Genomic DNA, 144,179 nt, shown 5'->3' with positions numbered 1-144,179 from the left:
ACCCGGGCACAGGGAGAACATACAAACTACACACTGAGCTCAAACTGGCATCTGAATGCAGGAGATGAGCTGTGAGGCAGCAGCTCTGGCCACTGTGCCACCCTCAAGTAATAATCACACTCCTCCAATGGCAGATTGATTTACAAAAAAAGAAAAAAAATTATACAATCGCCTTTTTCCTGTCATCATCCCTGATTTGAAATGAACTTAAAGCGCCATTACTTTCAACTCCTGTCCAATTATACTTTACCACACGGACCATTTGAGAATGTGTAACAGTGACTGCCTGCTCTGTGGTCCGCTCCAGGGGTCTTATTTATAAAACGTTGCATGTATTTGAGCATCAAAATATGCCTGTGGCAAAAATAAAACATGAAAATACCTATGCCAAAAAAAAACACATTTATAAAACCTGACATAAGCACATCTCTATGCAATTCATCTTTATAAATCATAATCATATTGTAAATGTGCACACGCGAACGTGGACCCTGAATCAGCCTTATGCTAATCAGCCTCATGCATATGCAATCAGGGTGCTGCAGAACTTCATTGGATGGCACAGCAGCCTCAATTCTGACACATCGAGCGGACTCCCCATGGACACCAGTCCACCCTTACCTTTTACCTTTGCCCACTTGCTGATTTTCCCTTAATCTAAAGCTGCAGGCGAGGCGGAGCTGGAGAGACATTCGGCAATGTTGAGTCAGTCGGTTTATTTTGTATATAGTGCCTTTCACAACGATTTATTTTGATACAGTGCCTTTTAAATGTATCTATTTGTATATAGCGCCTTTCACATCTGTTTATCTATTCATCTATTTTATATTGTGCTTTTCACATCTATTCTGTATATTGCGCATGTATCTATTTTTATATAGTGCCTTTCATGCCTTTCAATCTTATAGTGCTTCTCACATCTGAATGTGTCTGTCTATCTTGTATACAGTTCCTTCTATATATCTACAGTGTCTATTTTATATATAGTGCTTTTCACTCTGTTTTATATAATAAATTTTATCCATCCATTCATCCATCCATTATCCAACCCGCTATATCCTAACTACAGGGTCACGGGGGTCTGCTGGAGCCAATCTCAGCCAACACAGGGCACAAGGCAGGAAACAAACACCGGGCAAGGCGCCAGCCCACCGCATAATATATTTTATATACTGTATGTATTTATTTATATATTTAATATAGTCCTTTTTAGATAGATAGATAGATAGATAGATAGATAGATAGATAGATAGATAGATAGATAGATAGATAGATAGATAGATACTCCCAGGGGGAAATTCACATTTTTATATCTGTCAGTTGAATGTAGCGCTTTTTCCTTTCTGTCAATTCGTTTATTTATTTATTTTATTTAAGTCATTTACAGAAAATTTCACATTTGTATTTTTGATAATTCCATAAACCCATCACATGGCGCTCTGCGCGCTAAACGAATGACCCTGCACCTGAACAGTTCTGTGACGGCCAGATGTTTAGAGGGGGCTGCTAAGGACACCCACCGTCCCTCCAAAGGAAGCCCTTTAACGGCGCACTACGGAAATACGATTGTGTGCGTTAAAATCAGAGCTCCAGTCGGCCCGCCGCTGAACGAAACAACGAATTCATGTAATAAACGAGGACAAGCAGCCCGCCTGCGTGCGTCATTGAGCTCACGAGTGTAAAACTGCGACGGCGTGAAAAGGCATCCCGCCCGAGGTTGGTTCTGCCGTTGTGTACGCTGGGCCTAAATCAGCTAATCTAAGAGTGGGCATAATAGGAACTGACTGGCTATACTGACATCGGGTAAGGTAATGGATGGATGGAAACCAATAAACACTGCGGTCATTGCACAACAAGAACACTGATTGAAACTGAATTGCGGAATTTGTGGTTGCCTAGCTCCTCCGTTGCGCACAGTGCTGCCATAATAAACCGCGACTTCTGATCTTAGAGTTAAAACACTCGGGATTCAAAAGATGTACGGATAGAGTAAAATGAACCACCGCCGACATTTAACCAAGTCCTATTTGCCTTGATTTTATGAATGAATAAATCACTTTTACAAAATCCCCATACAGTCTGACGCCGCCTAAATGGAGTTTGGAGTGTTGGTGGTTGTCGCTTGTCTCGGTACGTCCCGCAGGGTCGGTTCCTGCTGTTGAGTTGAGCTCCGGGTTCCTGCGACTCTTACATGGAAATTTCGTCGCTCTAAAATGGGTGAAAGAATTGCCAGGGGGGGCGCTTTTCCATCACACATTTGCAGTGGCTTTAACAAATTAGGACTCCTTACTATCGCACTTTCCGTACGCAGTTTCTTTGCGTGGGTTTCATTGCAGGCTCCACGCTGTTAGCGAAAACAAGCTGACCCGAAATGCGTGGGCAAAGAAAGGACGGAGCGGGACCTGCAGGCATCTCAGCAGGGTCGCCTTCTTGTCTTGTGGCCGACGCTGTTGAGGTGTTTTCTGAAAGTGGGATCGGTGATGATAACAATTACTAGCAATTCGATAACTCCGGATGGCATCTTTTCTTTTGCCGGCAATGTCCATTCATGATTTGTCTCGCTGAGGAGCGGTCCCCTGTACAGCAGGCTGAATGCGGTGATATTTTTAGCTTCTTTTGTGGACCTCGTTAACCTCAGAGAGGCTTCTTATTGCTCTCTGCTTAGATTGCCGACCCTGACCTGTCATCGCGCTTGGGAGGGTTTGCGCGTACTTGTGTGCGCGTACTCCCGAGTTCTTCAGAAGTGGAAAATCCGGCGCGGTTCATCAATGAATCCTCACGCAGAAATTCTGTAAAAGTCAGGTTTTCTATACTATTCAACGATGGGAGGTTTTAAAACGTCACAAAATGTTGGATCCCTGGCCACGCGTTCTCCTTTGTTGTAATTTCTATACATTTCTTTTATATTTGCCATGGTGTAAACATTTTTAAAAGTGTAAACCACCTTGATTGTAGTGAAGTGAGGTTTCAGTGAATTTGCAGGTGAGCGTGCATTGCGATGTACTGGGGTGGTTTCTTCTCCAAGTGACCTTGAAATTAGATTATTTATTTATTTATTTACTTACTTATTGCGTTTGTTTCTTTGTTTTGGACCGTTTCCGGCACGAGCGCGCACTTCAGACAGAACGCCTTGCTCACGACCACCCCTACCGCACATGCGCGCATGCTGCATCACCTAATATTTAAATTTTATTTTTTCCATGGAAGGATTTATACATGGGCGGCACGGTGGCGCAGTGGGTAGCGCTGCTGCCTCGCAGTTGGGAGACCTGGGGACCCGGGATCGCTTCCCGGGTCCTCCCTGCGTGGAGTCTGCATGTTCTCCCCGTGTCTGCGTGAGTTTCCTCCGGGCGCTCCGGTTTCCTCCCACAGTCCAAAGACATGCAGGTTAGGTGGATTGGCGATTCTAAATTGGCCCTAGTGTGTGCTTGGTGTGTGTGTGGGTGTGTTTGTGTGTGTCCTGCGGTGGGTTGATACCCTGCCCGGGATTGGTTCCTGCCTTGTGCCCTGTGTTGGCTGGGATTGGCTCCAGCAGACCCCCGTGACCCTGTGTTCGGATTCAGCGGGTTGGAAAATGGATGGATGGATGGATTTATACATTGTAAAAAACATTTGCGGCATTTAGTCAAATAAAAAATTACAACTTTTTACTAGCAATATAAATTAGTACATTTGTCTCACCATTTTTTTTTGTTTGTCCCCCTAGGGATAAAGTTCTATCTATCTATCTATCTATCTATCTATCTATCTATCTATCTATCTATCTATCTATCTATCTATCTATCTATCTATCTATCTATTATATAGTGTCTTTCATTTCTATCTATCTATCTATCTATCTATCTATCTATCTATCTATCTATCTATCTATCTATCTATCTATCTATCTGTCTATCTTCAACTAAGTAATGTGAAGAAAGTTCAAAATAACAACATTAAAAATAACTTTTTGGAGATACTTAATAAAATCATGACTCCTATTTCTGTTTAATTAAACTAAGTTGTCTCAATTTAAAATTTTTGAAATATGTATGTAACACATTCATCTTTCAAAAAATAATTTCACGTCCCATGCAATTTGTTGAGATGCTTTTCAAGCTATCCACGTATATTTGGTGTAATTAATATTAGTTATTAATACTGCTTCAAAACAAGCAGTTAAAAATAAGAACTTTTACCATTTATTATGGATGTGTACTCTTAACATTAGGTGAAGGCGAAGAAAACGATTCTTTTGTGATGGATACTCTTAAATGAAGATGCCAGATCAGAAGCGATGCTAAAACAACAATCTATTAGAAGTTTCCAGAAATATTCTTTTATCTGAATCTGTAACAGATTCCCTGAGTAGCCATGAATGGATGATGAAAGATTTGAGAAGCACCAAGGAGCTCCTGATGTTAACGGACTCTCGCCGCACACAGCAGCACTATGGAAGATGATTCGTGCCGGCATTTATGCAATTGGGTTATTTAATTTTGTCCCCGTTCTACCGCGTTATGATTAAAAACGTATCAATCAATCGCTTTTCGTATCACGCTAGGAAGCAATCCAGAAGCTCATCGCATTTCCATTCATGTCCGATCGCGTGTCATAAACTAGAAGTGACGCGGGCGCGTATTTCATTTCTTCTGGCGGCAGCTCTGAGTGAATTGCATTTCGATTCGAATTTTGCCAGAATTAAATGTATAGTCAAATGACCAATGAAAAGGTGGGACGGGGGTCGCCAGTTGGGGAAAGAGGTGGTCCTTTTCTAAACATTTCTCATCGACTCTAGCGGCGGACCTCCACAGCTCCTCGCCATTGACGAGGTTGTCGCTTTATGTTACACGTGTCAGTGACAACACCCGGTCACACTGTCGCTAAAATGGCGGTTATCGGACTCAAGTCAAGTAAACCAGGTGGTAACACTTGTAGTCCAATTGGCGGTCCAGCGGAGCTGTGGAGGTTTGCTGGTGGACACATCGCTTGGAATCCGTGATTGGGATAAAAACACAAACAAAATGCCCAATTCGTTTTTGACTTTCTGGTATGCACCGTTTTTCTCCCTTATTGATTTCTCGTTTACAATTAGGCTTTTGTCTTTATGGGTCCGACTCGTTTCTGATTTGACAAACGCTTCATCTCCTGTCCCTTCTCACCTTCGGACAGAACCTTTTCAAAGCCCGAAGAACCAACCTCATGTGCAAAGAACCCATCCCAGAAAGAAATGGTTCTTTGTTAATCTACGTGGAACCACACGACTCAGGGGAGTGCCGCCGTTATTGTTAAGTGGGTAGAGTGAGCAACAAATATGCCAATGTATTAAAAAAAAGCACAGCAAGTCAGCTTCCAACACCAATAACCCACAATATTTGTGGAAAAAATGATTTTTTTTAAAGTCTTTAACTTTGTTTCTTACTGTACAAAGGTGTTGGGATCCCTTGGACCACAATACAACAAAAGGGGCGGGCCTTTATGCAAATAGAAGACAGTCACGTGCAAACAACGTGCGTTTATTTAAGTTAAATCAAATCACAAATGGGCATACCATGTCCTGAGTATAAAAGAAAAAGTGTCACCTTTGAGTAAGATTAACTTAAAATAGGTCAGCAAGGACAACAGCACCTGAGGCTAATGATACTTCTGTTAAAAGAAAATAATTGAATAATTTTGTTTCAACATGATTTCATTGTGTTCACATGACATCCATGAGAATTGTGTCAGTGTAGCTAGAAAAAGCAACGTAACACCAGCACACGTGATTATTTCAGGTTATACCGGGGCAAATCTGAAGCTAAAGGCAATTAGAAAATGACGTGGTCACCTCAAGATAGTAGCCTGTTGTAGCACTGCTTACAGTAAATGAACTACAAATCCCAGCAGCCCCAGATAGATGCTTGTAGCAGCACCACTTAAATAAATTACAAATCCCAGCACCCCTGATTGACGATTGTAGCGCGGCACTTAAATGAACTACAAATCCCAGCAGCCCCAGATGGAACCCTGTGGTGATACACACTCACACAGAAATGACAAAAGTGTCTCAAAGTGAGTAAACAATAAAGAAAATGTATTAGGCATATAAAGAAGGAAAATAATTAGGGTTAGGGTTAGGGTCATCCTCAATGATGAATTAATGGAGAACATAACAATAAGTATAAAAAGTTCAATGACAAACACCACAATACAAAGTCCAAGCACAGTCCAGATGTAGATGTAGATTGGAGGTGATAAAAGAATGGAAGTCCCACCCGTGAATGGGTGATGGAGAAGAACTGAAGGCGTTGCAAGTGCCCCACAAAGATTTTTTTACCAACTCTGATCAGATGACATGAACATCAGGCACGGGTCACAGAATGCAAATCCAAAAAACTGGAAATCTCAGGAAAGTGTAAAAATCTGGTACTGGGGTGAAGAGTCACTACACAAAGAAGGATGATTGAGCTTTTTATGTCACCCTTATTTCCCCCAGGCAACCCCCACCAAATGGCAACACCCAATGCTGACCAATGGGAATGTACTACTGGGGCTGCTGGGATTTGTAGTTCATTTAAGTGGCACTGCCACAGGGTTCCATCTCGGGCTGCTGGGATTTGTAGTTCATTAAAGTGGCACTGGCACAGGGTTCCATTTCAGGCTACTGGGATCCGCCTGCATTTCTTCTCCGTCACCCATTCACGGTGGGACTTCCATTCTTTTATCACCTCCAATCTACACCTACTGTACATCTGGACTGTGCTTCGACTTTGTATTGTGGTGTTTGGCGTTGATCTTTTTATACTTAGTGTTATGTTCTCCGTTAATTCATCATTGAGGATGGCATCAGTTGTTTAATAATTGTTTTCCTTCTTTATTTGCCTAAAATATTCTTTATTGTTTATTCACTTTGTGACACTTTTTTCATGGCTGGGTGAGTGTGTGTCAGTGTGCAAGCCCGGTCAAGGCTGGGTATGTCATTTTCGGTGTGACACAACTCCTCCACCCGCACCTAACCATAGTGTAACCAAGCGTCATCACCGACATATAATGTAAAGTGAGGACCTCCTCAATTGCGTGGTGCTCCGGAGGTCCGCCGCTTGATTCTAATAATAATAATAATAATAATAATAAAATATTACATTTATATGACGCTTTTCTCAGTATTCAAAGCGCTATCCACACAGGGAGGAACCGGGAAGCGAACCCACAGTCTTTCACAGTCTCCTTAGTGCTACTGAAGATGACGCAATACAACGCGTTCGCGATGGCTTATGGGTAGTTTGGACACGCACAGCACCGCGCTCAGCCGTTAGTTGAAGTGAAGTCAAATGAACGGATCGCACCCTTGTTGAGCGATGATCCCTAGTGAGATTTCTTTAGCGCAGAGTAAAGCCTGCTGAAATTCACCAAGGGAAAATGATGCTTTGCATTTAATTTATTTCATGTTGTATGAGGTGTCACTGTAATAAATGAGTGGAAAAATAGGCTACATTAAGAAATCAGCAGGAAACATATTTCCTGACACCTTTAATTGCATATGCTCATAATTCACGTTGTTATTATTTATCGATTGTCAAATGTCTCAGTACCTTTCTTAATTTGAGTGTTTATTTATGTAGCCACTTTCGGAGATAGTTCCTGCCTAACACAGAGAGCCTTAGAAAATTCCATGGCAGGACCATCGTAAATTGCGATTTCTATTGAGCGGCTTCAAGTCCGTGGTCGGCTGTTTCTTCTTATAAGGCAGACAGAATTTTGGTTTGAACGGTGAAAAAAACCCGTGAGTTTCCCTTGAACTTAATCAATGCATTGTAACCTCGTTTTATCCATCCATTTTTTTTCAGTTCTGCCCGACTGGTGGTTTTCAACAAGTCTGTCGTTGTCCACGCTTGTTTCTTTACTCGTTTTTTGTCTTCACTCACTCCTACACTAACTCACCAGCCTTGCTTTAATGTAATCTACAGTATATGATAGATAGATAGATAGATAGATAGATAGATAGATAGATAGATAGATAGATAGATAGATAGATAGATAGATAGATAGCGTAGTTGGCAGGATTAGATAGATAGATAGATAGCGTAGTTGGCAGGATTAGATAGATAGATAGATAGATAGATAGATAGATAGATAGATAGATAGATAGATAGATAGATAGATAGATAGATAGATAGATAGATAGATAGAGGTCGCAAATGATTCTGTAAAGCTTTGTCATGCTGAAAAGCGCTATATAACCCCGCCCGCTCCAGTTCCCTCTTCTCCCGTGCAGCACCATTGAACGTCTTGCTCCGTTGCAGCCCCCTTTTGCACTGAAGTCTCTCACTCCCACCCCGAGGGCTCCGGTGCCTGTCAGCCCGAGACCGGAACGACGTGCTGCATTGATCCTGACAGCTGCCTGCCCACCCCGGGGCGCCTCTCCGTTCGTTAAGCCCACTGAGCCGTGAACGGCACCACTCGCACTTGGCTTGTGGATGATTGCTCAGATAGAAGCGCAACAAACTGGGCCCGAGGACACGCCGCAGAATGAGCCGGAACCGTAAGGCTGTGTGCGGGGCAACCGGATGAACACGATAAGAGGCAGAGCCCGAGGGAGGGGGCGAGACCGTCACGGGTGAAACGACAATGCTGTATGGGGGTTGGGTATCTGAACATTAGTTACGGAGGAAATCGAACCATTTCCGTTTATATAGCGCCTTTATCGGCAATCCCTTCATAGTCACTGGAGGGGTTAATAGTAGTGACTTCTGCAGCTTAGCGTCAAGGTGGCTCCCCTCTGAGATCTTTTGGATGGCTGTATAGGGAGTCGGGGTTTTTTGATGGGCGCTGCATGGCGCACGAAAGACAGAAAGAACGAGAGAGGCATTTAACTGCAGCCAAGAGCGTTTGCTCCCTGGTGAGGCGGATGGCATCAGCTCCTTGGCTGCCATGAATTACTGTGTCATGTTGACCTGAAGCAGTAAACTGCTTTTCACACGCAGTTGGATGCAAGATATCAATAATAATAATAAAAAAAAATCTTGGAAATGTAGGCACTGCCTCTGCCAGTCCAGTATTTTTGCACCACCCTGGCAGAATAATGTAACTGACTTCCTATGATAGGCAAACAGTGCCAAAATTATGTGGCATCACACTGACCCACATCTAAACATGTCACCCCTTCCTAATTCAGCGGGACACACGGGCATTTTAATAGGTTGCACGACTTTTCTGAATAGTTTTAATGCCAGCTTGCTATCCACCTCTTGACCCACCCGAACGTTCAAGGCCCACTCTGCTCATTTCGCATAACAACCGATGATGAACTTGAACTGAAGTTGAATTGGGTTGAGTCAGACCGTCCTGATAACTCCAACTGTCCAATGGGGAAGTCACTTAAAGATTTATTCCACCCCTTCCCCTTTTTAGGTAATGTTACAGTACTGCAAAGCGTTACCCCGCCTCTTTAGACGTCACTCAACCCATTTTCCCCGCCTCTTCAGAGTTTGACTGACAGCTGCTCTACGCTTCTGGCCGGCTGTCCCACTCTGCTGTCGCATTGGATGACATGAAGGGTGTCATGGCTAGGGTTCAAATTCATGATTTATGTCGTCTTTGTTCGTGGTTGGTTCTATTGTGTGTATTAAGTTTAGTTGTGTTTGTTTGCCTTTGCTTGTGTTTAAGTTTCAATGCCTCATCTATGTTCCATGTCTTTTGGGGGTGCTTGCCTGAGGAGCAAGGCCACCGGCCAATCACCAGCCATTCGCCATATAAATTGGAGGGTATCCCATAATTCCTTAGGAGGGGGTGAGTTCTTGCTTTTTTTTTTTTGCTGTGTGTTATACTTCTTGTGATTTTCTGGATTTTTGATCTTTGCCACTGGAACAGGACGTTGCTTTTCGCTGGAATTGCCTTCAACAGGCGCCTTATGCCATTTGAGCTCTTCAGGGCTTCACTGTATTGCAGATCATTTTTGTTGTGTGAAGATTAAATGTTTTATTTTGTAAAGATTGTGTTTGCCTTTATTCTAGCCGGGGTATGGCGGTATATCCCCCTCTAGTGGGCATTTTTGAAAGTGAATTTTGGGATTGTAGGAATCAAACTTCACAACAGAGGGCTTCTCCTGGTGCCATCCTTTTTGGCATTTCTGCTATGGGTTACATTGGCAGTGCTGGGAGGCGGGGCTTATTGAAGGGTTCCAAAAGTGAGGTGACTGTTGTCTGCCACTTGTCCCATAACTGGCAGCAGTGGGCATCACTTAGAGAGACAGCAACCATTTGGGCGCCTCTGTCAAGTAAACGCTCTCAAATAAAAGGTGTAAAATATTCCCTGTTAAGATGAGGAAACATAAAATATGGATATTTTAACCCAAATATGCGGTTGTTTGGATAAATTATGCAATGACATATGTAAAGAAGAATGCAGAAACAAAAAATGATGTGAGTGATCACAAAAAGAAAGAGATCTGACACCTGCCCCATTAAGGGCTGATTTTAATTTTGTGTGGCACAACAATAACAGCGGTGATTTGGAGATGTAAAAAAAATACCAGTTGGGTATCCATGCCAATGCAGGAAGTGCAAGTCTGCACCTTTACCCAAGTGAGGGAATTCTGTGCCCACCTTGAACAAAAGTAAATGGTCTGATGCACATAAATAAAATGAGGTGTGCCCAGACCTGGCACTAGAGGGTCATTCGGCCAGGCTAAGCCCCCAAAATATCACATGCAGCCCCCTCTAACCACGCTGTCAGGTCTAATATTACTTGCTGGATTTCGTGGATTTTATCACATCCCCCCCCCCCCCCCAAGTATTTCAGATGCCCCCATTGACAAATTGGTCTGTTAGATGAGGTTGGGTGTGCCAACACAGCATGGGGCTTGTGCCACCACTCGCCCCTTTCATTTCTGCCAACACTGAACATTCATGAGCTAAAGCAAAATTCAGAGGGATCAGTCAGTGGATGCTTTACCCATCATGCACAGCAAAGTGGACCACTCAGGTCATCAAATTATTATGAAGGGTCCCGGCCAGTCTATGGGTGGAGAGGGCAATCCATGCATGGAAAGTTCTTGAACGGTGTGGGACAATGGATGGCTTCCATGTTTTGATGAAGGAGGTTGACCTGGGCTTTCTTGGCCAGCTTGTGTCTTTCGGCTGCTGCTGTCCGTTCCACTTCATGTGTCTCTGCCCCTTTTGGACACAGTCCTGGGCAAGAAGTTCCCACTTCACCATTATTAAGGTGTTTAATGACAACTTTAAGATGGTCTCCACTGCAGTGTTTCACCATAAAGCAACCTCCTTGAGAAGGTGGTGGTCTGGCATGCGGACTACGTGGCCTACAATGACATGGCCGGCCCAGAGTCTCGGGCACTGCATCAGGATGGTGTGGATGTTGGGTTGGCCACCTTTGGCAAGAGCCATTGTGTCTGGAATTCTGTCTTACCACTTGATATGAAGGATGCTTTCTGAGGCAAACTGTGTGGAAATGGTTCCATTTCTCAACGTGCCCCTTGGTACCCTGTCCACTGTTCACGAGCATAGAGCAAAGTGGGGAGGGCACTATCATGGTGTATCCTTCATCATTAATCACGACGCCCTGGGCCAGGAGGCTGCTAAGGTGCATGAACCTGTCCAGAGCTTGTAATGTTTGGACCAACTTATTCTCACTTCAGTCCTCTTAGTGTTGACAATAAGCCCAAAGTGGGCACACACATCAGACAACGTCTCGACACTGAGCTGCGTACCAGTCTCAGAACTAGCGGCGAGGACACAGCCATCATCAAAGAGGACAACTGGGAGCAGACAGGAAAGACATCAGCACGGCACACGAGACGGGCAGACCGCTCATCTAAGAAGAGACTGAAGGAAGCCACTGGCATGAAAAAAGAGGGGGATGACAAAAAAAATGAAATCAAACTGAAGTTCAGCTGAAAACCCCAAAGAGTTGAGTTGACAAAGAAAACTTCAAGAGACGCACGTCAAAAGCAGAGCCGCAAAGGAGCGATGAGGTCAGCGGTGGGATGTAGGGTGGGAGTGTGTGAGTGTGCAGAGGGGGGAGCAGGCCAGGGGGGCATTGCGTCTGTGTCAGCCAGAAAATACAAATCTGCACTGAACGTGCGAGAGAAAATCATGTGATGATAGATAGATAGATAGATAGATAGATAGATAGATAGATAGATAGATAGATAGATAGATAGATAGATAGATAGATAGATAGATAGATAGATAGATAGATAGATAGATAGATAGATAGAAGTGAAAGGCTCTATATGATAGATAGATAGATAGAAGTGAAAGGCACTATATGATAGATAGATAGATAGATAGATAGATAGATAGATAGATAGATAGATAGATAGATAGATAGATAGATAGATAGATAGATAGATAGATAGATGTGAAATGCACTATATGATAGATAGATAGATAGATAGATAGATAGATAGATAGATAGATAGATAGATAGATAGATAGATAGATAGATAGATAGATAGATAGAAGTGAAAGGCTCTATATGATAGATAGATAGATAGAAGTGAAAGGCACTATATGATAGATAGATAGATAGATAGATAGATAGATAGATAGATAGATAGATAGATAGATAGATAGATAGATAGTGTAACAAAGGCGCTATATAGGCACAACCCGACACAGACTGACACCGGAGGCACGTATAAAGGCAAATTTACTTTTAAATTTCTTCACCTGTGGGGCACGTTTTCCCTGTGTCCCACATGCAGTACACAGTCCCAAAAACACCAAAACAAAGCACACACTACTCTTTGCACCACCACTCCTCCCGGCAAGCGTTGTCCTCCTCCTCCCGACTCAGGCTCCTGGAGTGGTGGCTGCTGGCCCCTTTTATATTTCACCCGGAAGTGCTTCAGGTGCTTGACCACCTTCCCCCGATTGCACCTCTGGGTCTGGCTGAACTACAGCCCAGATGGGCCCAGGAGCCTCATGAGCACCTCCTGGTGGCCACCCCAGATTGCAACAGAGCTATTGAGAACTCCATCTCCCATGGAGCCCTGCGGGTATCTGAGGCACCACAGTCACCCAGAGGGGCTGCCACCAAGTGGTCTGGGGGAGGTACTGCGCAGCCCATGCGTGCTCCCCTGGAACATATACAGTAGAGAAGGAGCGTCCCAACCAGGCATGGGCCCAGGCTGTCCGTCACAATACATAGATGTGAAAGGTACTATAAGATAGATAGATAGATAGATAGATAGATAGATAGATAGATAGATAGATAGATAGATAGATAGATAGATAGATAGATAGATAGATAGATAGATAGATAGATAGATAGATAGATGCATGGGCACCTGATGATCTCTTTCCAGGCTCAGACAAAGTATGTAATACCCCACCATGGCAAAGGGGGCGGTAACAGTAACAATGCTGTCTTTTTTTACTTCTCTGTACTTCTGAGAAGCAGCCCAGTGAGGGTATCTCATGCCCCTGTTCAACTAAATCACGCTTTTTCTGGTTGGAACGACATAAATTTGAGTACTCTCAAAAGACAGAGTGTCATGTCCGAGGTGTGCAGGTTGAGCTCCCCAACCCAGACCTGCTCGTGAGAAGCTGCAGAGGCTAAAGAGGTTTCTGTTACATTGTGCACTCATTTTTTGTTTATTGTTGCCTTGAAAACAATAGCGTTAATGTCCTGGAGTGACCAAATCAGAGTCCAGATCTCAATTCAAGTGAGAATTTGTGGCTGGACTTGACAAAGGTGGACTCACCAGAAGCCCATCCATCCTTTAGCCAATGAGCCTTCCAGTCTCGGCGTAGGTCCACAGGTAACCCTGACCCCAGGTCCTGAATCAACAGGTAGTTAAACCATCAGAGTTTCTGCTGTGAAGCCCACCAGGGACCACCAGGCCCAGGTTAGTCCACCGCTCCTGCTCCCCAGCTCATCTGCTCTCCTGCACCCTGAGGCCCTCGCAGCAATGACGGCGCCTCTGCGCTTCCTGTGAAACATGTGATTGTGAGTTGGCTTCCTCACCATGGCAACGGCGGCACACATCTCCTAACGAGTCGCACTTCACAGAGATGAAAGAGCACGCGGGTCCGTGGCGGCGGAGCATATTTACTGATAATAGATGGATTTTCGGCGCCCCCGTCACTTTCTTCAAACTGCTTTCTCGTTTCTAAATTGTTCATTCCTGGCCACTGTTGCGGAAATTTGCTCTGCTTCACTGCGTTTGTTTTCATCATTAGCGTCTCTCGTCAGGCTTGACCAAATATTAATTTAGAGGGGAGCTGCAGAGTGCGGGGTCTGAGGGTCCCACTCTACTATGCTGTGTCCCAAGTGTGAGTCTACATTCTGGTTTGGGCTTCCGTGACATATCACTGTTAGATGTGCCGATTGGTGAGGGCCAGGTTCAGCTCCAAGGGGTCTTTTAGACGGGTTCAGCACCCCCCTTGCCCCATACACCATGTGTTGCTACTTGTTGGATTTTTGAGACTTTACCATCCCACCCCGGTATTTCAGATATGTCAGACATACAGGCTTACTGCAAGTCTCATGGGTCACTAACATCAACCAACCTAATTGCTGTTTACTTTAGAATGGAGGGGAACCACCCAGAGGGCCAGTGATGTCACTTCCACCCGGGCATCTGCTCCGCCTCTTTCTCTTCTGCCTCCCTCCTTAAATCACCTGACCCAGGGAGTAGCGACGGGTGTTTCAAGTCACTTTACTAAATCGATTCTTTCAAGCTACCTGGTTTAGTGAATCCATTTTTTTGATTCATTTGATTTTCTTTTAGGATTAGATGCCAGCGCATATGTAAAGTCTGGGGATAGTAGGGAGTGGGTGTGTGTCCATATAATTAATTATATATTGAACAGGATCATACTTCTTATGACAGTGTCCTCTTTCAATACACAAAGTATGACAACATACATAGGATACATACCGTATATACTCGAATATAAGCCAAGTTTTTCAGCACCCAAAATGTGCTGAAAAACGTCACTCTCGGTTTATATTTGAGTCAACCCGAATGAAAGCTGGAGTGTACAGAGAGAGACACACACACACACACACATACATACAGTACATACATACATACATACATACGCACGCACGTGAGTGAGAGAGAGACACCATATTGTTTTTGTTGACCCTCTTCTCCACTTACAGAGCTAGTTTACTCTTTTTCTTTGAAATAAATACTCAAAAACATTTAACCTACTGATGCCTCAGTTAATGTACGATAATTTTATTGGTATTTATTTTGATTATTGAAACTTACCAGTAGCTGCTGCATTTCCCACCCTAGGCTTATACTCGAGTCAATAAGTTTTTCCAGTTTTTCCAGTTTTTGTAGGTAAAATTAGGTACCTCGGCTTATATTCAGGTCGGCTTATACTCGAGTATATACGGTAATTAAAAATAAGACATTACATTACAGAATCAAAAGTGAATGAGAATCATGTGACTCGTTTGTGGGTAATGATTAGTTTTCAAATCAATTGAACGAGAATCGTGCAACTGACTCTAGGCAGTGATTCATTCGTAAATCAAATAAGCAAGATTCGTCCAACTGATTCCCGTGTCACGATCTGTTCACGAATCAAATTAACGAGAATCATCCAATTGACTCTTGGGTAATGGAATGTTTCACGAATCAAATGAACGAGAAATATGGAGCTAATTCGTGGGCAGTGATTTGTTGATGAATAAGTGAATGAGAGCCATCGAACTGATTCTAGGTAATGCTTAGTTCATGAATCAAATGAGCGAGAATTGTGCAGCTGATTCTCGGGTAATGAGTTGTTCATAAATCTAATGAATGAGAGTTGTCCAACTGATTCTAGGTAATGCTTAGTTCGTGAATCAAATGAACGAGAAACTCTTCTGCAACTCATTCTTGGGTAATAATTCATTGAACGAGAATCGTCCAACCGATTCTCAGGTAATGACCTGTTCACAAAATAAATGAGCACGGATCATCCAACTCTTCATGACTCAGATTAACGAGAAACTTGCCACTAATTCTTGGGTGATGATTCATTCATAAATCAAAAGAACAAGAATTGATTCTCGGTGAATTCATTTATGAATCAAATGAGCAAGAATTCTGCAACCGATTCGAGGTTATGATTCGTTCACAAATCAGATGAGTGAGATTCATCCGACTGATTCTCATGTATTGATCTGTTCATGAATCAAATGAACGAGAGTCATCCAACTGCTTCTTGGGTAATGATTTTTCATGAATTACATGAACAGGAAATGTGCCACCGATTCTTGGGCAGTGACTTGTAGATGAATCAAGTGAATGAGAGTCATCTAACTAATTCTAGGTAATACTTAGTTTTCATTAATCAATTGAGTGAGAATTATGCAGCTGATTCTCGGGTAATGAGTTGTTCACGAATTAAATAAATGAGAATCGTCCAACTGATTGTAGGTAATGCTTGGTTTATGAATCAAATGAATGAGAAACTTTTTTGCAACTCATTCTTGGCTAATAATTAATTCATAAATTAAATGAACAAGAATCGTCCAACTGATTCGAGTTAACGGTTCATTAATGGATCAAATGAGCGAGTTTCATACAACTGATTCACAGGTAATGATCTGATGAAATAAATGATTGAGATTCATTCTACTGATTCTTAGGTAATGATTTGTTCACAAATCAAATGGACGAGGAACATGCCACTGATTCTTAGGTAGTGATTCATTGTTGAATCAACTGAATGAGAATCATCCAACTGATTCTATGTAAATTCGTTCATGAATCAAATGACCTATTCACGAAATAAATGAACAAGAATCATCAAACTCATTCTCGGGTAATGATTCGTTCATGATTCAAATAAATGAGAAACTTGCCACTAATTATTGGGTGATGGTTCATTCATAAGTCAAAAGAACGAGAATCGTCCAACTGATTTTAGGTTCACAGATCAAATGAGCGAGTTTCGTACAACTGATTCTCAGGATAATGATTTGTTCACAAATAAAATGAATGAGAGGTTTGCCACTGAGTCTTGGGTAGTGATTCATAGATAAATCAAGTGAATGAATCAAGTGAATCATCCAACTGATTCTAGTAAATTCATTCATGAATCACATGAGCAAGAATTGTGCAATCGATTCTAGGTTATGATTCGTTCATGAATCAAATGAGTGAGAATCATGCAACTGATTCTAAGTAGTGATTTGTTTATAATTCAAATGGGTGAGAATCATGAGACTCATTCTCGGGTAATGATTCACATTGAACTCGTATGAATGAGATGACGATACCTGAGTAGTTTATGAAATGAGCTGCAAAAAAGTGTACGCTAAACTAAAGTTGATAGCAAATAATTGTTAGAAATTAGAATAATACTGTCACATTGCCCAGTTTTGTGTGACTCATTTGTGGAATGTACAAAGGGACAGTAGAGAACAATCAAGAGACAGCACTAGCAGTTAATAGTCAACAGAATTTGACCCCACGCTGGAGTTAAACAGAACAGAAACACCGGACTGATGATCCAATCGAGCCATTCTCACTATGGTTTCCAGTCACGTCATTTCTTAAATTGGTCCTGGGGTGTGTAGTGGGTGGCCGGCTAAATATTCTGGCCCTCACCCCCAGGCCGCCAGGTGGAGCTCTCCCAACAGCGTGGACGTTCCCCGAATTCCAGCAGGGCCTCATGGACTTTGTAGTTTATATGCACAGCCCTGCTGGATACCATGGGGACCACCAGGAGTCGTTGTGGGGAGGCTGCCGGACTCTTACTTGCCCTATAACCCGGAGGTGCGTCATGATCACATGACAAGAGGCAACGATTTGCTTCCGGGTTGAAGAAAGGAGCTTTTTATCCGACCCGGAAGTGTTCATGATCACATGGACAGAAGAGAGAAACACTTCCGGGTCAGGGACTATATAAAGGACTGAGCTGAGCTGGGAGGTAGGGTGGCGAAGTCTCTGGGAGAGGAGGATTAGTTTGTGCTTAGTGTTTGATTAAGTATATGAGTAGTGTGGAGAGGAGGGTGCTTGGTGCACGGTACGATTGCAAAATAAAGAAGTCTTGCACTTTCATCTGGTGTTTGGAGTGGTACCTGAGGGTTCAAGAGGTGGACAAAAGCCTCCACTGCTGCAGGTGGAAGGGGCATGGACCATTGTTCATCACTGGACTGGTCCTCTGGGCTGAGGGAAATAAAAAAGAAGTCAGTCCATCCCTATGACTGTCCTTCATATTCTGTTGTATTACGGCCTTGTGCTAAATTTTTTTTTTTTTGCTTGTCAAGTAATAATAATAATAATAATAATTCATTACATTTATATAGCGCTTTTCTCAGTACTCAAAGCGCTATCCACACAGGGAGGAACCGGGAAGCAAACCCACAATCTTCCACAGTCTCCTTACTGCAAAGCAGCAGCACTACCACTGCGCCACCTGTGAGGACAAAAAAAGTCAGTACCTACAGAGTGACAAAGGAATGACAGAATTTTAGATATTTTTGCAAATTTTTAAAAAATAAAAAACAGAAATATCCCATTGAGCCAAGTATTCAGGCCCTTTGCAGCCCAGTCCATTGATCAACCTTGAGATGTTTGGAGTCCACTTGAGATCAAGTCGACTGATTCCAGAATTGCATTTTGTCACTAAGAAATTTAACACGTGTTCGGCCTTTCATGTCTGGAGGGCCGCAGCGGCTGCAGGTTTTCATTCTCCCCCTTTTCCTAATCAGTGAGTAGTTTTCACTGCTAATTAACTCCTTTTCCCCTCATTTCAATAGCCCTGTTTTTAAAGATTCAGTCCTCTGAATTGATTTCTTTCTTCATTAAATGGCAGCCAAACAGAAATGAGACGTGAAACAAGCCAACAGATGACCAGCTAAACTGGGATTTCAAACTCCAACCAATTGCACTCCAACCAGTCTCTTAATGAGAAGCTGATTCTTGCTGTTAATTAAGCCCGTTATTTAATTCCACAGCTTTTTGCTGCTCTCATTCTGCCACAGCAGACATTTCCAAATCTGTTGATTTTTCTGTTTTTTCTGTCATATGGTGGCTTGTTTGATGTCTCATTATTGTTTGGCTACTAATTAAGGAAAAAGAGATAATTAAGGGGCCTGAGTCAAGTTAATTAAAACTAAAGCAAAAGAAGTTAATTAGCAGTAAAAGCGGCTCACTAATAAAGAAGATGGTTAGAATGAAAACACAAACAGGACCGGAGTTCGACACCTGTGATTTAGAGGGTGCAAAAAAAATGGACCCATGCCTTTGTGTTCAGCTGTTTAGGTTACCACAAAGCACTACTAATTAAAAAAAAAAGACTTTTAGATAGATAGATAGATAGATAGATAGATAGATAGATAGATAGATAGATAGATAGATAGATAGATAGATAGATACTTTATTAATCCCAATGGGAAATTCACACAATTATCAATTACAGCTGCAAGAATCTGACCGAAAAAGAAGAGTCTGACCACACTACACCAGGATTATCATCTTTATGCTGTCTGTCCATTGCAGTTAACTTCGAATTCCGATTTCCCAGTTCAAATGGAATGTAGTAACAGTTTCCATGGAAACAAGTGACACAAACACCCGACAACAGTTACGCCGATCGGCAAGACAAGATGGCATCAAGACTGACGCTAACACATCAAAACCTTTAAATGGCGAGTCCAATCGTGACGCTCATCACGGAAATGGATTCTTGGTGCAGGAAACCCTCACGAAAAACACGGAGGACATCATCGCCAAACACAAAGAGAACAAATTATAGAAAATGTCAGTCCTGACAGCTCGCTATTTGCATGTGTCTAACAAAACAGAATAATAAATAAAAATGATATTCACAATATTAAAAAACTAGAACACCATAAACATAATAGACAACATACGTATTGTAGTACACCCCCCAAAAAATTCAAAGTTAACTTCAAATTCCAGCTTCCCAGTTCAAATGGAATGTAGGAATAGTTTCCATGGAAACGAATGACACGAACACCCGACAACAGTTACGCGTCAACAAGATGGCGTCAAGACTGACGCTAACACCTCAAAAACTTTAAATGGCGAGTCCAATCGTGACACTCATCACAGAAATGGATTTGCTTTGCAGGAAACCCGTATGACTTCATTTCCGAACACAAAGAGAAAAAATGATAGAAAACGTCAATCCTGACAGCCCACTATTTGCACGTGTTTGACAAAACAAAATAATATAATAAAAATGATATTCACAATATTAAAAAAAGCTAGAACACCATAAACATAATAGATAGAATAATACTAGAATACTAATCTAGAAAAAAAAAATAATTACAATATGTTAGGTCGTGCATAACAAATGACTAATTTAATTTCTGCACAACAGCCCCATCTGCTGGTGGATTGAGGGCACTGCCCCACCTGCCCTTAAAGAAGAGACACCACTGATTCTTTCACTTTCTGAACTCGATTATTAAAACACAAGGAGTACTGGGATGGTGGCACCTTACACCCAGTACTGCCAGTTGACCATATATTAGAATGAAAAAGTGCAAAAAAAATGAAAGAAACAAGTAATTGATTCAATGTCAATCCACATTGACAGGTTGACAAGGAAGGATGAGACGCAGCCTACTGAGTACTGAACACTTGTACCACCCTAAAGCCTATTCCCGGGTTCAGATGCTTGGCAGTTTGCCCAGGCAGCCTGGCAGAGCAGGGCACTTCTCACCTTCCGGTGCTCTTCGCCCGCCTCCTTCAAACTCCCCTACCACCATCCAGAGCTACTCAGCTTCCCCAGAAACGCGAAATTTTGGAAGGGCTGAGTCATGAGCCACACAAAAGGATGATCTCACGTCCACCATGACTCAGCTGAATGGTGGGTGTGCTTCACATCTCGCCTCATTGTTTGAGCCATCGGCCTGCCGCTACTCCCCCCCCCCCACTCCCCCCTCAGCCCACGAGCCCCTTCAGCTGCACTTTCCCTCCGCCGTCCCTTTGTTGCCAGTTTGTAGAGCACACAGGGCCCGTCACACCACGCTGGAAGACTAATAATGATGAAGAAATGACTGTGCCTGCCAGGGCCGCATGACTTACTCGTCTATTAGACAGAGCGCCAAAGCCGATTCCCAATTTACATCGGTAATACACGAGCTCAATGCCTGCAGCCCTTCTGTACGGCCAGAAATTCTAAAGAAAAGACACAAAGAAAGATCTCGGTAATTATAACATCTCTGCCTGAAATGAGAGCTCTGCTCTAAAAGATACTTGCCAAGGCAGAGCGACAGCAATCCTTTCTTCTTTGGACGGACCAGGAGGATGGGTTCGAAATTAACGAGCTCATGTCAGGAAGCCGAGAGATCAAAGAAAAATTGAAACGACTTAACGACAAGTTCAAAAAAAAAAATCTGCTGCGCATTGACTTGTACAAAAAACAAAAGAATCCAGAATCTCGGACGCCTCAAGTGTCCTCTGGGTGTTGTGCTGACTTTATTTTGCATTTTTTTCAGCCCTCGTTCCCCAATGAGGGGTTTGAAACATGTCAAAATGTGTTTCTGCCGTTTACATTTTTTTGGATTGGTATTCCATAAAAATATTTTTGCCTCTTTTTCTACGCCAATCTACGTTTAGTATTGGGCACCACAACTTTATACTTGCCACTTTACATGGATGAACGAAAGTGCATGGCGTGTGACGTCACCAACGTGATCGTCCTGGCACTTTCTGGTGTGATTTTTTTCTGTTCTAATCATGTTTGTTATGAAACCTTTAAGTAACCTGGGAAACACTATCCACTTTTGCGGCTGTGCTTATCCACTTCTATAAAACTGTAACCTATTTCACGACACCTAAGAGAAATTTGTCATTTGTCTCCTTTTGATTGCGGACCACAGAGGGCTAGTGAAGGATCAAAAATCAAAAATATCATAATTTTCGTAATCGTTGCATCAAAACAGTCTAAAACGATACCTTACATGCCTATGCTTGAAAGCTGTCATTTTTAACCTTCTGGAACTGGCTTTTAGAAGGCCAGGACAACCGGTAAAGAATTAGATACGATAAATGTATTTTTGATCATCAACCTTGAAATGGCATAAAATGACATTCCACAAGTCACCGATCCCTGATTTTTTCGAAGTTTAATAAAAAAAAAAAGAGTTAAGATTAACCCCAACCCCCAATATCCGATACTTTAAACCCCTGGGGTCAAGTTGACGTTTTCTGCACAACTTCAAGTCCTGCTGGTCATTTCTTCTGCAAACACATATTGGGTTACTCTTTATCATAAGGGTGTCATTTCCTTCACAAAATATGGTCCAAAAATGAAGTAGAAATCGGCCATAAAGCTTGACGCCTTCCATAAGCAGACATCACAAAGAGTTGAATGGTTTACCAAATGTGGGGGGTTTCCTTCTACAGCTGAGTCAGGAGGCACCAGACCGCAAAATAAAAACAAAGAAATCTCAAAAACACAATTTTAAGGAATCCACAAACCACGGAAATTTGCTGTTAAAAACAATTTGGTCAATTTCACCGATCAGTGCTAATTTCCCACCACATACAGTAGTTGTTGAATCGTTAAGCTTATTGGTCAGATTCTGTCTTACACCTACTAAATGTAGTTGTTAACCCGACCCTGACTGGCTCTTCCTCCATCCTAGATAGTCCTGTTCTTCAGATCTGGACGTTCACACTCTCAGCCAGCTCTTGGAAGACTGCGACTGCAGAATGGGGCAGTCGAGCAGCTATGAAGCTATCAGGTAAGGGTCCTCTAGGACAGCGCAGTATGGATGAACAGCCAGCACGTTCAAACCGGGGCACCCGCCATCCTCCTTCTTGGGCCATTAGACTCTACTTCAACTCTTGGTTTCTTCAACTCTGTCAGATTCGTGATCCAATGAGCCATAAAAGCAAACATTTCGGAGAAGCCTGAGGTCTGTGATTAGATGTCACATGCTATATACCAGGTACCAAGAGGCGCAGGTGAGCCAATGAACCCCATTCATGATGAAGACCAGGGCTTACATTTGTACTTCTTCTTCTTCTTCTTCTTCTTTCGGCTGCTCCCATTAGGGGTCACAACAGCGGATCATCTTCTTCCATATCTTTCTGTCCTTGTCATCTTGTTCTGTCACACCCATCACCTGCATGTCCTCTCTCACCACATCCATAAACCTTCTCTTAGGCCTTCCTCTTTCGAACAAGAAATTCACAATAAATGCGGGTTGCAAGTTTACAACGATTAACTTCCTACCCTTTGTACACACTGTCCATTGTTACTACTGATTAGATAGTTCAGTGAGGTCCTCAGATCGGCCTTGCTGTGGTCACTCATGGCTTCTGGGGGGCCAGAGTGCTGAGAAGGAGATCAAACTTGCCTACCTAGTGGAAGTAAAAATCGCAGCAAGTTTTCCTTAGGCGAACCTGTGGAGAGATCTTTACCAAGCCTCAAGCGTGCATGAGCGGAGGGTAGGTGCGTCCACCCGACCCCAGGCCTGACCTGGCCAACCACCCTTTTCCTTCCCTACGCCCAACTTTGTGTGCCCAACATGTCCCATGTGAGCTGGAATGGTCACAATACGTCCCCTCCCTTCAATTTTAGCTACCCCTACCTACCAGTCTGCTTCGTGGATGCCATTTAATGACTTCATCATCACTGCTTCTGTTGTGTGCAGTGCTTGTGTATATTTACACATAAGGCCAAGCATGCATGTGTCCGCAGTCAGCAATCAAAACACATTCATACTAGGGGTGGCCCATTAGACCGACACGTTTATAGTCTTCTAGTCCTACAAGATTAACCGAAGCACTTCAGATATTTTTGCATGTCTATGTTGCACTTGATGACCAGTTGACTCATATTCCGCCCTTCGTTTGTAATTCTGGCACCCACGTAACTGGCCTCTTCTCGAAATTCACCAATTTAGATACCCGGCACCATGTCTGCATTATCACAACTCATGGCAAAAACGTGCCTCTGTGTCCATCCTTGGAAATCTATGGAGACCACAAAAGAAGGGCCATAAAGATAACCACAGTGGTGGCCAGGTTGCTGTGGATGAGGAGAGCTGTGAAGAAAAGCACAACCTGGACACAACTAAGGGCTTCATCAACCTTGGCTGGGTCACCTGGGTGAGGGAGCCTGATGTTGGAAGACCAGAAACTCTTGATGACCCCAAGAACATCACTGAAGGTATGTCCAGGTTTGCATCTCAAGATGTGCCAATGGTGTGAGCAGTTAGTTCTTAATGAATGCTTTGTGGGCTTCCACATTCTTCAATTACCACTCATTTGGGGGATTTCTGTAGACAAGGAATCTCTTTCTGAAATGAATCATAGCTTACTTTATGCTTTGATCCAGTTAGGTCACCAACTCCATTCAAGGTTCTCTGTGTCTCTCGTTACCCTAAAATCATAACAGTTGTGACTCATGGAGTCAACACCGATCTCCATATCTCCATACCTGGTCCTACTGCGCTCCAGTCGGACTCCTTAACACCCCACCAGGACTACATAGTGTCCCTGAGGCCATTCTCTGCACCTTGCTGATAGCTCCACATTCACTACCAGAATCTAGAATTTCAGCAAATGCACACACAAACACGCACACACACATATGAACATCCTCCGGGGTCCACCCTTAACTCCTCCATTTTCTGTTAATTCAACGCCCACATCCAGCTCCCTTCCCAGCAAGTTGGTGATTGAACCGCTAACCTGCGTCTCTCCTGCTTTTGTTCGCTTTACAGAATGAGAAGCAGCCCATTAGCGGAGCGAGTGCCAGAGGATGCGCCCGCTGCACCTCTTAACCAACGCCTCTCAGGAGAGCTTCATTCAAGCCGTGAAGCCCCCTCCGCACAACGAGCCCCTTCAGAGGGGTCAAGCACGTTGTGTTTGTGCAGGCGAAGATGACAGGTGCTTGAGCGGCACCGTGGTTCTCGGTGGAGTGTCGTCCTTTGTCGCAGTGGCCGGTCCTGCTTCTCTAATTAATTCTAGTAAAACACGCCTCGTGCGAGGGACTGGCAGCCCGGATTGTCAGGGACTCGTAATTGAAAATAAAAACCTTCTGGCTGTGGGAGAGAATTGGCGTCACACGCTCATGTGGGACAGGACTCTTGGCATGTAAAGATGAGGAGAGCGTCAACCGCATTAAGGCATGGAAATGGAGGTTCACTCAGTGTCGGCGAGCCGAACAGCACAGGGACATTGAAATGACTTGAGGGGATCAAGAGCAAGAAATTTGGTCAAATGGAAAAGTAGAAACAGAGAGGAGAAGAAAATCACTTTCCCTGATGGCCACGTTTCCCTCGCATTGTTGTGAATCTGAGCTTCTGGTGTCCTATTTTCAGTCTATTTCACGTTTAAAACAGTTTTTAATAAATCTTATATATAAACGTCCACGTGTGGAAGTGTGTGTGTGTGTCTGTCTTCCAGTCCAGAAGTGCGAAGCTGCAGTATGAAGCTCAAGGAGCTGGCAAGGTGGCCCCAAGTTAACGAGTCGGAAGAAAAAAGAAGTGCAAGGCTACAGCATGAATCTGAAAGAAAGCGACTCCGACTCCAAAGAGAAACCGCCGAGAAAAACTCGGTTATCCGCTGATACACAAGTGAGGCGAGCGCATCGTTGAAGTGAGACCTCTGAGGAGAAAGAAACTCGCTTGGCTGCTGATACACAAGTAAGGCGAGCACATCGGCAAAACGAAACCTTCAAGGAGAGAGAAACTCGCTTAGCCGTTGATAGACAAGGGGGAGCGAGCACGTCCGCAAAACGAGACCACCGACACTGAATTTCAGTTTTTTTTCGGACAATTTCAATAGTTTGTAGGAATCCGGGCTTTTTACAGCACGGGCATATACAGCTGATTACTTAATAATTGTTTTGTGGATATTCATAATTTTTACCAATATGATGATAATGTAATTTCCATGCCATCCTTGTTTGTCATTGATAGTTCTTGAGCGTTTACTGCATCGGGACTTTGTTGGCATGGGATTGTCTTACTGTTTTGCAATTCCCTTAGCCGTTTGTGCTCCATGGGTCTCCATTGTTGTTGAAGAGACATAATTGTTTGATTTTATGAAGATCCTGAATTTGCCCGTATATCTAGCAAGGGTTTGAAGGTATTTTCCCCCTCTAGTAGGCATTTTTGAGTATATTTCAAGCCTCTTCCCACACAAAGAAAACTTGACCAGGGGGCATGCATATATTTATGACAATTCTGACCCACGCATACACAAAATTTTGGAGAGGCTGGGAAATGATAACACTCTTGAGCAAGTAGGGAAATGTGGCCAAACCAGCTAAATGTCGACTCACATGTACAATAATTCATATCACCGAGCCGTTAATGTAATGTGCATTGACGTGACAAACATATGACACCTCAGCAGTGATGCACAGGATGTACAGACTTCTATTTTCGTTCCCTTTTAAGAGGGTCAGTGCTGCGTATTTACACTGAAGAACATTTTTGTGTTTTGTCACTGTATATCGGTTTCCTGTTGTCACTTCTTACGGAACTGGCTGATAGGTCAGGAATATCTCAGTCAAGCTTCACTGTGCTGGAAGCCATTAACCGACTGGCAAGGTGTTGCTTCCAGTTTTTGTATGATGTAGGCGTACATACATTATATATGACACATTTTTGCCAACGGCAATTTGTAGCCGTGTCTGGTTCTCCAAACTTAATTGGAGCACTTGGTCGCACTAATTTTGCAATAGGGACAGCAGTGGCAGCAGTGACACTCCATTAACATACAAGTCATCTTTGATGCCAAGATGAGACTGACAAACGTCGTGGCTTGGTGGCCTGAGTCAGCCCGTCATTCATTTACTTTGAGTCAGAGTAGCTGTGACAGACGTGATGGTGCTGTACGCGATGGCTGGTTTATTGGTAAGATAACTGGCTGAACTCTTAGTGCTTCATATGGCCTGCACTATTCACTGGAAGAGCAGTCATGTCATTCATTACAAGTTCCGGGTGATAGTGGCTACCAGACGCTTACACCTTACACCTTTCCCTGACCCCCCAGAGCACAGAGGAGAGACTCTAAAATGATGGACATTCTCTCTGTTGTGGAGCACAGCCTGATACCCTTGAATGCAGTGGGCGGGGTCTCGATGAGTCAGGTGGGAGGCTGCTCTACCGGCCAATGACATCCTGCATCATCATGATTGCATATTTAGCTCCATATTAGGATGTTTCAGGGTGGCGTTTAAGGCACACATTCACAAGAGCATTGTGATTTATAAAGGGGAAATTGCGCAGAAATGAGCGTACTCCAGGTTTTATAAATCAGGTTTTTTTGGGTGTTCATGTCTGAATCCGTACAATGTTTTATAAAAGAGACCCCCGGTGCAGAAAGAACAGGTATGTGCTTAAAATATTGTTCTTCCAATCATTTTGCTGGCCGCATGATAGTCAGGGCTGTTACTGGACTGCAGTGTGCAGTTCGAGTTGTGCATTGGTGTTGCCCTTTGTCATTTCAAGGCTGTTTATTTCTGACCCCACGATGTTGTCATTTCAGTTTTTTCCTTGAGAAGCAGGGGATTGCCAGGCTCTCACTTTACTTATTATCTAAATTGCTGTATTGCCGCATTTTCTTTGATGATGACAATAGTGGAGAGTATCACCCTGACCTGATGCCAACTGAGACAGACCAGGCACAAACATGCCATTGATTGATTGAATTTATTTTTTTGTAATATGAAAAGTGTTGTGAACTTGCATGTTTTGCTAGTCATCGAGAGTTCAAGCCGGAGGTTGATGGTTCCTCTCTCTTTTCAAGGACACTGAATTTTTGAATTATATTTTGAACTTCACAAGCCAGCTCCTGCATATTTTTTGGCCTCTGTAGGCCACAGCCTGCAGGTTAGTAGTTTGTGTGTTGGCTGACTTGGGTTGAGTTCCTTCTGGGCAGGGCAGTGAGGTTCTTAGCCTGCTTTGTGGGTCTTCCGGAGGCATCCCATACCCCTTTCTTCCTTTGTTCGAGACTTTGATTCACAACACACCATGCACTGACTCCACTGGGTGACAGCAAAATTTAAATTAGAATGGAATTTAGGAGATGAATTGGGGTTTTATTAACAGACAGAGGTCAATAGCAGGGAGACAATACGCTAATAAGCAAGCCCAGCACATGTAATCAAAATCATAATTAAAAAACGCAGCGGAGGAGTCTAAAACTATGATAATTTCGCTTTACCAGAGCCAAAATGTGAGACAAAAGTCGTAGACAATTAACAAAAGAATTTGTTGATTGCTCTCCACATCATGCAGCCTGCTTTGCCGCTGAGTACTTAACATCTGGGTGTGCTTTTCTGAATTTTATACACGTAATCCTTTTTGATGAGCTAGTCATAAATATTGAAGGAATGAGGCCCGAGTCCCCGCAGCCCACCCCACGTGGCCAAGATTGCTGCTCTGAAAAAGCCAATAATACGCATCTGTGGGATCAAGAAAGAGCCAGCAAGGTCAGAGATGGGCATCACAAAGAAAGTGACCTCCTAAACAAGAGCCATTAGTCTGTAATAGCATTCGTGCCAAGCCTCCATGCCCCATGCACTTAAGATGAAAGGCCAGTGTCAGAATGATTCATGAATTAGCTGTGAGGAGGACATGACAGGTCCAGATGGAGAAAAAGAAACTAAGAGTTGGATTGGAGTCTAAAGGCCCAAGAAAGAGGGTGGCGGGCACCCCAGTTTGAACGTGCCTGCCATTCATCCATACTGCACTGTCCTAAATTAGAGGACCCCTACCTGATAACATTGCAGGCCTCTAAGAGCTGGCTGAGGGTGTGAACGTCCAGACCTGTAGACCAGGACTACCTATGATGGAGGAAGAGCCAGTCAGGGTCGGGATAACAAATACGTTTAGGATCTGACCAATAAGCTTAACGATTCAACAACTACTGTATGTGGTGGGAAATTACTGCTGATCTGTGAAATTCACCAAAGCGTTTTTCACAGCAAATTTCCTCGGTTCGCGGATTCCCTAAAATTGTGTTAGTGAGAATTCCTCCTGAACACTTTTGAGATCTTTTCAGTTTTTTTTTGGGTCCGGTGCCTCCTAACTCACCTCTACAAGGAAACCCCCCATATTTGCTAAACCGTTCAACTGGTCGTGATGTCTACTTATGGAAGACGTTGAGCTTTTTGGCCTATTTCTACATCATTTTTGGAAGATATTTTGTGAAGGAAATGACACCCTTATGATAAAGGGTAACCCAACAGGTGTCTGCAGAAGAAATGACCAACAGGACTTAAAGTTGTGTAGGCCACGTCAACCTGACCCCTGAGATTTAAAGTATGAGATACGAGGGGGTCAATCTTACTTCCTTTCATAAAACTTCGAAAAAATGGGGATCAGTGACATAGGCATGTGGAGTGTTGTTTTATGCCATTTCAAGGTTGATGATCCCAAATACATTTATCATGTATAATTCTTTACCGGTGGTCCCAGACTTCTAAGAGCAAATCCTAGAAGGTTAAAAATGACAAACTTCAAGCATAGGCATGTGAGGTATTGTTTCAGACTGTTTCGATGCAACAATTACGAAATGGATGATATTTTGGAGTTTTGATCCTTCGCTAACCCTCTATGGTCCACAAACAGAGGGTGACAAATGACAAATTTCTCTTACAAGCGAGTATATTTAGACATTAAACATTGTCACACAAATGCACATTGCAGGCAGCTTAAAGGCTTGAACACAAGATGGCGCCATTGAAAACTTCTCTCTTCCTCCCTCTGCAGCCACCCTTGATGTCACTTCCGGTGTCTGCCTGCTTTGGACCCGCCTCTTCCTGCCGGAATGTCCTTATCAGCGGAAGCGCTCCATCTGGAACCAGTCAACTTGGAGACTTGCGTCTGCTCAAGGCATTTTTCTTATTGTTTTAATGGCGCTGACAACACTCGTTTTGTTTAAATTATACGGGGTTTGCCTTCAATATTTAAACTGAAGCAGACATTTTAATATTTCAAGTTTTTGGTGCAACTCTTCTTGTTTATCACATGCTCCTACCACATGAAGTAAACTGTTACATTTCTAATGGATACCCCAAATTAGGGGGTGGGGGGGCTTACATTATTCAGACTTGTTTTTATTTCCCTTAAATTTGCTGCATGGCCAGCTTAGATAAACTTTTTTTTTTCCCAGCGTCCCATGATGCTTTGTAAGGTGAGCGTGATATCACAGGGCTGCAGCAGCCACGTTGGATGGGGATGTCCCTACCCGATCTGCGATAACACATGCATGGAACTTTCACGTGTGTGTACCTTAAGTCTTGTACTGCCTGTCACATTTCATTACGTTATGTCACTACCTAATCAGCATTTCTACGCCACATGAAAAAGTAAAACCTCCGAGTATTTTCATTTGAGGAGTACATTAGCAGAGCCTAATGAGAATATTATGTAAACACTTTGTTGTCCTGCATTGATTCATTGCACGTTGTGTCTCCACTGCTGGAATCAGCATGTCACTCTCCACCTCGCTATACGTTACAGATCAAGCAGTGACAGGTTGATGGTTAATGAAAAGGCTTCTGCTTCTTGGTAAAGAAATCATCTGAGAAGCTTACAGGTTCAGGACCACCAAGGACCACTAGAGAGAGCTTTACCGTCATGTACTTGTTGCAATAGATGGGATTATGAAGCTTGGCTGGAAGTGATGTTGGCATGAAGTTTAAGGGCCTTCTCACAGCCAGAGGCACTTTAAGTCCAAAGTCCAGAGGTGAGGGGGCTGGAGGAATGGGGTCCTGGATTGAGATGGGAGGTAGCAGTAAGATGGGGATGCCCTGCAGTATATTTAATGCGGAGAACTGGGTGAGCCCCTCCAGTGAATATGTAATGGGTCAGTAGCTGTTGTGGGAGGTGAAAGTGTCTTAGATGTTACCACACACATGTATAAGGGTCTCCTTCAAGGCTCTGATAAAGGGAAACACTACCACCTTGGGATGAGAGGGGGCGCTGTCACTCACAACCTTTTCTTTCCATCCACAGCTCCAAAGGACCACAGCCAGACCACTCCTGACTGCTCTCCTGCAGACCTCCCAAGCCATTCCCCTTCTGGACTCAGATATATACAGTGTATGGTACATATATATGGTTACCCACACACCCCAAAAGAAGTCACCTTCTCATATCTGAACTTTGAGCCAGAGAGCAATTAGACGGGATTTTCACCAGCGGAGGTCAATTCTTTATTTTTGTATCTATTGTTACCAAAGTGGCCCCCCAAAATCTGAACCTGTGTCCAATCAGTCTAGTCACAAGGTTTAGTTTCCATTCTTCCTATGCTCATCCCTCGCTTTGCTTTTATTGTTACTGTGTGTCTTTTAGGCCTTATAGGTGCTATTCTGGATAAAGGGATACTCTCCCTCATATTACAACATATTTGACGTTGACCTAAACCTGAAAAGTATTTCTCCTTACCTTTTAGGGTTTCAGATCGGCCAACCCTTCCATCTTGTTCTGCAGCCTCCAAGTCTTCTCCATGATTATCCATTGTGCACCACAGCAAAGCAAAACCCGTGAAAGTCCAAGCTGAAGTCACACTAAATATTCACGAGTCCGTATAAAAATCAAGACAAGGTGCCAATGATGCCCCTCCCACCTCATTAATATTGACTAGTAGGCACCCAATGAAGAGACAGCACCTGTTCTGAGCCTTAAGGGACCAACTCATAAATATCAAGCAGAGGCTCCCATTTGCCCCGTTAACGTGTCTGGACAGCGTCCACCACGTGGGATGTCTGACTTCAGGACTTTGCATGACGTTCCCCTCCAGCAGGGAATGAACTGCCCTTCCTCTCTCTGCCCATCACTAGTCCAGCCACGGCAGCTCACACTTGGCAGACAGACTCCGACACGGTTAAAGGTAATTTAATTACATGGATCTGACCAGAGAGGAGTCACAGATGCCTAATGCTGTAACGTGAAGCTGTCGGCTCTGCCAGCGACATCCTGTGTGGGTGATGGAGGATGGCTTGGCACACTTGTTTACAGAAAAAAGTGAAGCACATCCAAAGATTCGTTTTTTTTCATATATAAGGCCACTCTTTCTGGAATGTGCTTATGTGGGTACCGGAAATTCCAGGATAACCACCCATACCCCCCACCCCCCCACCCCGCGTTTCCGTTACAAAGCTCAGTGCCAGTGAAGCCATCAAGAGGGCGCAATGGGCATACTGGGAGAAAATACAATGAGCCCTTATCTCTGCAACTGTGAGGCAGCCCCACTAATCACTGAGCCACCATGCTTCCTCTTATATTTCACATAGAAATTAAAACTCTTCTGCCGGACAATTAATTTAAGATAAAGGAGTAGCATTCCTCCACTTCAGGTCCAGTACTGGTGCCATTTCACACCTCAAGGTGTGAGCCGAACCTACGATGACCAACAGGACCTAAAGCAGCAAGAAGATCAGCACGTCCAGACAACAGTGCCAGTAAAAATAGCCCCCCCACTATGCCAAGCTGTCAGGGTGCCAAGGGTTTGGGAGGAGAGAGAAACACCATTCATCAGGTCGAAAGAAACTACGGGCACAGAGGAGTCTCTCGCGATTCACTTCAGATCCACGCAGCAGTCACTTCCCGACAGGAGCCGCTAAGTTGACGTTCAGTGACGGAGGGGGATGGCGGCTGCCACTGGAATTCACATTAATTATGGAGAGGCGCAAAAGGCCAGGGAGACCATTATGAATCTAACGGGCTGGTGTGTGGAGGCAAGTGTGACGTGTCAGCAAGAAGCCAGAAGGATCGACCCATCTGTCTAGTTGAACTGTCTGTCTGTCTCAAAGTGCCTTTCGCATCTGGCAATTATGTATATCTACCTGACTATCACCCATCAAATATATAGTGCCTTTCATCTATCTATAAATCTACTACAAAAGTGCCTTTCACACCTGTCTATCGTGAACAAAGCAGAGCTAAAAAGAGAAATTTTGGTTTAAGGGGTGACACCCTGTTTAATGTCTGGGTTCAAATCAAAAGAAAGACAGCAGAAGAAATAATAAAGCCATTGGTGACGTGTCGTTGGCTCAAATAGCCAGCAAGGTGCTTCCGGAGCTGTTCACCAGAAGTGATGTCATTTGTCTTCCAGAATGTTCTCCTCCACTCAGAAGTAAACAGAAACTGTATTAGTGGCTCGGTCACATAAAAGACCTTCTCTGTATGTTTAGTTGACCCAACAGCTGTGAGACACACCTACTGCTCAGGTGGGTGACACTATCTGTCTATTGTCTAGTGCCTTTAAGATCGATCTGACTTAGTGCCGTCATCTGTTTATCTGCTATTAAATAGCTTGTTCCTTTCATCTAAACATCTATCTACTGTAAAGTGTCTTTCACATCTCTCTAGGTATCTATCTATAATTTAGCACCTTCTACATTTACTTATATATCAATTATATAATGCCATTCAAATATATATATTGTACAATGTCTTTCACTTTATCTATGATATCTGTCTGATATAGTGCTTTTCATCTAGTATCTACTATAAAGTGCTTTATGTATTGTAAAGCATATTTTACATCTATCTATCTATCTATCTATCTATCTATCTATCTATCTATCTATCTATCTATCTATCTATCTATCTATCTATCATATAGTGCCTTTCACTTCTATCTATCTATCTATCTATCTATCTATCTATCTATCTATCTATCTATCATATAGAGCCTTTCACTTCTATCTATCTATCTATCTATCTATCTATCTATCTATCTATCTATCTATCTATCTATCTATCTATCTATCTATCATATAGTGCATTTCACATCTATCTATCTATCTATCTATCTATCTATCTATCTATCTATCTATCTATCTATCATATAGTGCCTTTCATATCTATCTATCTATCTATCTATCTATCTATCTATCTATCTATCTATCTATCTATCTATCTATCATATAGTGCATTTCACATCTATCTATCTATCTATCATATAGTGCATTTCACATCTATCTATCTATCTATCTATCTATCTATCTATCGATCTATCTATCATATAGTGCCTTTCATATCTATCTATCTATCTATCTATCTATCTATCTATCTATCTATCTATCTATCTATCTATCTATCTATCTATCATATAGTGCATTTCACATCTATCTATCTATCTATCATATAGTGCATTTCACATCTATCTATCTATCATATAGTGCCTATCACATCTATCACATCTATCTATCTATCTATCTATCTATCTATCTATCTATCTATCTATCTATCTATCATATAGTGCCTTTCACATCTATCTATCTATCTATCATATAGTGCCTTTCATATCTATCTATCTATTATATAGTGCCTTTCACTTCTATCTATTTATCTATCTTAATAAAAGGAAGAAGGAGATGTTGTTTCCGAGGCTCTTCACACCTGATTCTGTCCACCTGTCATCTTTCTGATGTCTGTGATTTTTGACAGATGGACGGTCAGACGTTGATCTTCTTGTTTTTTGACTTTCATTTCTCTCCTTGTTCCAGAACTCAGTCTAAATTTCTCCCTCAAGCTATCAGAAAACATCGAAGTAGGCTGTCCATTTTTCTTACGGTTTTCAATTGATATTCATTAGAGAATAGAGTTCCCTACTTTTTCAGGGCACATTTTAGGGTTTTCCCATATTAAGGACGGTCTTACAATTAGATAAACACCGTTAGATAAACACATGAGTTGAGCAATACGGAGAAGAAGCGAATTCAACGCACACAAGTCCCGCTGAAGTTCACTTTGCCGACCACTTAAACAGTCAAACGTCTGAGGCTTTGTTTCTATGAGGGGTTGCGGGCGCCGATTCTCAGTCGAAGGCCGCTACTTGCTGCTGCACACAACAACTCAATGCGCATTTCTCTGAAATATGGCGCTGCTAAATGTCGCCCAGAATAAGTCGGCTCCTGCTCCTGCTCCTGCTCCCGCTTCGGCTTCGGCTTGGGCCTCGTAAACGCGCCGTATGTTTTACTCCACTAATAAGGCGACAACGGCAGGTGTGATACGGTAAGCGCATTGAGCTCTGCGCGTCAGCAGGAGATTTTCTGTCATTATGTCAGCTCAGGAAACCATGTCAAAAAAATAAAAGATGCACAAAAAGAAAAAAATGAGCTGAAAGGGAGCTGCCAGCGAGGTGGATTTTGATGATCGTTTCTTGATGTGTTAACAAAAAAAAAAAAGAAAAGAAAAAGAAAAAAAAAACAACAACAGCGAGAGAGGCCGTCAAGTTTACAATGAGACGGTGCGTCTCCTGTGCTTTGACACATTTCTTAGTGTAATTGACGGTAAACTGGGCTGTCAAAATGACACCAAATGATCTCCTTTTCGGGATTTCTCGCCCAAAGGATAATGATGACAGACCTCTAGGCGATCAGGACTTGGATTGTCTCCGCTCTCCTAATCCACCACTGCGCTCATCCTCAGGGTGCACCAGACCAGTCAAAGCATCTCTTGTTCCAATCAGAACTTTTGTGGTTCAATGCTACACTTTGAAAACTAAACTTTTTTTGGCCTTTAATTGCAAGGAGGAGGTTTGGTGAAAATATCTGAGGAAAAGAAGGATGGTAAGTATCAAGACCAGGTGGAGAAAAAAAAAATTATCAATAGGGTGTGAGTGCCGTGGAAGACAGACGGGCATCCCGGCTGGACCACAACATGATGTCTGGAGAAAATGGAAGGTGCCAGAGAATAGATAAGCAGAAGCTGGAGGCCAGGAGCAGTTCCATTCTCAGTAGGTTAGGTGGCAGTGGTCTACTGGAGGCGTCCCAGCTTGGACACCTACAGGGACTCATGGGAACTGCAGTCCAGAAGTGCAGCCTGTGGACCACCAGGGGGCGCACCAGCCGCCCCAACCTGACACAGACAGGCAGGGACACAAGTCCAGGACACAACACACATTTACTAAGAGCTGAGCAAGTGTTTTTGCATTGCTCCCCAGCAGCAATTAAGCACCAAACACGAAACACTCTTTCTTTCTTTCTTTCTTTCTTTCTTTCTTTCTTTCTTTCTTTCTTTCTTTCTTTCTTTCTTTCTTTCTTTCTTTCTTTCTTTCTTTCTTTCTTTCACCACCGCTCCTCCTCCAGAAAGCTTCATTCCTCACCTCCTGACTCTGGCTCCTGGAGTAATGGCTGCTGGCTCCCTTTATAAGGCACCCAGAAGTGCTCCAGGTGTTCGTTGGTCTACTTCTGGCAGCACTTCCAGGGTGTGTCAGAAGTGCTGCATGGGCTCAGCAGTTCTCCAGGTGCCCCCTGGCAGTGGCCACGAGCCCCATGCAGGGTTGAGCTTCCATGCTGCTACACGCCACGCGGGCTGTCCTCTAGCACACCGGGGTAGATTATGATCTGGATAGGCTCTCTACACCGGATCTTCTATCATAGGGACATCCCGGACAGTATAAAAGGAGCTCACTGCTTAAACCTCGAGGAGTCAGATTCCGGAGGCAGGGGGCGACACTCAGCTGGCGCGGTTTGGTGACGAAGCATGATGGCACCGCCACCACCATGTCACAAGGCAAAAGTGAAAACGAAGTGGCACGTACATCAAAACCTTGAAAGTTTTGAAACTCCCCAGATCTTAATGCCATTGAGAACCGGTGGTCAATTCTCAAAAAGCGGGTGGGACGAGCAAGAAAGCCCACAAACTGTGATCAACTCCAAGCACTAAAAAGTCAGGATTTGGCCCCAGCATGCCAGAGTAGGGTTGACTCTTTGGATAAATGTGATGCATTTGCCAATAAAAGCCTTTGAAACTTGTGGAAAGTTTAGAATTGTTCTTCACTGTACCATAGAAACATGTAATAATAATAATAATAATAATAATCTGAAAATGCTGAAGGAGCAAAGTTTGCAAAGCACAACATTTGTGCCGCTGCCCAAACCTTTGGCCACTCCTGTGTTTTCACACTCTGGTGGAGTAAAGTCACGTCTATCACCTGATGACTGCTAAGATACCCCGAATAAGCAGGGTAAGAAAATACGATGGTATGGACATTAGGGGTCGCTGTTGCCCCTTTAACCCCAACAGACAGATGTGCGGGACACAGGGTAAAAGCAATGAGGAGTATTTTTAATTCTTTTCTTCTCCAAATCGTGTCTTCAAGCACCACAGCCACACTAAACAGGCAATTCTACAAGTACAGTTCACTGTAGTAATAATTCTCTCTCTCCCTCTGTCTCCTCCACACCTCCCAACAAGCGTTGCCCACCTCCTCCCGACTCCGACTCACTTGCTGGGTCTTCAGTAGTCCTCTACATAGCCCTTGACCCCGGAAGTGCTTCTGTCCTTCCGTCCATGTGACTTACCAGCATTTCCGGGTCAGATGGAGAACTTGCTTTTTCTTCAGCCCGGAAGTACTTTGGGGCTTCCGCCCCCGTGACTTGGGAGTACTTACGAGATATACGGAAAATAAAAATCCCCAGATCTTCCTGCCGCGTCTCCTAGCGAGACCCACAGTAGCCAACAGGGCAGTGAAGCTGAACTCCAGATCCCATGGTGCCCTGTGAGAATGCAGGGCATCGTGGGGAAGGCAGTGTCCCAAAGTAGCTGCCTTCCCCCATCGTTCCATTCTTTGGGCGTCCCGGCTGTCCATCATTGATGGATGAATGGATGCATTGATGGATACATTTCTTAAATTACATTTTCTAGACTCACCAGGGTTTATCCACAGTTTCCCCCTATTTTGTGGTATTTTGGTGTTAGCATACCAACGAATATCTCTTTTCCTTTTTAGAGTATGCCTTCTTCTATCAGGATACAAGCCACTGAGTAATGGGGTGGCCTCAGGGGGCCTCCTGCAATTATATTGGGAAACCAGCTCAAACAGCAGGCACAGTGGGCACCTGCCAGTACCCACTGTTGCCTCCACTGCCCCCCTACCCTTGTTATCAGCCTTCTCTGCTGTTAAATAATTATTCAGAACATAAGACTCAATGGAGCCTGCTGGGAGCAATTGTGACATTTAAAGGGACGGGACGAGAAGAATTAGTGATCGCTGGGGCACACCTAGACAAAGAATACCAGAGACACACAACATTTCACTCCTCTTGACATTTTCTCAGATATTTGTATTTGGTTTGTTTTCTTTTTTAAGCTCTTTCCTTTTGAGCCCTTTTATCTCTGACTGCCTCTAGAGAGAAACAGCTAGTGGTTCAATAGCAGCAGCACACAGCACTGGTGATAGTGGGTAACCTTGTTTGGTTCTGTACACTCATTTGAAATGCAGTGCATTTAGAAAGTATACAGGCTTTGTCATTTATATTTTAAGCCTAAGGGGGTGGTACCCTGTGATGCTGCAGCTGGTGGACTGCCGACAGGCCTTGTCGTTTACATAAATATATGTGAATTTCCCATTGGGATCAATAAAGTATCTATCTATCTATCTATCTATCTATCTATCTATCTATCTATCTATCTATCTATCTATCTATCTATATACAGAGAGACAGAGACTAAGGGTCAGGACCTCCTAACACTGCAACTGTGAGCTGTGCTCCCTGACCTTCTCAGTTATATATGGAGCTAAAGGAGGTCTCACATCCTGATGCTGGAGCTATGAAACTATTCCTAAGCCTTGACATTTATATATTGAGCTTTAGGTGGCAGGGCCACCTGATGCTGCAGCTGTAGGACCACCCTCAGGTCTTGTCATTTCTATGTTGGGCATAAGGAGGCTGCAGAGAACCTGCTGCAATGTACAAAGAAAACACCAACACGACCCTGCAAAACTCATCATGCCATTCAACCTCACAAAACCTGTCAGAGAAGTTCATCAGTTCTCAGGCTTGCCAAAGAGACACGAGGGAACTTCACCAGATGTCAGTTCTACTCCACTCCTCCTCCTCTTCCTCCTCCTTCTACTTCTCTCCAAAAATTCCTATAGTGGACAACTGGACCAGTCTAAGGACACAGAAAGACCACAGGCCCTAGAGCTGGCATTTGATATACATGGGGGGAGTGGGGTGGGGGGAGAGAGGGGGGCTAATGGATTAGGATACCATATAGAGTCGGTCAAAGTCCACGTGATTAGCAGGTTCACTGAGTTTCAATAAGGCAGAGTGCAGATCATCTGACGTGGAAATTTACATGCAAAGGACATCGAAAAGACAACATGAAGGGAGCAGACTGGCACTCGAGTCAAGACAGCAACTCGGAGTCCTGTCACAACATCAAAGGACCACACGGCACTGGGCAGACATGTGCACTTGGCAACACAACACTCGGCGCGTGTCTGGCAGCAAACCTCAAACGGAGTAACAGGAGAGACACAGCGTCTGTCAAGAGTCAAAGAGACAAACTGAAATACATGAAGAAAATACACATATACATATATATATATATATATATATAATAGAGCAATGTGAAAGGTGTTATAAAATAGATAGATAGATAGATAGATAGATAGATAGATAGATAGATAGATAGATAGATAGATAGATAGATAGATAGATAGATAGATAGATAGATAGATAGATAGATAGATAGATAGATAGATAGATAGATAGATAGATAGATGTGACAGGCACTATATGATAGATAGATAGATAGATAGATAGATAGATAGATAGATAGATAGATAGATAGATAGATAGATAGATAGATAGATAGATAGATAGATAGATGAAAGGCACTATAGAGCAGGTAGATAGATGTGAAAGCCGCTATATAATGGATAGCAACAGGCAGGTCAATCACTAAGTTCTGCACTTCACTCTTATACCAAGTGGGATTCTTAAAGCCCACTGTGCCACAATGATGTGACTACAAACAAAAACGTATTAAAAGGCGCTATATAATATAATGATTGGTTACTTGTCTGTTCAAACCTCATTTAATATTTCCAGGATGAATCCCTTCATCAATTTTGTATTCTTAGTTTTCTCTGCTGGTGGGCACGTGGTGCTGCCTGGTGGTCCAGTACACATTTGTGTTTAAATCCCTTTTTCTGGTAAGAAGTCACCACTGGTGCGTTTTTTTTTTTTCCATTAATTTTTTCTTTACTTAGTAAATAGAAGGGATGTCTTTTTTAGACAAGTAATGAGGTTGAATATCTAAGCGTGCTTCACTCTGCCATTAATTAATATTATGGAGAATGTGGTGCTGAGTCATAAACGAACTCAGAGGCCACGCCGTCTCTCTGCTGTCACTCTGCCTGTCAGAATGAGAGCAAATGACGCAACTCCACCAACACCTGGGGGTAGGATTGTGGAGTGGGGGCCGTTACACTACTGTTTTTGACCACTGGAGGACAGAGTGGCGAACACATAGGCTACAGCCACAGACTCACCTGAGTGGCTATGGGGGTGGACAGAACTATAGGGTTCCAGATGTGTGAAATGCTGTGACTGCTGCCACAGGGGGGGGCACTCTTGAGCAGGTTCAACATCTCACCTTTCAGCATTGCAGCCATCGTCTCAAAATTATTGGAAATCTCATTAAAAAATGTTAAAAAAAAAGAAACAGTTCAGCTTAGCAAATAAGAGGGCAGCAGCTGAGGGCCCTCCACCACAGGCACCACAAAGACTCATCAGAGGTTGTCTACCTGGCATGGCACTCCCATTACCCGGCATGACATATTTAGCGCTTTGAGCTTGGGTCATATGAAGGAGTGTAAGACATAAAAAGGCAGACCTTTCAAAGACCTCTTGCCATCTCAGAAGGTATTAATATGTGGCAAGTGTATATGGCATGGATTCACATCTGACAAGTGGCATTCTTGACATGAAAGGAGGATGCAATGACATGAGAGACAGAGAGCTGCCATCAGAAGTGGCAGACCATCCTGGGTTGCTGGCCATCAACACACAAGCCCATGTGAGTTTGATCTGATTGTCCTTGGCTCCTTCTTCATGACCCCAGCAATCTGCTGTCACTTTAGTTTAAAGTTCAGGCTGGGCCATGAAGTTACTGAACTTTTTCTTTCTTTGGTCCCTTGCTAGTGGCTGGTTGACCACACAACTCTGCTGTGACGTTTCGGACTTTGCTTGTGTTGCCTTTCCAGGTTATATGATCCTTGGTGAGGGTCCTGACCAGGCCGAGGTTGAGGCTCTGGTTCTTCTGATCCTCCAGCACCTGTTTGCTCCACGTTTTCATGGGTGCAGATCATTGGATTGTCGACTGGGTGGGGCGTTACCTCCAAAGGAGTCTGTATGCGGTAGACGGTCTGGGCTGATTCTGCACACGTAGCCGAACCACCTCAGCCTCCATTGCTGGATTTGTTCTTGTACTGTTGGGTGCTACACACATCTTGGCCAGATAGTTTCACTGGGAATGTGATCACGGAGTGGGACGAGCAGGATCTGATGCAAGTTTCACAATTGGAGGATCTTGAGTTTGTTCAGGTCCATTTGCAGCGGGGTCCATGTTTCTGATCCATACAGAGGAATCATCAGGATAAGGATAGGAAAGGGAAGGATTTTGGTTTTTGATGGTGATGTTTGCACTCCTCCACAGGCACCATTTAAGTGAGACTGGATTAAGACCCCCATGGGCCCCTAGGTGACTTAACACCTCAGCAGAGAGTTGATTATACTTTAAATATCACAGTATGGTATTTTTCACTCCTGATTTAAGTGTGTGACAGTTGCTTCATTGTGCCTTGGGAGGCGGGTCCCCTTGGCCAGTCCGACTTGTGGATGCTCAGTCATTTCGCCAAGCAGGATCATTTCGACTTGCAGATACTCAATCGTATCATTTCATCAAGTGGGGGTGGGTCCACCTTGTTCATTTTGACTCATGGATACTCAATCGTAGTGGGGGGGGGGGGTTCCCCCTTGGTCATTCCAACTCACAGACGCTCAGTTGTTTCATCAAGCAGGGTCATTATGACTTTTGGATACTCAGTCAGATTGTTTTATTAAGTGGGGTGGGGGGACCACCTTGGTAATGTTGACTCGCGAATACTAAATTGTTTTGTTTCATCATGTGTGTGTGTGTGTGGAGGGGGGGGGGCTATTCCACCTTGTTCATTTCGATCACTCAGATCACTCAGCGATCTCATTATGCCTATTGGTGAAAAGGTTCTGTGTCGTCATGAGTTCCTGGGCACATACCCAGAATTCCCTGATGATAAACCCCCAGTTTGTCGAATGCTCCGGTGTCCTGCCCGATGCTCCTGTGAATTTCTGCGGTGGATGCCACTTACTTGTCTTGGGTCCTGGGTAAGCTGGAGCCTGGCCCACCAAGGATCAGCGCAAGGTGGGAACAGTCCCTGCACTGGATTCAAATATGAAACAATTTAATAAATGAATATATCAATTAAAAGCGAACTGACTTTGAAATAGTTTTAAGCTATTGTGTGGTAAGTACGGTTTTTATTTTATAAATATATCACGGTGGTTTCATTACACGGACAGCCAAGCGGCATCCCGGCCGGGGCGCAGACACGAGGGCCGCTGCGTTCTTTCGCGACTGCCTGGAAGGACAACGGGGCTTCCGCGACCACTTAACGCGCAGTTTGAAGAAGCGAAGACGTTCTCGGGAGCCATGTCGGGGGAGGACAAGATGAGCAATTCGAGAAAAGAAAAAAATCATTCAGACAGCTCGGGAAAGACAGAAAGAATGAATGAGAAGTCGCGCGTTTCTTTTTTTGGTGGCTCTTTTGTCGAGGAGCCCACCCACGGCAGAGGCAGAGAAGGGGCGGGGGTGGGTTCACCTTCGCTCTTCCTTCTGCTCTTTTATTTGAAGTTCTTTGCCGCATTTCTTCGTCCTTTTGTGTGGGGAGAGGTGCCTTCTGTTACCCCGTTAGACGCGTTACATCCTTCGGTGTCCCCACTTGCACCCCTCTTAAGAGTCGTTAATAATAAAAGGCAGTGCGTTCTGTACAAGGAGAGCGAAAATGGCCAATTTTGGGGACGTAGGACTGGGATGAGTGAGCAATAAGGGTGGATAGTACTAAGATGGGACTGGCATTGTGTACCCACTGCACCCCCCCCCCCCCCCCCCCCAAAAAAACCGACAAGCATATGCTAATTGTAACATTCAATTAATGTCACTTCAGCATCCAGCTAAACACAAACTTTAAGACAACACAACAAGCTGCTGAAATCGCCTTAAAACAAAAGGCAGCCTCGACCGAGATACCAGCTGGCTGTTCAGCTTCACTCACACCAAACGTCCTGGCGAGACTCGGTGAAGCGCAGCCGGGATGGACAGCAAGAGAGACGGAGGGACCGCTCGATGAGATAGCGCCGGGGAGATGCTGCCACCTAGTGGCAGAAAAACACAAGGGAAAGGAGCGTGCGGCTCTGGGTGCCTAGTTTTGTGCGTGCGCGTGTGTTTGAGCGTGTTTGACTCCCTGGACTTCAAGTCTCATCATTAATGGTACGTTGGATTCAGAAAATATTCAGACCTCTGGTCTTTCTGGACACTTTATTGTCTTGTACATTTCATTTCAAATGGAGACATTTCTATAATGACAGAGTGACGACGTGTGTTCAGATAGATTTGCAAATTTATTAAAATCAGAACTGAAATCTCTCATTCATAAAACGATTCCGTACAGAAAGCGCAGACAATGAACTGGGCTGAATACTTTCTGAATCCACTGTTATGTGGTTGCAACTCTAACAAGTATATTTTAGTTTTCATTTCTAATAAAGTTTCGGATTGTGTTTGGTGTCGCATGTTGCTTCTGATTTGACCAAACGCGCCTCGTAAGGCTTCTTCACTTCCTCATCTTTACTTCTCATGACATGCTGGTATGGAGTGGCAAATACGCGACAGAGAAATGAAAGTCAGTTGTTTATGAAATATCTGATGAAAGTGAGTATCTGACTCAAAGACAGAGATAGATCTATCTGCTATATAGTGCCTTTCATCTATCAATTTATCTATTAAAGAGTGCCTTTCATCTATCGATCTATCTATTGATCAATCCATCTGTTATATAGTGTCTTTCATCAATCTCCTATATAGTGCCTTTCATCTATCGATCTATTATATAGTGCCTTTCATCCATCTATCTATCTACTGTATGTTATATAGTGCCTTTCATCTACCTACCTATACACTGTATCTGATATATAGTGCCTTTCATCTGTTTAGCTATTATATTGTGCCTTTTATCTATCTATCTGCTATATAGTGCCTTTCACATCTATATATCTATTATATAGTGCCTTTCAAATCTATCTATAAGTCTATCTGAAACAGCAAAGTCTTACAGACATCACATGTTAATCACATCCCAGCCAAAATGGATGGTCCCTTACCTGACCAGGAAGCCCTCATGGAAGGATGTGAATGAATGAACATTCTGGCCAGGTTGGTTGCTGGTACCTTTCCCTGGCATGAGGCCATAATAACAGTAGGACAGAGGGAGACTGCCTCCCAGAGCCACATGTTCACCCACATATACACTGGATGGCAGCATCCCTCTGGTGGACATCCCATTTTTGCACTTGCAAGGCATGCTGGGAGCTGTAGTCCTGACGGGTGGCCCTGTTGGGGTACCTGAGTGCCACCAGGGGGAGCTGTAATGCAGGGCTTTCCCTATTTTTGGGGCCCCCGGAGTACTCCTGGGTCCAGCATTAAAGATTCCGTCTCACTTCTCGGTCCAAGACTTTCCTGGAGGAGGATTAAAGGAACAGGAATTGGAATTTTGACTGGGACTGCAATTGTGCCAATTGGGAGAAGAGGAGTTTATCCAATAACAGTTCTGCATTTTCACCTGGGACAGTGTCGTTCCAGTTGTGTCTGGGGTTTTGGGGCTCGGTGACACCCGCTCCAGGCCACAAAGGTTAACAGTGATGCTCCATGATTATTTGTTTCCTAAAAAAGGCTGACACTTTAAATCTGTTTTTCTTTCAAGTGTTTTTCCTGCTTTTTCCCTGTTTTTCATTTTCTGAAGTTTGAAAGATGATATACAGTATAAATAAAACGTGCTATTGTGATTATCTTCCCATCCATCTCAAGTTCAATTCCACAAAGCCATAATGGAAGGTAAGGGCACATTCTCCATTACTGTCTGGCTTGGCTCAGCTCCGGCGCCCACAATATGTGGTCAGGTCTGCTGGGGCAATAATCGGCTGTGCTCTTCCCTCTGTTGTCGACCTCTAGTGCCATAAACCATGAGAAAAGGACCACCACAGACTCATCTCCCCCAGGTCACTGCTTTAGGTCAATTAAAACTCAAACTAACAACAGACATGTAAACACTGGTAGTTCAGTGTGTCTCCCCGATTACTCGCATGGCGTTTCACATTCCGTATGAAGGATCTGCTGGCACATGCCAAGGAGCCTCCGAAACGCATCACCATCCAAGGGGGAGGACGTGGAAGTGGTGCAGAGCTACAGTACCCACCAGGATCTTTTGGGCAAAGGTGCATTTTTGTTTGATTTCCCCCTCCGCTTGACTGTGTAGACCAAAATGTCTGCAAATCCCCCCTCAATGAAAGTCTGCCCTGTGCACTTTGATCACAATGTCTGAATTATTTGCAGATCACCCCCAAATGAAAGTCTGTTCACGATGTTCGAATTGTTTGATTTGGAAATTGAGGAGCATAATCTGGGAAAAAGTGTGTCTTTGTCCCAAATATTATTGAGGGTACAGTACAAGTACCTGGGGGTTCACATAAACAGCAACCTGCACTGGTCTGACAACACAGTGACGCGGCACAAGAAGAACCGGAGCAGACAGGACTTCCCGAGGTGACGCCGGTCTGCCGATGTGGGCAGCAGTCCATCGAAGCCTGTGTGGCGTTCAACGCTGCGGCATCCTGGGAAAGCAGTTTGACTACAAAAGACACACAATGTCTGAGCAAACTTATCAGAAAAGCCTGATCCATCACAGGGTGGGCCCTGGACACGTTGGACGCTGTTCTAGAAGAAGAGGACGGTGGCAAAAAATGGAAAATGCCCGCAGGAGGCGCTCTCTCTCTCAGAGCACTTTCAGCCACAGGGCTCATTCCACCACAGCTGGGGGGGCTTTTCTGCCCACTGCTTTCAGGCAATTCAGTGCTTCCTCACGACATCAAAAACGAAATGCCTAAGTATAAATGAATCTTCAGTTTCTGCCCAATGCTCATGTACAGCGCATCACTTTTTTCCACATTTCGTTATGTTACAGCCTTATTCCAAAATGGATTAAATTCATTTTTTTCCTCAGAATTCTACACACAACACCCCATAATGACAACGTGAAAAAAGTTTACTTGAAGTTTTTGCAAATTTATTAAAAATAAAAAAACTGAGAAATCCCATGTCCATAAGTATTCACAGCCTTTGCTCAATACTTTGTCGATGCACCTTTGGCAGCAATTACAGCCTCAAGTCTTTTTGAATATGATGCCACAAGCTTGGCACACCTATCCTTGGCCAGTTTCGCCCATTCCTCTTTGCAGCACCTCTCAAGCTCCATCAGGTTGGATGGGAAGCCATTTTAAGATCTCTCCAGAGATGTTCAATCGGATTCAAGTCTGGGCCACTCAAGGACATTCACAGAGTTGTCCTGAAGCCACTCCTTTGATATCTTGGCTGTGTGCTTAGGGTCGTTGTCCTGCTGAAAGATGAACCGTCGCCCCAGTCTGAGGTCAAGAGCGCTCTGGAGCAGGTTTTCATCCAGGATGTCTCTGTACATTGCTGCAGTCATCTTTCCCTTTATCCTGACTAGTCTCCCAGTTCCCCACAGCATGATGCTGCCACCACCATGCTTCACCGTAGGGATGGTATTGGCCTTGTGATGAGCGGTGCCTGGTTTCCTCCAAACGTGACGCCTGGCATTCACACCAAAGAGTTCAATCTTTGTCTCATCAGACCAGAGAATTTTCTTTCTCATGGTCTGAGAGTCCTTCAGGTGCCTTTTGGCAAACTCCAGGTGGGCTGCCATGTGCCTTTTACTAAGGAGTGGCTTCCGTCTGGCCACTCTACCATACAGGCCTGATTGGTGGATTGCTGCAGAGATGGTTGTCCTTCTGGAAGGTTCTCCTCTCTCCACAGAGGACCTCTGGAGCTCTGACAGAGTGACCATTGGGTTCTTGGTCACCTCCCTAACTAAGGCCCTTCTCCTCCAATCGCTCAGTTTAGATGGCCAGTCAGCTCTAGGAAGAGTCCTGGTGGTTTTGAAATTCTTCCACTTACAGATGATGGAGGCCACTGTGCTCATTGGGGCCTTCAAAGCAGAAATTTTTCTGTAACCTTCCCCAGATTTGTGCCTCGAGACAATCATGTCTCGGAGTTCTACAGACAATTCCTTTGACTTCATGCTTGGTTTGTGCTCTGACATGAACTGTCAACTGTGGGACCTTCTATAGACAGGTGTGTGCCTTTCCAAATCATGTCCAGTCAACTGAATTTACCACAGGTGGACTCCAATTAAACTGCAGAAACATCTCAAGGATGATCAGGGGAAACAGGAGGCACCTGAGCTCAATTTCGAGCTTCACGGCAAAGGCTGTGAATACTTATGTACATGTGCTTTCTCAATTTTTTTATTTTTAATAAATTTGCAAAAATCTCAAGTAAACTTTTTTCATGTTGTCATTATGGGGTGTTGTGTGTAGAATTCTGAGGAAAAAAATGAATTTAATCCATTTTGGAATAAGGCTGTAACATAACAAAATGTGGAAATAGTGATGCGCTGTGAATACTTTCTGGATGCACTGTATATAGTGATTGGCTGTGTTATTTGCCGTGTGAGTCTGTATTTTTATTTTTTTATGTTTCTGCTGCTGTATGCATCTGAATTTCCCCTTGGGATTAATAAAGTTTACTTAATCTAAGGTGCAACTCTGTGTGTGTGTGTGTGTATATTGTCACACACGTGAGCATGGGAGGCAGCTAGAATAATTCTTTGCATTTTTATATGGCGCTTTTTCTCACTACTCAAAGCGCTCAGCAATTGCAGGTTAAGGGTCTTGCTGAAGGGCCCAACAGAGCAGAGTCTCTTTTGGCATTTACGGGATTCGAACCGGCAACCTTCCGAATGCCAGTGCATATCCCTAGCCTCAGAGCCACCACTCCGTCCTAGAAGAACCAAAAGAAGGTAATTCCATGCCAGGCCAGAGGATGGCAGGGTGTGATAACCCTTTATCTTTTATCCCTGCTAACCAAACATGGAAATTGTGCCTGGGACCATTGACATCACTTACAGTTCTGGGCCCGTGGACATCACTTCTTGTTCCGGGGCCACTGACACCACTTCTGGTTCCAGGCCCTCTGACATCACTTCCGGTTCCTTGGCCACTAACATCACTTCCAGCTCCGGTCCCTCTGACATCAATTCTAGTTCTGGACCCGTGGACATCACTTCCAGTTCCAAGCCCTCTGACATCACTTCCAGTTCCGGGCCCACTGACATCACTTCCCCTGACCTGCCTTAAAACCCAGCCGGCTTCCTTTTGTGAATCGATTCTGTTTTGGACTGTACACTACTGTGCATCTAATTTTGACTTTTGCCACCTTCTTTTTGCCGCCTTTTTCAGCCTCTTTAAAAACTCGAGCCTCCGAGAAGGAGGCGTCAATACTGGCACAAGTGAACCCACCCGCTACCACAGTGACCTTAACTAATCAGCCCGATAAGCCAGACGTCTAGAAGTTAATTATCACGTATAACAGGAAGAACACACGGCAAAGAGCGTTCATTTTTGTTTCGCATTTCTGTGTCCTCAGACAAAAAATGGGATGACCCAGTTGGTGTCCAAAAATTTTCTTGCTTCATGGAGTTGTCATTTCTGCACCCTGGTCACAATTAACACACACACCTTCACTTGCACATGATTTGCACAACTCCTGTTGTCACACATGTGCACATAGGAGGTGGCTAAAGGGCTCGAAAGATGGCAATTCCATGCCAGACCAGGGGGAGGCCGAGTGTATTAACCCTTTCTCTCTTTCTCCTGCAGACCACCCAAGGGAAATCCCACCTGGGCCCGTCAACACCACTTCCAGTTCTGGTCCCAGTGACATCACTTCCTCCAACCAACTACCCTGTATAAAAACGCCATCTTTTTGCCCTTAAGACACTTCTGTTTTTTGACTCACGTCTGTAAAGACCTATTGTTGTTTTTTTTTTGGACTGAATTTCACCACAATCTTCAAGCCTACCGGGTGAAGGGGGCTACCCCGAACCGTTTTCTGTGTTCTTCTCTTTTATTTACACTGTATAATTGCAGTTTTCTGCAACTGCTTATGTTTGTTTAACTTACACCGCTCAGCCAGAACGTCAAAACCACCTGCCTAATATCATGTCGCCAAAACAGCTCTGACCCGTTACGTTATGGACTCCACAAGACCTCTGACAATGTCCTATGGGATCGGGCACCAAGACAGCAGGTGCCGTAAGTCCTGTAAGTTGCAAGGTGGAACCTCCATGGAACGGAATTGTTTTTCCAGCACATCCCATTCTTTGTCATGTTCTAGAATCGACTACATTAGGGAATTGATTTAATTTAATATTGTTTTTTATCAGTATGCTGCTGCTGGAGTATGTGAATTTCCCCTTGGGATTAATAAAGTATCTATCTATCTATCTATAGGACTGGCGAGCTTTTCAGAGCTGAATGGCCTGTTCTCATCTAGATTGTTCTAATGTTCCTCAAACCATTCCTGTAGAATTTTTGCATTATTTTGCCTTTTTCACAATGCAGGTGATGTTGACTGACCATGAAAGGCAATCAGTGATCTGGACAACCAAGGAACCTGAGGCTGCTAACTGTCTGGACAGGAGAGCCATTGAGGTGTGGTGGAACCTGACTGCCTTTGTTCTTCCTGAAGTCAACGATGACCTCTTTTGTTCTGCTGACATTCAGGGAGAGGTTGTTGTCATGGCACCATACAGTCTTGTCATTTTCTACCCTCCTGTCGGCAGCCTCATCCTTGTCACTGACGAGGTCAATCATGGAGGTGTCATCTGCAGACTTGATGATGCTGTTGCCCTCATGCTTTGCTACACAGTCATAGAAGGATGGACTGTATAGAAGTGGGCTGAGGCAGCAGCCTTCAAGTCAAGTCAAGTCGGACAGAATGCACTGATACAGTGCATTGCCGCACCCACTACATGACGAAACAACTCGGGATTCCAGTTGGCAATCCCCCAGGCAGACACATGGTCCAGTCCCACCCTCCGGAAATAACCCTCTATCTGCCGCAGCCAGGTGTTACCTGGGCGACCCCCTTGGCCTGATCCAGCCACTCGGGTCCCCAACAATGAGGATCTTACGAGCCGGATCACCCTCGGGGAAACGCGCCACATGGCCGTAGTGCCGTAACTGACGCTCCCTCACAATGCTGGTAATGTGCCTCATGCGGGACTCAATGAGCAACCTCTCATTCGACGGTACCCAAGGATTTTCCGGAGAGACACAGTACCAAAGGAGTCCAGTCTTCACCTCAGGTCATTGGATAGCATCCATGTCTCACAACCATATAGCAAGACAGGAAGCACCAGGACTCTAAAGACTTGGACCTTTGTCCTTTGCATAGATATCGGGAGCGCAACACACCCCTTTCCAGCGACCTCATGAACTCCATGCTCTCCCAATCCTTCTACTGATTTCATAGGAAGAGTCACCAGAGACATGAATGTCACTGCCAAGGTAAGTAAACCTCTTGACAAGGTCAACGCTCTCTCCGCAGACAGACACACTGCTGATGGCCGTGCCCAAGAGGTCATTAAAGGCCTGATGTTGGTTTTTACCCAGGACACTCACAAGCCCAGACACTCAAGACTCCTTGCTCAGTCTCTCAAGCGCCCCGATCAGAGCCTCCATTGACTCCACGAAGATCACAGCATCATCAGCAAAGTCAAGATCTGTGAATCTCTCTTCACCAACAGATGCCCCACAGCACTGGACCCCACGACAATGCCCAACACCCAGTCCATACAAGCATTGAACACAGCCACTGTAGAACACACCCCTGACAAACCCCAGAATCAACTGGGAAAAATGCAGAGGTTCTGCCACCACTCTGCATAGCACTCACAGTACCAGTGGACAGGCCAGCCATGATATCCAGCAACCTCGAGGGGATCCTGTGAACCCTCAGGATGTCCCACAGAGCAGCACGATCAACTGAGTCGAACACTTTACGAAAATCGACAAAGGCTGCAAAGAAACTCTGCTGATGTTCGCGTTTGTGCTCCATGAGAACCCTCGGTGCCAGCATGCGGTCGATGGTAGACTTCTTAGGCATAAAAACCAAAATGTTCCAGTCACTGGTAGATGAGTAAGTGATCACAGATTCTATTGAGGATTGAGCAGCAGCCTTGCAGACTTGTAAATATTAAACAGCATGGAGAAATCATTTTTGCTAATCCTCACTGACTGGGGACTATCTGTTAGGAAGTCCAACACCCAGCCTCGGATGGGGCCGCTCAGATCAAAGTCTCTAAGCTTTATCATAACAGAGATGAAACGATCAATTGTCCACATGTCATTTATTGTGGGCATTACCAATAAATGGCTGGCTGTACGCATGCTGCGCTGATTAGAGTACAATCAACTCTCCATTAAAGAGCTCTGTTCATCACATCACCCTGTGGGGGTCTTAATCTGGCCTTGGTTACTGCGCTGGGTGACACCAACCCTAGTGACTTCACTGGCTACACATATTGCACAACGTGAACAGACTTGTAGTTCATAAATTCACACGTAAACATCTAGAAATTTACAGGACTGCTGTTACTAAAAAAACCTGAAAACATATTGACCCAAACAAAGAAACTTCTGTTCGATATGCAAATCAAAAAAGAAATGTTCCTTGGCTGAAAAAATTTTAATAATTGGTTTAATTATAATTCACACATTAATTATGAAACGAAAAAAGGAAATTCTCATAGGGTCCATGCATGTTTAATATCCACATTGTTGTGCATTGAAATGGACTAATGAACCACATGGAATGCGTTGCAAAAGTGAAATAAAAATCAAATTATTACTTTTGGAATACTTACCAGAGCCTATTAAAGGTTTAGTATTTGGTTAAAATCCGGAGTACTGTACTTTAAGAAAATGTAACAATGCGTTTTAAATTATATCAATTGATGCAAAAAAGAATAACCGAAAGTAATTATATGCCAACATGTAAAGTCCAAGGACTGTCTTAAGAAATGCCCTTGGTGAAGTCCGGTAGCACAGCGAGCATTTTATTATAAATGAAGGTGTGGATGCCCCTCCAAAGTTTATGTGTATACCTACCGGGTGCAAAATAAACGAAGAACAGCTTCTGGATGCAGACACAACATTGTGCTCTTTGTAATTTCCGAAATAAAGAAGCCGCGCTTCCCGACACGCCCCACCTCGTCTTGTCTGAATGGCACCATCCACACCAATGATGCGTTTAATGTATTTTTGACGGGCAGCCCTGAAGCCAATTAGAAGGCGGGGTTTCAGGGGCGGAACTTACCAAGTCCCCAAAACTGATTGACATGCGGATGACGGATTACTCGTGGCGTTATCTTGAAGATAATATCTTCCACGACGCGATTGTACAAGTGTGGAAATTGAAATGGCGGCCCCAGCGTCGAGACTCCGAGTCCGATTCCAGTCACTTTCACAACCGACGCGGCTCGGGAGACTTGAGTCCCATCATGGGTGAAAGCGGAAAAAGTGCGCGGACGCGAGCCAATGAGAAAGCTAGAACCGGCGAAGGCGGCTGGTGCAGCGCCTATATGGGTCCCCACTAAGCCATTTCCGGCGTACAGTAGATGTTTCGGACTTTTTTTTGGGAGACAACGGAGGAACTTGGGCGAGGACGTTGCTGGCTTCGTGGTGTCACCCCGAGTACTGGCGAACACGGCCAAGTGAAGGCGGCAGGTGTCGGCGGGTACGATTAGGCCCCGACGGGAAGGGCAGTTCCTAGTTTCGGGTCGGAGAAGAAGCGAGTTACGGACAGCACCGGAGGCTGGCCGTTGGCATGCTACGTGTCTCGGAGGAAACGGCAGCCCGTCGGTCCTCCTGCTAAGCGACAGGCAAGTCCCGGAGAGGCGCCGGGACCGCGAACTGAACAAGAGACTTCATCCCGAGGGGAGGCCCCGCGTTTCGCGGTGCTCTTCTCATGCTCGGGAGTAAAGGAATCGGCTTCCGCGGGCCTCCATTACAAATTCCGTATCGAGTTTCAGAGAAGCAGCAAAACAACCCCGGGCTTCTCGGCTTACATTGCGCGTCAGTCCTCCTGTCGAGTTCTTCATGACGATTCACTGCTGGGGACAGGCGACAAAACGAACACCTCGTTAAAGGCCTGGTCAGGGCGAGCCGCCGAGCGACGCGTGTGTCCCGGGAGGGTAGACCGCCAAACCCTCGGAGGCGGACGGACTTGAAACTTTTCCCGTAGGCTGTCCGAGTTAGCAGAAGAGCAAGAAGGTCGACCACAGAGGGCACATCCCGCGTCCAAAGGAGCTCCGCATGCACTTTAAGAGCGAGCCCGCTAGCTCAAGTACCTGACGAAGGGATTTTGTGATCTTTCCCTCGAGAAGGAGCGCGCGAGCCGCTCGGCTCACCTGGATGGATCGCGTTACCCTCGACGACTTTCTAGAAACCCTAAAACAGCAGCCGATGGCCACCGCGGTCCTGCAGTCCACCGTGTAGTTCCGTCACTGACTCTACCCGAACTTCACGAAAGCTTCACGCGAGCAAGGGACACCGAAATCCGTGAGGACAGGCCGGGAGAGGCCGCTGCCATGTCGGAGCCCAAAGCGGCCAGCCCCACCACCGGGGACACGTATAAAGGCTGGCTCTTCAAATGGACCAACTACATCAAGGGCTACCAGAGACGCTGGTTTGTTCTCAGCAATGGACTTCTGTCCTATTACAGGTAAGTGTCCAGCCTGTTGGGTGGGTGAGGGGTTAGTGGAAATAGCTGGTGCCACTCTGTGCCAGGCAAGCACCCAAAGTCTATAAAGTGTGATGTGATAGGGAGAGGGGGGCTACCAGGGACTAGCGTATAACACGTTATATTGGGTTGAGGCTTGAGTTCTCAAGCGGGTTTGGTTTTTGAAAATAACTAGATGTACGTTTTTGGTGAGATGTTGTCCTGAACGCTGTTTTGGCAGTGATTTAGCTGTTAGTTTTGAGGGACAGAACTTTCCACATAGTATTTTTGCACACCTATTTCCTGTTACTGATCTAACCAAAAGTCTCGGGTTTGTTGTTTTTTGGGGTTTTTTTTTGTGACAAGTCAGCTCATTTTCCATTTAGCTTCCTAATCTGTGTCTGTGAAGTTCCATCACTGTTGCCTTTCAAATTATGCTTAGAAGAACCAGTTATACAGGGTGATTTCAAAAAGATTAATCGGATTTCAAAATGATTTATTTCACTTGTAAATCATTACTGAACAATGAAGTAAATGGTTTAAGTGAACATAAAGTTTATTATGTCATTTTTCAAAGTGCTCAATATGACGACCTCCTCCAGTTGTATGGACAACATCAACACGATAGTCAAATTCATTCCATACTCGATTGAGCATGTCGGCTGTCCCTCTACTCGTGGCTCTTTCAATGCGACTTTAGAGATCATCCATTGTTGCTGGGAGTGGTGGCACGTAAACAGAATCCTTAACGTACCCCCCCCCCCAAAAAAAAATGTCACACAGTGTGAGATGTGGTGATCTTGGGGGCCAGGAGTGGAGTGCCACATTGTGGGCTCCTTTATGGCCAATCCAACGCTTTCTGCTCGGGGGTCACAATCTCTTCGCAGACTGAAGGGAGCCATCTTCCGGTGATGGTCAGTCACTCAATGACCTCCTCTTACAGTTGGTATGTGATTGGTTCTTAGGTGCCTCATGGTTGTGAAAATGTGGCACTTTGAAATTGGATGCAAGTTTTTGAATCACCCTATATATTAATTAATTACTCTTACACTTATTGGAGCCCAAAGCTTTCATCTTCACCACTGGGACAAGCTTTATTTGTTTACATTTATTTGGCCCATCCCTTTAGTCAAATCGATTTACAACCTTTATGATACATTGTGTTGTTCCTGTTGGTTTTTCTAATTGGAGCACATGGCAGGTGACAGCGTCAGTGGCAGGATTTGAATCCACAACCTCAGGGTTTGAAGTCCAAAACCTTAACCACTTCTCGGCAATGGATGTCTGTCATACTACAAGTCTGTTTCCAGCTGGAGAACAGTGCGTGGAGGAAAAATGTGGTGCCAACCTATGCCAGGGAAGCGCCCAAGTCCATAAAGTGTAATGCAATAGGGAGAGGGAGCCGACCATGGCTTGTCTTTTTAATCTGTGCGATTCTGGGTTGAGGCTCGAGTTATCAAAGGAGTTTGAGTTTTGGAAATTAATCAGTGGTCATGTTAGGGGGGCTATTGTCCTAAAAAGGCAGCTGTTCCAAACCCTGCTTTGCCAGTAGTTTAGTTGTTAGTTTTAAGTGGCGGAACTTCTACCAAATAGTATTTTTTGCACACCTCTTCACCTGTTCGTGATCTAGCAAAAAGTCTCAGGGTTTCTTTCTGGGGCAATTCAACTCTTTTTCTAATGAACCCTTTACGTGTGTCTCTTCAGATCTATCACCGTCCTTTTTCAAATCATGCTCATGACATGTTAAATTTTAATTAACGGGGAGGGGGGCAAAAGTTCCCAGTATTGCTTTAAATAAAAAACAACTAAACGTCTTTCAGCAATTCCACTGTGGTCGCCGTCAAACTGCTCCCCTTGAGATGCTATGCGTTTGTCCCAGCGCTTTTTAACATTTCTTGTAATTCTGCCACCATGCTTAGGACATCTAGTGTGTTTTTTGTTTTGTTTAACGGGTGCAAATTGTCTTCTCTTCAGGCTCAGTTTCAATGTTTGGGTTCAGGGGGTGAAATCTGGAGGATTCAGGTTGCAACAACCGCGTTGTTTTTGGTCAAAATCACTTTTATTGAAAATGCGGTGTGTGCCGGTGAGCTGTCGTGGTGCAAAATGCAGTTTTGTGTGCACTGCTGCTTTTTTTTCCTGATGCTTTCCCAAAGATGTCTCAGCAATTCAGTGAAATGTTGCTGATTAACAGTCTTTTTACTGGGTAGCTCATTATTAACAAGTCCATTAATGTAAAAAAAAAAAAAAAATGGATTGTCAATGTTTTGATGTTCAGTATGACCCGATGTGCTTATTTTGGCTGCAGTATAAATGTCAGAAGTAAGTAGTCGATCAACTCGGCACAATGCCAGTTGTCAGACTAATTAGCACCAGGGGTGTCCAACTCCAGTCCTGGTGGGCCACATTGGCTGAATTTGTTTGCTCCACGTGACATTTTGATGGTGCCCTCAGAAAAAATTTTTAAAATCAAAAGTTTTGAAAATAATTTTGCAGTGGCAGAATATGAGCCACCAACAAGCCATGGATGTAAATTCCTGGTCTCTCCAACAACAAGAATTCACTTCTAATTTTAGAAGTTGTTTGGACTTTTAGGTCCCCTTCTTAGCTGGTTACATGTTGGCTCTCTTTGATTCTCATTTTTGTTTAGCTGTTAGTTGATTTAAAAAGGTGGAATTAAGAGGTCTGAATCTTAATAAGTAAGGTGATTTTTTTTTTTTTTTTTAAATTATCCCAAAGAAGTTATGCAGCAGTGATTGGATACTGGTGAAGAAAGTGGCTGGAACAAAAACCTGCAGCTGTAGCTCTTCTCTACTCCTCCAGTTTCCGTTCTGCAATATTCTTAGAGTGCTCCATTCCACAATGTCGTCTGCAAACTGCATGCACCATGGGGCCACAAGTAGAATGAATCGATATGGGCTTAATGATGATCCTTAACTGCACACCTGTCTGTTATTCCTACACTACTCATCACTTCTTCAGTGGTGCCTTCTCTTTCATACGTCCTCACATTTCTTTCTGAGGGACTGTTGTCATATATGAGCCAATGATTGTCAATGTTTTGATGTTCAATATGCCCTGATGTGCTTTTTGTGGCTGTAGTATAAATGTCAGACATAAGCAGTCGATCAATTCGGCACAATGCCAATTGTCAGACTAAGCAAGACTGTAGACCAGGGGTGTCCAACTCCGGTCCTGGTGGGCCGCAGTGGCTGCAGGTTTTCATTCTAGCTCTCTTCTCCTAATCAGCAAGCAGTTTTCACTGTTAATTAACTCCATTTTAATAGCCCAGTTTTTAAGGATTCAGTCCTCTGAATTGATTTGTTTCTTCATTAAATGGCAGCCAAACAGAAATGAGATGTGGAACGAGCCGACAGATGACCAGCTAAACTGGAACGTCAAACTCCAGCCAGTTTCACTTAAACCAGTTTTTCAATGAGAAGCTAGTTCTCGCTGTTATTGAATGTTGTGACTTGTCGCTGCTCTCGTTCTGCCACAGCAGACTGTTGATGTTCTGTCTTTTGTTTTCCTAAGACCACAGTCAGATGTTTTGGTGACCTGAGCAAACCAACATGACCGAGACCTTCACCTTTCTTTATTTTCAGGTGAGCTGGTCATGTGGCGGCTTGTTTTGTGTCTCATTATTGTTTGGCTGCTCATTCAGGAAACAGACGCAACTAAGGGAGTCTGCGTCACGTCAATTCAAACGAAGGCAAAACAAGTTAATCAGGTGCAAAAATGGCTCTCTAATTAAGAACGTGGTTAGAAGGAAAACCTGTGGCCCACCAGGACTGGAGTTGGACACCTCTGCTAGACATGCAAAAAATTTGTGGCATATTTAATGGCACTACTCCCATGCTATTGACCAGTTCTGTGATATTTTTGGGTTCCCCATTGTATACATTTCAAAAAACAAAGCAGCCAGTCGACCCACCGGGGACACTTACAGAGGCTGGCACTTCAAGTGGCCAGACTACATGAAGGGGTATCGGAGACACTGGTTTGTTCTTGACCGTGAACTTCTGTCCTACTACATGTAGTTTTCCAGCTGGAGAACAGTGCATGGAGGAAAAGCTGGTGCCACCCTGTGCCAGGGAAGCATTCAAGTGTGAAGGTTAGGTAGTTGAAGAAAAGAGTTCAAGGGCAGGTTAGGGGAAAAAAAAGGCCACAAAAGCTTGGAAATTTTGATTAATGACCTTGGGGTGGGTTGGGGGAGTGTTAGGTTGGAATGGGCAGACCAGCGGGATGCAGGTTTCATTGCTGGGGGTTCCTCATAGAGATGTCTACTCTGGGGTCTATCGGGGGTCCTGTCCATAATATGAGTGGGGTATCCTATATCAATAAAAAAAAAAAAAAAACCCCGTTCTGTCTGGAGATGAAATGCGCTGTAGGGATGGTAACTGTGTGAGTCACTTGGCTCATAATAGACAAGACAGAGGTTTTTAAGTCTAGGAAAGCTGCTGGAAACACTGATATCTAAAAGTGGCAGCAATGTGATGGAAACATTGACTGTAAACATGTAAACCGTACAATATGTGGTGAAGTACACTGTTGTTAAACTCCAAGACTGTGTGTTGGAATAGAAAAAGACACATTGATATTTATAAAATTATTTAGTATGTACAATGATAGCATTACATGAACATCATAAAAAATATGTAATCAATAACTTTAATATACAGTGGAACCTCTAGATACGAGTTTAATTCATTCCAGCACTGAGCTTGTATAGCGAATTTCTCGTATCTAGAACAAACTTCCCCATTGAAAATAATGGAAATCCAGTTAATCCGTTCTGCACCCCAAATATATTAACATAAAAATCAATTTTCCTAACAAATAACACTGATAAATTATATATACTGTAGTCTACCTTTAATAAATAACACTGGTAAATAATATAACTGATTATTAAAAGAATCAAAACAGGTGTCCAAAATGCAGTAGAGCATTCAATAAATCTTTAAATAAATAATCCTTAAAACAGTTGTGAAGTGGAGGTTTAAAATACACAAGAATAACAATCCTTTAACACGAGGTTAAAACGTCAAAAGGATGCCGTCTTTAAAAAATAGATGACAATCCCCGGTGCTTCTTCTCTGTTAGCGTCTCACCTGCGGGCTCTGCAACAGGCGAGACACTCTTAATGCAGCTGACCTTCTCTACACCGTCCTGCTTCAGCTGTTTGGCTCGCCTGTTCAGCTCACTGTTCAGCTACACGCGAGCCTGCACTCACTCGCCCGCCCGCCTGCCTGCGCTCTCTCTCTCTCTCTCTCTCTCTCTCCTCTCTTTTACTTTTTCTCCCCCTTAACCGGCTCGCGCTTCTCTATATATGCGGGGAGGACATGACAGCTGCAGCCCATCAGCCACAGGAACAATCATGGATGTGGGCAGTTTCCCACCTGTGCACTTAAGTGAGAAACGCAGACACCGCAGATTGCGGCTCGCAACTGCTACCACGCCCCCTTGCTAAGCCGCAAGCTATACCCACAGCCTGGCTCGTTACGCGAGCCAATGCTCGTATTTAGATCTGAATTTTTTCGCTCATACTTTCCTCGTATTTTGAATTTCTCGTATACAGAGGTGATCGTATCTCGAGGTTCCACTGTAGTTAGTTTAACAATAGAGCATCATGTAGCCCTAGAGCAGGAGTGCAAGACTTGCATCCTGGTGGGCCGTTATGGCAGTAGGTTTTCATTCTTAATCAGGAATCAAAGTATAAAGATAAGCAAAGTGAGCCAGCACATCAAGCTAACCTGATTCTGTTTTGTTCCTCAGATGAAAGTCTGAGAATTATGAATTTGTTTGGCCCACACCACATTTTGGTGGTACCTTCAGAAAAAAATAAAATCAGAAGTTTTGAAAAGAATTTGGTGTGGCAGAATATGAGCCATCAACGAGCTGTGGATGTAAATTCCTGGTCCCTCCAACAAGGAGAATTGATTTCTAATTTAGAGATTGTTTGTTTGGACCTTTAGGTCCTTTTCTTAGCTGGTCACATGTTGGCTCGCTTTGTCGCTTTGCATCTCATTTTTGTTTCGCTGCTAGTTGATTTAAAAAGGGGCAATTTTAAGAGGTCTGAATCTTAATAAGTAAGGCGATTATAAAATTATCCAAAAGATGTTGGCAGCAGATTGTTCCAGCCACTTTATTCACCACTATCCAAAAACCGGCAACAATGGCTGCCCTCCAGGATCTGAGTTTGACACAACTGCTCTGTAGCTCTTCTCTACTCCTCCAGTTTCCCTTCTGCCCCATTCCACAATGTCATCAGCAAACTGCATGCACCATTTAGCCACAACTAGAATGAATCGATATGGGCTTAATGATGATCCTTAACTGCACACCTGTCTGTTATTCCTACACTACTCATCACTTTTTCAGTGGTGCCTTCTCTCTTACATCCCCACGTTTCTTTCTCAGGGATTGCTGTCATATATGAGCCAAAAAGAAGGACCATATTTCAAACGTTTATTCTACAAAAAATGCTACAAGATAAAATAAATTTCATTACGACACAAGAAAGGGTATACAAAGTAGAGTGTTTTAAAAATGATGTCTTCAGGGTGGTGGCAGTCATTAGCGATTACACTCTTTGAGACAATTTCTGAATGCTCTCGTGACTCATTTGGCCATTTCAAGGGGAATAGCGGAGATTTCATGGCAAATGGCGTCCTTGAGGGCTTCAGGTTTTTGAGGTTGGTGTGTGTATATCCAACTTGTGAAGAAATCACACGGAGCGAGATCAGGTGAATGTGAAGGCCTCCCTACATCGCCACGCAGGGAGATCCACTTCCCCGGAAACATTTCCCGTGAAACTCCCATGGATCTCCACGCCGTTTCAGCTGTCGCTCCATCCTGTTAAAACCAGGCATCCACCACATTCACTTCTTGCAGTTCTCTAGCATTTCGATGTAACATTCTGAAGTAGTGCTGGGAGGTATACCAGTTCATACTGAAAACCGTTTTTTATTTTTGTTGTGATATGAATTTTTCTTATACCGCGGCACCGGTTTAAATAGCCTAAACCAATGTTTAGAACGTGGCGCAGCAGGAAACTGTTTGGGGGGGGGGGGGCGTTTTTCACTGTTACACTGCTAAACACACATGCAACGGAGTACATGCGTTAGTGGAGGTAATGAGCGGTGAAAATGGACAGAGAACATTCTGAAACTGAAGCCGTAGTAGACGATAAAGTTGAACAGGAGAACTTTTGCTGAAAAAAGGAGCCGCGTCTGTTGTCTGGAGATACTTTGGTTTTAAAAGGTCAGATGTGGACCAAACAACTATTTACTGCAAATGTTGTTGAGCTAAAGTTGTCGCCAGTGGCAGCACTACGAGCAATTTGCTGCACCACCTTAGCCGCAAACATGCTTTGGAGTATCACGAATGTATGGAACTAAGATTGGCACCCTCCACATCCTCGGGTAAAACTGAGAAAGCGAGAGGACACTCGAGTCAGATGTTACTTGTAGACGTGTTTGCTAGAGATACTGCCTATGACAAAAAAGCAAGCGGTGGATCGAGATTACAATCCATTTTTTGTATCAGTATGCTGCTGCTGGAGAATATTAATCCCAAGTGGAAATTCACAAAGTGTCTGTCAGTGGACAGGGATTGTTAACATTAACAGAAAGTGTAGTTGGTTTACAAAATTTTTTTTCCATTTATTCCTTTTTCTAAGACATGTTCAGTGCAATACCACTTTTGTCAAGCACCTCTGAATATTTTACTAAGTCTAAATGCCTCTTTGGATGGTTGAAAATACAGTATGTTGTCAAAATTATAGTTTAAGTTGTTTGCAAAATTTGTTCAGTAAAAAGGTTCTATATTTTGACTGCAACTGTCATGCAGTGTGATTTCCTTCTCTTCATTAGTGCCCCCCTCCTTGAAAACTATCACTTTATGGAGCCATGCAAGCCTGGATTAATACTTGTGTGCACATTAAAATGTTTTTTGTAAATTGTACAATTCTCATGACAGTGGAATAGGTTATTCTTAGCCAGGCTACTGCAGTAATTGCAGTGGAAAATGTGGTTAACATCCACTCATGCATGGGGGGTGAAAAATACCGCCGAATACAGTGAAACTGGGATAATTTTGAAAAATACCGTGATATAGAATTTTGGTCATACCGCCCAGCACTATTCTGAAGTTGCTTCCCCCTCCTCAAAAAGGTAAGGGCCTACAATGCCACGTTCTGTAATGGCGTACCAAACTGTTAACCCGCTCACTGTGCAGTGGTCTCTGGTGTTCACAAGGGTTGGTTTCAGCCCAATAGCAAAATTTTAGCTTATTTATGCAACCATTCAAATGGAAATGTGCCTCGTCGCCGCATATGACGATGGCATCTCGATGAACTGTTTGCAGACTCTTGCGCACAACTCTCTACTGCTCTCCCAGTCTCTCTCGGCGAGTTCCTGCACTACCATCATTTTGTATCGATGGAAATTGAGGTCCTCATGCAAAATCAAAGATGTGTTGGAAGTGCCTGAGGCTGAAGTTGGTTTGCACTCTGAATGTCCAGGAGACTGCAGAACAGGTGCCCTTATAACTTGGATGTTTTCAGGCGTTCGAGGACGGCCTGGAGATTTTCTATTCAATGCTGTACCAGTCGGTCTAAATTTAGCCACCCGTCCGATTTGGGACATTGCTGTTAGGAGGAATGCTGAAGTGCGTTCGGAAGGCGCATTGCGTAGTGACAATGGATTCGTCGTTTTTTTGAAGAACGTCTCGACAGCAAAAGCTAGGGTGCACTCCGGACTGACTGAAAACCACAAGGGATTGCCTGTCAAAGCACCCCAACCCACTCAGCTGCCTCTACTTCACGCAATGACCTTGAGAAATGTGGCACTTCATTTTTGGCTCACCCTGCACCTTCTGTAAAGCTATAAATGCCTTATGCAGTCCTTTTTGTTTTCTCTTTATTTTTCTGAAAATCACATCTTTTGTGCCATTTCCTGGCATAAATCCAAACCTTTCCTCACCTACTGTCATATCTGGGCCTTGTGACATCCACTTTACACCTTAATAATTTCCACAATCCTGAATGTCTCCCTCCTCCTTACACATTGGCCGTATTCTATTCTGGTCTGTCATTTTCTCTTCACAGTACAATTCCTTGTAATTTATCATCAAAGTGATGTGTTGTGCTTTTAGTTGTAAAGTTTGTGATGGTGAACTCGGTGAAGGGCGGTAAAGAAGATGGACCGACAGAATGAGACTTTTTATGAAGGACGTGTCCTTGAAGGTGGCTTGGGAACCTGGAGATGCTGACGTGTCCCCTTCAGCCTTGGTATTAACTCCGCACACACCTTTGCAGGACGTTCCACAGACGCAAATCAGTTCTAACACTGAGCTTTCAAACTCGTGGAGTAAAAGATTCACTTGTTGTACTGCTTCACTGCAAAATTGTCAAAGGGTGTTAAAGTAACCCCTAGAAGAATGTTTCCTTGTATACACTTCAAGCGGTCATTTTATGCCAACAATTTTTGTTTTGTGCAAACAAGGAAGTAGTGTTGACTGACGCTGAATACTTGGAAATGGCTTGAGGTGAAAAATTCTCTCTGTCTAGGAGTTTCCATTCATTCCCAGCAGCAGTGGGAACACATCCCCACTCCCCACATCTCTATGCATGTGTTTGGGGTTTGGATGGAAAGCCTGCACATTTCACTTCTAGTGCCTGGTCTTGGTGTTGTCTTTCAATACACCTCATTCTCTTCCTGGCATCATAAGTGTTGACCCTGTGGCCATCTTGGCTTTGATCTCTAAAGCTACTCATCTCTTCAAGTGTTTGAGGCTGGGAGGCTAGCAGCACATTAACTTTACTCAAATGAACTCTGTGTGTGTGTGTGTGAGAGTGAGAGAAACACAAGTCCTGGAAGACTCTGAAATCACCTGACATTTTCATTCCTGTTAGTTTCTTAATTGGTTAAAAAAAATACTGCTGACTAATTGACTTCATTTCATTTACCTTCACTGACTCTCTTTTAAAGGTTAAGAACCCTTATTTATTTTTTTCTTTCCACTTGACCGGTGGAAAAACGACACATCAGTGAAAAGCGAGCCAACAGATGACCAGACAGCTTGTTCAAATTTGCACCCGAGTGTCCCATCATACAGTATGTTTCAATAAAGTACTTGAAGAGAAAGATGGTCTAGGAAGTATTGATCTGCTCTAGTCTGCAAAACATGTGGATGGCGCAATGTCAAAAAGGAAATGCCTGGGCGGGCAGGATGAGAGCACTACAGCCGGTGTCGCATTATGTGAGTTCTGGTCATTGGGTATGTCAGACTTGCCGACCGCTATCTTGTCATTGGACCATGCCAGTTTACATGACTGAAAAATCACTGGGTGTGTCAAATTTAGTGACTGCACGCAGATTTTGAGCACGGTCGTGGTTGCCCCGTTTTTTGTGACAGCCAGGAATGTGCTGCCTGATGGAACTGGTGCTGCAAAGACTCTGTTGTGGTACATAAAAGATAAAGACATCCCATAGTAGAGCTCCTCTCCTGTTTGCGAGATCCAAAGCTTTCTAATTCTTTGTTTCTGCATTATATGGTTTGTACTTCCAGGTGAGAGTTCATTGTTTGTCAGCTCTCAAGCACACACAGCCTCTCCTTACCACTAAAGATAAACTCAGAGCTGTGGAGTTGGTAGATCAATCCTTCGACTCTGACTCCTTTGTTTCTGGCACTTCTGACTCTTGACTCCCCGACTCCAACTCTCCTGTATTTAATATGCTAATGTATTTTCCATGTTAAATAAAGGAAGGCAACACACATGTCATTTAAACACAGAACGACTACTGGCAAGGAAGCGGACTCTCTACTGTATTGGCCAGTTTAAACAAAAGACAAGAACCCGTGAGCACACCTCCACCTATATCATTACACTTGTTAAACACACTATATCTGAAATAAAACGAAAACACTTTTTGTAATGTACCATAATCTAGATTATGATATGTGAATGTCAGGTTGTATAATCGCTCAGCTGAACTTCACACTAGTAGTAACACAACTATACATTGGGCTTTATTCTTACATCAGATAAGTACTTAATTAGGACTATTGTTTGTGAAATGGGACATTTGTACTTGCTGTATTTTTTTTTTTTTTCATTACAATTTAAATTCATTAGGAGTCAGTCTGTACATTTCTGCCAACTCTGACCGTAACTCCAGGTACCCAAAATTGTCTCCGACTCCACAGCCCTGGACAAAATCACACCTGTCTTTGTCGGAGCGAGTCATGGACTAGGAGTGACTTGCTGGCCGTGTCAGATTATGAGACTGAGTACATGGGGACGAGCCAACAGCTGCCTAAGACTCTCCAAGATTATGTAGATGATGGGTACGACTGAAAATAGTTGGAAAAGCCGTTAAGAGGCCATGTTAATTAAGGAATGGGTTCCATGAATAGTATGACCTTTGCTTCTATTTAATAGGTTAGATTGATAATGGTGGTCTTCCAGTAACTGAGTTTGAGCCCCCCCACCCCAGAATTAGTTGTTGGCAGTAGTGTAAAGAAGGAAAAATTAAGAAATTTTAAGGGTTTGTAAATCTTAGCAGGCGGGTTAATTTAAAATTTTTGTGGTGGCTATTGATTAATAATGAAACCCTGCAGGCACTGCATCTCCCCAGGAGCAGAGTCCGACACCCCTGCTGTACTGAAAAGAGGCTGTGGTGTAATCCAGCAAGAGGACTGTTCAGTTTGTGGTGTAATAAGGCACATCCTGTCACCACTCCATTGCTGACCCATCACAGTAAAGTAAGATGAGAGGCCAATTCAATCCTACTGTAGGGCCTTGTTTCCAAATTTTTTATTTAATATTTTTTTTTTTTTTTTTAAACCAATTGTAACTGTAAGAAAGTATGTGTAATGAACTACAATTATGCAAACAATGGCGAAATGACATTTGGCATTCTTTTGATTCAAATTGGGTACATTCAGTAACGGCAGGAAGTTTTACGGTATTGAATGAGGAAATGGATTTAAATTCACTCCATAATTGAAAGTAAATAAAATTAAGTATACATTTATTGCAAATTGCCTCCTTATTTATAGTTACAACTTAAAGTGTCTTGTGTTTTCCAAACTAAAAGTGCTTCCATTCTAATGCTCTTAATCAGTGCAATTTGTATTAACTTTGCACTGCACATAATTAGCTACTTCCCATCTCTAACGCATTCTCCCATTAAAGCACATGGTTGTGAGGCGCTTGCTGTTTAGCTCCCTGTGAGCGATTTCCCTCGTCTTTGTGAGGAACGTTTTGTATTTGATGAAGCTCTGAGCTGACTGGTAAGCAGCATACACATGGAGCATCCCTTGGAAATCACTCTCTTGTACCCTTTCCAGTAAGGGGCAGGCTCCACAGAAAGAGGCACAGCGTAGTGAGGAGGCAAAACACCTGCTGCCCTGATTCATGAATGTCACTGGGGTAATTTTGTGCTAATTCAGATACTCCCATCTTCATTTTTTTTTTTTTTTTTTTAACCCACGAGTCCCTGGCAGCTGTCTCACCAATGTGCCTTTACTGCATGCAGGTGTCAGTCTACCTGCACTCCTTGATTTGTATGTACACAGAAGCATAGCAGGATTTCTGTAAAGAACCGTGTTTTCTATTAAAACCATAAACACGAACATATTGATATTTTAAAGGGTTAGTTCAGTATATTTCAAGTCAGTTATTTCTTCACGAACATGATGTGGCCTCATATGGTGGACTGTGTGTAGATTTGTTCTCCAGGCTACAGAAAGGACATAGCAGTGCTAGAAAAAGTCCAAAGAAGAGCGACAAGGCTGATTGCAGGGTTACAGGGGATGAGTTATGAGGAAAGAATAAAAGAGCTGAGCCTTCTCAGTTTGAGCAAAAGGAGATTAAGAGGAGACATGATTGTAGTGTTTAAAAAGTTATGAAGGGAATTAGTCCAGTGGATCAAGACTGTGACTTTAAACCGAGTCCAAAAATATGGGGACACAGCTGGAAACATTTGCACAAACATTAGGATGTTTTTCTGTACACCGAGAACCACCGACTCCTGTGTAGACCATTGGTCTTTAACATGTCGCCCATGAGATACCGGTAGCTCGCCAAAGGGTTAATTTAATCCTACATAAATTTGAAAACTTGATTAGTCAAAGTAGTGTTAGGATTTTTTTGGAAATAAGCCCATCACGATCCTTTTAACACAAAATCATGATCTACAGTCTGAATTGCAATCTGTCTTTTCAGTGTGGCAGACACTAAAGAGAATGTCCGGACTCAGACTCCTCAAGACCTAAGTAACACTTTATTTTAAATATCAAACAAAGTTGAATTCAATTGTTGTCTTGTTCACTAGCTTAAGTGGAGTTGAGGAACATGCCCCGAAGCTGGTGAGTGAGTTAGGAGAGCCAAACCCTCTCGGCCCGCTGCATGTTTTTCGGATTCATGCAAGTAAATTGGTACCACAAGCAAACTATGATACACAGCGATGTTCAAGCAAGTTATATAAAAAAAAAAAAAAAACTATCTAAATCCATTAAGTAGTTCTCTTGTGAAAAGCCGACAGACATACAAACAGACAGAGACATTGGATTTTATAAATTAGTAAACCTTCAAAATAATAAGCAGTTAAAGTCTCAACAGCATTCTCAGTATTTCTGGAGCTTAGTAGAGCCAGATAACTATAAGAATCTTCACCAAGCAGCTCTGAAAATGTCTGCTTTGTTTGGGTCTCCATACCTCTGTGAGTCTGACATGAATGTCATGAAATCAAAGTTCAGAACAAGACTGACAGACGAACATTGAAATGACTCCCTAAGGGGCTCCACTCCACCAGACACCTCAGTGCCCTTCATCTGAACACATCACACATGCAACTGGACCTGTGAATAAAGCGACATGTGACAAAATGACAAAGGAATAAGTCACATCTATGGATTTGGAATTGCATTGTTTTGTTTTGACAGTATTCCTGTTTTAATTCAATAGTGTGAGATACACTAGAAAATGCATTCAGACGTACAAAATGCACTTGCAGGTGAACTCAGTATTTTTTGTGATGTTTTAATGTAAAATGTGAGTTGTAGACACCAACATTTTGTAAATGCTCAGGCAAAACAAGCTTATTCAGTTTGTTTGGGTTGAAATAAGCCATGAGAATACACGTTAGAAAACATGAGGAGCTCTCGGCCATTTTCATTTGGTAAAAGTAGCTGTCGGGTTTTGGTTTTTGTTTAGTGTTTGGAGACCTCTGGTGTAGACAGTAGGACTTTGTCTTTTTATTCTGTTTAATGCTTTGTATATCCTGTATTTGTTTTTGTTTTTTTCGTGTTCTATATGGGTGTTGTTTTTATCCATTACATATACCCTGCTGTTCTTTCTGAGACTCTTTGAAGTGCCCCAAGGGAAAGGCGCTATATAAATTGTGTTACTATGTGGCCCTCTTTCCTGATTAGATCCTACTCATTTCCTGACGGGTCACCCTTCATGGAAGAAAACCATATTTCAACATGGCGGACGTAGAAGAGTTGCTTTACATGGAGCTTGTTGGATCACTTATCTGTATTCCTCTAAATTGCGTTCTGCACATTTTGATTGCTCCCCCTTGTGCAAAAGGCAAATAATTTACCGGACATAACAGTCTTGTGATAAATTCCTCCACAGATTTTTTTTTTTTTCCACCAGCATGCACATTGTCTCACCTGTTTTTCGGTTCTTTTAGTGTAGATAGAGATACCTTCATCAATGATGTGAAAATGCTAGTGTGGATGGGAGATCACTTTTGTTTAAAAATGCCATTTTTAAATGGGGGGGGGGGGATAGTAGCCTCAGATTGAAAACCACAGCACAATACAGGCAAAACTGTTTTATTTATTTTAAACTTGGCATTACCATTTTCATGTATGGCTGTTCAACCGAATTGTTTATCACACTCTGGTACCATAACAGTAAAATGTGATGGCATGTAATGAGAATAAAAGCTGCAACAAACTCCCCCAAAATCTTCATTTCTAACTCTTATACTTATTTCTGACTGTGTTGTTTTGACATCTCTTCTCAAAACATTGTCCGCAAGTAACGTGATGATGATGATGACAGTGGGCTTGTTGCAAGTGACCTTAATGGTCACATTGGAAGAGAAGGGGCTGTAGTTAGACCCATTAAAAGCACAAGGCAATTCAAATAATTTGTAGGAAGTATAGGGCATCACACACGCACACACATAAAGTGAGAGCACATGAGTGTACAGTCCAACAGTAAAGCTGCACATAGGGTCCAAAGTCCAAAGACGAGCCTTTAAACGCGTTTTGAATGTGACAAGTGATGAAATTATAGCGCAGACATTTACATAACGCAGAGCCACAAAACTCCACCACTGTCCCGCAGTTAGTGTAGTGAGGCTTTGGAAGAGACAGACCAGTGGGGCCTGAACGTCCGGGGTGTCGATGCCAGCAGCGTGTCCAGGCGTTCTGGAGTGTTGGTTAAAATGGCAGACTTCTAAATGATTCTATACCTGCCAGGTAGCCAGAGTCGCTTAGTCAGCTGAGGTTTTTGTTTGATCAAAGTTGAGAGTCTAAAAGCTGAATTTTTAAGTTTTTTTTTTTTTTTATGAGTTGAACATTATGAAGTCGGAACTTGAGTCTGATGGACAGACTGGTGGTGGCTGCACTATATTGACTAACTGGAAACCATGAACTTCCTTTTTGGATATGCCGTGGTGGTGCCAGTACTGATAAACACCCAGAAATGTGCATTGCACCAAAAAAAAAAAATAAAAAGCATGCCCAGCCCAAGGTCACACAGGGATGCGTGTCCTCTTATGCAGCTCCACACCTGTAACTGCTGTGGTCAGCTTGCCTTCTCTGAAAAGTGGTGGGTTTGATCTGAGGAGCCCAAGAGCTGCTTTTCTTTCCTTTTGACAGGAGGTAGGTGGTGTGTTCACTTTGCGCAAATCGCTTTGTCTAGTGTTTGAAGCCTGCTGGTGCAGATCTGTCACATGAAGAGCTGATCACAGCATACTTCCCATGTCGCTTGCTGCTGCAAGACAGGATTTTTTTTGTTTGTTTAATATTTAAATGGAATACCTATTAACTGTCAGACGAAGTAAGATTTCTGGGTTGCAAAATATCTTCTGGTCCTTCATGTGGTTTGAATCCCCAACATCTCTGTGGGGTGAATTTGCTGGAGCTCATGCTGATGGTGTACATTTTTATTTTTTTTATTCTGTAACCCAATTTCCATTTTTTATTTTTATTTCTTTATTCAGTTTACCAAGTCTAGCCCACCTGGAAATGCGCAGAGTTTACTGTAAACCATACAACAATGAGAATTGTTTCCTCAGCTTCTGGTATTCAGTCTCCATATTGTTTTAACTGGCAGGTTAAGCTTTTGGTTCCTGAACTGGTCATAAATAGCTTTCTGTAAAGGAAGAAGGGCATTAATAATGTGCCGGCATGGATTCAAATGGAAACATCCTGCTGAGGTGAACCCCACACTTGGTGAGTTTGACATCAGTTGGTGGCTGGGATAGTTGGATTTGGTTGTGGATTGAGAATTGATAGTGAAGACCTTAACAATGAACTAATCCAAATAGCATGGTCCAAGCTGCTTCGCCTGATTCTGGATTAGGTCCGAGGAAGGCACCAGTTCAATGCAGGGCCCACCCACCAATACTCCTACTCAGTTTGGAATCCCTAATTAAGGCCAGCGTTACACCACAGATGAGATGTTTGCTCTGAGGATGTTGATGAAGTATAGAGAAGGCCAGAAGGAGTTGCATTGCGTCTTTGTGGACCTGGAGAAAGCATATGACAGTGTGACAAGAGAGGAGCTATGGTATTGTATGAGGAAGTCGGGAGTGGCAGAGAAGTATGAGGGGAGTGTGACCGTGGTGAGGTCTGCAATAAGAGTGATGGAGGTGGAATTACATTAGGGAGTGGCTCTGAGCACTTTTGTATTTGGACAGGTTGACAGACAAGATTAGACAGTAGTCCCCGTGGACTATGAGGTTTGCTGATGACATTGTGATCTGTAGCGATAATAGGGAGCAGGTTGAGGAGACCCTGGAGAGGTGGAGATATGCTCTAGAGAGGAGAGGAATGAAGGTTAGTAGGAACAAGAAAGAATCCATGTGTATAAATGAGAGGGAGGTCAAAGAAATGGTGAGGATGCAAAGAGTAGAGTTGGCAAAGGTGGATGAGTTTAAGTACTTGGGATCAACAGTACAGAGTAATGGGGATTGTGGAAGAGAAGTGAAAGAGAGTGCAGGCAGAGTGGAATGGGTGGAGAAGAGTGACAGGAGTGATTTGTGACACAGGTATCAGTAAGAGTGAAAGGGAAGGTCTACAGGACAATAGTGAGACCAGCTATGGTATATGGCCTGGAGACGGTGGCACTGAGCACAAAGCAGGAGACGGAGCTGGGGGTGGCAGAGTTAAAGATGCGAAGACGTGCATTGGGTGTGACGAGGGTGGTCAGGATTAGAAATGAGGACATTAGAGGGTCAGCTCAGGTTGGACAGTTGGGAAACAAAGCCAGAGAGGCAAGATTGCGTTGGTTTGGACATGTGCAGAGGAGAGATGCTGGCTATACTGGGAGAAGGGTGCTAAGGATAGAGCTGCCAGGAAAGAGTAGAAGAGGAAGGCCTAAGAGAAGGTTTGTGGATGTGCTGAGAGAGGGCATGCAGGTGGTGGGTGTGACAGAGCAAGATGACGAGAACAGGAAGAGCTGGAAAAAGATGATCTGCTGTGGTAAACCCCTGAAGGTGGAGAAAATGTCACACTCACCAACTGCAGTTGCTGGGTATCGTAGCCTTGAGGATGTTGGATTGCATGGCAAGAAACTGCAGGGGTTTGTTTATGGATCGCCTTAGCCAAATTCCCCCCCCCCCCCCCCCCCCCCAATACCTTCTCAGCAGTTTGAGTCCCAGGGTATCGTGAGGTCACTGCATTTTGATAGGTTAACATCAGCTTTTTTTTTTTTTTTTTTTTTTAACTAAAGATAAGACATCAAATAGGGAATTGTCCTCGCTCCTTTGTCAGTACAGATTTTTTTTGCCTTCAGTTTTGTTTTTTGAGCCTCCATTGGTCAGTTTCTCCCCCCCAGACCCTCCAAATTTCTTTTTGTCATCTTCTTGTCTAGATATGATTGATTTGAATTGGTTGTTCAGTTTGTGGGCGTTGTGTGCATTATATTTGCAGCTATTTCTGGTTTGTTTTTTTTTTTTCTTTCTCTTCCACGCTACATGACCAGAGGACAAAGGCATATCATGTGAATGTTCATGACTTGCTAAGATTATGTAAATTAAGGCTTAGATTGGAAATGATTTGTAAAAGACATGTATTGTGATGGAAGCTTAAAGGAATATGCCGCCACATTTTTTTTTTTTAATATGTAATAATGAATAGTGAGTTTTCATGCAGAATGGAGGTAACAAAATTTCTGATAGAATAAGCGTCTATGGTGACCAATGCTTGAGAATAGCAGACAATATCAAAACCGTCCATGAATAAATGTCCCGTTACTCATGTTACATAATCAGTTATTTATTCCTTTTATGCAAAAGGTTTACCAGGTTGGCAAGTATGTATGCCCAGTACCTCCATACCAGTCCAATGGTACGTACGTTCTGTGTGCTAGCTTACTGCTTGGTGTGTACCTTGGTGTTCACCTGGTGTCATGTTTCAACATACATATTCACAAAGAGTGAGCTCTGTACAGCAGAACTGAAGTGAACATCACAGGGGGAAAAATTAATTTGCATTGAGTCAACTTGGCTGCCACTGGCAATGAGCGCCGCTCACATCAGTCACTCAGTCCATAGTTACCACATTGAGAAATTTTGGAAGAAGTGATCAAATGCATGCACTATTTCAAGCCCACATCCATAGCCCTGGGTAATTCTTTCAAATTTGATAATGCTGCTGCAATATATAACTCTAAAACTGGCCTGCTCTCTGCGTGCCAGGGCCTCAGCTAGTCTAGTTACATTCTTGTATTGTTCCAAAACACACTTATTGTTTGCTAATTTATTGCTAAATTAACATTGAGAGTAGCTCACTGAAGTGAAGCGCATTCATCAAGCTTTTGAAATGATCACTCGTCTCCCACCTCATTCATTGTCGAGTCCTTCAATTTCAAAAACACGAAGCAAATAAACAAAAATTAACACAAATGAACTTTTCCAACTTTTAAAATAGTTAAGTTTCTTTTCTGCTGTGCATAAAATAATAATAATCTTAATGCTGCTTATCTATCTCTTATAGTACCTTTCATCTCTCGCTCTTATAGTACCTTTCATCGCTCTATCTCTTGAGATATCTATATATATGTATATATATATATATATATATATATATATATATATATAATCTTTATAGATACGGTGGCGCAGTGGGTAGTGCTGCTGCCTCGCAGTTGGGAGATCTGGGGACCTGGGTTCGATTCCCGGGTCCTCCCTGCGTGGAGTTTGCATGTTCTCCCCGTGTCTGCGTGGGTTTCCTCCGGGCGCTCCGGTTTCCTCCCACAGTCCAAAGACATGCAGGTTAGGTGGATTGGCGATTCTAAATTGGCCCTAGTGTGTGCTTGGTGTGTGGGTGTGTTTGTGTGTGTCCTGTGGTGGGTTGGCACCCTGCCCGGGATTAGTTCCTGCCTTGTGCCCTGTGTTGGCTGGGATTGGCTCCAGCAGACCCCCGTGACCCTGTGTTCAGATTCAGCGGGTTGGAAAATGGATGGATCTTTATAGATACCAAGGTAATATTTAGCATCCAGTCTGCTCCCTGGATAGAACAGACTAATCATTAAGATGTGCCATGGTATGTTTGTGTTTCTTCTCCTATGCTCTTGTCCTAATGTTTATTCTTTAAATAAACATTTTAAAAACATACATTTGTAATAAATGCAAGGTCACTTTTCATCTGCGTTTTAAAGTATACCATACTGTACATAAGCACAATTGTCCATATTTAATGTGTTTATTTTGACAGCCCTGTAGTTGTTGCTCCTTCTGGCAGAGATGCTCAATTGCTATTGAGACCCATTTTCAGTGCCTGACATGTCCATTGATAGGCCGGGTATCCAATCCGCATTTGTTTGTTGCCATGACTACTATCACAGCTACCGTGGAGTGGCTGCACTTAGCCATCATTTTTGGAGAGCCTTCAAATGGCAGAATTAAAGTCACTAGTAGCACAATTTGAAACGGTGAGTTACGCTTAGTAGTATTGCTCTTTAATTTGCAATTATGTTTTGTTAGCTGTAACAAACCGCTCTTTAAAAGTGGCACTTGTGTCTTTTTTTCCCACTTCTCAGTCTCAACCACCAGGAGTCTTGATACAGATCTGTACAGTGTAACCAAAGTATTCAGACCCCTTTTTTATTATTTTTTATTTTTTTAGTACTATTTGCTATGTTGCAGCCTTATGCTAAAATAGTTCACTTTTTTCCCTTCCTAGAGCAATACTCAGTACCCCAGAATGATGAAGTAAAAATAGGACTTTAGAAATTTTTACACATTTATTACAAATTTAAAAACAGAAATGTCACATTGACAACAGTATTCTGTCCCTCTGTTCTAACACTGGAAATTTAGCTGAGATGCACCCCATTCTATTGGTTGTCATTGATGTTTCTACACTTTGTTTGGAGTTCTCTTGTGGATAGTTTATTTGATTGGACTGATTAGTAAAGGCACACACCTGTCAATAGAAAGTCCCACAGTTGAGCAAGAACCAAGCCATGAGGTCAGAGGAGTTGCCTACAGAGCTCAGTGATAGGATTCTATTGAGGGACAGACCTGGGGAAGGCTACAAAACTTTTTGCAGGTTTGACGGTTTCCAAGAGCGCAGTGGCCTTCTTAAATGTGAAACGTTTGGAACAACCACAACTCTTCATAGAGCTGGCCAGACTAAGCAGTCAGGAGAGAAGGGCCTTGGTAAGAGAGGTGACCAAGAACCAGATAATCACTCTGGCTGAGGGCCAAAGATCCTGTGTGGAGATGGGAGAAACTTCCAAAACAACCACCATCACTGCAACCCTCCATCAATCTGGGCTTTATGACAAAGTGGCCAGATGGGAGCCTCTCCTGTCATGGAAGCCTGTCTGGAATTTGCAAGAAGGCACCTAAAGCACTCTGGGACTATGAGAAAACCAGATTCTGTGGTCTGATGAAACCAAGATTAGTGTCCTCTCTGTAGTTAACCAGGCACTGCTTATCACAGGTGCAGTACCATTTCATTGGTGAAACTTGGTTGTGGCAGCATCCTGCTGTGGAGCTGGTTTTCAGCATAGCGACTTGGAGACTACACAAGGTTGAGGGAAAGCTAAACGGAACAAATCCCAGACATATCTTTAATGAAAAGCTGCGCATGGTGCTGTAGTCCCTTAACTTTATATGGCAGGGTGATGAGAAAGAAGCCCTTTCTGCACTCACACCACAAACAGTCGCTTGTTGTATGCCAATGCTCATTTAGACAAGCCAGATTCATTTAGGAACAAAGTGCTTTGGACTGATGAAACAAAAATGGAGTTATTTGGTCAGAACAAAAAGCGCTTTGCATGGCGGAAGAAGAACACCACATTCCAAGAAAAACACCTGCTACCTACTGTCAAATTTGGTGGAGGTTCCATCATGCTGTGTGGCTAGTTCAGGGACTTGGGGGCCCTTGTTAAAGTCTAGGGTCGGATGAATTCACCCCAATATCAACAAATTCTTCAACTTTGTGACTGATGCTTGAACATTACCCTGAAGTTACGCAGGAGTTGGATATTCCAACAAGACAATGAACCAAAACACAGTTGGAAATCTACAAAGGCATTCATGCAGAGGAGAAGTACAATGTTCTGGAATGGTCGTCACAGTCCCCTGACTTGAATATCCTTGAAAATCTATGGGATGATTTGAAGCAGGCTGTCCATGCTCAGCAGCCATCAAATTTAACTGAACTGGAAAGATTTTGTATGGAAGAATGGTCAGAAATACCTCCATCCAGAATCCAGACACACAAAGGCTATAGGAGGACAACGTCTACAGGCTGTTATATTTGCAAAAGGAGGCTCAACTAAGTATTGATGTCATCTCTGTTGGGGGGCCCAAATTTATGCACCCGTTTAATTTTGTTATGATACATATTATTACATATTTTCTGTTAATCCAATAAATTTAATGTCGCTGCTGAAATACTACTGTTTCCAAAAGGCATATCATATATTAAAAGGAAGTTGCTACTTTGAAAGCTCAGCCAATGAGAAACAAAAATTCAAAGAATTAAGAGGGGTTCCCAAAACTTTTTCATAGGACTGTATGTAATTACTGGAAAGCAAATGCTGTTGAATGAATTTTGTTTGTGCATGTGCTACGACACATCAGGTAGTCCATGATCATATCATATTCTTTATAGTTCTGCTGAAATCTCCAACCCCAACAAAAACCAAATCCCTTATTTGTTGACACGTTGCGCGAATTCCCTTCTCGTCTGGAGTCCTGTGTGCAGTTTTGTTCTCCAGGCTACAAAAAGGCCATCACAGCTTTAGAAAAGGGCCAGAGAAGATGAACTAGGCTGATTGAGGTTTTGAGGAAAGATTAAAAGAGCCTGTAGGGTTTATGGAGATGGAGATTAAGAGGCGACCTGACTGAAGTGTTTAAAATTAGGAAGGGAATTAGTGCAGTGGATCGAGACGGTGACTTTAAAATGAGTTCATCAAGAACACGGGGACACCACTATAAATTTTAAGAGTAAATTTCACAAAAACGTTAGGAAGTTTCTGTTTGTGGAGAGAACCACAGACACTTGGAATAAGTGACCTAAGTCATGTGGTGGACCACAGAACTGTTGGGACCTTTAAAACTTGACTTGATGTTATTTTGGAGGAATGAAGAGGATGGGACTAGTGAGCTTTGTTGGGCTGAAGGGCCTGTTCTCATTCAGGTTATTCTAATGTTCTCGGCCACACATGAAATTTAAAACTTGTTTTTTTAACCTGAGTGGCACAGTTCATGTGGTGTTAAGTCTGGTGTCCAGGAATAATTGGCAGGGACTTTTTAAATTATTTTGTGATGTAGTTGGAGTTGAACTGTGCATTAGGTTCACTTTGTGCCAGTAGTGGAGTCTCTGGAACCCTCTGCTGCCTGTGGGTGTTTTAAAAAATCGCTCAAGTATATTTATGCAGTTTGAGACACGGGTCCTGGAGGGCCACTGTAGCTGCAGGTTTTCATTCTAACCATCTTCATTAGTGACCAGTTTTTGCGGCTAATTAACTTCTTTTGCCTTGCGTTTTTAATTAACTTGACTCAGGCCCCTTAGTTGTCTTTCATTAATTAGCAGCCAAACAATAACGAGACACACAACAAGCTGCCACATGACCAGCTCACCTGTGCCCATTACACAATATCTAAAAATAAAGAAAAAAATCAACAGTTTTGGAAATGTCTGCTGTGACAGAATGAGAACAACAAGCTATGGAATTAAATAATGGGTTTAATTAACAATGAGAATGGACTTCTCGTTAAGAAATTGGTTGGAGTTTAAAGTCCCATTTTAGCTGATCATTTGTTGGCTCGTTTCACATCTCATTTCTGTTTGACTGCCATTTAATGAAGCGACAAATCAATTCAGAGGACTGACTTCTTAAAAACAGGGCTATTAAAATGAAGGGTAAAGAAGTTAATTAGCAGTGAAAACTGGTCACTGATTAGGAAAAGTGAGAATGAAAACCTGCAGCCCACCAGGCCTGGAGTTCGACACCCCTGGTTTAAGATGTCACTTAATGCTATAATGTTTTCTTAAACCTGACAATTAAAGGCAATTCCAATAAATCTCTCTCTCATATATAGATAGAGAGAGAGATATCTATCTATATATCTGTATCAAAGGCATTACAGAATAGAAGCCTAGCAGCCTTACAGCATTTCATACAAGTGAAACAAAAACTGATTGTCTAAAGGATGTGCTGCACTTGGGTGTGTTTTCGTGTCTGTTAGTATATAGCAGTGGCCTGCCAAGTGTTGTCATTCTGTTTCTCCCTCAGGCGGCCACAAAGTAAATGTTATAACAGGTGCAGCAGTGTCAGACCGCATCTGAGTCAGAGTTTGATTTTTATCTTGTTTTTATTTTCTGTATACTTTCTAAAGTTTCCGAGTTATGCTGTTTATTATTATACCTTTTTTAACTTCACATATAACCACTCTATAGAGAGAATCTTTCAGAATTTTGGGATTTCAGTTATTTGTTTCATGGGGTCCTGTTGATCTTAGCTGCTTGCACCATTTTGTTCCTGACCTTGTTTTCTCGCGACGTTCTCTTCCAATGCAGGGGGAGGTGCTGCCACTCAAGTGTTTAGCCCCGCCCAGCCCGTGACACACTTTGTAGACCGCCGCCCTGTTGATCAGCTTTTAAGCTGGCTGCTGCAATATTTTCTCATAAACCCAGAAGGGCTGTTAAATTAGCCAAAAAAAAAGATTTGATGAGTTAAATTATAAATAATTAAATATTTGAATTTATTCAAACTTAGGTTAACAGTTAGAACATTAGAACACTCCAGATGAGAACAGGCCATTCAGCCCAACAAAGCTCACCAGTCCTATCCACTTATTTCTTCCAAAAAAAACATCAAGTCGAGTTTTGAAAGTCCCTAAAGACCTACTGTCTACCACACTACTTGGTCGCTTATTCCAAGTGTCTATCGTTCTTTGTGTTAAGAAAAACGTCCTAATGTTTGTGCGAAATTTACCCTTAAGTTTCCAACTGTGTCCCCATGTTGTTGATGAACTCATTTTAAAATAACAGTCTCGATCCGCTGCACTAATTCCCTTCATAATTTTAAACACTTCAATCATGTCACCTCTTAATCTTCTTTTGCTTAAACTTCATAGGCTCAGCTCTTTTAATCTTTCCTCATAATTCAACCCCTGTAGCCCTGGAATCAGCCTAGTCGCTCTTCTCTGGACTTTCTGTTGTGCTGCTATGTCCTTTTTGTAGCCTGGAGACCAAAACTGCACCCAGGGCTCCAGATGAGGCCTCACCAGTGAGTTATAAGGGTTGAGCAGAACCTCCTGTGACTTGTACTGCACACATCAAGACGCTATATAATCTGACATTCTGTTAGCCTTCTTAATGGCTTCTGGACACTTTCGGGAAGTCAATAGCTTAGTCCACTATGATTCCTAAATCCTTCTCATAAGGTGGACTCTAGATTTTCTGACAGCCCATTGTGTATTCAAACCTCACATTTTTACTTCCTATGTGTAATACTGCCACAAATCTGCCCAAGCCTGTCTGCTGTCCAAGTCCTTCTGTGATGATATAACAGATTCCAAATTATCTAATAATCCACCTATCTTGGTATCATCTGCAAACTTTACCAGCTTGTTACTTATATTCCTATCTAAATCATTTATAAGCACTTTATTGATGTGGACTTTAAGAAAGCATTTCATAATCTCATCTGCTCCACTTTTGGTTGTATCCTTTTGTTGCCTCCTCATAGAATTCCAGCATGTTAGTAAAACACGACCTCCCTCTTCTGACCCCACGCTGACTGTTCTTAATGACTCCTGTCCTTGCCAGGTGTTGCTCAGCCTTATCCTCTTTAATAAAACCCCTGTGTGTGTCCAGTGCCCGTGTGTGTCTCTTCTGGTGAAGTGTGCACACGCGGGGCACGGTTCGATGCTTCAAAGGCCGCCTGACGCAGGACCTATAAAATATCACGCGGCCGATCCAATCGGATTTCGGTAAATGAGGTAAGACCTAAAACATGAGGCACGAAAAATCCAATCGGGTACTGAGACGCAGAGACCAGCTTCCCCAGAGAGGTGGGATTAGTGTTTGTTGTTGTGCAAGTGCTCACTCTGAGGATGTCAGCTTGGCCCGGTAAAGTGTCAGTCGTTGAAGGGGTTTTCCTAAATATACGAATACTTTTAAAAGTAGATTTATTTTCACGCACATAAAATCCATTGCTGGGGAGACGCCACACATACAATAATCAGCTGCACGCCAGCACAGATTAAAGTACTTGCTAGGGAACTGCACAGTACTTGTTGGAGAGACGCAACAGGCACGATTATCAGCTGCACGCCACACATTACATCAGTTGCTGGGGAGAATCTGCTGATTGCCTACTGTTGTGACAGAAAATTCAATGCATATTACGGACATCAAAGCCAGTATTACTGTCAGAGAAAATTAAAGGCACACAATACAATGACGCATATTACAGCCAAATACAAGCCAGTAAATATACTGCCATTTAATATAGACTGTTCCTACTAATGTTTATGCACTGCTGTTCTAGCACCCGTTATTGTATCAGGCTTAATGTCGAATCCTTAATAATTCCTTCCATTAATTTTCCTGTGATGCATGTTAAGCTTACTGGCCTCTAGTTGCTTGGATCTGCCCTGTCACCCTTTTTATATAATGGGATGATATTTGCCATTTTCCAGTCCTTCAGAATCTCTCCAGTGCGCGGTGACTTCCTAAAAATATGTGTCAAGGGTTTATATCTGTACTCGCTAGCCTCCTTAAGAACACAAGGATAAATATTATCTGATCCTGGTGATTTGTTTGATTTCAGCTTATTTAATCAGAGCTGCTCTTCTCTCTCTACAATTTCCAAATTCCTCAGTACCTCCTTAATAGTCCCTGTTACCTCTGGCAGTTTATCCACTTGTTCACTTGTAAACACCTCAGAAAAATGTAAGTTTAGGGCATTCGCTATTTCACTGTCTGTATCTTTTAATTCCCCTTTACTATTTCTGATGCACTTGACCTCCTCCTTGACTGTTCTTTTACTACCAAAATACTGAAAGAATCTCTTAGGGTGGTCTTTCACCTTAGCTGCTCTGTTCCTCTCCAATTGTCTTTTAGCCTCCCTGATATCCTTCTTAATGGTTGCCCTCATGTTCTCATACGCTCTACAATTCACTTTGCATTCATTGGTCTTATATGCCTTATAAAGCAGTTTTTTCCTTTGCAACGTCTTTTTCAAATCTTTATTAATCCACAGTGGAGTTTTTTTGTTTCCTATTAATTCCAAATTTAGGTCTGTATCTGTCCTGCATTACATGTAAAACATTTGTAAACCTGTCCCACTGCTCCTCGACTGTCTCCACACTTAAAAGCTTATTTATCTCCGTGTATCCTACTTAGACGTTGTCACACCTGCTCAAAATTATCCCTACCAAAGTTCAACTTAACAATTTTAGTCTTTGCATCTGCACTCTTACAAAATACTGAGGATTGTATTACATTGTGGTCACATGACCCTAGTGGTCCAATCACCTCTACACCCTCAATTCTATCCTGATTATTACAAAATACTAAATCCTGACAGGCTTCTCCCTGTGTTGGTGCTTTAACATGCTGTGTTAAAAAACAGTCACTGATTACTTCTTAAAAACTCCTTGTGCTTCTCCATCTGCAAGGTTATCCCAGTTAATATTTGGATAATTAAAGTCCCCCATGACTATAATATCTCCCTATAAACTTGCCTTCTTGATATGTTCTGGGAGCTGCGTGTATAAATGCATGTTGTTGTTGTGGGTTTTTTTTTTTTTTTTTTTTTACTTATTATAAGTAGTTGTGCCTCCCGTCTAAGACAGACTGAAATTTAATCAATGGAGACCTTTGCAGTGCACCATCTGTTGGAATGTGTTTTGTAAAAGTATTTAGTTTAAAAAAAAAAACAAAACAACCCTTGCATTTGTCATTCCAACAGATGGCACTTCACAAAAAAGCACTACTACAAATATGTGTGTGATGTGCCATTATTGCAATAACTGAGACATAGCAACTGGATTGAGACAGACATCTTATCCTTTTATTAATTTGGATAGCAGCTACAGTAAAAACAAAAGCCAGTCTATTTTAGCAAAAAAATCATCGTAGAATCCGATGATCAATAATGTTAATGGAAGAGCCATAAAAATACCATATAGTAGAGATGTGACCAAAAACATGTTTAAACAGTCAGCCAATTTGAGGATTAGAACTGTTTAGGAGATTTAAACAAATGGTTAGCACTTAAACCCTCCCCACCCACCCACAAACCTCACTTCCTCTGCAAAGCTTATTGTGATTTCAATATGCCTTCCTTAGAAAAAGGCATAATTCAGACTTGGACAACGGAATCAAGTACAGTATTTTAAATAAGAACATCTAAATACTCTTAAGAGCTCACACATCAACAAACACATTCTAGAAGACGGGCATAGAAGCAACGGTGAAGTTGCAGCCTGGCAGCTAGCAAACACAGAGATGAAGAGAGTCGGCTTGAAATTGAGATACCGGACTGTGTAGCATGTGCAAGGAAATAAGCGTCCTTCAAATAAATAAAAAGAAAATGAGTGTCTGTCTGAGCTTTCCTGGACTCGCGTGTATGAAACCAAAATTTAAGCCCAACCAGCTGCTTAGGCAAGAAACATAGAATAAGGAGCAGAGCCTTCCCATACTGAAGTGTAATTTGCAAAAATACACGGAAAATTTAAAGGTGTACATTTTGTGCTGCTGTCGTTTGACTTTGAATTCGGAGTTCTGTGCTAACGTTTCCGCACTTCTGATTCCTTCTACTGAATGTTTTCCGACATTTACTGTTCTTTAATATCCGTACTACATAGTGTGTCTGGCGCAGCATAGCTGCAAAATTTAGTTTGAGCTAAAATGATCCTTGCTTTTGCCTTTGAGCAAGCGCTTTTATCAAATCACTTGGACTTGATCCATTTAAATATATAATACTGTGCAAAAGTTTTACAGATATTGGAAAAAATGCTGTAAAGTAAGAATACTTTCACAAATTTAAATTTTGATTGTTTGGTTTTTATCAGTTTACAAAGTGAGCTAGAGAGGTTAAGAGCAGGCACTGATACAGAGCATTGCTGCACCCACCACATTACAAATCAACTCTCTATCCCAGATTAGGACCCGATTGTCACCTCCGCACCACACCAGTTCAGATGGAATTAAACAGTGTGAGGTTTTTTTTATGGTGGCCGGAGTGCCAATTCTGCCACCAACCCCCAGGTTTTTCCCTACAGGTTGGAGGGCCTACTTGGAGGGCTGAATGCTTATTAACGTCATACCCAGGACAGAGCGATTGCAGGTTAAGGGCCTTGCTCAGGGGCCCAATGGAGTAGTCACTTCTGGCATTTACAGGATTTGAACCGGCAACCTTCCAATTACCAGTGCAGATCCCTACCTCCGAGCCACCACCCCACCCCACCCCACCCAGTGAGCTAGCAGAAGAAAAATCAAAATCCAATCAATATTTGGTGTGACTACGCTTTGCGTTCAAACCCGTATCAGTTCTTATTGGTACCCTTGCACGAAGTCAGGGATTTTGTAGCATTCTATTCAGGTTTGGGATTAACCCGTTATACCAAATAGGTGCTAATCCTCATTTTCACGTGTAGGATGACGCACCGTCACTAACTGAACCGGAAACGGCCATGTAGGAGGCTCAAAACTGGGTGAGGAAGAGCCAAACTCTGCTACCAAGGTGAGGTCGTGGAAGGCAGTTTCATGTCCCAGGCAAGACTGAGTAGATAGATACTTTATTAATCCCAAGGGGAAATTCACAAAATACAGTACAGCAACAAGACTCCAGGTAGTTAGTTCTACTACATCATCAGCAAGGGCTCCCCAGGCAAAGATTTCAGAGCAGACTGGGATTTCAAGATGTGCTGTTCAAGCTCTTTTGAAGAAGCACACAAACGGGCAGTGTTGAGGACCACAGACACAGTGGTGGGCTAAGGAAACATCATGCAGCAAATGAAAGACAGACGCATCAGGCAAAAATCTGAAGATGTCCAGCAGAGCCATCAACTTGGAAGTGCCAGAAGCCTGTGGGACCTTGGTCCACCCATCTACTGCGGGTAGATAGGAAGGGTCCTGTTGTTTGAGGAGCAGCAAATGGGAGGCTCACTGAAGCCTCCCCCAGATACGGGTGTCCAGCATAATGGGCTCAAGTGTGCCAGCGGTGAGGTGTCAGGAGGTCCTGGGCGGCGTAACCAGCAGAGCAGCTCGTGAATTATGCACGTCGTGCTCTCTGATTACCTGCAGGTTTCGACTCCCCCAGGTGGGTTCTTATTGTCATCCAGTGCCCGTCTGTCAGGCAGGCTTTCCATTCAGAACAAAAGGGAGATGCTGACGCAGCCATGGGCTCCCATGTTTGTTGTCATTTTAGCTTCCTAGGATACACAGGCAGTTGAAAGTTGAACTTCTGAATAGAAATACACAAGTGCCATTCATTCCTTATGGTATTTACCCAATTTTTTCAATTATTGGAATCATGGAGAGCTGCTTTCTTTTGCCAGCAACAGTGGGCACAAGTCTGGCACAATCCGCAGGTGTGAGGTGTGCTGTACTTGCTGTGTTTTTTTTTTTTTTTTTTTTTTCTTCACTTGCATATAAGTAACAATGAAAATGGCTTCCAGCAATTCCTTCCTTGTTACCCCACCCACGTTTAAAACAACATAGAACAATGTCTGTTGTGTAAAGGTAATAGCTGCTGTCCCAAGGCAATTCTTTCACCTGTACAGCTGCCTGGTCAGCCCAACCTGAATATGGGGGGTTGTGTCAACACTGGAAAAGCACCCTGACCCTCTCAAGTGTAAGGTTAGGCATGTCACCCACCTCTTTTGAATTCGAAGTTCCATCAGAAAGGCCACACAGTTAATGTCAATGGCTAGCATGATTACGGCTGACATGATGTACTAAAAGTGAAAAGTGGCAATTCTGACATTTCATTTAGTAATCCCATCGGTAGCACAGACGGCTTGGAATAAAGTGAGTGCTGTAATCCAGCGCAGATACTTAAAATAAGTGCGTGTGACATCTTTGGTCATCCAAGGGAATGAAAGGTGGCAACATTTTGGGACACATCCGTTAATTCAACAACAAAACAAAAAAATAAAAAAACGCACAATGGCGTATAAAGGAAACTCGGGCTGTTGGGTTACTTTGTATGCTGTAGTCTGTTTATTGATCTATCCTGTCAATTTTGTCTTTACTTAATAAAAAGTTGATCACCAAAATAAACGAAAAATACTGCCACCAAAGTAATGTGGCTAACTCCATTACGACAGCTCCGTCTGTCTCTGGTCTCTTGGGTAAGAAGTGACACCTCCTTCCAGGTGGTCGCCCTTTTATGGCCCAGGGACTGGACTGGAAGGGGTGCAGCCAGTTGGCTGGTTTCTCTGCACTGTGGAGCGCCCTTGCTCGGTCTGGGATGGTTTTGTATAACTGGGAGAAACTCGAATGGTGACCCTCTGACACACCATAGGAATAACTTCACGGGTCTGAACCTCAACATTCTCTATTTAAAAAGTGTACATTTGGTTCTTGTGTTTGTGACAACTCTTTATAATCCATGCCGGTAAACGTTAATTCCCTGTTTATGCTATCTTTTTACCACATTTTTGACTGGTGGTGATGGGTCGTTTTTTAAAAGTTTTCTTTTCTGAGGTAAAAGGGAATATTTTTGTGCTATATTTAATACAGGGTGGTCCAGATCTAACTATGAAACTTTTTTAATGCAATGCAATAATTGCATAGTTAGATCTGGACCACGCTATATTAATTTCATAATTGAGTAGGATTTATTCTATCACATAAACAGTGAGTTTTTTTATTGTTAAAAGAATATTAAACACTAGATTTTTCAACTAATTCACTATTTAACAATTTAATATTCACATTTTATTAAGTGGTTCCCAGCAAAATGAAGGGTCTGCTCTACTCAATGTGTAGAGATGTATGCAGTCTGGAAGATAAAGTACATGTCTCACTGTAGTGCCGTTGATTGTTGCCTTTGTTTTTATAATTGCGACCACAGCAAGATTATAAAGTTTGCGGATGACACGACGGTGGTCGGACTCATCTCGGGCAAGGAGGGTGAGCTGGCATACAGGGAACGAGGTGGAGCGGCTGTCAGAGTGGTGCACAGTCAATAACCTGCTCCTCAACACCACAAAAATGAAGGAGCTTGTTATTGACTTTAGAAAAAACAAAACTGACATCCAGCCACTCATCATTGGCGGGGCCTGTGTGGAGAGGGTCCTGGTGTTCAGGTTTCTGGGCATTGAGCTGGAGGATGACGTGACCTGGAGCGCCAACACCAAGGAGCTGCTGAAGAAGGTGCAGCAGAGACTGGATTTTCTGAGAATTCTCAGAAAGAACCATCTCCCCAAAAATCTGCTCCTTGTTTTTTTCACTGTTCCATTGAGAGTGTGCTCACGTACAGAATAAAACTGCTCCATATCATTCTCCCAATGTGCAATATAGACCTTAAGTCCATCCATCCATCCATTTACCAACCCGCTGAATCCGAACACAGGGTCACGGGGGTCTGCTGGAGCCAATCCCAGCCAACACAGGGCACAAGGCAGGGAACCAATCCTGGGCAGGGTGCCAACCCACCGCAGGACACACACAAACACACCCACACACCAAGCACACACTAGGGCCAATTTAGAATCGCCAATCCACCTAACCTGCATGCCTTTGGAATGTGGGAGGAAACCGGAGCGCCCGGAGGAAACCCACGCAGACACGGGGAGAACATGCAAACTCCACGCAGGGAGGACCCGGGAATCGAACCCATGTCCCCAGATCACCCAACTGCGAGGCAGCAGCGCTACCCACTGCGCCACCGTGCCGCCCAGACCTTAAGTCAACAAGTGCAATTTGTATATTTTGTAAAGTACTTTTTATTACTATTCGGTTTGTTATTTTCTCTCTTCTTGTCTTTTTAACTCTTATTACTCACACTGAGTTGACTGCACCTTCAATTTCGTTGTTCCTTTGTAAAAGTGACAATGACAATAAAGATCTATCTATTAATTTCAATTGTCAGTTTATAATTTTGTCCTAATTGTGCACCCTGTCCGTAAGCGTAGCCTTCATCATGCCCAGTGTTCACTTTGAGGCCTCTGCAGTGCCCTGCTAATGGATTTCTTGTGTGACCATGCCCTGTAGCGAGGGGCCATGCTGAAGTGTGAGGCATGCTGGGAAAGTTGTACGAGAGCTTTGGGGGATAGTATACTGCTTGCTGTGGAACTTTGAGATTTTGACGTCCTCGGCCTTCCACTACATGTGTCCAGTTTTCAGTTCTTTTCAAGCTTTTTATTCCAGAAAATTTGAATGCACGGAGTAATACACAGCAAAGAGAAGTTGGAACAAACTGGAGTGAAGTGTGGGACGTCTCTTTTTCTTCCCTATGATAAGAGAATTATACAGTAACTTATTATTAATATCACTTGTGTAGTGTTGACAATGAATACCTAACTTAACTGCAGAGGCCTTGACAGCTTTTAAGAAGATTCTGGTCGAGATAATCGGGACTGTGTGGCTATTAGCTGAACAAACAGGCGACAAATGGACTGAATGGTCTCCTCATTTGACAAGTTCTTTATGTTATTCTGATTATTATATTTTTGAATGTAAAACACAACTTTTTTTTTTTTTTTTAATTACTGTGTTTGTTTAGGGGGCGGGTGCTATTTGTTATAATATTTGTGTATATTTTTTGAGCTTCTGTAAAAGCTAAATTTCCCCTTGGACAAAAAGTACTATCAGTCTGATAGGTGTAAAGAACACTACATAACAGACAGACAGTTAGATAGGTATGAAAGGCACTATATATTGTATACTACATCGTGTCTGCTTACAAGCTAGGGGCCATCAATGCCCTGCACTCTGGACACCTACATTTATTATGACTTTGGTTTGGCAATTCAGGCTCTTCTTTCTCTTCCTTTCTTTCCTTCTGCATGTTGACAACTTCAGAACGCAAGCAGAAATGGGCCACACCTGCCGGGGCACAATCAACCTGGCCACGGCCAATATCTCGGTGGAGGACTCGTGCAACTTCATCATTTCAAACGGTGGTGCCCAGACCTATCACCTGAAAGCCAGCTCCGAGGTGGAACGGCAGCGCTGGATTACTGCACTGGAGCTCGCCAAAGCCAAAGCCGTCAAGATGCAGGCCGAGTCGGGTAAGACTCCGGGGTCTTTTTTGTAAAGTGCTCCTCTGCATGTTTTTGGACTGTGGGAGGAAAGCCACGCAGACACGGGGAGAACATGCAGACTCCGTGCAGGTAGAACCCAGGAAGCTAACCCAGGTATCCTTACTGTGAGGCAGCAGCGCTACCACTGCGCCACCGCACGCCCGCCATTGTTTCCTATTTCTGCAAAATTTTTTGAAAAGTTTTGACAGAGCACAGTGGATGATAGGTGCACATTGTCAGTGCTGACTTGTAAAGTCGTCTACAATTTCCTGGCAGCGCTGACCCCCACTGCATGTGGAATTCTAGCAATCCCATAATCCTTTGCCAGTGACATCACTGGTGTTGCTACAAAACGTCAGTGTTGTTAAACCAGCCCACAGAATGCAGCTTTGGATCAGACTTCATAACCAATAAAAGATCTCAAAACACCGACCTCACTTTTCAATTTGGAGGTCTAGAGCAGTCACATGAGACCCTTTTTATTTGAATCGGAGTTGAATTCACTCACACACACGATATCACCCTTTGGTCTAATTCAAAATGGTGTTGGTTAGAGCAATCCAGCATTAGGTATCCTGAAAATGTTCAAGTGGTTGGTGCCAAGCTTTTGACTCGCCCTGTAGCGTGGTTAAGGTATGGCCAATTGGCAAGAGGGGAGAGGACCACAAAAACTCCACTCAGCCGCACTCCAGAAGAAAATAAACCTTTTGAGTGCAGATTAGTCACAAATTAAGATTTAAATATTCAATTTAAAAAGAGGTTGACATTTAGTTGAACATTGATTAGACGTTCTAAATGCTTGGTCAATTAAAGGGGGGTCAAATTAGCCAGAAATTAGGGTTTAACGTTCATTTTAAAAATAATGAATATTCAAATATGTTCAAACGTTGGTTAAAAGTTCTAGGTGCTACATATGTATTTGTACTTTTAAGGTGATTATTATTATTGTTGTTGTTTTTTTTGCTCGCAGTGCCACGGCAAAGCATGAATGAAATGCTGTGGTGTATAAAAGACGAAAGTGAAAAGAGTGGCCTTCAAACTAAAGTGACACTTGAAAACCTGAAAAGAGAAGGTTTCAGTGCTCACCAAACATATCTTTTGACGTTTAGGGAAGCATCAACAGAAGTACAGAGAAGGCCAGAAGGAGTTGCATTGTTTCTTTGTGGACCTGGAGAAAGAAAGCAAATGACAGGGTGACTGAGAGGAGGTGTGGTATTATATGAGGAAGTCGGGAGTGGCAGAGAAGTACGTAAGAGTGGCACAGGATATGTACGAGGGAGGTCTGCGGTGGGAGTGATGAAGGTGTTTGTACATCAGGGATCGGTGCTGAGGCCTTTCTTATTTGCAATGGTGATGGACAGGCTGACAGATAAGATTAGACAGGAGTCCCCATGGTCTGTGATGTTTGCTGATGATATTGTGATATGTAGTGAGAGTAGGGAGCAGGTTGAGGAAACCCTGGAGAGGTGGAGATATGCTCTAGAGTAGGGGTAGGCAACGTCGGTCCTGGAGTGCCACAGTATGTGCAGGTTTTTGTTCCAACCCAGTTCCTTAACGAGAACTCAATTATTGCTGATGAAGCACATATTGCTTAAGTGACATTTTAATGCTTCATTTTAGTGGTCTCGCTTGTTAAGGTTCTCCAACCTTAATTGCTTATTTCAATCTTAAACTGCTGCATTCAGTGTTTTAATTGCTCCTTATTAGCAATAAGATGTAAAACAGGGGTAGGCAATGTCGGTCCTGGTGAGCCGCAGTGGCTACAGGTTTTCATTCCAACCCAATTGCTTAATTAGAAACCAATCACTGCCAATCTCAGACCTTATTTAATTTCATGGCTTGTTAGTCTGTGCAATGTAAGGCTTTTATATCGTAGATTTTTTTCCTTTCCAAGGATATCATCCAAATGATTTGAAGCCTAAAACAGATCATTTTCAGTCTGTCACATTTTTCTATTAAGTGTTTTATTAAATCAAACCGTGCATGATGAACACACACAGATGTAATTGGAAAAAAACTAGCTGGAGAACTGCTGGCTGCTTTGTCTTTTACATCTTATTGCTAATAAGGAGCAATTAAAACACTGAATGCAGCAGTTTAAGATTGAAATAAGCAATTAAGGTTGGAGAACCTTAACAAGCGAGACCACTAAAATGAAGCATTAAAATGTCACTTAAGCAATATGTGCTTCATCAGCAATAATTGAGTTCTCGTTAAGGAACTGGGTTGGAACAAAAACCTGCACATACTGTGGCACTCCAGGACCGACGTTGCCTACCCCTGCTCTAGAGAGGAGAGGAATGAAGGTCAGTAGGACCACCAAGACAGAATCCATGTGTGTGAATGAGAGGGAGGTCAGAGGGATGGTGAGGATGAGGGGAGTAGAGTTGGCAAAGGTGGATGAGTTTAAGTACTTGGGATCAACAGTACAGAGTAACGGGGGGTGTGGAAGAGAAGTAAAGAAGAGTGCAGACAGGGTGGAATGGGTGGAGAAGAGTGACAGGAGTGATTTGTGACAGATGGGTACCAACAAGAGTGAAAGGGAAGGTCTACAGGACAGTAGTGAGACCAGCTATGTTATATGGGCTGGTGACGGTGGCACTGACCAGAAAGCAGTAGACAGAGCTGGAGGTGGCAGAGTTAAAGATGCGAAGATCTGCACTTGGTGTGACGAGGATGGACAGGATTAGAAATGAGGACATTAAGAGGGTAAGCTCAGTTTGGACTGTTGTGAGACAGAGAGGCAAGATTGTGTTGGTTTGGACATAGAGGAGAGATGCTGGGTATACTGGGAGAAGGATGCTAAGGATAGAGCTGCTAGGTAAGAGGAGAAGAGGAAGGCATGAGAAGGTTTATGGATGTGCTGAGAGAGGACATGCAGGTGATGGGTGTGACAGAACAAGATGACGAGGACAGGAAGATATGGAACAAGATGATCTGCTGTGGTAACCCCTAATGGGAGCAGCTGAAAAATGAAGCGAAACATCAACAACTAACCCTCTGGGCTATTTGCCATCTTTAGGACTGTCACTAGTGGTGGGGTACAATGGTCATTGATCAGGGGGGAAAAAAAAAAGCAGCCCATTTGCAAATGGGCATAACAGACATCCTATCGTAATGTTTCTGACAGAAGCAGACATCAGCAGTTCAGGTCACTGCATGTAGAATGAGGAAGATTGTTCCTCGCTGCTGAATTGTTAATGTCCTCCTGGTTTCTTTGCAGACGAGTCTGGAGACGAGGAGCCTTCATCTGCTCAGGGCGACAAGACGGAGTTGCAGGCCACCCTAAGAACGTTGTCCAGCAAAGTAGAGGACCTGAGCACTTGCAATGACCTCATAGGCAAGCATGGCAGCGCCCTGCAGAGGTCACTCAGCGAGCTTGAGAGCCTGAAGCTTCCTCCTGAGAGTAGTGAGAAGATCAAGCAGGTCAACGAGAGAGCCACACTGTTTCGCATCACTTCCAATGCCATGATCAATGTGAGTTGGAGTTTGCTGATAGACCACCAAACATCCAGAGCCCGTGCTGCTTGGGCCTCTCAGTGAGGACAACTGTATCACTGGGGGTCTGGAGTGTCAGCTGCACTCGGAGCATTGGTGTCATACCAGGCCATCATCTGTGTCAGCCAATATTGTTTGTCGCCCCCCCCAACACTCACCTTTATTTTATCACCTTGTTCCTTTAGGCTTGTCGTGACTTCCTGTCTCTAGCGCAGACTCACAGCAAGAAATGGCAGAAGGCACTGCAGTATGAGCGGGACCAACGCATCCGCCTGGAGGAGACTCTGGAGCAGCTGGCAAAGCAGCACAACAATCTGGAGCGAGCCTTCCGCGGTGCCACCGTGCTTCCTGCCAGCAGCCCCGGGAGTGCCGGTTCCTCGAAAGGTAGGGAGAAGGGGAACTGGGCATAGGAGAGCCGTCCAGGTTTAGCCACGTTGGCCTCCTCATGCCCCACAAATCTTTACCCTTCACTTGTTTGTGGTCCTTGTCATCCCACACTGAGAATGGTTTCCAAACTGTCCACCGGTGTCCGCAATACGTGACAATAAAAAAAACTGGTAACTTTTTTTTTTTTTTTTTTGTTAATAGTGCGTTTTTGAAAAAGCCAAAGCTGTCTGTCTGCCTGCATATCGTCATTAAGGTTGAAAAGCCAATCCGCAATCAGCGTTAAAACAATTTTTATAGTTATTAATAAAAAAAAGAGGAAAATAAAACACACCGTCAATTAACCTTTAGCCAAACCACAATTGCACAGAGTAAAGCGCAGTTTTTTTTTCCATACCTGACAGAGGTGCCGTTTTTTCAGAATGCAATAAAAAGAGAACACAGTGGTGGTCTTACACGTGGAAGTCATTTGTAACTTTTAGACTTTTTCTCTACCAAAATATGTGTTTTTTTTCCTCAAGTTTTTTTGCTCCATATGTAGAATTATTTTATTTCAAAATCCATACTACTAGATTCACTGGCATATATTTGCTGGGACAGCCTTCTCCTCTGGTCATGCTCAGGGTATCTAACTGGCTGCATCACTAAAGATGTTTCATGGCACTGACTTGTCTTCATCTTTGTCAACGCAGGCAGTGGCAGTCACGGGAAGGGTGACATGAGTGACGAAGATGAAGAGAATGAATTTTTTGATGCGATGGAGGATGCCCCAGAATTTATCACTGTGCCAGCTGACCCCAAATATCACAAGTGAGTAATGTGGTTATGCTCAAGTGATCGGCTCTGGTGCAGGTTTAAAACATCCGTTCATCTTCAGCCATTGATTGGTTCGTTCATTTTAATGTCATGTGTGTAGTTGTCAAGACGTACTGCCTTTCTGTCTTCTGGCTTTGTTCACCCTGTGGGGAATTTTCAGGAACCCTGCATGGTCTGGTTGGCACAGCTGCCTCAAAGATCCACCGCGCCAGGCTGGAAGCCTACACCCGGTTATCTCACCATCTCTGCGTGGGCTTCCCTCCCCAAATCCCTAAAGGTGTATTTTAGGGTAATTAAGAGTTTCCACAGTGGCTCTTTGTGTATGGGAGGTATTTTGTGCAAGAATTAAAATTACAAAGTGAAATTGCAACCTCTTTTTTGCATTTTCATTTTCAAAGTCTGCACGTAAAGATGCTGCAAAAACAAAAATGACCCCCCCCCCCCCCCCAATTTGCAACTTCATTTTCAGCCTGAACCACAATGAAGATGCAAAACACAGATGAGCACTGGCGCCCCCTGCTGCTCAGTGAATTTATTTTCCATTTTGCATTTTCATTTTCAAGTTCTCAACATGCAAACCGCAAGGGTCAATGCGCTCGGCTTCATTTTAGTTTCTGCAGCATTCTTACCCGCAGATTTTGAAAATGAAATATAATTTTCATTTTTTGCAGGAAATTGCTGCCATATTTGTGAAGTATATAGGTGTGCGTTTGGGTGGACCCTTTTGTGGAATAGTACCCAGTCCATAGCTGATCCTTGCCTTGGCAGTGGTGTTACTGGGATTAGCCCCTGGCCCCCCCCGTGACCCTGAATTGGGTTGAAAGTCTTAAAAATGTTCTACTTGACCTTAACTTGGGTATCTCTTTTCAATTACCAGAAAGTATTGTTGAATTCTTTGTGTTTATGGACTCGTCTCAGTTATGTCTGTAGCCCCTCTGACACATTCCGGATGCCCAAAGTCTCAGGACACCGGACTGGCAGAGCGTCACTTGGTAGGCTCACCTTCAGTGAGGTGCAGGACCTGCTGTGGCCGTTGTTGTACCAAATGCTGTTTGTTTCTTCATCTTGAAAATCTACTGTATACTGTGTCTGACCCTGCCCTCAGACCCCCAAAGGTCATGCGAAAAAAGGCCGTTTTTTTCCCCCTCTGGGTTAAACAAAGCATTTCAAATCAAGTCTTGCACACCAGCACGGAGCTCACCACCGAGTGGCAGGGCCTTCAACGCTAACCTGTGACTCTCCTGTTGCAGGCGCACTGGAAGCAACATCAGTGGAATCAGCAGTGAGCTCGCCTTGGAAGACCATGTAAGTCACGAGGGCTTTACAGAGCTTGACGGTAGGTTTGACCCTTCGCTTGTGTCGTTTCTAACTCGGCTCATGGTTTCAGCTGATGGAGGAGCAGCCAGTGGCAGCCAACCATGAATTGTCAACGAGGGAGATTGTGCCGCGTAAAAAGCGACGAAACCGCATTCCCGACAAGCCAAACTACAGCCTGAACCTGTGGAGCATCATGAAGAACTGCATTGGGAAGGAGCTGTCCAAAATACCCATGCCAGTAAGTGCACCGTACCACCCAGTGACCTTTTAGGGGGGGATGGTCAGGCCCGTGAAGAAGTTTCTGCTTTCATCTGTTTACTTTATTGCTCATTAGGTGGCAGCTCTAAATTGTTTGTTTTGCCCCAGTTGTGCCCACCTCAGACTGGCACCAGGTTGTTGCTGACCTCTCATGACCCTAAACTGGATTGACTGTAATTGAGTGTGTACTGCATGCAGGCACGAGTGGACAGATCTTACCCAACCTGCTGATCAGGCCCGTCTGTCTGTCTCCCAAAAGGTGAACTTCAACGAGCCGATCTCCATGCTGCAACGTCTCACCGAAGACCTGGAGTACTATGAGCTGCTGGACCGGGCCGCCAAGTGCGAGAATTCGCTGGAGCAGCTCTGCTACGTGGCGGCCTTCACCGTCTCTTCCTACTCCACCACGGTGTATCGCACTGGGAAGCCTTTCAACCCTCTTCTGGGGGAGACCTTTGAGTTGGACCGCATGGACGACTGTGGCTACCGATCAATCTGTGAGCAGGTCAGAGCTGCCTGGGGTTTTGTGTTTTGTTCGTGGGGCCTGAAGGAGGGATGAGAATGGTGAAAGGGTGCGTGTGTGCTGTGCGCTTGGTGGGTTAGTCCAAAGATAGAAGTTCCCCTGTGTTAGTGCCAGAGCACTTTAGCCAGGACATCCGGATACACCCTGATCTTTAATGACCACAGTTTGTTTGATGTCTAACCTGAAGGATGACGCCATTTTTTTTTTACAGCATGGTGCACCAGTCACTGCACTGGGGCATTGGGATCCACATTCAGTCCACGGGTAGGCGCCCCCTGCTGGCCGCGCCAACATCGCTACTGGCAGCAGCAGTAGTTTTGTAGTGAGAGCTGAGTTTGATGTTTTAAAGCAGAACTGAGACGACAGAGTTCCTACTAGAGTAAAGATGTGTGTGTGTGTGTGTTGGTATACATGCTTTAAAAGGACACAATGTCTGACATTTCACCGACATTATAAGGACATCTCGAATTACAAGGACACTCCTCATAATTCGGGCTGCATTTTCTTACGTTTTATCACCTTCTAGAGCCCGCCCGCACTTTTTTTCCCCGCAAGTCCCAATTGACCAGATAACCCTGATTCTTATGTGTAACCTCTGTGTGCTTATTTTTTTTCTGTGCCCCTGTAGGCCGGTCATGGTATTGCAACTACTTATAGAGCTACAAGCAGATTCACACAGGCTAACTTATGTGCATGCGCTTAATCGTGAGCCTCAGATGCGGAAATGTGTCTTGGAAAGTGTTTATCATAGTTAAGTTTTATTTCGATACAATTCAATGATTTAAGATTAAGACTGTTTATTAGTTAGAAAAAGTAATAAATATGATGTGAAAATGGCTTTACATTAAATGTTTGGATTTTGACGTTTTCATAAAACGCCACTGTAATAAGCAATCATGATCGTCCAATATAATCTAATTTTTACTTAACGATTACAAGATTGTTGAATATGGTGTTGTAATATTTATATTGTTATTGACTATTTCTGTAATTACTGTTGCATTTTTTTTCCCCACCGAGTATGTTAGAACACACATACTGGTAAATGTGGTTTATGAGGGTCACCTGAACCAATCCTGCATTATGAGAACATCACAGGAGCGTCCTTGTAATGCGAGTTACTATTTAATCGCGATAAAGAAGTTGCACACATGAAGTATGGTATATATCATCCGCCACATTAAGTTTGTGCAAACGCTTCCATAAGTAAACCTTGCAACGAAAAAGAAATGAGAGAGAGAGAGCGTCTCCATTGTGAAATATATTGCAACGCCGCGGGACAAGTTACACCAGCCAGGGATAAATCGCCAAAAGAATGAGCCTCCATTTCATCATCTGTAGCAAGCGATCATATAAAAACAGCGGTTTTGCACTGTCGCAAGTGCTTTTTCCAACTGGTCTTTCCTTCCAAGCTCCTCGTGAAGAGCAGAGAATCAATCCATTGCGGTACTCGGCACCGACGCTGTGATACTGTATATCCGTGCTCAAAATGACAGACCTGCACGTTGAAGCCAAGTTCATTGACAAAATAAAAGGTAAGGATATTATTCTACACAGTTTTAATTATTCTACATAGTCCTAGTGTTTTATGTTACGGTGTATGTAATGTGTTTATTTCCTGTTCTTTTTCAGGTCGTAGTGTGTTTGCAAAAACATTAATTCCAAAGGGTAACTTTGTTACAGAATTCAGAGTTTTTTACTTCTGAACCAAGAAAAACTAGAAAAAAAAAAGTCATTTGCTCTCTTCCACGTCCGAGTACTGTCTCAAATACAAATGGAAGTCTTTCTGGTAGGTAGATCGTTACGGTGTTTGTACTGGGATGTACAGAAAATGTACTTGGTGGTTGTTACTGGTAAAACAAAGAGCGTGTTTCTTCCTTTTTTTGAAGTAAATGACACACCTCATCTTTCTTTGCTTTAAGAGTCATTTATCTAAATCTAGTACAGAAGTAATAAAAACTGGTTAGTACTTTTTTGTTTTAATTTTATTTTTAACCAAAAGATTTTTAAGAATTGTAACTGTTCTAGCAACAGCAAATACTTTAGTGAAGGAAACCTCATATAGCTTTATTTAATTATTTGTTTGTGCATTTCAGTCACATTTGTTGTAAATTTAGTGTTTGGAAAATTACTTGACACTTTAATATAGAAGTAATTTTCAACAATTCTCTCCTTAGGAATGAGAAAGCTGCCAAACTAGATAACGGAAGGTGAAGAAGGAATATCTTATGGTATGCTTATATGGTAAAGATACCAAAATTCATATTTTGATTGGCTACCGTTTAACACAATATTTCTTTCTTATAGAGGAACATATAAAGTTGCTTGAAGAAAGTTTTAAGACTACGGTCAAAGAAGTACGTATCAGCTCTCCTGAAACACTTCAATATTTTCTTCATTTTAGTGAAAAAAAAAAATGTAAGAGTTTACAATAAAATATTTGCAGATTTGAATATGTGTGGTTATTTGTGTTTTTCCTAACTATAGTATTCTTAAAGACTATACAGCAGTAGTGAGAGTTCACACTTTATCATATATAACCATATTTTTTCCCCATGTACAGTGAAATTCTTGCTTGTATGTCTGAGTAATATGAACATGCCACTCCTGAAACTGTTTGTCTGTGTATGTATGTATGTATGTATGTATGTATGTATGTAATAAATATTTCAAAGCAAATCTTACCAAAAGAGATTTGCTGTAAAAGTTATTCATTGAATCCAGACGGATTATCTTCTATAGAGGTTGTCTCTTTACACTTAGTGGTTATTTTAATAGCTTTATTGGCTTAGGTTTTAAAAACATTTACAAGTACAGTTGATTTCTATAATATTTTGAATTAGTTTGAGAATGCACTAAAAATACCTATGGCCTAATCCAAGCTTTTCTTAAAGCAGATCTTGAACAAAGGGAAATAAAAATAATGTATTTCTTTCATTAAATAACACAGTGTTAGAACAATTTTTTAGTGAACAGGTCTTTAAACCCAACCAAGTACTTCAACCTTAATCTTAATTTAGGATTCATTTGCTATGTTGCAATCATGTATAATGCCCTAGGACAATTTATTTGTAGTCTGAGGCCTCACATGACTTGGCAGGCCCAAAAAGACACAAATGTCAATAGCAAATATAATGAAGTTTAGGTAAAAAGCTGTGTTTATCATATCCTGTATATGATGGTGAGTTTAGAGATTCACTTGCTATACTACAAGTATACAGAATGTTCTAGAGTCCTTTGTTTGTCCTTTCGGGCTTCACTTGGTTTGAGAGGCCAATAAAGATTAATACGTCCATAGTGAATGTGCAGAATTGTAGGTTAAAAATTCTGTTTATTCTATAGCATGTTTGACAGTGAATTTAGGTATTATTTTCACATGTTTTATTTGTAGTGTTAGTCCTCATCTGAATTGAAAGGCTCAGAAGGACACCATCCATCCATCCATTTCCCAACCCGCTGAATCCGAACACAGGGTCACGGGGGTCTGCTGGAGCCAATCCCAGCCAACACAGAGCACAAGGCAGGAAACAATCCCGGGCAGGGTGCCAACCCACCGCAGCTCAGAAGGACACGTTAGCTAGTAATGAATTTATTGAAAGTTATATAAAAATCTCTTTATTTAACTGTGAAATTAGAGTTTCCTTTGTAATTATATATATAATATATATTGTGCACAATGCTCTAGGGCAATGAAATTATGTATTGTTTATTGCCTTGGTCGTAAACTTAAGCTTAATATATCTTAGTGTGTTTGTGGTGCATTTGTTGTTGGTGTGCTGTAGTAAAATTTTGATAAATGTTTCCCTTGTTTTGTGTGTTTTTATCAATGCTTTACTTAAAACCCCAAGTTTCTTACGACTTATATTTTCAATGACAGTTTACTGTTTCTTTGCTAATGAAATGAGTGTAACTTAAAATTAGGTGTAGGTTACTTAGGAGCTTGTGCTGATAGTGCACTGGCACACCCAACACTTAACAACAATAATTGGCAATTAATTAAATTGAACCTTTACATTCATTCATGCAATCAGACTACAGCCGTAGCTGAGAATCTAGAAACCATATTTGCAGACTACATAATTCCAATTATTTCAAATCCTAATATATTAACAACAACAGGTTTTTATCAGTAGCTTTTTCATAAATGACATTTGGATTTTTTATTTTTATTTAAAAAAAAAACTATTAAAGGCATAATATTTAATAATTTCAGTCTCTAAGATTTGACTTTCCTGAAGCAATTATTAAGCAGTCATTTTTAGTCCTCATGAATATTTTGGTCCTTTTAATGTAGTGTGTTATTAGGAATTTCTGTGTGAAGTAAATTTCCTCATAAACAATAAAAAATGAATGTCCCCATATGCCTGTAAAAAGTCATATCAAGAAATTCAAGTGGAATGTATCTCAAGTCATAAATACAGTAATCCCTCGCTGTATCGCACTTCGAGTTTCGTGGCTTCACTCCATCGTGGATTTTATATGCAAGCATATCTAAATATACAACGCGGATTTTTCGTTGCTTCGCGGGTTTCTGCGCACAATGTGTGTCTTTATTTCTGGTACATGCTTCCTCAGTTGGTTTGCCCAGTTGATTTCATACAAGGGACGCTATTGGTGGATGGCTGAGAAGCTACCCAATCAGAGCACGCAGTTAAGTTCCTGTGTGCTGATTGGCTCAGTGACGGAGTGGCGAATTCGATTCTGCTGCGTTAACCAGGAAGTCTCGTCTCGTTCATTCAGCATTAGAAGAGCTGTAACGCTGTCCTTTGTTGTGCAGTAAAATAAAACTCATCGTTATCGGACAAGTCGTCGTGTCATTGTTGGTGAGTAACCATAATTAATTTTCTGTGTACAGTACTTAGTACATGCACGTACGTTTAGTGTCACTGTACACACATTTTACTGTATACAGTTGTTCTTGCATTGTACGTATTTATTGCTGGTGGCCTGTCTATCGTAATGGCTGTAACGTGATATCATAGACGCTCAATATCTTTAAAATAATAGTTAGGTTTTACTGTATATAAACAGTGTGTTTACATACATAATTTCAACAAATCTTACCTAATATCTAAGAGAATACAAAGGGTGTATGCTGTATAACTGTGCGGGAAATGTTTATAAGAGTGTGGGAGAGTTTATAAGGGCTTAAAATATATAAAAATAACCATATAAACGTGGTTTTTACTTTGCGAGTTTTCAGCTTTCGCAGGGGGTTCTGGAACACAACCCCTTGATCAAGGAGGGATCACTGTATAATTTTTATATGCATTTTTTTTTAATGATAACATTAAAGGAAAGTGATGTTCTCATAATGCAGGATTGGTTCAGGTGACCCTCATAAACCACATTTACCTGTGTGTGTGTGTGTGTGTGTGTGTGTGTGTGTGTGTGTGTGTGGCAACCAACTGCTGGACAACAGCAAACAATATCAAAAACATGATGTTACTTGTGTGTCATACGAGGGGCACTCAAAAAGACCCCAGAATGGTGATATAGCGGGATAGTGGAGAGATCAGAATACGCACACACATTGTTGTGGAGTGCAGCGCGTCTGTAGACCGGTTACAACAGGTCAGGACTGGTTTTGGCGTATAGTGGTGCTTGAATTACTGTTTGAGTTAAACGTGTGTAAAGTCAGTTTGCCTTTGGCACTGCAGCACTTGCTAGCGTATCTGAAGCAGTTTACCCCAATTGGCACATGAACTTGATGTTAGCACGTTGTTTGAACAGCGACATTGCGCCTAATGACCAACGTGCACACATCTAACTGAAACGATAATTCAAACAACACTACACGCCAAAACCAATCCAGCCCGGTTGTAACCGGTCTACAGACGCGCTGCGCTCCCCTCCACAACAACGTGTGTTTATATTCTGATCTCTCTCTCTCTCTCTCCTGCTATATCACAATTCTGGGAACTTTTTGACTGTCCCTCGTAATCCTCTTGTCACATGTCTTATGTTCACAACATCCCAAACGCACGGATTTTGGGTAAAATATTGTTGTTTTGAGAAGAAAAAAAAAATGCATGAAGACTGAACGCACTCGGACACGAGCGGCATTTGAATTGCAGACAAATCCTCGAGCTGTAGAGATGGGCTCTGCATTCTGCGAGAGCGGAGAGGAACACGCGGGTGTTTTGGACCCTCGAAGCAGGAGAGAGACTACAGACAGACCAAGTCCACTCGCCACGCCTGTTAGAGCCTCTGCATTGGGCACCGACTCTGTCAGGCAGTCGTGAGAAGGTGCGAGCTTGACATACTTTGTAAATATGGAAGTGTGCTGGAAAGGCGACCTGTCGTCTGACACCAACTCCCAACTCTGAGGAGGAGAGAGACGGGGCAAGAGGTGGGATGGAGAGAGTAGAAGGATTGTGACCAGGAATATTTGATACTATGAAGTGCTGAAGGGAACAGAGGGTGACATCTGTGCCCACTGGGCATTTCTGTTCTATTATACGTTCTTCATCTCTTCAGGCTGGTAAACATTAGAAAGGCTGTGACGAGAACAGGCCATTGAGCCCAATATGCGCGTACATCCTCTTCACCGGGATTGACCAAAAGAGCATCAAGTCAAGATTGGAAGGTCCCTAAAGTCCTGCCCTCCACCATGTGGTTCTTTACGTGAAGAAAAATGTGTGCGCGGAATGTGCCCTGAACACATTTCCAGCCACGTTATCATTGGAGAACTTATTTTAACGTGTCCGCCTCAATCCACCACGTGAGAGTTCCTTTCACATCCTCCTCGTCGCTCTTCTCTGGACCTTCTCTAGTGTTGCCATATTTTTTTGTAATCTGGAGACCAAAACTGACCCTGGGGCTAAGGTGGTCTGCGCTAATATCTGGGAGGTTGCCAACTCAAATCCTGTTTAACAGCCAGAAGGGATTCTACTCTGTTGGGCCCGTGAGTGAACCCCTGCTCCGGGTGTGCTGTATGATCCAAAGTTTTCCCTTCTGATTAACAAAGCAAACCAAAAAACCGCACCCTGCGCCCCCGGGTGAGGCCTCGCTAGTGCGTCTATTCTAGTTCAGTCATAATCCCCCATGACTCGTACTCCACACACACTTCATAACGTAACCTCCCGTCAGACTTCTCTACTCTGTCCAGACGAAGACCATCACAGACCCTCTTTGGACGCCCAGCTCCCCCTCATGAGGTCCACTTTTCGATTTCCACTCCACCTGTGATGTTGAAGTCAATTGTAACTTCTTCTTTTTTTTTTTTTTTATACTTATATTTTAAATTTCTCCCTCATTTTCGTCTGCATTGCCAGGTGAGCCACCACCCACCTGCAGCCGCCCACCACGCAGAATCAAAAAGAGGCTGGACCCTGCGGCAGGAGATTGCAATTGCCAGCAAATTTCGGGGGAAGTACCTCTCCATCATGCCCCTAGGTGAGTACACTGGGGGTGGAGTGTGCTGCCCAATCTGTCAAATTCAGAGTCCGTCGGGCATAAATCAAGGAGGCTTCAGTCAAAATGCCTTGAGAATTTGTAGCACTGACTACTGCTGCTGCCTGCCACTTATTGTGGCAATGGAGAAGTCTGGTTAAGTTGGCAGGGAACAGGGCCAGGTTGGCAAGGTTTGGATAATGAACGAAGCCCGAATTTCATCCACGCCATTTACTTGGCCATCTAGGTGAGTGTGGGATATTAGAAGGTGTGCGGCCCTAATTAATACAAGCTTGCCCCCACTTGACCATGTTGGCATCAGGGTGAGCATGCCCTCTTTCAGACTCATTAGCTGCAGTTTTGGATTGGGCAGTATGAAAGGTGCCAATGGGCACACTTGTCCCACGTGTCCAGTTCATCTCACCTCAGTGTCCCTCTTTGTCGTCTTGTTCTCTCTCAGGAAGTATCCACTGCATCTTCGCAAACAGCAACAATCACTACACATGGAAGAAGGTGACCACTACAGTGCACAACATTATTGTGGGCAAGCTCTGGATTGACCAGGTTGGAAACCTAAAGCTTTGAGCTTCCCTTCCATTCGGTTTGTAGCTTCCCATCAACTCATTGCTGCTTTGTCTCATTCTGCAGTCTGGAGAGATAGACATCGTCAACCACAAGACGGGGGACAAGTGTCACCTCAAGTTTGCGCCTTACAGCTATTTCTCGAGGGACGTTGCCCGCAAGGTGAGAGTTTACATACCGCGGCGGGCTCAACTGTGTGACAACCAAACCAGTTCCTCTGTGATCTGTGCTCATTGTCATCCCTCTTTGCACCACAGGTCACTGGAGTTGTGACTGATCCCAGTGGTAAGGCCCACTTCATCCTGTCTGGCACGTGGGATGAGAAGATGGAGTTCTCCCGTATCATGCAGAGCACCAGGGGAGAGAATGGCACAGAGGGAAAGCAGAAGACGGTCTACCAGACCCTGAGAGCTAAGGAGTTGTGGAAGAGACACCCTCTGCCGTGAGTGTTTACTGGGACCGGGGTGGGGGTACCAGTGAAGGAGTCTGTCCAACAGCACCGGACACTGGAAACTATTTTAAGACCCATGGGCAGAACACGTTTCTGTGTTCATGCACATCCTGACCACTAGGGGGCAGCATGTCTCCCTGTTACAGTGGACCCTTGACTTACGAACTTAATTCGTTCGCGAGGGCTGGTTGTAACTCAAGTTGGTTGCACGTCAAGACTATTTTTCCCATTAGAAATAATGGAAATACCCATAATGCGTTCCGAACCTCCCACTGCAACACTTACTTAACCTTTTCATAATAAAGGGTTGTAGAATGTGCATAATTTACCAAAACACCAATAATTTTTCTAATGTACTAACCAAAAAGTTATAAAAAGTGCCTAGCCTACCAGAAACAACAATTTCATACTGTACTCACCATTTAATTTGACATCTTTGGGCTGCAGGAAGGGAGGAGGAGAATGAAACAGAAGGTGGTTGTTTAGAAGGAGCCTCCTTATACAAATCTTTTCTTTGTAAAATTGTCGAGATGGTGGATTTCGACATGCTGTACATATTAGCGAGATCGGTCACACGAACACCACTCTCATATTTCTGCACAATTTCCTTCTTCGTTTCGATTGTGATCGTTTTCTTTACCTTCGTTACCTTCTCTTCCTTCCTTAGCAATTATGCGTCTTGCTTGCCATGGTCTTAGTGAATTATATATATATATATAGGTAAATCACTGCACTGACCGAAATTACGTCCACAAACACATGTATGTGGGCTCCGACTGACGCTTACAAACGCTCTCGGCTGTTTGTTTACAATCGCGCAAGCGGATACACGTGACCGCATTCAGGTCGTAACACAAGATGTTGGTCGTAAATCAAAATAAAAATTCTGGTCGTAAATCAAGTTGTTTGCATGTCAGGCCGGTCGTATATCAAGGGTCGACTACCACAACTGTGGGGCAGAAACGGTCAACGTGGCTTACCTGCTACTTTCAGAGTGGAAGTCACAAGGTTACCTGCTGGCATTTAAATCTATGACACAAGTAAGGCCAGCGTCACACTATACAACTTTGGGTTGTATGGTGTGTCATCTTTAACGACATTTGCTGAATCTCATGATTTCGTTGGACATGTGCCCCCACTGTCCAAAGTTCACCGACACTTAATTAAATGAAGGCTATGATTTGAAAACTGCTGGAAAAGACATGCAGTACATCAGGGACCAAACCAGTTCCCAGCTCGCCCATTCCTCTCCAATCTGGAAACATGGCCATAGAACTCTGATATGGCCTTTGACTAGAAATTAGGTGTAGTGTGGTGTGACCGAGGGGCTCATTTTTTTTTTTTCTTTTTGTCCTGTTTCCCAAACCCCCCAACAGTGACAATACAGAAAACATGTACTATTTCTCAGAGTTGGCACTAACCTTGAATGAGAGTGAAGATGGAGTGGCTCCCACTGACAGCCGGCTGCGCCCCGATCAGAGGCTGATGGAGAATGGACGGTGGGACGAAGCCAATACGGAAAAGCAGCGCCTTGAGGAAAAGCAGAGAACTGCACGGCGCAAGAGGGAATCTGAGGCAATAAAGGCGACTGAGGATGGTAAGAGTGCCACATGGGGATGGCGGGTTACTGGGTGGGACACTGGGTGGTCCTGATGCCATACGTAAGGGAAGTAACCTTTGCCTGATCCCCAGCTATCACAAGGCTGCTCTAGCCTGAGAAGTAGATGTGAAGTACTGAGCTTAGCCACAAGATGGCAGCAAAGGAGCTGCATTTGTCCGTGATGACCAAACCGGCTGAATGTCTGCCCACTCCTTTGGAGGTTTTATGGCATTTGGGCCCAGGAGCAGCAGTTCTGTTGTGACCCAAGGTTAGAATAAGGCCACTCTACCGCGAGGTTGGTGTCAGGAAGTGTATCCGGCTGTAAAATATTCCGTACGGATCACCCCAATGTTTTTTTTGGTGTGGTGCAATAAGCCTAGAAAATGGCTACTAAACCTTCAAGAGAGACTTGGTGGCAGTAGTGGGATATGGGAAGGAAGCAATTAGCAACTTCCATCTTGCTGGAATCTGCAAAAACCACAATTACCCCCCCAATCCGCCTGTCAATAAATTGAGCTGTGGGCGGTCCGTTTACCTGACATGGATCAGGTGGGACAGGCCCGCATCGAGGCTTGACATAAGGTGTGAAGTCAGAGTTTGGCCGAGAGGGGATGGATTGTGATGCTCATGATTGGGCGAGCTGGAATTTTGGGGTTTTATAGCTGCCTGCTGGTAACGGTGCCACTCTTGACTTTTCCTTCTTTCTTTCTCGCGGTTTGCCAGCTGAACCCATGGATCCGGCTGCTGATGTTCCCATTAAAAGCAAGTAAAACCTCTGAAATTCTTCTCCCTGCCCTACTGGAGCGGACCTTCCACTTAAGCTTGTAGCTCACTAGCGCCCCCTCAGGCAGCCCTTGTAGGCAGCAAGCAGGAGACTGGTTAAGATGCGCTCATCAGTTGGCACATGAAGGTTGGCAGAGGGAGGGGGGGGGGGGGGGGGCGCAACAGATACACCCCATAATTCCCCCCCTTCCAAAATCTGGATACCAGTTAAGAGATTGTGGGGGGGGGAGTTATCAAAAGCCCCCCCCCCCGACCTCTGCCACACCTAATTGAGCAGCTTGCCATTCTCCTTTAGTCAACTGTAGAACAACGTTTGGCTCGAGTGAAAGTCTGCAAATGGTCACCTCACTGAAACAGCCGAAACGCTGAGATGGGCCTGACAGACGTGGCCCCCTACATTACGAGGGGCTCGGCGAGGCGTCTGCACCGGGTTGTTTGGGGGGTTTGCTTCACTCTTGTTTTGCTTTAACTTTTGCAGCGGAACCTGTGGAGTCTTGGGCCGAATCGCCTGTGAAAAGCAAGTACACTTGTGTGTCTGTGGCCTGCCCGCCGCCGCCCCCCCCCCTTTGTCGTAGACTGTGTTTTCCTTGTTTGACTCCCAAAACCCCCCCCCCCCCACCCCTTCATCATGGGTAACCTCCTGCAGGGCATGTTGGGTACTGCGTGTACGCACACGCACACTTTTTGTTGGGCAAGAGTTTCCTTGAATGTAGCTGGGCAAAGTGGGCATCCTCGTGTTCTGTTGGTCAAATGCTCTCACTTATCAGCTTTTTTACTTTAGACCCCCAAGGGGCATTTCTGCATGTGTGACCTTTTAAGCGTCCATGCTTGTCATTTCATTGGCTGGAGGAACCTTTGCAGACAGGCAGTGTAAAAATGAGCAGAGGCGGCTGTGCCAGTCTGTCGTCCTTCTGAACTCTTCTGGGTCATTCACCCGACTTGGCCAAATGACGAGCATCTCGACCAAAGGGTCCGGCCTTTGTGGGCACTTAGAGGTGGCTAAGCTGCTGAGGTGGCACTTGAGGGTGTGGGCACCACAAAACTGGCATCATGGAGTTGGGGTTTATGACACCGCAGCAGGATAAGCACAAACACCCTGCAGTGGAGTTCGGCTTTCGGAGGCATCCGGGCATTAGGTGACACCTGTTAGTCCTGTGAACGCATCGTCAGGGTGGGGGGGCTCATGACACCCCAGAAGAATGAGTACAGTCTCCCAGGTGCCAATTTTAACTGAGGGCATCATGGAGTTAAAAGGATAAGATGTGTTGTGCCATCATAGGGCATCATGAGCCATGTAAACTTGGCATCAGGGTGATAGGGGCATTGTCCTTTTGAGTTGCCATGGACCCTCTAATATTGGCATCAAGGCTGGGGAATGCACATGACATCTCAAAAGGATAACTACGGACCCCCAGACGCCAGTTCGTAACTGTGTTCATGAACCCTGCAAAGCTGGCATTGTGGCATGGGGTGGGGGTGGGGGGCTCATGAATCAGCAGGAGACTGAGCACAAACGGCTTGATATAAATGTGGCGTTCAGGAGTTGTCGTGAGCCCCCCCTAAAATTGGCATCAGGGTGTTGGGGCTCATAGCATGTCAAAAAGATAAGTGTGGGCAGTGGGATGCCAATTTCTTCGTGGTTTTATGCTGGGGTGTCGTACGCCACGACACCGTGATGTAAATTTGATGGTGTTCAGCTTCCAGGGGTCCTCCCGAGTCCTGTTAACATTGGCATCAGAGTACAGACGGACTGCAGGGTGCCAAGTTCACTGAGATCACGAGCCCTGTAAGCTTGGCATCAGTCCTCCTTCATGACCAAAAAATTAAAAAGGTAGTACAGAAACTCAGATGCCAATTTTAACTGTGCTCGTCAGCTTGGCATTGGGGGTATCCGCCTTGGGACCCCTGGTAGGATGAGCACAGGCACCCTGATGTAAACATGGACTGTGTTCATCGTGCTTGGGTGGTCATAAGCCCCGTAATGTGGCATGTGGGTGTTTGGGGCTAACGACACCCCAGCAGTTTGAGCACAAACACCGGCCTATATCAGTATGACTGTGTTCAGCTTTCTGGGGCTGACCTGAAGACCCCCAGGGTATGCTTGGCATCTCAAAAAGCGTAGTTTGGACAACGGGATACCACATTCAGTTGTGCTTATAAGCACAGAAAACTCCGCATCGGAGAGGTGGGCAGGTCGTCCCACTGCGTTGTCCTGGGGGTCCTCATGGCACCCCAAAAAAGAGAAGTACAAGAAACCCTAATGGCAGTAAAACAGCGCTTATGAGCCCTGCAAGCTTGGCATTGTGGTGGGCCTGGGGCCTTTGGCACCTGGAAGGGTGAGCGCAAACACTCTATGTGGACAGATTAGGGTGGCATCAGCCCTGTAACCATGGCAACTGGGGGCTTATGCTCATACTTCTGGGGTATTGTAACCATGGCAACTGGGGGTTTATGCTCATACTTCTGGGGTATTGTAACCATGGCAACTGGGGGGTTTATGCTCATACTTCTGGGGTATCGTAAGCCCCACCGCCTTCAGGGGTTCATCATGAAGCCTGTAAACCTGGGGGGGCCTGGGCTCATGACACCTGGTGGGACAAACACCCAAATTTTCAGGGGGTCATCATGAGTCCAGTAGGCTTAGCATCGGAGGGAGTTACGGCTCGGGGTATCTCGGGTGGCTGTGTGCGGGCAGCATGGTGCCAATTGAATTGAGGTTTTGAGTACAATAAAGTTGGCATTGGGTGGGGGGGGGGGGGGTTCTAAAGTTTAAAACCCTGATATTAATTTGACTGGGGTCACTGTGATCTCTGTAAAGCTGGGATGATGGGGCACAAACACCCGGGTGGTCTCGAGCCCTGTAAGCTTGGCTTCAGGGTATTTATGCTGGCCATTTTTTTGTGGCGGTCTTAGAAAGCTGCTATGGATTTCACTGTGGAGGTTCCTCATGAGCCCTTATGTAAGCTTGGCATCGGGGTGTCGGGGCGCACGACGGACTCGCCTTGAGCAAACCCCCATACAGAAAGGCGGTCTCTTAAATGGATCTTTCTCTTGTCTCCCGACAGGCACCCACGTGGACAGCTACAAGGCTCTGTGGTTTGAGCGGCGAGAGGACCCCGTGACTCGTGAACTGACGCACATCTACAAGGGCGGGTACTGGGAGGCCAAGGAGAAAAAGGACTGGTCCGGGTGTCCCGACATCTTCTAAAGGAGCGCTCCGGGGACGGGACGGGACGGGAAGGGCAGCTGATCGCACTTGGCAGAGGCGTTTGGCCGCGGCGACGGCGTCTGGGTGGGAATGGGAGTGCGGGGTGGGGGAAGGGATCTCGTTGACAAGACCCTTTTAGTCTGCACTTAAAAACAAAATGAAGAATCATCATCTAAATCGAGTACCGTTTAATTACCGTCATCGAACTATAATCCGATTTGGTGTTTTCGCTAATTTCCGCCAGGGCTTTGTGTCTCTTGACCCGCTGCGCCGTTTTTCACGCTCGCCAGGACGCGGCGCAGGGCGGCAAGGCTTCTCCCGCTAGAGGGCGCCCGATTTCATGGCGCTCCGCAGCATAGCAACTCTGAAGGTGACAAAAGGCAGACCTGGCTGGCGAGGCCGTTCTGCCCCCCTGCTGCCCACCTGCTTTGACGTTCGTCTGCTCGCACAGCACACGGGGGTCGATAACCTTTTTTTAATTTTTCTTTTTCATTGCACCATTTTTGCCTTTCTCCCCCCTACCCTCACATGACTCGCTTATTTTTCACAATCGTCTACAGGAGGAGGAAGAGGAAGAAAGAATTCAACAGTCGGCCCATCCGCCTCTGCATTACACTCGAGGGTTGACGTCGGCCGGCCACGCGCTCCACTACTTGTCCCGAGACCACCTCACCACGCGTTCATGACACGCACGTTGGCGGCGGGGCGAGGGCGAGCAGAGATTTGCCAGCCTGCGCCTACCGAGGGCACAAAGGAATTTGGGGGAGGGGGGGGGTTGAATCTCGCCACCTTCACACACGGAACTGTCTTAACGCTGTGTCTGTCTGGGCTGAAGGGAATCTTCCGGAAAACAAAATGTATTTAATTTGAAAAATAAATGAAACATAAAGTCGAAAGCGAGTTGTGTTCATTGGAGAAGTTCGGGGTTACACCCCCCAGTGTGGCAGCACCAGTCAAAGGTGGCACTGATGGTCAGCTGTCAGTGGGGTGGAAGGGATACCAGTGGGCACACCTATTAGAAATGTGTGAAGCGACAGCGACAACTAACAAGACGGGCCATCAGCTCCAAGTCCAGAGTGGACCCCAGAAGGGGGGGGGGGATTTAGGGGTCTGCTGCCTTCATGTTTTGGGGGTGGTGTGTATTTATTTTTATTTTTTGAATGATTTGGCCTTTTTTGTAAATTTTTCATTTTTGTCGCACTCAAGTCGCTGCTACTTTGTTCCTTGTGCTGTTGCCCATTCTGGGTGGTTTTGATTTTTGTTTTTTAAAGGCCTGTCCCCATTGTGGGGGTCTGTCTTTTCACGCTTGGACCGTCCACCCCGCTCTGCCATCGCTTTACTGATCTGTGTGACTTGTCTTCTGGGTTTGGTTTAGGGCTCTGTTTGCCACCGAATTACAGTCGATACTCGGCTTTCACAGGGTGTGACATTGATAGAGAATGGCATGAAAGTGACAAACGCTGACGGTGTGAGCCGAAGTGAATGACGGGGGGGGGGGGGGGGGTTCATAAAGACTTTAAGCCTTTGTGCAGACTTATTGAACTGTTGACCTTTGACCCCTACGGACTACACATGGGGGGGGCGACAGAAAATTAAAGCAAAAAAAAAAGAAAGGTGGCTACAGCTGAACGGGGAGCTCTTTACTTGACAGCGGTGGGGCAGACAGAAGCAGTGGGACCCCAGTTTTGCACAGATGGCGCTTGGCCGGCCGCCACCCTGAAGCAAAACTGAGGTCAACTAAATAATAAAATCCCATGAATGTTTGGACTCGTAAAAGTTAAACGTAAAGCAGTTACTTCTACGCAAAAAGCAAGACAGACTCCACCCCCTCACGTGATCAAACTTTTCTGTAGTGGGAAAAATACCCCCTTTCTGAATCGGCCCTTCAAGCTGACCCAACTCAAACCTTCAGCTTGAGGTCAGTGGGCGGGTGGCGTGGTGTGCCCGCGGCCAAGTCACCTCACCTCTCTGTAGCACATCTCCATCTCAAATGATTGCAACAATCCATCTTAATAAAAGAACAGGGGTTGCCATGCTTGCCGTGGCTCTGTCAATCCAACAGATGGCGCATCTCGAACAGTGGTAATGCATTTTAGTATGACAAACGTTTGCGATGCATTGCTATTGGAATGACCAGTGCAGTGCATTTTCTTACTACGTACAGAACTTTTTATCCCCAGGGGGAAATTTGGCTTTGAAGTGGTCTCTTTAAAAAAGAAAAAAATATATACACACCCCCTTATAGTCTGAACACACCTCAGACAGACTGCTGAAAGTCCTCCGTGCTGTTGTGTCACAGAGAGAATGTGCGGCTTTGTTCATGATGGCACTCGCCTTGGTCTTCATTCTCCAGGGCTTCCAGCGTGTACCCCCATAACTGAGGCTGCCTTTTTAATCAGCGTGTTGATGCGATGGGCTTCACCTGAGCTTACATCGGCCGTTAGGTTTTTAACGGCTCGCTCAGCCAGTGCGCCCTCGCTAACAGATTAAAAGTTAAGTTGTGGCGTGCAGTAGCGTCTGCAGCGCCAGCAGAGGGCGCACTCGGCGCGATGACAAGTTTCTAATGAGCCACCGCGGAGGTGAAGCGGAAAATAAAACAGAGGGCATGTGAAGCTGGACAAGTTGTGTCCTTCTCTTTATTTATTTTTTACAGAGGGTGGGGTCGCGGCTATAAGTGAGCAGCGGTGTGAATGTGCTGCCCGAGAAGTAATGGTGGTGTTACGTGTAGCCCGCGCATTTCAATATTTCCACTTAAAACTGACTGATTGTCCACAGATTTTTGACTTGTGTACCTTCTCACCGCCCGAACGCACCCCTCGCTAACATGCAACACGTCGCCACACGCCGGCGCCAGGATCAACAGGTAGGTGTTTGTAAAACAGAGAACTTCGTTTTAAATCAAAGAGAACACAAGTCGACTTGCCTGCCGCACCTGTTTCTCATGTCCCCGTTGCCTGAAGCCACGTTACAGTCTGCGTGTGCGCGGCCGCCCGAGTTATGCGCGTGCGTGTGCACCAGCAGCCGCTCGTCCTCGCGTGCGCGCGAATCGATGACCTGCCTTTAAAATGCAGTGCGGCGTAGCGGTTAAGGCTTTGGACTTCAAATCTCGCTACTGGCACTGCTGTGTGGCTCTGAGCAAATCACTTCAGCTGCCAGGACACTTGTTTGAAACAAACACAAGAAACGTAAACCATTGTAATCTCATCCGTTGTAAATCAGTGGGACAAAAGACGACAGCCACATAATAAGCAATGGCGATAATTATAAATAAAAGTAATTTGACACACAGCCGAATTTAACAAACCAACGATCAATCAAGTAATGGGGTTAAAGACACCCCCCCCTCCCCTAAAACTTCAGCTATTTAGACTGACACTTCCAAACTGGTGATGTGGAGACACAACTGGACTCGGAAACACCCAGAAGTGGGTGTTTGGGGCGGAGTGGTGGCTCTGAGGCTAAGGAGCTGCGCTGGTATCCAGAAGGTTGCCGGTTCGAATCCCCGTCACTGCCATAAGAGATCCTACTCTGCTGGGCCCTTGAACAAGACCCTTAACCTGTGATTGCTCCAGGGGCGCTGGCTGTACAATGGCTGACCCTGTGCTCTGACCCCAAGGGGTCTGCGAAAACTACCAAATTTCTAATACGAGAAATCGTATAAGATGAAATAAAGAACAAAAAAAAAAAAATGGTTTTAGATTCCAAATCTCTTTAACAAACCCCACACTGGCCATTCAGGGCTTAAGCTAAGAAAATGTACAGACAGCTGGGGCCAAAGCTGGTCCCCCTTACACCCCCCAACACACACACACACACATACACTCTCTCTCTCTCTCTCTCTGTAAACTGGTTACCTGAGCCCTTCAATTGTAACCCCCCCCCCCTTTAAATGTTTTCTGGGGTCAAATAACAAAAACTCCATTGTCTGAAGCCCCCCAAAACACCCGTAATCCAGTCATTGAGACTGCAATGCATAATAACTCACCCCCCCTTCCAGAAACCCTAAATTAATTAATCTGTCCCAAACTGGCATATGGAATCAACCCCCAAGACCCCCCCACTTCAGTTGTTTGGACTGAATGCAACTCCAGATTAGTTATCTGGAGTCGTATTAGCTGCAGGAGCTTTAGTTAAGACCACCCTGTAATCATTCAACTTCCAATTCTTAACATAGGCAAAAAAAAAAAAAAAACACACCTCTATTAGGCACTCAGCCCCCCCCCCAAAAAAAAAAAATTACTGGACTCACTGAATCCAAACATGTTCACTTAAGCCATAGATGAACTCCTAAAAAAGCACAACTTTAATTGGTCATTCAGAAAATTTAGGATAAGACCCCCCCCCCCCTTAAGAAAACAGACCCTCAGTCAGTAATTAGAAGCCAGGGCTGCGCCACCTTGTAGTGACCTTAACTTGATCATTCAGGCTAGGACTAGGGTGTTGTACCGTGTTAGCCATTATGGATGTAGTGAGAAGTTGAGTAAAACGACTCCATTTATTAGCTAACTCAGGGTGGGCAGTCAGTCCTGGAGGGCCAAATCATTCCAACCCGATTGTTTAATAAGAAGCACTTATTGCTCTAGAAACACTTCTGTTTCATTTTAGTTATCTCCCTCGTTAAGATTATGAACCCTTATTGCTTATTTAAGTCTTAAACAGCTGCATTCTTGGTTTTTAATTGCTCCTTATTAGCAATAAGATGCAAATGACAAAACAAACCAGAAGTTATCCATTTTGCTTGTTCCCCTTTACACCTGTGTGTATTTATCGTGCACTAGTTGGTTTAATTAAATACTTGGAAGGAAAGAGAAGAGAAAAAAGTGAAGGATTGAGAATTACTCATCCGCTTTACACTTCAAAGTATTTGGATGATAACCTTAGAATGGAAAAAACAAATCTCGGATATGAGAATGACTTGACATAGCAGAGTTAAAGCACAACAAGCCATGAAATGTTAGGGTTAGGGTTAGGGTTAACCTCGAGGAATGACTTTGCCCAGCCCTGTGCTGACTAAAAAGATTACAATATGTGAGCTTTCGAGGCAACTCAGGCCCCTTCTACAGGCAAAGATGTAACAGAGACTGGAGTTCCCTGTGTTTACATACACACTCTAGGACAAGAAACAACAACATTGATAAATCTTTAAATGAGAAATCTTAAATGTAAAAAATTAATAGATTCATTCAGGCTAGGGTTAATTTAACAAGAGAGAACAACAATGTATAGTCAAGATCTCTGGATAAGATGACTGTCCAACAAAGTCTTTTGAGTTTTTTCCAAACAATGTGGCTCTGTAGTCGGGTTGTCTGTCATTCTGAGAGATGAAAACAGTCCTCATATCTGGCCATAAAACTCTTGTCTTTATTCAATCCATGTTGTAAAGTATTACATTTTAGCACGAGTTTAACTTCCCATTCTTTTCTCTCTTGCTGTGTTCTGAAGTTGCCCATAAGCACTGGGACTTTAAAGTCCTTCTCACAGTGTCCATGGCTGGTGAAGTGGGCCACTACAGGAACATCTGTGTGGCCATGTTTAATGTGGCCATCCATCCATTTTTCAACCCGCTGAATCTGAACACAGGGTCACGGGGGTCTGCTGGAGCCAATCCCAGCCAACACAGGGCACAAGGCAGGGAACCAATCCTGGGCAGGGTGCCGACCCACCGCAGCGTTTAATGTGGCACCTGTGTATATCCATTCTCTGGTGGAGTGTTTGTCCAGTTTCTCCCACATCGAGTGCAGTGTCAGGACATTTCATGCAGAAAATTAGGTAGACCACATTAGATGATCTGCAGGAAAATGATCTCATTATGTGATGTTCAAGTCGGCAGTGCGAGTATCATAGATGTGGGCACATGTTTTGCATCTTTTCTGTGGGTATGGAGATGTGCCATTTTTTGTTGGTTCACTTAGGGAGCTTCGGACAATCAGTTGTTGAAGGTTTGGTGGTTGTCTGTATGCCAGGAGCGGAGGTTCAGGAAATCCATAGACTACGAGAGAAAGCTGGACACTACAGACCTGCATTGTTAATCTCTCCTCATACACACCAAATGAAGCAGAGATGTCGGTTCTTACAAAGGGACTCTCATATTGTCCTGCAAAGACCATTGACGACATCAGACTCTGCAGTGATATGGAAGAATTCTTCAGAAAACTCAGACTAAAAGAATTTTTCCACAAGAAAGAAAACCAACAACAAGCAGTGACAACAACCCCACCAATAAATCCACATGGACACCAGAAGCTGGCAGAAACTCCACCCTGGATAATTCTACAGAAAGTGAAAACAGGAATCTTAAACAGGCAACAAAATCGGATAGAAAACATTACTGGGGATGAGCGGAGAGCCGTACAGCCACTAAGGGAAAATAGAGAAATCCTTATCAAACCAGCAGACAAAGGGGGCGCTTTAGTCATCATGGACACTTCAGATTACATACAGGAGGCACAGAGACAACTGTCCAGTACTATGCATCATTACAAACTGCAAGACCACCCAACAGATCTCTACAAAAAGGAACTAAAAAAATTAGTAAGTAGCTTTCCTCTTGACATCAGAGATCATGTAAACAGTTTAATTCCTGAGAACCCAAGATGGGTTACTTCTACATGTTTCCTAAAATCTACAAAGAAGGGAACCCAGGAAGGCCTCTAAGCTCAGGAATTGTCTCCCTTACAGAAAATGTTTCATGTTGGGTGGAGCAGATCCTTAAACCCCTGACCTGTAACACCACCAGCTACATCCAGGACCCTTACCTGAGGGAACCTTACTGGCCACAATGGATGTTGAGACACTTTACACAAACATCCCCCATGATGATGGCATATTGGCATGTGAAGTGTACCTCAAACAACAGGATTTACCCACAAAGTCAGTAATAGAAATGATAAAATTCACTCTGACACATAATCTATTCTCTTTTGGACAGGATTGCTACTTACAACAAATGGGGACTGCAATGGGCTGTCGGTTTGCACCTCACTATGCAAACCTATTTATGGCAAAATTGGAGGAAGATTTCATGTCAATGTGCATCGTAAAACCAAAGTTGTATCTCCGTTACATAGATGACATCTTCATCATCTGGACTGCCAGTGAGAAGGTCCTCCTCCATTTTCATAATGAATAGAATTGTTTTCACCCCAACATAAAGCTGAATTACTCAAAAACAGAAGTCAGCTTCCTTGACACCGCCGTTCAACTGAAAGACAACACCCTTGTAACTTCTGTTTTTCACAAAGCAACAGACGGACGGACCTACCTGAACAGTGATAACGTCCACCCCAAGCATATAAGGCGCTCCATTATTTTCAGCCAAGCAATACGGTACAATCTCAGACCTGACAGACCGGGATCAACAACTACAGGAGCTCAGACGAGACTTCATCAGACAAACAACAGACACTCAAATAAGAAGAGCTACTGCCATACCCAGAGACACCTTCTGGAATATAAAAACAAAGACAACAAGAACCGCATCCCCCTTGTTGTCACCTACAACCCACATCTTGAAACACTTTGAAAAATTATAAAAGAAGTTCAGCCAATGCTAAACGATGAGCAAACACTGAAAAATGGATTTCCTGAACCTCCCCTCCTGGCATACAGACAACCACCAAACCTTCAACAACTAATTGTCTCCCTAAGTGAACCAACAGAAAATGGCACATCTCCATACCCACAGAAAAGATGCAAAACATGTGCCCACATCTATGATACACACACTGCCGACCTGAACATCACATAATGAGATCATTTTCCTGCAGATCATCTAATGTAGTCTACCTAATTTTCTGCATGAAATGTCCTGACACTGCACTCTATGTGGGAGAAACTGGACAAACACTCCGCCAGAGAATGAATTTCCACAAGTGCCACATTAAACATGGTGAACCAGATGTTCCTGTAGCGGCCCACTTCACCAGCCATGGACACTGTGAGAAGGACTTTAAAGTCCCAGGGCTTATGGGCAACATCAGAACACAGCAAGAGAGAAAAGAATGGGAAGTTAAACTCATGCTAAAATGTAATACTTTACAACATGGATTGAATAAAGACAAGAGTTTAATGGCCAGATATGAGGATTGTTTCCATCTCTCAGAATGACAGACAACCCGACTACAGAGCCACATTGTTTGGAAAAAACTCAAAAGACTTTGTTGGACAGTCATCTTATCCAGAGATCTTGACTAGACATTGTTCTTCTCTCTTGTTAAATTAACCCTAGCCTGAATGAATCTATTAATTTTTTACATTTAAGATTTCTCATTTAAATATTTACCAATGTCGTTTCTTGTCCTAGAGTGTGTATGTAAACACAGGGAACCCCAGTTTCTGTATTACATCTTCACCTGAAGAAGGGGCCTGAGTTGCCTCCAAAGCTTGCATATTGTAATCTTTTTAGTTAGCCAATAAAAGGGGTCATTTTGCTTGGTTTTTCATTCAGGCTACAAAGCCAACTCAAAATTAATCAATCAAGCTTAACAGCTGCACACTCCACACACCCCCGATATTGACCTCCTTTGGCGTTGACCCCCCCCAAGGTGACTCGGGCTCAGAATTCCTTGTTTGGACCGCTAAGGCCGAGTCGTCGCAGTGACGTTTACTGAGCCGCTTCACACCACTCGGGCCAGGACTCTGCTGCCATCTAGTGGATGAAAGCACCTGCTGCAAGAAAACGTGAATAACTCAACGTGCTCGGCCTCTCCAATGGAACTCATCAATATTCATGAATGGGGCGGAGCCTTCAACCAAAGCACAATGGCCTGTAAAGGAGAAGCTCTGCAAGGCCAGTTTTAGAACAAACTGAAAGGGGGGCCTTTGATGTCATTGTCACTCAATTCAACTAATGTGATCTGGTCATCGGATGTTGACACAGATAATAAAAGTGACACATATGACACTGGACAACTTAACAGCTTCACTGTGCTGCGAGTAGCTGTGGGGCAAAAAGGCAATGTGACTGCACTCAAGTGGAAGGACAAGAAAAGCGTCTGCCCCCTCACTGCCATTCACAACATGTCAACTGTCACGGTTCATGTTGGCCCAGTGCTATGGCAAGCCCATAATAACACAAGGGGTGCAGCAACCGTGAAGCTCAGGTATCCACCTTCCACCATCTCACGTGCAAACAAGCAGGCGTCCACTGTCCCAATTGTGACATCGGGCTGTGCATTGGTGACCACCACCAGCACTGGACCCTCGACAGATGTTTCCGACTGGACTTACACGACATTTAGAGGTCTTTGTTACCTTTTTTTATTCTAGAAAGTCGATTCAGTTCATCTGGACATGCATCTCCCTGGAAAAGAACTACGGCCTGAATGCCATTAATCACTTGGTCACTTGTACATCTGCCCCTACACTTCCTTATCAGTAATGGGGGGCCACAGCTGAGCAGACCACCCACTGGTTATTGAGGTCCCAAAGCTAAAATGTGACCTTAATCATTCAGAGCCAAACCCACCCCATCAGGTCTGGGACCATCCACCCAACAGTCATATAACCCCCCCCCTAACCCCCCAACATCTTTCAAGTTTATAATTTGGGATCAAAGATGAACACAAACCTCTCCTCCCAAATGCCCCTCAAATGGTTATTGGTAACACCGTTTATCAGTCATTCAGGTTACGAAGTGTGACAAAAAAACTAATAAACTAATAATTCCAACCGAAACTCAACCCCCCCCCCCCCCCCCACACCCCCACCACAAGTTGTATTCAAACCCCACCACCTTTATTTGGAGCCACACTTGAACACTCTTGTTGGTCATTCAGGTTCTAATAAATTTAACACCTGCCAGCCCCCATATTGCCCCCCCCCCCCCCTTGCAGCACCCAAAGCCATCAATTATGACAGACGTCCTTGAAGAGACGAGTGACCAAACTGCCTAACGGATGTTTTTACACCCTGTGCCATCTTTGCCCCAACCCCCCCAAGGTTATTAATTTCCATGTTGCTCTTCCATCTCCACCCCTCGACTCCTGTTGCTATCCCAAGTTTATCAAAGTCACTTTGGACGTTTCATTTGAATACTTTTGTCCCACCGAGTCCTGCTAATGGGGTGTCCTGGTTTTGATTTTGTGTTCGTTTGTTCCTCGGGAAGAAGGCCATCGAAAGAAACGAGAGATCTCCAGGAAGCGCCAGTCTGCCACTCCAGATGGCCTTCGCTCGTTCAGATCCCACACAAGCCACATAATAAAATGAGTGGGAACTGGCAGCACGGCAGCGTATCACAGCGTACGAGATCACACGGGCAGCGCAAACCGTAAATCGGACAAACGTCCTCAGACCTCCGCGGTTACACAAAGTCCAAAAACGAATGGGAAATGAAACTTTACTGAAGGAGCAATGGGACATTCTAGGGGCACCAGGTCTGACTTTCACCCTATGAGCGCCCGACCCCGATACCAGTAAAGCCCCCCCCCCCCCCCCCACACACACACACGAAATCTTGCCTTTCACCCTCTGAGCTGGGCACAGTGCCACTGTTTAAAGCCTCCCATGATGCTCTGCTCAGCTTGCTGTGTAGCTGAAAAGTGGCGCCACCTGGTGGGTGAGACACAGGAGTCTTGCGCACACACGGCCTTCACTTTCTTTCCTCCCCAAAAAAACAAAACCACAGTCACATTTATTGTAAAGAAAACAATTTATTAGAAATCTAAGATCTTAAAGTTGTGGGACTGCTGCAAGTTTTTTTTGAAATAAACTTCGTTACGCACGAACGCACACACGCGCTCATGATCGGTTACAGCAGTTGGCCGTTAAAGTGCTGTCATCTTAGCGTTTAGCAGACGCATCTCATCGTTCTACCAAACTGGTTAATACCATTATATAAAATAAAAAAGGGGGGGGGGTATAGGTGTGACCGAATATATGGGGGGGGTCCTACAAAAAAAAAAAAAAATGATTAAAACTGTGAGCTGGAGAAGAGCGAGCGGAGAATCCCTTTGGCTAAAAATCGTTAATAAAAACAATTCCACAATCCAGGGTTCAGTTTAGTTGGGGTACACACGGGGGTGGGGGGGGGTGGGGGGGGGGTGCCCTAAGTCACCAGATTCCAAAGGAGTTTAGTGGGGAAAAAAAAAAAAAAAAAAGCCCAGCGAGAAGCTCCAGCATTTGCTGCCCCCTTTACAACACGGACCACCGACAAAAGCCAACAGAAAACGCGTCCTTAGAAATTCTGCGGAAGGAAGACTATAAATGTGAGTGCAGCGCATCCCAGCCAACCCTGCCGAGCAGTCCTGGGCAGCGCACCCCCCCCAAATCTGACAGACCAACTCCAAAGCTCCAGTTCGCATGGTCGTTCATGGGGTCGGCCTTGTCTGAGCACAACACCTCGATTGTCAGGACATTTCGCACGGACGCCAGGTTTTGCGCACTGAACAACTGATTGTAGGGTCCGGCCGAAGGGGCTTCGATTGACGGCCTAAAGCTCGCGAGGTTTTAATAAAACGCACAAGTCCTCGGTTTGGTGACACTGCAGCAACGACGACGTTTGGCCTCGAGCGCTGCAGCTTTGCACAATTCCACCGAATTTGCTGACCTAATGTGGCAAAAGCATTCTGGACAACGCCGCCAGCAGGAGACCCTCCTCCTCCTCCTCCTCCTCGTGTCCAAAACGAAGGACACGACACGAAAGGAAAAGTGCAAACGCAAACTGGGAGGGTGAAGCACTCGGACCTGAGGAGGCAACATGTGATCATTTTACAAATCTTAAAAACACAAGTAAAACGTTAAAAAAAAAAAAAGAAAAGAAAGAAGCCATGCGAGGAACTAAAAAAGGTGTAAGGCAACACCAGGTTACCGGGCGGTCCGGTGTCGGGGTCTCCAATTCTTCAGCGGAACTTCCCTTGACGCAACAAAGAGTTAAAGAGTTTTGTTTTCTATGTTGTATGTACAGACTTACACACGCAAACACATGCCATACAAAGTAACGCCCGTGGAGCGGGTAGGGCCCGAGGTGGCACTTGGCCTCGCTCGCCCCCCTTTCTGCGCAGACCACCGAGTGTTTTTTTTTTTTTTTTTTTTGTACGCAATTCACAGCCGTTAACTGATGAGGGAATTTCTTCGGTTTCTTCTCGTACTTCTTCAGGGCTCATGTTTCTCAACCAAAAAAAAAAAATCAGTGCAAAAAAAATTTAAAAAAAAAAAAAAATCCCCAGTGAAGTAAAGCGAAACAAATCCCTTCGGAGACTCCAAGCCCACCCGTCCGTCCGTCTGTTCGCTCTCACGCCTCGACACTGCCGAAGTATCCCCTTCCGTACACTCAGAACAGGCAGATGGACGTTCCCAAGCGCCGAGTTCAAATTCATCTTAGGCTTGGGGCAGAACTTCTTCTACCTGGGCCTGGAAGAAAGTCTGAAAAATAAATTGGGGAGGAAAAAAATAAATAAATAAAAGTTGTTGAGCACACGAGCTTCCTGACATAAACGTGTAGGAGACGGCAGGCAGGCAGACGGTCACTGGGACGGAAGGAAAGGGAGAAAAATTAACAAAATTTTGGGGAAGGAAAACTGAGACTGCTGCACAACCACCAGCCCTCGGTCACTTTACTTTCAGATCTTTTGTCTGTCTGTCTGTCTCCATGTCCGTCTGTCTCTTTTCCACAACCTTCATTCTGATTGAGAGATTCATTTGGACTGTGCAGACCACGGACTGACTGCCACTCTGAGAGTCGTCAAATGTGCAAATCGGCCGGACGACTCACGTAGAAGTTGTGTGTGGTGGGATTTTAATTTTTTCTCTCCCTGGTGATGATACGGATGTGAGACATGGACCTGAGATGAAGACTGGATATCTTCACTGCTGTGTCTCTGTACAGCAGGGGTCTCCATCGCCAGTCCTGGAGAGCTTCTGTGAGTTTCATTCTAACTCTTTCCTTAATTAGTGACCAGTTTTTGCTGCTCATTAACTGTTTCCCTTTATTTTATTTTAACTGACTTTTCTTGAGACTCTGACCGCTTTTTTTTCCCTTAAATGTCACCTTTTGGACAAAGCTGACAGAGATGGGAGTAGATTCATACCTGGTGTCATGGATCGTGGACTATCTTATAGACAGACCTCAGTATGTGTGTCTCGGGAACTGCAGGTCTGACATTGTGGTCAGCAGCACAGGAGCACCACAGGGGACTGGACTTTATATACATCGGACTTCCAATACAACTCGGAGTCCTGCCACGTGCAAAAGTGCGCTGACGACACCGCTATGGTGGGCAGGAGGAGGAGTATAGGAACGTCATCAAGGACTTTGTTAAATGGTGCGACTCAAACCACCTACACCTGAATACCAGCAAAACCAAGGAGCTGGTGGTGGATTTTAGGAGCACCAGGCCCATCATGGACCCCGTGATCATCAGAGGTGACTGTGAGCAGAGGGTGCAGACCTACAAATACCTGGGAGTGCAGCTGGATGATAAATTAGACTGGACTGCCAATGTGCAAGAAAGGACAGAGCCAACTATACTTCTTTAGAAGACCGGCATCCTTCAACATCTGCAATAAGATGCTGCAGATGTTCTATCAGACAGTTGTGGCGAGCACCCTCTTCTACGCGGTGGTGTGCTGGGGAGGCAGCATAAAGAAGACGGACGCCTCACACCTGGACAAACTGGTGAGGGAGGCAGGCTCTATTGTGGGCACGGAGCTGGACAGTTTGACATCTGTGGCAGAGCGACGGGCGCTGAGCAGACTCCTGTCAATCATGGAGAATCCACTGGAGCCACTGAACAGGATCATCTCCAGACAGAAGAGCAGCTTCAGCGACAGACTGCTGTCACCGTCCTGCTCCACGGACAGACTGAGGAGATCGTTCCTCCCCCAAACAATGCGACTCTTCAATTCCACCGGGGGGTAAACGTTAACATTATACAAACTTATTGTCTGTTATACCTGCCTGGCACTCTCCACCTTGTGTTTTATCGCTCTTTAATTAATATTGTTTTTTATCAGTATGCTGCGGGAGGTTGAGGAGAATGCACCGATAGCACGTTGTCGCACCCACCACACGACAAACCACCTGAGGCCGTCCATTAATCTCAGTAATGTTAAACAAGGCTCCCCAACCAAATGTCTGCACCAGTGGCGACTGCTCTAAGACTACAAGGGAAGCTCCGCTTCCTCTACTATGTCAGAAAATAAATGCTTATACAGTAATCCCTCGCTACTTCGTGGTTCACTTTTCGCGGATTCACGACTTCGCGGATTTTATATGTAAGCATATCTAAATATATAACACGGATTTTTCGCTGCTTCGCGGGTTTCTGCGGACAATGGGTCTTTTTACTTCTGGTATTTGCTTCCTCAGTTTGTTTGCCCAGTTGATTTCATACAAGAGATGCTATTGGCGGATGGCTGAGAAGCTACCCAATCAGAGCACGCAGTTAAGTTCCTGTGTGCTGCTGATTGGCTCAGCGACGGAGTGCTGCATTAACCAGGAAGTCTCATCTCACTCATTCAGCATTAACGTGCTCTTGCTACTGCATTCAGGGGATTATCACCTTCATCATCATCATTTTTACTGCGCAGCATATTCATCACCATCATCACGTCATATATAGCTACGTGTACTTCGCTATACAGTAAGTGTAAACTTATCTACCGATTTCATATTGCTTAGCAGTTGTCCCTGTTATTAATAGAGTAAAGGGTGGGTTGTAAACAATACACGGAGGGTTTAAAAACGTCCAAATACACGCTAAATAATTAAATAAATATGGTGTCCCTACTTCGCGGAAATTCAGTTATCGCGGTCGGCCTTGGAACCTATCTCCCGCGATAAGTGAGGAATTACTGTATATGCACTGTCGTATTTATAGTGGTTTTAATAAAAGTGAACTAGAAAGCGTTCAACTTCATGACTAGCTCGTTCAGAATCAGGTATTTATTGTAGATTGTTTGACGCGATTTTCTTGTCATACATTTCCGTGCAGCGCAGCACGTTAAACCCTCCTGAAGCCCAGCTTCACTGGAGCTCTATGGACAAGCACAGAGGAGCTTTTTTCACTGCAGAAAAGCTGGACGGTGATTGGATAAATGCACCAAAATCGTCACTTCCAGGGCTTTTCTGGGAGTGAATGGAGCAGTGGGCGGGCCAGAACGCTGGGCTGCTGCATGATGATTGGAGGAGCTGTTTAAAGGGCGGAACCCCTTTTTTGATTGACAGCATTTGAAAGTGTGCTGAAAAGTTATGGCCATTTCTTTGACTCAGGGAGACTGAGAGCTGAACTTCAAGTACTATATTCAGATCATGACTTACAGGGGAGCAGGGGTAAGCTGTGTGATTTCTTGGTGTTTTTTAAAGACATGGAGTTGGATAGTGCAATGCCTTAGCTATACAAGCTGTTGTCGTTAGTGGCAACAATTGGCGCTACATCAGCAGGTGTAGAGAGGAGCTTCTCCTGTTTAAAACGAGTCAAGTCATACACCCGCAACACGATGGGCCAAGATCGTTTGGGCAACCTTGCTCTCCTGGCCATTGAGAGGAAACTGGTTAAGTCCCTGGAAAAGACGGCCAATTGGTACGACAGGGTCACAGACCATTTTCTGCAAAAGGAACGGAGGGCAGAATTTACGTACAAATAACATAATGAATTTTATGATGAAGGCCTAATATGAGCTTCCCCCGTTTCAAAAGCTATCAGCCACCACTGGTCTGCACCTAAAAGTGGTGTGTGAGGAGGAGATGATGATCAAGCAATCAAGCATTCGGAGTCATAGGGGTCTAAGCAAAGAAATCTGAAAAATTCAAAAATGTCTGAAAATGTGAACTTTTAATGTGCATATGACTGAATTTAGATGAAGTTCAAATGTGAAAATAAGAGCTCTAGTTTGTAGTGTGCCACAGGAGATGATTTTTGTGTGAAAATGCTTTTAATTGTATTGTTCCTATCAAGCTCTTTCAGGAAATATTGTGAAAACCAAATGGTATCTATCTTGGATGGGAAACTTGAGTTGATTAAGAAGGCTAATAATAAGGACAGCCATAATTCCTCTTACACACAGAAACAAAACCTGCCCACATGCTATTTCCAATCACACAAGACGGAACAAAATTGTTTGCGGAGTTTAGAAGTAAACCATTTTGTTATGGAAATACAAACAAAAGGAGGACATCAGTCAGTCTACACTATGTGATAAAACTGCTGAAGTCTGTGTGTGTAATCTGATTGGTCAGTTTGGCTTTGCTGACGCGATAGAAAGGGGAAGTGCAAGTGCGCGAGTAGGAGGGACGCTGAGAGTCGCCTTCAAACCCAGGAAGTATAAAAGTAGAGAAGAGATAAGCAAGTCGTCTCGATTTGAGAAGCAGACTTCACAGGAATGGCAAACATGAGAGGTTCAGACATACAAAGATGCCGAAGGTACACGTAGGACAAGAGATATCAAAGATATCAAATATTTTTGATTGTATTCCATTACCGGTCACATGGCTATTAAGGTAAAACCCACTACCCCTCTATGCTGCATTTAGCAGTCCAAGCAGCTTTACATTTTCATGCAGTTCTCAGGCATTCCCGTTTGCTCCCGAGCAGCCACTTTACTTACTGTAGTTTATCTTCCAGCAAATTGAGGCGCTGTCTGTCAACATATCGAGAGAAAAGAGATAACAAGCTGGCCGGTGTGAAGGCTGGTCTGGCGAGGCTTGCAGCCGGGATCTTTAACAGCTCACGGGTGACTCCAAAAACCAACTCGGTCCTGACAAACACACAGCAAACACTGAGCGGTAAAGAAATTCAGTATGACGGCAGCAACAAACCTGCCTCAGGCAGAAAGAACATAACCCTGATGGGACAGTCCATCATAAGCTGAGACGAGGTCTACACAGCAGCATCTGTCCAAGCTGTAACTTTAACACAAGGAGCTAGTTTCTTATAAAATGAGTTGAGACTAATTGTGGACCCCCCACTTAGACTTAAAGGAAAAGGTTCTTTGGTTGCTTACCAGCGATTGTCTTCCATTAGTTCACTGGTGTCGTCAGAACTCTGTAGCCTTTCTCCCTCACTGAGAATGAAGTATAACAATGTCAGGCCAAACTGAAGGGAAAAAAAGTGAGACGCACTGTTACAGAAGACGTGTGACAAGAGTGCATACTCCTCCAGATCTGCAGTATTACAAAACAAACAGAATCTCCACATTTTCTTCTAATAAATTAAAATTAAAAAAAAAAAAAAAAGTGATGCTTCCTGAAAGTTTTGGTTCTGACAATGAGACCATCAGAGAAGCATCTGCTGATCCTAAGGACTTGTTAGTCCACATTGAGCCCCGATGCTTAAATAGACACTTCTCTACTTGATAGGTAATATAGGAGATACTGTAGTGATCCACTGCACGACACCGGACTGTTCTGAAAGTGCAAGGCCGGCCACAAGTGGTGGCCTGTTTTTTTTGTCAGCGGCCATGACACTTGAGCTTCAGTACAGGTCATCCAACCTGAAGCTAAGCATTTTTGGGCCAGGCTAATACCGGGATGGGAGACCACCTGGGAAAAGCGTGGGTTGCTGCTGGAAGAGATGTTGGTGAGGCCGGCAGGGGACGCTTACCCTGTGATCTATGTGTGGATACCAATGCCCCAGTGCAGTGACAGGGACAGTGTTCTGTAAAAATGATGTCATCCTTCGGGCGAGGCGTAAAACCACAGTCCTGCCTCTCTGATTACTGAAGAGCCCTGGACATACTTTGTTAAAACAAGTAGGGTGGATGCATGGATAGATGGATGCATGGATAGATGCATAGATGCATGGATAAATAGATGTGAAAGGCACTATATAATAAATAGATGTGAAAGGCACTATATGATAGATAGATAGATAGATAGATAGATAGATGTGAAAGGCACTATATAATAGATGTGAAAGGCACTATATAATAGATAGATAGATAGATAGATAGATAGATAGATAGATAGATAGATAGATGTGAAAGGGACTATATAATAGATAGATAGATGTGAAAGGAACTATATAATAGATAGATATGAAAGGCACTATATAATAGATAAATAGATGTGAAAAGCACTACATAATAGATAGATAGATGTGAAAGGCACTATATGATAGATGTGAAAGGCACTATATAATAGATAGATAGATAGATAGATAGATAGATAGATAGATAGATAGATAAATGTGAAAGGCACTACATAATAGATGTGAAAGGGACTATATAATAGATAGATAGATGTGAAAGGCACTATATGGTAGACAGATAGATAGATAGATAGATAGATAGATAGATAGATAGATAGATAGATAGATAGATAGATAGATAGATAGATAGATAGATAGATAGATAGATACTTTATTAATCCCAAGAGGAAATTCACAAATTCACCCTAATTTTAGCCTACATGCTGGCTAAAAGAATGCCCACCACGGCCTAGTCATTCTGGCCCCCTAATCATCGCCTGTGTCTAACTGGCTCTCTCTTTCATCCTTTCACTACTTAAGAGCTAAGGTGTGGCGAGTGTACAGGTGCAAAATGGCTGCCGTTACATCAACCAGGTGGGTGCTACACACTGGTGATGGGTGGTTTCCCCCCCCCCCCCTGTAAAGCACTTTGAGTAGTGAGAAAAGTGCAATATAGATGTACTGAATTATTATTATTATTGTTTCTTTTGGACACAACAGGAGTAAGTTTTAGAAATTAAAATGTATGAGAATTTATCATTAAACATTACCGCATTTTAATACTAATCTACAAGTGGAGAACACCACCACTGAGTGGACCGGACATGTGTGATGTCGTGGGTATTGCAGACAACAGCTACACTCTACTGGATCAAATATCAAAACGAGTGTCTTCATTGGAGGTGAAAGGGTGTGAAGTAGGGAACATCCCGTCTCCTATTTGGCTAATCTTCCTTTATCCTGCACCTTGAGAGGGTTAGGAGTTGCTTTCTCGTAAACAAAGATCTAAAGCCATGTTTACTTGCTATGAGAAATAGTAGAAATGCAATGTTCCTGGTGGGAAACGTCACACAAATGCTCAACTTTCAACTGCTGTTTGTGCAACTCAAGCAGCAGCCAACAGGAATCTTGCATTTCTGCCGGAACTTCACACAGAATTGCAAGTGAGGAGAACAAACCAGGATGGTGATGCATCACAACTGGTAACCCCGAAACCTCCCATAACTCAAGAACACAGCGTTATTTAGATACACAAGGGATAACATGCGCCAAGCTGCATGACCAACTACAATGGCAGGAATGTCGAGAAATGGCGCATGCACACAGCTTCCCCACACAAAGGAGCAGCTCGTCAGACGTTTACCTTGCTCTGAAGCACCCTTGTCAGCTGCTGATTTGTGTTGGAGTTGTTCAGTTCTGTTGCCCCAGAGAGCCCACTGAGGTCCTGCAGCAGGTCTGTCAGCTGCCCACTTGGCAGATGGTGGATCACAAGGGAGCAGGGCTCAATCAGCCATGGCAGCACCTGAGACAGCAAGGGGAATGGGAAAATAAAAAGAACAGTAGATGGGTGAGTAAATCCTTTAACAAGACGAAACCAAAGCCACAGAGAATTAAAAGAAGGCTGCTCTTGAACATCAATTGGAGAGACTCCAAAGTGAGCAGAACAGTGCAGGTGAAAGGAAGATGACAAGAAAGACAAGGAGAGACAAGCTACCAGAGCTGCTGGATCTAGAGAGGCCCGTAATCTGAACATTCCTTGCAATTCTCACCTCGTCTACTCCATCCTTCTTTAAGATATATGGAAGGTTTCTGGCGATTGCTGTGAGGACGACTCCTGCCTGTTCTATACTAAGGTACGTAATTAGCCTGCCAATCAGACGCTTTCCTTTACGAATGCACATGACTTGCACTAAGTGATCATCTGGGAACCTGAAAAATATAAAAATTAATTACTGTCGTTACCACACAGAACTACCACCACATTAATGAAATAAGAAGCCATGTGCAGCCCATGTCAAAGCACACTGGCTTGAGAACCATGAAAAGATTACCACTGTGGCATCTGTTACTGTTATGACTGATCAAGTGGGGTTCAACCTGATGCCCTCATATTGGCCATTCTGCACTCGTAGACCTGCGTGTGACTCACAATTTAACATTAGCAGAGCTGCAAGCTAAAAACTCTGTACAGGCCCAATCACTCAGCTCAATTTAAAAGCAGGACACACTGAAGGAGCATTGACACATGAACTTCAAGTAATGAAAGAGACAGCAATCTAGTGAGGGCAAATGTTTGTGTTCAATCTTCATGCACACTTGCTGGAGGTGGCAAAGACCGACCTGCTGTTCCTGGTGTCTGTGGACTTGCCTCGGAGATTCTCAAACATGTCCATGATTTTAGACTTCCGCTGTTCTAATAAGGCTTCCTTCTCATCGTCTGGAGTCTGGACGTACTTTTTCTCAAAGTCCTGAATGTCCAGCAAGAGGCTGTATGTCTGCATGAATAAGATGAGCCACAATCAAGAAAGAAAACAAATAAGAAGGTGGTACACTCACAAATTTAAAACACAGCTGAACCTTGTTTACATTTTACTGGTAAAACATCATGAATAACTAACTATAGGATATAAAATACTCTGCACTTGTGAGAGTATTAATACCGCTACTACTGCAGAATGTTACAAAGGCCTATGGTCCTTATGTGCTCAAGTATTGTGGCTTGGCTTGGAGATGACAGAGAACAACACCTGAGACCAGACTGCCCTTCTACTGGACTGAAAACAAAGACCCTCTACTCCTTCGATTACGTTATCATTTCTAGAATTAGTGGAGACACAGATGATGGCAGGTAACAAGTAAGCTTTTTGCTTGTATGGAGAGAGGCAGGATCATTTGTTTGCACTCTCACAGAGCCACATTTTAGTCTAGTGTCTGCTGTGATATATAGAAGACAGAAATTAGGAGTTAATACTTGTCTGGCACCAAGAGGAGTGGACATCCTTTTCATATAAATTGTAAAATGTGTAACTCCATGAGATACGATCAGCCACCCCTCCTACCAACACTCAGGGTAGATAGGTAGTCAAGAGCCTGGAGCAAAGACCAAATATTCAGCAGTCTAAACAAACCTAAGGGGTTCAACAAAGTGGGAAAAAAAAAATCTAACATGACTTCTTTTACAGGACAGGCTTTCATTGCAAAGGTCATGGAAGTCAGCTTTAAAATGAGCTAACTACGTAAGCCCAGTTTTTCCAAACGGGTTGATATTAAAACCGAGCAGCAAGACCAAAACCAGGCTCTGTGTGGCATAATGTAGAAGGTTAAGTACATAAATAAATTAGGTTTATAGGGTCTGTAGTGTCGTTATTGTCACACGTACAGAGATTACTTGCATGTGGTAATCAACATGCTACAAGTCGTCACTTGTGTTCAAGTCCAGCGAGTAAACTGAAATGGTACCAAGATAAGCCAGAGGTTAAAAAAAAATAGTTAAGGTTATTAAAAACTGAACAATAATGCATTTTTCGGACTTACACAAACGGTCTTTTCAAGGAACAAGTAATTGGTTAACAACTTGGCAGCGTTCTGCAGCTATGGAGGTTACGAAAAGCCTTGAAAGCTAATGAAAACAATTCCTGCAGGTGTCCTGATTTTTGTTGATTACTTGCTAACCTTCTGTCTGTGTAAAAGCAGTGCTGAAACAAACCACGGCTGCGCCCTTAGAGAATAATTTAGATAATGTTGCACTGTAAGTTGTTATCTTAATGTCAAGAAAAAAAGCAATTAACAAAGAAAGACTGGCTTGTGGTCCTTATGTGCTCAAGGATTGTGGCTTAGTTACACCAACTGTGGCGGTGAGAGAGAAGAAACAACTGAGACCGTGTGTGTGTGTGTATTATATATATACTAGGGGGCTTCGCTCGCCAACCCCTGGTGTTGGGAATGACAAAGAGCGTGATGTATGAATGAGATATAGAATAGTGTGAAGGTGTAGATGATGCAAATAGAAAGCAAACAATAAAGTGTGTGGCACAGTGTAAAGGTTTATATGAAAATTTCTTTGTAAACGCTGTTTAAGTGTAAAAGGTAATTCCAGGTCAGAACTTGTAAGGTCATTTAAGATGGTTATTGTTGTGATCAGAGTCAAGTTTGTCAGAGCTTAGAAAGAGTTGTGTCTCTCCAGGAAGTAATGGAATGACTTGGGTATTTATGTTTTCCACATTAATATTTTTTGGACCTAATATAGTGCGTTGTGTTAAAAGGGGCATTTGGTCTAATGAGATTGCTGTTCCAAATCTGTCTGTAACTAAGTCGTCGCAGATAAAGGCTTGAGGAATTGTAATAATATGTGCCTGAAGTCCAGCTGTATTGGTGAGTGTATCATCTCTCAGTTGTAATAAGCAATTGTTATGATCTGGTTCTGGACATCGTATCTTTTTTACTAACTGTATCTTTTGAAAGCAATGCCAATTGTCTGCGTATTTTAAGGTGCACTGAACAATAGCTGAGTGCATGGCATGTGTAAGAATAGCTAATCACTGTCTAAAATCTCCTCCTAATAAAAGTACCTTTCCTCCAAATCGAATATTATTATTCATAAACGTTTGTAGAAGTTTATGAATGGTGTTGAGTAAGTGACTTCATGCCATTGTACATTCATCAATAAACAACATTTTTTCAAGACGCATGTCACGTGCAGTGCCACCGTTAATGTTCATAGTGGATACCGATTTGTAGGATCTAATGCAGTTGATAAAGATTTCACTTTCAGGTACATCGTCAGTTATAAGCTTCTGTAGATATTCAGTATATGAATGTAAAGAAGGCAGTCTAATTTGACCCTTTTGACAACAACGTGTAAATGTATTACTTGTATTGCCAGTTGTTTCTTCAGGGAAGTGAACTGAATGACAATGATTGCAAATGACATTCATTAATCCGAATGAATTTTCCTGGTGTATGTTTTCCTCGTGCCGTTTGAGAGGCGCGTTGTTGCATGTGTAGTATTTGGGACGTGTTGTTTTGGAGCTGTAATCGATTTGCCTGTGCTGTGTGAGAAGCCCGTTGTAGCCTTCCTTGCCGTTAACGTATGTCTGAGACGGGAGGTGTTTCGTTTTGAATCCGTGCCTGTTGCGATGCAGCACTTTGATTGATAGATTGCGTCATGTGGATCTAGGATGTAGATTTGTGCATATTTGCGTTGTTGATTTGTTTCAGGGTGCACTGTTCCAATGCGATGCAGTACTTGTGCACATATGGGAAAGTAGTATGGGCCATTGCCTTTTGGTGGCCTGATATTTACTCCATTAGATGCAAAAGCAAATGAACTATTGTAGGATCTAACGCAGTTCATAAAGTTTTTACTTTTAGGTACATCGTTAGTTAGAAGCTTTAGTTGAGCTTTGCGTTTTTGGAGTCGAGACATTTTTTCTTTTAGAAATATGGATAAGTAATAAGGAGTATTGCACTCACTGTTAATATGGAGCCTTTTCTGCGGTTGAACGGTTAATAGTGCCTTATTGTAATGAGATCCACCTATGCTGCATAGCCGTCTATTTTGTTGTTTCTTTCGTGTTCGTGTGTTTGTTCCTGTTATCCTTTCCTTTTCGTTTTGTACCCGTGACCGTGTATTCATGACTTGTTTCTTTCTCAGCATGCGAAATATGGACAAGTAATAAGGAGGATCGCAGTCACTGTTAATATGTTTCCTTTTCTGCAGTTGAACGGTTAATAGTGCTTTATTGTAAGGAGATCCACCAATGCTGACACCTATGTTGTCTAGTGTGAAGGTGTTGATGTTCACTTTAGAATATGTGGCTTTGGGTGTCACTTCTTATGGATGTGTGTGTGTGTGTGGGGGGGGGGAGGGGTGGGTTGAGGATTGTTGTCGCGCGAGCGTCTTCTTTCTTTTTGTGTTCCTGTGTCTTGTTGAATCCCCCTCTTTGTGTGTATCCCATCCCTTGCTTGTAGGGTCTGTGGGGTGGTTGTGTGTTCTTTTTTTTGTGTTCCATGGGCTTGTTGAATCCCCCTCTTGGTGTGTGTCCCGTCCGGTGCCTGTAGGGGGGGGGGGGGGGAAGGGGGGGGGTGCCTTGCTGTTGTGCGCGAGCCTCTTTTTTTTTTTTTTTTTTTGGGTCTAGTTTCGTGTGCAATGTGTTTCGTGCTTTGCTTGCGTTTGACTACTTTTTTATGTGCCTTTTCCTTTTTTCGGTGGGCCTCATTTCTCCTTTATTGTCTTTTTTCTGTGCTCACTCCTTTTTTCTGTGGTCTTGTCCGCCTCTCGCGGCCCCTCATCCGCCTCTCGCGGCCTCTTTTGTCCCCCTCTCGCGGCTCCTCATCCGCCTCTCGCGGACTCTTTTTGCGCCTGCGCAGTACGTCTTTTTGCGGCTACAGCCCATGGCCGGATGTCCCTGCGTCCATCCGGTTTAGCATTCTCGGTTAGTAATATGGATATATATATATAGATATATATAGATATATATAGATATATATATATATATATATATATATATAGAGAGAGAGAGAGAGAGGGTGGTCCCGATCTAACTATGCAATTATTGCATTGCATTAAAAGTTGCATAGTTGCATCTGGACCACCCTGTATATGTGTGTGTGCATATATATATAGGACCTGCATGGAGAGCTCCTTTGACCGCATGTTGTCTGTTCACAGCAAAATCTTCCACATGCAAGCACCACACCTCAAATCAACTCCAGGCCTTTTATCTGCTTAATTGATAATGACATAATGACGGACTTGCACACACCTGCACATGAAATAGCCTTTGAGTCAATTGTCCAATAACTTTTGAGCCCCTGAAATGAAGGGATTGTGTTAATAAAATGCTTTAGTTGCCTCACATTTTTATACAATCGTTTTGTTCACCCCACTGAATTAAAGCTGAAAGTCTGCACTTCAACGGCATCGGAGTTGTTTCATTTAAAATTCATTGTGGTAATGTACAGAACCAAAATGAGAAAAAAGGTGTCTCTATCCAAATATTTATGGACCTAACTGTATGTATATTATATATATATATATATATATATATATATAATGAATGCCAAGCAGTTATATGGGAATAATGTATTTTTTTTCTTTTTAACAATATTTTCATCTTGATTTTCATTCTACTTTTCTAGGTGTTCCAATTGATTAATTAATCCATTATTTACTAATCAGTGGGCCTGATGCTAAAGTACGTGCAGCCTTTGATTATTGTGTGTTGTTTGCCCAGCGTGTCTCCTCTGCTCATTTTTAATTGTCATTAATATGATACAAAGAAGGGGAAAAACTACACAGAGAAAGGGCAAAATATAATGAAATCAAGAGAGAGTTAAGCATTTAATTTTATAGCAAAAGCACACATATTTCTAAATGTCTTAAAAATGTAAAAATCATGCTGCTGTGCTTTTCTGAATGTGGAATAAATGAAAAATAATACCAGCTAATGAAATGAGACGAGTGCTATCAAGTGTTGTCAATGATTAGGACTCTGGCTGGCACAGAAACCTGCAGCCACAGGGGGTCCCCAGGACCGAGGTTGGGAAACACTGGTCAACAACCTCTATAAAAGTACCATTTTGGTAATTTCTTATTGTGCAGAATTTTTTCAATTAAATTTTATAACAGGTATGTATGTAAATGAAAGACGATCAATGCAGCGGTTTCAGACATCCGCAGTAGGTCTTGGAACTCCTCACCCATTCATAGTGGTCTCCTACTGTACACGGACATTGGCAGTGGTTCCTGGCCCAGGAAAGACTCGTTTTTTTATTTGCCAATTTTACCAGTGGCTTTCTTTCTGCCACTCGAACCGTTAAACCTGCAGCTTGACGTCTTGGCCTTGGAATCACTGCAGACTTTTCTCCAGCCTAACTGGAGTTTTTATTTTTTTTGTGTTTTCTGTACTCCTGGCCATTCGATGTTTTCTTTGTTACATACTGTATAACATTATTGCCTAATCTGGTTTAATATTAACAACTTTGTTTCATTTCATTTTGTAAAGCACTCTGAGCTACACTGTTTGCATGAGAACATGTTCTATCGAAAAATGTTGTGGTTGTTCTCTCCACAGCTGAAAATGGCCCTGCTTTACTCCAACCACTATTAAGCTGTGCTTGAAGCTGCTGTCCTGTGAGGCACCCATCACGCCAACTCTCAGAAACTTGTCTTCCTATTCTGTTGTGGCTTTGGGGCTGCCAGACCTGTTCCTGTCAGTTTCCTCCAGATTCCAAGTGCCTTTTGATGGTGTAAACTAGACTTGATAATGCTTTGGCCGCCTTTGAAATTTCTCTGAAAGAAAGACTTACACTTTTAAGGGTTTGAATGTTCTCTCCGTCTCACTTTAACTGCCTTTTTCTCACCATTATGACAGCAAGTGACCAGTGCACTATTGCCCAAGTAATGCTCGTAGGGTGTAGCACCACAGTTTGTCCCAAAACTGCCTTCATACAGACAGAGAGGTTGAAAGTATTCCACAGCAATCTGTGCTTCATCTGATAAGAAAGGGCTGACACCTCTGCAGAGACTTCTTCAGAGAAAATGGAATCCAAATTCATCTTAGACTGGTAAACACAAACTGAGACAGAATATGGCACCTATAAGCATGCACTGGATCTGTAACTGGATCAGACTTTGATTCAGTCACTAAAAGTTATATCTTCCTTCAAAACAACCTGCATTCATCTTTTCTGTCTCCTGGAGAGCTCAGATCTGATGAGTCGCTCTCTTTGGGGTAAAAATCCACCCAATCTATGTGGAGCAATACGCTCACAAATTTTCTTTGGCCTGAAAGCTACTCTGCATAGAACCTTGGGGATGGACGTCCTTGATTAGCTTTAATATCCACTCTGCCAAGTCAAGCTGTATGCCAGGGACTGAGCCCAGTCTAAGGAGCAGCACTATTTCAAAAAGAGACCTTCAATGCCAACAACCTTTTCCAAAATGAGTAACACTTGCAGAAGACACAGCAAAAAAGCCTAAGGGCAGGTTCATACTTCAAGCTCAGAACGCTTGCATACACGCATCATGGCTGCAATGCACTCCCAGTGTTCTTCTGAGCATGTCATCAGAAATTACCGGTAAAAGTATGGGTGGTGTATGTGTTCACGTTTTGGTACGTCACGTCAGCATTGTTGTTTACTATCAACATGTGACAGCAGGCTTGCAGCTCCAACAGGATCATTGTGTGTGCTTCGACGTGGTGAAGCAAATTGTCAAACGTAAATGCTGACATGTAAAGGTCTTCATGGTGTTTTTCTTTATCCATTTCTCACACAGGCAATACAAGCGTCGCATATTCCCCATCGAAATGACACAATACATTTAAAGGACTCACACACCATCTTTCTGTGTCGCTGTTGCCGTCTTTGAATCCGAATGAAAAGAATTTTTATTTTTAATGTCTTACTTCCCTCAACTCAAAACACTGCAAAACCAGACATTGTTTTCACACCATGAGGAATTCTCGCACTGCCACCTGGTGTACAGTAATCCCTCGCTATATCGCGCTTCGCCTTTCGCGGCTTCACTCTATCGCGGATTTTATATGTAAGCATATTTAAATATATATTGCGGATTTTTTACTGGTTCGTGGACAATGGGTTTTTTAATTTCTGGTACATGCTTCCTCAGTTGGTTTGCCCAGTTGATTTCATACAAGGGACGCTATTGGCAGATGGCTGAGAAGCTACCCAACTTACATTTCTCTCTCTCTTGCGCCGACTTTCTCTGATCCTGACGTAGTGGGAGTGAGCAAGGGGGCTGTTCCCACACCTAGACGATAGGGACGCTCGTCTAAAATGCTGAAAGATTATCTACACGTTGCTACCTTCTGTGTGCAGCTGCTTCCTGAAGCGACATGCTGCACGGTGCTTCACATACTTAAAAGCTCGAAGGGCACGTATTGATTTTTCACTGTTTGTTTTTCTCTCTCTCTCTCTCTGCTCCTGACGGAGGGGGTGTGAGCTGCCGCCTTCAACAGCTTTGTACCGGCGGTGCTTCGCATACTTAAAAGCCAAACAGCCCTATTGATTTGTTTGCTTTTCTCTCTCTCTCTGACATTCTCTGCTCCTGACGCGCACTCCTTTGAAGAGGAAGATATGTTTGCATTCTTTTAATTGTGAGACGGAACTGTCATCTCTGTCTTGTCATGGAGCACAGTTTAAACTTTTGAAAAAGAGACAAATGTTTGTTTGCAGTGTTTGAATAACGTTCCTGTCTCTCTACAACCTCCTGTGTTTCTGCGCAAATCTGTGACCCAAGCATGACAATATAAAAATAACCATATAAACATATGGGTTCTACTTCGCGGATTTTCTTATTTCGTGGGTGGCTCTGGAACGCAACCCCCGCGATGGAGGAGGGATTACTGTAATCCTCCAGATTTACTTAAAAGTACGCACACAAGTATGGGCAGAACACTGCTGGCCTGGCGGCAGCGTCCTCAACTTCATGCGTTACGTATGCATAGTTAAGTATATCCCTGGCCTAACAGTGAGCTGAAGGAGGCAGCATCATACCACGCTACAGACAATGGATCATGTAGCAAAGACCAAGAGTTCACTCCGACACAAGGGGAGTCCTCCATGTGAACCTGGAGCAGCAACTTTTTAAATTGCAAAGAACGAATCATTTGCGGGTCCCATTCTTCAACTGATGTCTGGAGATCTTTTGCCATTTGTAGAATGGTCGTGAGACGCTCGAGAGTTAGCACAGCACCCAGGAGCTTAAACGCCAATAGCGTCCCTTGTTTGAATTCAAATGCGTCCCTTGTTTGAATTCAAATGGGCAAATCAACTGAGGAAACACATGTACTGTAGACCGCAGACATCCGCGAAGCAGTGAAAAATCCATGGTATATATTCACATATGCTTACATTTAAAATCCGCGATGGAGTGAAGCCACGAAAGACGAAGCGCGATATAGCGAGGAATCACTGTATATGCAGTTATCATATTCCTGTAACTCTTCTGTTTATCAATAAATTGTTTTTTCATTTCTTAAAATGAGTGGGCTCCAGTTACCTTGACTTAAATCTAGCGGACGGAAACAGCTCCTTCCGGAAGAAAGGTGGAATCTTACCAGTAAATTTAATGAATTATTGGCATTACCAATGGCAAAACTTTACTGATTAATTAACATGGATCAATTCTTTTTCTCACATCACTCATTACCCATTTCTCTACATATCTTGAATGTCAGAAGAGCCTACCTTCTCAATTGTGTAAAGGATCTGGCGCCTCTTATTCCAAACCTGTTTCTCTCGTTTCTCCTGTAAAATAAGAATAGAATGTTTAGAGATCGTGATGCCAGCTCTTGTAAACAAGACATTCCAGATCCTGGGCTTCTGTTAGAATGTCAAGCATTCAATGTGTTGTGCAATTTGTTAAGCAGCACCTGACTGCCACGGAAACCGCCGCCAACAGAAAAAATGAAATAGGGTTTCAGTTCAGTTTGTCTCGATGGAAAGTGTTAATTTGTGATGCTGTACTGCTCTTAACGTACTTTCAAAACTAGTACACTTGAAACAGCGAGTCTCACTACATATGTAATGTGTTCATCAGAATGATTCAGCCATAATTTATTGCAAGCACTGTTCCAGAGCACCACTTAATGGCTCCCTGATGGCCAGATTTCTGTTGGGTTCCCATCACTCATGACTAAATTTTGACATTTTCTCATTTTCAAGCGGTTGTTCTTGCATTAACTTCTAAATGACCAACTTCACGCTCCTTCAATACTCATATATACACTGCCTGGCCAAAAAAAAAGGTCACACACTCTAATATTTCATTGGACCGCCTTTAGCTTTGATTACGGCACACACTCGCTGTGGCATTGTTTCGATAAGCTTCTGCAATGTCACAAGATTTAGTTCCATCCAGTGTTGCATTAATTTTCCACCAAGATCTTGCATGATGGGTGCATCACTTCATCTGCCGCTCTTCTCACCCTGATGCGCCCATCACTCTGGAACAGGGTAAATCTGGACTCATCAGACCACATGACCTTCTTCCACTGCTCCACAGTCCAATCTTTATGCGCCCTAGCAAATTGAAGCCTTTTTTTTCCGGGTTTGCCTCACTGATAAGTGGTTTTCTTACGGCTACACAGCTGTTTAGTCCCAATCCCTTGAGTTCCCTTCACATTGTGCGTGTGGAAATGCTCTTACTTTCACTATTAAACATAGACCCGAGTTCTACTGTTGTTTTTCTTCGATTTGATTTCACCAAACGTTTAAGTGATCGCCGATCACGATCATTCAGGATTTTTTTCCAGCCACATTTCTTCCTCGAAGACGATGGATCCCCTCTATCCTTCCAGTTTTTAATAATGCGTTGGACAGTTCTTAAGCCAATTTTAGTAGTTTCTGCAATCTCTTAGATGTTTTCTCTGTTTGATGCTTGCCAATGATTTGACTTTTCTCAAACAGACTAACATCTTTTCCACGACCACGAGATGCGTCTTTCGACATGGTTGTTTAAGAAATGAGAAGCAACTCATTGCACCAGTTGGAGTTAAATAACTTGTTGCCAGCTGAAAGATAATCGCCCATGCAGTAGTTATCCAATAGGAGGCTCGTACCTATTTGCTTAGCTAAATCCAGGTGGCGACTTTTTTTTTTAGCCAGGCAGTGTACTTTGTAGCACGCGGCTGAGGGTGGTACCCAGCCGGGACGCCCAAGAGGACCGGAGGACGGCTCACGCCTCCTCCAGACTACGAGGGTGCGACCACCCTGGTTGCTGTGGGGGCCACGGGTACAGAGCTTTGAAGCTCAACCCTGTAGGGGCTCGTGGTCAACGCCAGGGGGCGCCCCCAATGCCTGGAGTGCCCTGGACCTTAGCACTTCCGCCACACCAGGAAGTGCTGGGGGGGGAAAGAGGAGCAGGGACACCCGGAGTGCTTCTGGGGATGCAGCTGGCACTTCCGCCACACTGGGGCGTGTCGGTGGAAGATTGCTGGAGCACATCCAGGGGAACAATAAAAGGGGCTGCCTCCCTTCATTCAGGGCTAGAGTCGGGTGGAAGAGGACAAGGTCTGGAGGAGAGAGAAGGAGGTGGCCTGAAGAAGAGGCATAGTGTGGTGTTGGCCTGGACTTTGGGGGAGTCTGTGGGCTGTGTGGTACTTATTATTGTAAATATTAGGAGTTGTAAATAAACGTGTGGTGGTGAATTTACCATGTCTACCTGTCTGTGTCCGAGGCTCGTTCCACAACTTTAATATTCCAACTGATCATTGCACCTCTGTAGGCTCTTCCCAGAGTCCAACTATGGAGTTTAACTATATTTTGCCTAATTTTGTGTTTCTTAGTATTAGTTTCCCCACATGTACAAAGCACTTTTGTGATGAGGTTTGCTATAAAAGACATGACATTAAATGAACATTAATTGATTAAATGCTCTAGTCCCAAAATATAAGTAACCTGTTAAATTTTCCACATGCTGGATCAGGATTCTCCAGTTCCATTTTACTGCTAACACAACTAGATGGCAAATTTTGTTGTCACTTAACACATTGTGACGGGCGGCCGGGACACCCCTGCTGCATATGTTCCGGGGGAGCAACCATGGGCAGCTCAATACCTCCCCCAGGACGCTTGGTGGCAGCCTCCCTGGCCGACAGCGATTCCCCAACCTCCCGCAGGGCTCCATGGGAGATGGAGTCCTCCACAGCCTGGTTGGAAGCTGGGGTGACCTCCTGGATTCCACAGCCCGGCTGGACAAATCTTTAGCCCCACCCGGAAGTGCAATTGTGACTAGGTGGTCAAGCACCTGGAACACTTCCGGGTGGGCTATAAAAGGGGCCAGCCACCACCACTCAGTGGCCAGAGTCGGGAGGAAAGGACGAAGCTTCAAGGGAGGAGTGGTGGTGCCAGAAGGGCGGGTTTTGGTTGTGGTCAGTGCTTGTTTGGGACTGTGTATTGCCCATGGGGTTCACGGGGAAGACGTGCCCCACAGGTGAAGAAAAATAAATCTTTATTTTGATTTTTATACGTGCCTCCGTGTGAGTCTGTGCCGGGACGGGCGCAAGAGGGCGCCATTGTTACAACATTCATTCATAACGGTTTTTGACATGAAAAACAAGAAGGAACACAACAGCATTACCCAAATGTCCAAAGGGGTGTTGCACAGGGAGCAATAATAATCCTTACCTCGTCATCCGAGCGTGTCGTCACTACAGCGTCAATCATCTTGCGTGGGTTGTTTACGCTGGACACCGTTAACTTCCCCAGCGAGCCTGCAAACTGCACTAAAGGAATAAAGAAAGAGAGTGTTAAAGACAATCATCTGTCTGACAGGCTGAAGACGGTGACACCAAAGGGACGAATCAGGGACACTTGGATTGGCCAATGACTTGAACATCTGCACAAAACAAAATCACCATCACTGGCAAGCAACTTTCATTAACAACTTTTTAGTGGGTCGGCTGTTCTACACCTGAACCCCTGCACGGGGCAATCAAAACAGGTCAACGTGCGGATGTCTTTTTGGGAGTAACCTGCGTTTGTATCATTTAGTGTGACCACTCAGAGATGCTGTTAGTCAAATTTATGTTGTGTTCATTTCCTGCTTAGTTCAGTTTAATTTGAGATGAAGCCAATCAATTGCTGAACAGAAAAATGTTAAAAAAAATTTTCCAGAAACTGTCAGAACATACAAACACACCCAATGCTGGTAAAACTCTAAAGTTCAGTTTCATTTGACTGTTAAATTAATGAACAAAACAGAAAAGATCACATGGCATTTCTGAGCAGGCCCGACTGCACTTGCCAAGGCCATCTGACTGCACAGGTGGCATTCAGCTAGCGCACGCCTTATATATCGCACTGCCCAGCATGTTTTCAGTTAGCGTGTTTTATTTCTAACATCACAGAGCATTACATGGTATTAGAGAACATCTTACTTGACTTTTCCTTATTCACATTAAGTGGTGACAACACCAGTGCCATAGTGGTTAGCAGTGCTACCTAAATGATTGGCCATTTTGGGTTCAAGTCCTATGCTGAGGGGTTTTCTGTGTGCCACATACCTAAAGGTGTGTAGACCAGGCATGTCAAACATGCGGCCTGTGGGCCGCAGAAATCTGTGCGGCCCGCATGACAGATCCTAGTTAGCACTAAACTTGTACAAAATGATTACTATCGTTTGTGAATGAGTCATTCTGCATCTTCGGCGTTACTTTTGGACTTTTCTTACTACCACCTTCTGACAAAAGCGTGTTTTCCCATGGCATTACGGTACCAAAAACGTCATCTGCTGGTATAGTTGCAGCTGCGGTGTCAGCTCCTTGATACCCTAGGCATGACACTGCCCCCAACCCCACGAGCCTTGACCAAAGTTAATGAGTCGCAACTGAAGTGCTAGACTGCAGCAGCCTGGCAGGCTACACTACTGGCTGGGCTGCTGAGACTGGCCACTGGGCAGAACTGACCATCACGAGTAGTAATAGCTCACGTTTTCACGTTTTTTTGCTCTAGTTTTATGTAATTTTGTGCTAGTATTGCAACAAACAGTTAGTGCAGACTACAGCTGAAGATCTGATCTGGACGCGAGAAGTTGGCGAGTTGTTCATTAACAAATTTTTGTGATTTTGAGTTTGTAAAATTATTGAAGGTCAGGGGGCTTTTTGCCTATCGGCTTATTTTACAATATAAACTTTGAAGTAAACTTAGTAAAGTAAAATTAGATTTTTGGAGGATTTGTTTTCCAACTTGAATTACTGAGCAATGAATTCAGTGACTGTTATCGTGATTTCAGTTCAAACGAACAGGACTGCGCTGTTTACGTCACCATACTCTTACAACGTTGAGAATGCGCCTGAGAATATCCAAATGGAGTTGACTGAACTGCAGTCAGATTCTATTCTGAAGGCAAAATACAATGAAGTTGGTGTGCCAGGCTTGTATGCTTACCTGCCACCCTCGTATGTGCAGATCCGTAAGTTGGCATCGAGAGTACTGTCAATGTTCGGAAAGCACTTACTTTTGTGAGCAATTGTTTTCGTTAATGAAAGCTACCAAAACCCCACATCGCTCAAGACTTACCGTCGAGCAACTTTCATCCCTCACAAAAGTTGCAGCTGCACAAGATTTCAAGCCTGGTATTGACAAACTGGTTACTAACAAGAGACGCCAAGTGTCGGGACAAAAGAAATCGATCTCAGACTGTAAGACTCCTATATCAAGACCTAGCTAAGAGAATAAGACTAATTGTACGGAGATTGTATGGAAATAAATTGCTTTTCTTTAAACTTTGTGTGTTACATTTTTTTAAACTTTTCAGTATTGGAAAGAAAGCTACAGTAACTGTGTAACAGTATAATAATATTTGGAGGATGAGTATAGGAACCTAATCAATGACTTTGTTAAATGGTGCGACTCAAACCACCTACAACTGAACACCAGCAAAACCAAGGAGCTGGTGGTGGATTTTAGGAGGACCAGACCCCTCATGGACCCCGTGATCATCAAAGGTGACTGTGTGCAGATGGTGCAGACCGATAAATATCTGGGAGTGCAGCTGGATGATAAATTAGACTGGACTGCCAATACTGATGCTCTGTGCAAGAAAGGACAGAGCCGACTATACTTCCTTAGAAGGCTGGCGTCCTTCAACATCTGCAATAAGATGCTGCAGATGTTCTATCAGACAGTTGTGGCGAGCGCCCTCTTCTATGCGGTGGTGTGCTGGGGAGGCAGCATTAAGAAGAAAGACGCCTCACGCCTGGACAAACTGGTGAGGAAGGCAGGCTCTATTGTTGGCATGGAGCTGAACAGTTTAACATCTGTGGCAGAGCGACGAGCGTTCAGCAGACTTCTGTCAATCATGGAGAATCCACTGCATCCACTAAACAGGATCATCTCAGACAGAAGAGCAGCTTCAGCGACAGACTGCTGTCACTGTCCTGCTCCACTGACAGATTGAGGAGATCGTTCCTCCCCCAAACTATGCGACTCTTCAATTCCACCCGGGGGTGTAAACGTTAACATTTAACATTATATAAAGTTATTGTCTGTTTTTCACCTGCATTATTATCATTCTTTAATTTAATATTTATTGTATCAGTATGCTGCTGCTGAAGAATGTGAATTTCCCATTGGGATTAATAAACTATCTATCTATCTATCTATTTGTTACAGTGCGGCCTGCTGACGCATGTATGGCAGTTGAAGCGGCCCACCAATGGTAGTGAGTTTGACATGCCTGGTGTAGACCACGTCACCCTTGTGTGCAGAGGTGTGCGTGAGTGGGTATGGGATTGTTTCCTGCCTTACACCTAGTGCTTTCTAGACAGGCTCTAGCTTCCTGTAACCCTGACTTAGATTAGGCAGATATGAAAATGAAAATACACACGTAAGTAAAGTGGTGTCACCAGTAATGAATCCAACGGGTGCCACAGAATCAGGAACGAAGCATTAAACTTGTCATTTTGAAATGCTCCAGGTCAGAATGGAGCAGGTACTGTGGCAGAGTAAAAACCCAAAGGTTTACGCAGTAAAGAGCCTAATGAGCAGAACTGGTCTGCAGCTGCCACAAGAATCCCCCACTAAAGAGCCACAGTGTAAATGAAGGATCAGGCTGACCAACAATCCTCAACAATGGATCCACTCAGTCGTTCCTCATCTCAGGTGCCAGTTCGTATCACAAAGTTTTAAAGTTTCCAACTTCTTGTGCAAATGTTAGATTTGAAGCAGGGCCGCTACTAAGGACAAGCAATTTGGTCACCCCGTACACATTTTTGAGCTCAGGGGCTTCAATTGCACCCGTTATTAACAGTTGTATAAAATTAAGACATAGCCATGCAATCTCCATTGACTGTAGAATGGGTC

At 43.8% G+C, this 144,179-nt stretch overlaps 2 protein-coding genes across 6 annotated transcripts in view; one reads left to right on the top strand and one right to left on the bottom strand.

Annotated features, from left to right (window-relative positions):
* Nucleotides 1-52,529: 52,529 nt before the first annotated feature.
* osbp (oxysterol binding protein) lies at nucleotides 52,530-109,340 on the top strand. Of its 2 annotated transcripts, XM_028812408.2 has the most exons (15): nucleotides 52,533-53,649; nucleotides 87,409-87,617; nucleotides 90,853-91,106; nucleotides 91,313-91,511; nucleotides 92,204-92,321; nucleotides 93,578-93,632; nucleotides 93,715-93,882; nucleotides 94,162-94,407; nucleotides 101,703-101,823; nucleotides 102,281-102,384; nucleotides 102,469-102,564; nucleotides 102,660-102,844; nucleotides 104,230-104,450; nucleotides 105,715-105,753; nucleotides 108,302-109,340. In XM_028812408.2, exons 1-15 carry the CDS (start codon nucleotides 53,516-53,518, stop codon nucleotides 108,442-108,444), a joined length of 2,292 nt encoding a protein of 763 aa, XP_028668241.1. In that variant the 5' UTR covers nucleotides 52,533-53,515; the 3' UTR covers nucleotides 108,445-109,340. The 2 variants fall into 2 exon arrangements, with proteins under 2 accessions (XP_028668242.1, XP_028668241.1); XM_028812409.2 differs by lacking the exon at nucleotides 105,715-105,753 and having other exon boundaries at nucleotides 52,530-53,649.
* A 9,733-nt stretch (nucleotides 109,341-119,073) lies between these two features.
* Nucleotides 119,074-144,179, bottom strand: part of patl1 (PAT1 homolog 1, processing body mRNA decay factor) — a 90,963-nt gene continuing 65,857 nt past the window's right edge. For 2 of the 4 annotated variants that reach the window (XM_028812405.2, XM_028812406.2), the window contains 8 exons: nucleotides 140,502-140,599; nucleotides 137,562-137,621; nucleotides 128,688-128,842; nucleotides 128,117-128,276; nucleotides 127,711-127,869; nucleotides 125,383-125,474; nucleotides 124,987-125,136; nucleotides 119,074-120,804 (listed from right to left, as the gene is read on the bottom strand). In XM_028812405.2, the coding sequence (XP_028668238.1) occupies nucleotides 120,783-120,804; nucleotides 124,987-125,136; nucleotides 125,383-125,474; nucleotides 127,711-127,869; nucleotides 128,117-128,276; nucleotides 128,688-128,842; nucleotides 137,562-137,621; nucleotides 140,502-140,599 (896 nt within the window). In that variant the 3' untranslated portion in view covers nucleotides 119,074-120,782. Of the gene's footprint in view, nucleotides 120,805-124,982; nucleotides 125,137-125,382; nucleotides 125,475-127,710; nucleotides 127,870-128,116; nucleotides 128,277-128,687; nucleotides 128,843-137,561; nucleotides 137,622-140,501; nucleotides 140,600-144,179 lie in introns of those variants that run through there. The other 2 variants (XM_051932416.1, XM_051932415.1) reach the window with 2 other exon arrangements.

Source organism: Erpetoichthys calabaricus, chromosome 10 (genome assembly GCF_900747795.2).
Source record: "Erpetoichthys calabaricus chromosome 10, fErpCal1.3, whole genome shotgun sequence".
Lineage (NCBI taxonomy): Eukaryota > Metazoa > Chordata > Cladistia > Polypteriformes > Polypteridae > Erpetoichthys > Erpetoichthys calabaricus.
This window is presented reverse-complemented; position numbering and strand designations above follow the sequence as displayed.

What these genes read in the sequence shown, in the direction of transcription:
- osbp (XM_028812408.2), top strand. Translation starts at nt 53,516, where the DNA reads ATGTCGGAGCCCAAAGCGGCCAGCCCCACCACCGGGGACACGTATAAA. An exon ending in GCTGACCCCAAATATCACAA is followed by an intron (nt 92,322 to 93,577) that starts GTGAGTAATGTG and finishes CTCCTGTTGCAG; the next exon opens with GCGCACTGGAAGCAACATCA. An exon ending in TGTCCAAAATACCCATGCCA is followed by an intron (nt 93,883 to 94,161) that starts GTAAGTGCACCG and finishes GTCTCCCAAAAG; the next exon opens with GTGAACTTCAACGAGCCGAT.